General features: G+C 34.5%; 10 protein-coding genes and 4 non-coding genes across 14 annotated transcripts; 3 read left to right on the top strand and 11 right to left on the bottom strand.

Moving 5' to 3' along the window:
* Window positions 1–7,244: 7,244 nt before the first annotated feature.
* Window positions 7,245–8,945, bottom strand: LOC142982987 (acyl-CoA Delta-9 desaturase-like). The gene is made up of 4 exons (XM_076129743.1): window positions 8,818–8,945; window positions 8,334–8,539; window positions 7,834–8,019; window positions 7,245–7,503 (listed from the first exon to the last, which is right to left on the bottom strand). The coding sequence occupies exons 1-4, from the start codon at window positions 8,938–8,940 to the stop codon at window positions 7,245–7,247; spliced, it is 774 nt and encodes a 257-aa protein (XP_075985858.1). The 5' UTR covers window positions 8,941–8,945.
* Window positions 8,946–11,846: 2,901 nt separating this feature from the next.
* Window positions 11,847–11,919, bottom strand: TRNAM-CAU (transfer RNA methionine (anticodon CAU)). The gene has a single exon. It is a non-coding gene; the product is annotated as a tRNA-Met (tRNA).
* Window positions 11,920–14,560: 2,641 nt separating this feature from the next.
* Window positions 14,561–14,633, top strand: TRNAM-CAU (transfer RNA methionine (anticodon CAU)). The gene has a single exon. It is a non-coding gene; the product is annotated as a tRNA-Met (tRNA).
* Window positions 14,634–22,179: 7,546 nt separating this feature from the next.
* TRNAM-CAU (transfer RNA methionine (anticodon CAU)) lies at window positions 22,180–22,252 on the top strand. The gene has a single exon. It is a non-coding gene; the product is annotated as a tRNA-Met (tRNA).
* A 469-nt stretch (window positions 22,253–22,721) lies between these two features.
* Window positions 22,722–22,794, bottom strand: TRNAM-CAU (transfer RNA methionine (anticodon CAU)). The gene has a single exon. It is a non-coding gene; the product is annotated as a tRNA-Met (tRNA).
* A 15,952-nt stretch (window positions 22,795–38,746) lies between these two features.
* LOC142982986 (uncharacterized) lies at window positions 38,747–39,837 on the bottom strand. Its single transcript, XM_076129742.1, has 2 exons — window positions 38,908–39,837; window positions 38,747–38,800 (listed from the first exon to the last, which is right to left on the bottom strand). The coding sequence occupies exons 1-2, from the start codon at window positions 39,835–39,837 to the stop codon at window positions 38,747–38,749; spliced, it is 984 nt and encodes a 327-aa protein (XP_075985857.1).
* Window positions 39,838–50,033: 10,196 nt separating this feature from the next.
* LOC142983033 (UDP-glycosyltransferase UGT5-like) lies at window positions 50,034–56,398 on the bottom strand. The gene is made up of 4 exons (XM_076129816.1): window positions 55,548–56,398; window positions 51,485–51,707; window positions 51,167–51,386; window positions 50,034–50,493 (listed from the first exon to the last, which is right to left on the bottom strand). Exons 1-4 carry the CDS (start codon window positions 56,370–56,372, stop codon window positions 50,211–50,213), a joined length of 1,551 nt encoding a protein of 516 aa, XP_075985931.1. The 5' UTR covers window positions 56,373–56,398; the 3' UTR covers window positions 50,034–50,210.
* An 876-nt stretch (window positions 56,399–57,274) lies between these two features.
* Window positions 57,275–72,656, bottom strand: LOC142982985 (uncharacterized). The gene is made up of 8 exons (XM_076129741.1): window positions 71,785–72,656; window positions 71,244–71,466; window positions 70,699–70,918; window positions 70,024–70,301; window positions 62,713–63,587; window positions 60,013–60,235; window positions 58,531–58,750; window positions 57,275–57,903 (listed from the first exon to the last, which is right to left on the bottom strand). The coding sequence occupies exons 1-8, from the start codon at window positions 72,613–72,615 to the stop codon at window positions 57,612–57,614; spliced, it is 3,162 nt and encodes a 1,053-aa protein (XP_075985856.1). The 5' UTR covers window positions 72,616–72,656; the 3' UTR covers window positions 57,275–57,611.
* Window positions 72,657–74,508: 1,852 nt separating this feature from the next.
* On the bottom strand, window positions 74,509–76,585 carry LOC142983032 (UDP-glucosyltransferase 2-like). Its single transcript, XM_076129815.1, has 4 exons — window positions 75,740–76,585; window positions 75,445–75,667; window positions 75,095–75,314; window positions 74,509–74,877 (listed from the first exon to the last, which is right to left on the bottom strand). Exons 1-4 carry the CDS (start codon window positions 76,568–76,570, stop codon window positions 74,595–74,597), a joined length of 1,557 nt encoding a protein of 518 aa, XP_075985930.1. The 5' UTR covers window positions 76,571–76,585; the 3' UTR covers window positions 74,509–74,594.
* Window positions 76,586–78,223: 1,638 nt separating this feature from the next.
* LOC142982984 (UDP-glycosyltransferase UGT5-like) lies at window positions 78,224–80,732 on the bottom strand. The gene is made up of 4 exons (XM_076129740.1): window positions 79,893–80,732; window positions 79,565–79,787; window positions 78,980–79,199; window positions 78,224–78,506 (listed from the first exon to the last, which is right to left on the bottom strand). The coding sequence occupies exons 1-4, from the start codon at window positions 80,721–80,723 to the stop codon at window positions 78,224–78,226; spliced, it is 1,557 nt and encodes a 518-aa protein (XP_075985855.1). The 5' UTR covers window positions 80,724–80,732.
* Window positions 80,733–85,232: 4,500 nt separating this feature from the next.
* On the bottom strand, window positions 85,233–99,291 carry LOC142982983 (uncharacterized). Its single transcript, XM_076129739.1, has 9 exons — window positions 98,424–99,291; window positions 97,539–97,761; window positions 96,775–96,994; window positions 96,171–96,448; window positions 93,942–93,964; window positions 86,908–87,783; window positions 86,433–86,655; window positions 86,086–86,305; window positions 85,233–85,747 (listed from the first exon to the last, which is right to left on the bottom strand). The coding sequence occupies exons 1-9, from the start codon at window positions 99,252–99,254 to the stop codon at window positions 85,465–85,467; spliced, it is 3,177 nt and encodes a 1,058-aa protein (XP_075985854.1). The 5' UTR covers window positions 99,255–99,291; the 3' UTR covers window positions 85,233–85,464.
* On the bottom strand, window positions 90,009–93,281 carry LOC142983034 (UDP-glucosyltransferase 2-like). Its single transcript, XM_076129817.1, has 4 exons — window positions 92,299–93,281; window positions 91,609–91,831; window positions 91,125–91,344; window positions 90,009–90,754 (listed from the first exon to the last, which is right to left on the bottom strand). Exons 1-4 carry the CDS (start codon window positions 93,127–93,129, stop codon window positions 90,571–90,573), a joined length of 1,458 nt encoding a protein of 485 aa, XP_075985932.1. The 5' UTR covers window positions 93,130–93,281; the 3' UTR covers window positions 90,009–90,570.
* Window positions 99,292–103,299: 4,008 nt separating the features above from the next.
* Window positions 103,300–105,737, bottom strand: LOC142983222 (UDP-glycosyltransferase UGT5-like). The gene is made up of 4 exons (XM_076130124.1): window positions 104,874–105,737; window positions 104,570–104,792; window positions 104,095–104,314; window positions 103,300–103,709 (listed from the first exon to the last, which is right to left on the bottom strand). The coding sequence occupies exons 1-4, from the start codon at window positions 105,702–105,704 to the stop codon at window positions 103,424–103,426; spliced, it is 1,560 nt and encodes a 519-aa protein (XP_075986239.1). The 5' UTR covers window positions 105,705–105,737; the 3' UTR covers window positions 103,300–103,423.
* A 9,254-nt stretch (window positions 105,738–114,991) lies between these two features.
* LOC142982982 (uncharacterized) lies at window positions 114,992–129,242 on the top strand. The gene is made up of 9 exons (XM_076129737.1): window positions 114,992–115,815; window positions 116,281–116,503; window positions 116,787–117,006; window positions 117,781–118,060; window positions 121,556–123,495; window positions 124,506–125,364; window positions 127,321–127,543; window positions 127,803–128,022; window positions 128,320–129,242. The coding sequence occupies exons 1-9, from the start codon at window positions 115,000–115,002 to the stop codon at window positions 128,606–128,608; spliced, it is 5,070 nt and encodes a 1,689-aa protein (XP_075985852.1). The 5' UTR covers window positions 114,992–114,999; the 3' UTR covers window positions 128,609–129,242.
* Window positions 129,243–144,179: the final 14,937 nt, after the last annotated feature.

Raw genomic sequence — 144,179 nt, 5'->3', positions numbered from 1 at the left:
CAATCCAGAATTTTGTAATCAATTTTGGTGTAACCATCAAAATCTTCTCAGGAGCTTTAAAACCAGTTTGAAAAAGAACAATATTGCAAACACTTGTACCCAATTTTTCAACTTTTAGCAACAAATACCAAAATCATTAAGTACTCACTTATGAAAACACTCATTGATTTCTCGTAGTATAACCGCTTCGTATACCTATCACCAATACTTCCACGATACTAAAATAATCCGATTTTCAAACACAATGACATCCCTATTCAACTCCAGTTAGGTTACACAGTACTATCATCCAGCTAATACGTACTTAATTACAGCTAATTGCGTCATCGTGACGTAATTGTGCTGACGTCACAATGACGTTGAATGAGACAGTGACGTTATGTGACAGTGACAGTAATCCGTGGTTTCATGTTCGTTAAACTGTCTGTGGGATGTTAGTATTGAAGTGGATTGGTTGGTATTGTATATGTAACGTTAGTACGGTTAGTAGTTAATAGCAGTGATAGCCGAGTAGTATAAGTTGATACCTCCCACGCAAGTGGTCGCAGGTTCGAATCCGAGGCAACACACCAATGACTTTTCGAAGTTATGTGTGTATTAGAAATAATTATCACATGCTCTAACAGTGGCGGAAAACATCGAGAGGAAACCTTGCATGCCTAAAATTTGTTTAATAGATTTATTGAGGGCATGCAAAGTCCCCAATCCGCACTTGGCCAGCGTGTTCATTACGGGAGGAGACCCTTGCCCAGCAGTGGGACATAAATGGGTTAAATTTATTATTTTATTTAGAGTATGGTGAGTAAGGCTTGCTACACATATTCGATTCGGCAATATTTATCGTACAACAAAACCTACTCGACTCACTTGTTCGGCTTGTGCCGATCGGGTTCATATACACATATTTGGTTTTGCCGCCCGGCTAAGCCATTTACCGAAAGACTTCCTCACAAAATCTCCTAGTCTTTCAGTTTTATAAAGCCAGGCTCATAAGATTACTGTTTTAAATCACAGGCCACTGGTCGTTAAACTGTCTGTGGGTTGTCAGTACTGAAGAGGATTGTTTAGGTATTGTATTATGAACCGTTAATATGGTTAGTAAGACTTGCTACACACATATTTGGTTTCGACCTTTAGAAATTTTTTGAAACTTAGTTTTTACATATTGTTCTGAAAGTAATTATAAGTACTGATTATAAGTGCTTACTTAAATTTTAATTTGGATCGGAAAATAGCTGTCTCAGAAAATGTTAAATCAACAAACACACGGAAGTCAGTTTCGTTTGCTAATCTCTAATTTTATAAGCAAGACTTGATGATTTGTCACGACATTAAATCAATGTAAGGAGACGTTAGCCGTTTTAGATTTTGATCCTTATTCCCACCATATCAGAAGAGATTCTCCAAACATAGTTATCTCAGAAAATATACAAGATGTTTTCCTCACAGCATCTCAGGGCCCAAGTGTCGAATATGACCATACAATATCATCTCAAACCCAGCCTGTATATTTCTATGATTTACATACCAACTATGAAATGAGACGATTTGTATACGTATCGACGCGTTCCGAATATATTGGTCTTGGCGATTTTTGCCAATAAAATGCTAAGGAATCTGAATCAAATGTTATAAGGGAAACAATGTGGTTGTGACCTAAATGCGTTTCTAGAAAATTCTTTTGGATTTCGTCATCAAAAATGTTGTTAGGATAAATACGTTGGCTGTGTATAATGATGGCCTTTGCTTATGATATCATGTTTTCTATTATATCTATATTTTGTTTTAACGTATTTTACGTTGTAGTTCGTTAATTTTTGTCAATGGTGAATACATGCTTTTGGACAACCTACTTCGGTCATCATAACCAGACAACTGATAAGATTGTATCCTTCTTAATATAATAATAAATAAATAGATAAATTTAGGCCCAATACAAAATACGAGTAGGTATCCCTTGTAACATGTGGTTTTATTAAAATATTCTACATGCAATGATAACGGCACCCAGTGATTTTTTCTTACTATTACCGTAATGTCTTTCTTTCAAATATGTTGGAAACGGCTTTCAGTCCTATCGGATACAGCTGATTACCAATATTTTACATGGAGCGACTGCCTATCAAATCTCTTCAACAGAGTTACCTGAGTTATTTCGTACTATAAGTATTCGACCAAAAAACAAAATAGTAAAATAAATAATTTAAAACAACATTTTTAATGAAATAGTTAATATTCTTTTAAAAAATATACGATATTTCGTTTAAATTAAATCAATATTAAAATGAAATAATAATAACGCTGAAATTACCAAAAACATATTCCGTTAAATAAAATTGTTTTGTTCACAGAATTATTTCATTACAACTTTATAAAACAAGAGTTCTCAAAAGCCAATAATAAAATGATTCTACGTACAATACATGAATATAATAATAAAAAAAAATAACTCATTCATTGATACAAGCTTCGGAACAATACATTTGAAAACGTCATAATTAATTTTCTCATAACAACTTATTGTGTACTTTATTTTAAAAGCGCTAAGGTTTAATTTCAATTGATCAAAGTATTCGATAAATATTTTACAAAAGTAAACTTACGGTCATGTAAGGCAATTTTCAAAGTGTTAATTCCATTAATGGTTTGAAGTAATCATTAACGTTGGCTGTATGCCTACAAAATTGCAAAAGAACTTTAAAGAGTTTTTAGCCCATCATTGAAATAAGTGTTTTTCTTTCTCTCTCATCTTATGGTTAGTGGTCAACCTAGTGTCAAAGTTGTTCAAGCCGCCCGAAAGGCCTTTGACGTGGCTTAACGAGAGTTATCTTATTTGACAACAACCGAGACCGACTTTTTACGTGCCCTCCGAAGCACGGAGACGCCCAGTTCAAATACCACTGTGCGGTCACCCATCTATAGAATGACCGCGCCAACGTTTGCTTAACCCACAGATCGGTTACCGAACGGTGAGCGCAACTGGCTATGGACTTTTTGTTTGACTTGTGCTATTGTAGTTATTAAAGAAAAATAAAAATTTTGAGTTGTTTGTAATTTTACTATAGTATCACAAATTAACATAATCAGTAGTAACTTACGAGTGTAACGTAAAGATTTTCTAAACAGTTACAGTAATTCAGAAAATCACTTGCATATGCAGCCAATGTTATTGTGTAAATGTGTATACCAAGACAATCTTATCGTTTTTCTTTAATCTATACTAATATAATAAAGCTGAAGAGTTTGTTTGTTTGTTTGTTTGTTTGTTTGAACGCGCTAATCTCAGGAACTACTGGTCCGATTTGAAAAATTCTTTCAGTGTTAGATAGCCCATTTATCGAGGAAGGCTATAGGCTATATAACATCACGCTACGGTCATTATGAGCGGAGTAGCAACGAAAAATGTTACAAAAACGGGAAAAAAATTGACCCATTCTCTTAGGTGACGCAAGCGAAGTTGCGCGGGTCAGCTAGTATTATATAACGTTAGAAACTGACTTATGACATTTGTTTTTAAACAAATTTGTTATGTTATGTTATCGTGTTACACAATGTTGTATAACGTTATAGCTGCTGTGTGGGAGCACCTTTAGACAAAATACGTACAACAAAATGGTATCTTACAAATGTTCATTGTTCTATCTTCGGAAAGTATAACGTAAAAATACATTGCCTAATATCTTAAAAGTAAACAACCAATTATTACAAAACTCCTTACAAAAGTTTCAATGGAAATCGTTCATTTCCTTAACAAATGTTCAGTACAGTCACGCACTTAATGTCTTTTCAAAGCTCGTTCACACAATTTTTCCATAACACTCAATCAGAATATGACGTATTCACATTAAAGAACTTTGTCACACACAATGTTGTCAAATTCAAATTCAATCCCACCTTAAACCCAACCTTATTTTTACGGTTATAGAATCCATTATACTTTGTCAATATATTTAAAAAACTTTTTCCCATACTGTTCGTTTCGATAAGATAGGCCTATAAATGTTTGATGTAAGAAGCTGTTTAACTTCGAAATATATAACAGGAGTTCGTTCCAAAGGTTTACGATGGTTAAGATAAATAAAAATTATGTAATGGATTTTATTAAATTTTTAAGTAAAAGTAGGTGTTGTTTGGTCTAAAGGGAAGTGGCAGGTAAAATAAACAAGAAATGATAAAAAAAAATTATTTACACTTTTTTTGGGTGACCGCATAGTGGTATTTGAACTGGGCGTCTCCGTGCTTCGGAGGGCACGTAAAAAGTCGGTCCCGGTTGGTATCAATTAAGATAACAGTCGTTAAGCCACGTCAAAGCCTTCGGGCGGCTTGAACAACTTTGACACTAGGTTGACTACTAACCATACGATAAGAAGATTTACACTTTATTTTTGTTAGTAGTCAGTAAAGTCATTGAGTTAATCTTATATTCTTAGTTCAGGAACTGCACGTGTTTTCATTTTAAACCTGTAAATTTAATTTTTTTGACTACAAAAACGATTACTTCTCACGTTTCTATCGAATAAAATAAAAAAATTAATACATTTTTGTCTCTTTTAAAAAAAACTTAAATAATTCATAGCTTAAGTTGATTCTCCATATTATTATGACATTAGAACTCAATTTCTCTGGGCTTAAAGCAGGTATCGTTTATTTCCAGGTTTTAGCTTTCTTTAGTTCCCGCTACATCCTACTCTAAGAGCCCTTCCAATCTAATGGACCAGATGAGAAATCCTTCGTACTTTTATGACGTCATAAAAATATATTGTGACGCAACATTTACACGCCAATTTTATACTTTTCTTCACAAACGCATTCCGATAAGTATTAGATATTGTTTTTTGTGGCTTCTAGCAGCTAAAGTTATGATATTAGGTTGTCGAAAATTTGAGATAAATTTTGTGTTTGCAGCTGCGTTGTTGTTTTAGTGGAGCTATGAAAAGAGCGTATGTTACGTTGATAGTAGATTACGGTAATAGCTGAAATCAACATAGCTTTATGAAAAAGGGTATTTTGCAAAAAAACTTTCAACACAGTAGTTTAAAATAAAAAAAGAAGACTGCCTCTGTGGTGCAGTGGTTTAGGTCGCCACAATGCTACCATTGCATAGGTCGCGGGTTCCATTTCCACACGGAACATTTATTTGCATTAATTTAATAAAATCTTCTTTTTTGAAGAACTAGTGAAAATAGTAAAAGTAAGTCGCGTATTTAGCAACCCAACTGAGGCTCAAACAAAAACAAATTTAGTTGGCAACAACTTAAAAAACTTGTAGCCCAGACAAAATTAAACGTTGGTAAAGTTAGGCGACGAGAACAAATAAATTTATTATCACATAATATTATAAGGGTTGAAGATTTTAGACCACATTTGTTGAACATTCTAAGTTTGTTTAAAAACAAGGGATGCTCTTAGCAAAAAATATTTTTAGACAAAACATTATCAAGTACTTCGGTTGTCACTGTAAAAAATATTTTTGTTCTGAATATGAAAATTCTTTGGTTGAGATATTTCTAAAATAGATTTTGTTAAACGAAAGAAATTACTTCTCTACTTTACGTTTAATATTTTGGAAATAAATGTATTGCCGGCCAAATTATTCGGTAAGACTGTAATTGACTAACTTTTAATTGAGTACTTACTTAATTGCCGTCAGAAGATATCAGTTAAGTACATCAAAAAGTGCAAACGTTAGACCAACTGCAATAGTTTTACAGACCACAACGAATAAGTCAGGATCTTTTTCATTTTTACAAAAATCCTTATCCGTTCCAAAACACCATTCAGCCAACGTATTAAAACTACAAAACATAAAATAAATTCCCCGGAACAAAGGCAGTATAAGCCTATAATCCAAAATTTATAGATAAACGGAGAGAGGATATACCAAACTAATGTTTAGTAAAAATAAAGTGGGCAATAAAAAACAGAAAATAAACAAAAATAACAACGAAGGAATAAGCGAAATAGTACATTTAGCTTTACTAACATAAGCAGAAGCAGTTTTGAAAACGGCCTTGTTGAACTTCCCATACAAATGTCGACAAACTTTACTTTGCACTTGATATTTAGAAATATCGTTAACAAAATCAGGAAATATCGTTTTGTCGACAGCAAAATTAAATTTGTAAAATGTTACAGAACCATTTATTGGTCGAAAGAGTTCTTCAGATGTCGTATGGAAGGACAATGGGAGCCCAATTGTTATTATCTGCAATTTATGTGGAAATAAGTATGGGTTTATGGTGTCTCCAATTGGAGACCTTTCTCTGAGCTATCGGTACAGATAATATTTTAGTAAAGGCAAGTTTATATTTTGAGATAAAATTTTATCTACCTATCTTTTCTTTTGGAATACACACACAAGCAAAAGAATATTTTTCAAATGTGTTTTCAAAACTTATTAATAAAACTACACTCGTAACAAAATAAGTGTATCTCATGTCGCGGAAATTTGATTCAAACAGCACTGCAAGATAAACCTTATGCAATTAAATTATGTCGCCAGTCTACTCAATCATTTTATTTAGTCTCACATTTATTGGTATACAACAACAGCACAGGATAGTCAAAGACGATACAATAAACTTTCAAATTCTTTGTTATGCAACAGTTCGGATTTAGTAATATTCCAACAGGAAAATGTTTTATGAGGAGCCCTTATTCAATCCCATTTCTCATATGCACAAACCCTTACGAAGTGCCTCGGAGCCACGCCCATGTGTGTTGAGAATAGGCCCTACGCATCACTTCCAGTCCTTTTCCAAATATTAAAATGAAGATTTGTTGAAGATGCTACGGAGATACTTTTGTATGTAAAGCTGATGAATGATCCACCGTTCTTGAATTTTAAACCAAGAGCGGATATAAAAGCTGTTAATAAAAATCGAATTATTCTATATCCATGGATTTAATGTTTTACAAAAATATATTCAAAGTGTGAATGTAATTTTGATACTTATGCCAATGATAGCAACGTAAACATATTTGGTGATTAATCAATGGTATACCTATTAATACCTAAACATAAGAAACACAAGAAAAAAATATTTTGGATCTGTTTAGAAAGTAACGATTATAAAAATGTAGATGCTCCTTCTGGTAAAAACTGGCACGTCAAAGTTACACTACGATTTTAGACGGCAGGTCCATGGGGCTTCTTAATAAATGAACACAAATAAAACATTAACTGCTTTATTATAACAAATCAATCAATAATAACAATCAAATAATTTGCACATATTTTCTGTTCACCCTTTCACTCGGATATTCTCGTACGGATCATCGCCAAGTCTTTTGATAACATCTTTTACCATTTCAGGGGAAGCCTCTTTCAAGTCGTAAGCCCATCCCATCGTCTCCCACCATTTGATGAAGACAGCTGATAGATTCAAGGAGTCGCAGAACTCGGCCGCTTTGTAGTCGAAAGGAAACATGTGGTGGTAGTTGTGCCAGCCTTCGCCGAAGGTAGTAGTGGATACGTAACGGTTCTGTTTGGGGAGAATGTTTCTGGAACAAATTAAAACTGAGGTTGGTTTTTTTGGACATTGTACTTGAAAAATAATCTGCTGTCAGGGTTGTATCAAAGATCGCTAGGTTAGTAAAATGCCTTTATCTGTATTTGTGGTTAGCTTTTACATAATTTTTAATAGGCCCAGTAACGGAGTGCCTATAAACTGTACATGCCAAAGTAAGTGAAGATAGGAAACCTTTAATGCCAGACAAGTAAATAAAGGTAATGGGCAATAAAGGGTGATGAAGTTCAGTGACGTTTCACCAATCGTTTTAACTGATGATAAAATTAAAATATTACAGCTTAGTAATGTTCCGATTACTTACTTATTGTATGGCGTGTATCCATAAATATGTGCAAAACTATTAACGCTCAGTTCATTGTGAAGTACAAACAAGAATCTTATGAAACATTGCCAAGCCACTGCGCACCTCCAGTTCTCTCCGCAGAGGTATATAACTGCGTATGTTGGTATAATGTAGCAGAAGACCAGCTTGTATATGAAGAAATACCTGCAGAATATTAATTTTGTTAATACTCGGATAGGAGAAACGTGTTGTCTTATAGTTTATATTATTTTAAGTATAATCTAACTTCTGGATCTCCTAAATATTTCAAGGGCAAAATTGAAAATGTAGAATAGTATTACTCAAGTTTTACCCAATAGAGCACTATTTTAAAAACTACAGATATTTCTGATCGCACATCAATCAATTTATGACGTCATCTGAAGCACCATTTTTATTACTCTGTCACCATGTTATACGCCTCTGCCTTCGAAGTTTCTCCAATTTAAACAACAGTAATTACGAGTTTAAAATCTTACTTATGTTGCAACATAATCATCCTATCACTGGTAATATCACTCATGTCAATCTTCTTTCCTTGCTTCTTTACTTCTTCGTTCTTCTTCATCATGAGCCAGCCGATGTGAGAGAAGAAGAAACCGCGGTTTGCATTGTGAGGGTCTGCTTCCGTGTCACTGAATTTGTGGTGGAGGCGGTGGTCTCGAACCCATTGGTATATGGAATTCTGAAAGAAAAAAGCATACTTCGTAGATACAGCAGTTTCATTAAGACAGCAACAGTATTTTTTTTTTTTTTTTAAGATTAAGAATAAGTTTTTTAGCCAGACATTTATATGGACATTCAGATTATAGGCATTTCTTTCAGCAATGATCAAACTTGGTTTCTCTCTCAAAAAACCCCGGCTTCGTGTAGTGAGCTATTTGTATTGTCTCCGTTTTTTTAATGACTGATATATTTCTATAATTGATGTAAATATGGTGTTGTTATATAATTAAATATTACCTGTCCAGCTGAAGAGTAGCACGCTATTAAAAATAACTTGAGTGGTGTATTAACTTTATAAGATTTGTGGGTGAACAGTCTGTGAACTCCACAAGTTATGCCCATACCACTAAAGAATATCATGAAGATTACTGAAACACAAAAAACCGGGTTATTTAATACTAGCTGACCCGCGCAACTTCGCTTGCGTCACTTAAGAGAGAATGGGTCAACATTTTCCCCGTTTTTGTAACATTTTTTGTTGCTACTCTGCTCCTATTGCTTGTAGCGTGATGATATATAGCCTATAACCTTTCTCAATAAATGGGCTATCTAACACAGAAAGAATTTTTCAAATCGAACTAGTAGTTCCTGAGATTAGCGCGTTCAAACAAACAAACAAACTCTTCAGCTTTATAATATTAGTATAGATTGAATAATATATTTTATATTCTCTCAATTTTATTGCGCCACAAAAGTTACCCAGCATGGAAATAGTAAGAAAAAAACATAATATGAACTTTATACTCATAGTAATATCTAACTATATTACTGTTTTTATGACGGGAAACTCCACAAAAAATCTTCTTTAGAGTCAAAAAAAGTCTAAACCACAATAGCAAAAAAATTATTTACTTTACAACTCTAGCCGATATAATTAAACAAAAAACTGAAAGAGTATTAAGAACTTACCATAGACAAAACTAGTAAATTTCACAGGAAAAGCGTAATACCAACAAAAGTACACTGCGTAAATGTGGTACCATAACAGAAATAAAGTTGTAACCCAATTGATTTCCTTTTTAAAACCTAAGTATTTTTCAAAACCCATAACTTTTTTTGAAACCCTAACTTTTTCCTTTTTAATCTAGTCTGTGTTTCCTACTTTCCTATCGATATTAAGATTTGCCTTTTTTGACAGTTATTTAATTCACAGTTCTGTTAATAAAAGTATTGTGTGCACTTTCTTTTCTCAATACGTCTTGCCAGGAAATGGGCTGCATGTAAATAAATCATATTTAAAAAGGAATAAATCATTAACTAGAATACTTTTATTTTGTGTATTAATGTGTACTTATTTTAAATTGTATTCACTTATAATTAAAAGTAGGGTCAAGGAACTTGTAGAGGGTGTTCCAATAAGAGTGCACTTGTGCTGTAATATTATCCCGTGGTTTTGGATACGTTTAAATTATACAGCTGTTATGGCAGCTCTGATTAAAATTAACTACTGCGTTGCAAAATAAAACGTGTTATCACCCATTAAAAATTGGAGGAAGTTAGGCCGTTATGCGAGACCGCCGAATGTTATATTATGTCTACAACTTGAATAGTTATCAAGAGTCAAGACATTTCAATAAAATCGCCCTCTAAATCTATAACGGCCCCTTTTCTCACTTTAAGAGAAGGCAGTTGCCCAGTAATACATATAATCTTTTTTAGATGAAAAAAAAAATGGTTTAAATACTTACGGGAAAAAACCGTAGACCATTTCGCGGGAAAGGCATAGTGCCAACACCAGCACACGCCAAACACATGGTACAAAGGCAAAATAATGGCTGTAGACCATTTTATATCATTTTGAAATCCAAGACGTTTTTCAAAATCATTAATTGTGTTTTTAAAACCCATTTACTAAACGCACTTGTTATATAAATGCAAAGTTTGTTCGCATGTGTGTTTGTTTCTCTTTTCATGCACAAACTACTGAAAAGCTATTGGAAATATTCGTCATACAGGTTTTATTTTTCAGGCTACTTTCGATGCAGACAAAGTCGCGTATAGTGTCTATAGACTGGAGTTCTTAGATCTAATATTAGTTAAATCAAACTGTATCTAATGATTTGAGCAGGTAATGTGATCCCGAGTGTAAATTTCACAAAATAAATTTATTATATTGCAACTCTCCCTTTAAATAACGTTTCTTATTTCAGAACGTGGACATGATTCGCATAAATATTTATTAATTTTTCTCTAAGATTTATGTATGTAAATGTCAGTACTGCGATATTTATGCAACCACACTCTCCTATAGGTCATGACATTGAAGATCATAATACTATACATAATATATACCTATGAATTTAAGAAGGTAAAACTCACGTGTTACCATTTACGCGAAGTAAAGACGTTTAGAATAATATTCTACGAATTAAAAACTATCTAAACGCGTTTTTCAATTAAAATAAAAAGTCGGTGTCACCTAAAAATACTTTTTAGTTTGCAAAAATATTTTTTCAGCGGACCTGCTCTGTCTCAGAATCATGATAATTATTAAGCCTGAGTAAATACAGATACTATTTTTACATTAATCATAAAGACTATTTTAGTCTGTCGTGTAATATTAGTTCGGGGAAAAAGTCTTTTTACATTAAAGCAAGTATGAAATAAAATCTTTTCTCTACACAAAAAAGCTCGATATTTTGGCACTTCACGAGCTCACTGAAAAAAACCTAATGAACCATGTACTCATTTGTGATTCTTGAAGCCTTAGAGATTTTTTTACAAGTTCATGCATACTATAATGCGAAAAGACTTTTTCCCCGACCTAATATATCCAAAAAACGCCAAACCACAAAATTGCTTAATTAAAATCCATTACACAAATTGGATATGTTCGCGAGCTAAACCCTAGAAAATCCTGAAACATTAAACTATCATATTGTAGAGTTCAGTCAAGCACCCCTCTATTATCCGCTGTGGAACTAGGAACTTTGTTAAAACTTCTCCATGGCCGACATGTCACTATTACCAACATATATCTGCCGTTTTCAAACCAAAATTTGTACAAAAATCAACCTTGTTTCAACGGAATAAGGTGGTAATTAGTGGCGAAGAATGGGGGAGTAAGTTTGGTGTTTGTAGCACCCAGAACGCTTTACAGGGCAGACAATGTTCTAGAGATGTGACATATTGCTGTTAAGAATTGCAAGCTATTAAGAAGCCAGCTTGAAGAGCTTTTAATTTATTAACGAGCAGGTGCTTGCTGTTAATACGCTAAAAGCAAAATTTTTTATCATAATTTTCAGCTTACTGAAAAATAAAAGCTATGCCCCGGGTGAGGATCGAACTCACGACCTTAAGATTATGAGACTTACGCGCTGCCTACTGCGCTACCGAGGCGTGTGGAAATGCTCCCAAAAAACATGTCTAGCAGTCCCATAGAAATGCCCGATACATTTCCTTTTTGTGAAAAATGTTGGGGAATCGACAATTATTACAACTAAATTTCATTGCGCTATAAACATATTTAAGGCCTTGAATTTTCATATCAAAAACTGATTTCTAATATTAGTTTTCCTAAATGCTATGGGGCTTTGCAACTAACGATTAGATCAATTAGAGATCTTATATAACGTTATATACTTTATTTTATGGCATTAACGACCCATTTAGCAATCTAGTGTATTGTGTAAAAGCCGCTATAAAATATTAGGTGGCAAAGTTAGTCAGTCAAATAATACACATAAAAGTTTGTCGTACAATTCAGCCGTGGGTCCCAATAATACTACATAAATGACATATAAGTTTCAAACAGCTTTACACATGTCACCAGCACGTTGAATAACTGGCGATCTGTCGATTTAAATTGAACAGTGGGTATTACAAGTAGCGGGTATTGAAGCGAGTACAAAGCCAATAAGAGAAAACTGGGTGCCGTGGAAGTTTGTCAGTACGATGTGATGGATCTATTGTTTTACTTGATTTTGCTTGAGAAGGCTTTTATATAATGGACGTGCTCTTTTTGTACCATTATTGAATGTGGATCTCAATAGATATGGCGTTGATTTTTTTGAGAAGTGATTGATTTTTGCATTGGCAAATATTCTACTACGATGTTTAGAGTGTGTGGGAGTATGAAAACTTTGTGTTTTGTCCTCATTTAGGTCAGAAATTGTATTTGTTGTAAAATTGGTAAACGAGTAGTGTTTGCCTGACTATAGACGTCAACTACATAGAGTTACAATGTTAAAAGCTTATAATTTCTACTATCTTGAAAGGTTCTTAGTTCTTAGTGTTCGTGAGACTAAAACCCGAACGAATTAACACTTAAACTGTCATTTCTGGACTTCAAATAGTCTTTTATAAAATTATAATCCAATATCTGAATAAGAAATAATGATCACTTGCTCTTATTGTGAAGGAACACATCGTGAGGAAATTCGTTAAACACATTTCGGGAGGGCATGCAAAGTCCCCAACATGCACTTACCCAGCGTGGTGGGCTCACAGCCTAACCCCTACCTCGTTCAGGAGGAGACCTTTGCTCAGCAGTGGGTTAGCCACTAAAATATTTACAAGTTTTAAAAGGAATCAATGTGATTTTAAGTTTCAACTCAAAATCAATTCCTTTCAAATGTAGGTTAAGTTTTCTATGGTGAAACAAAGGATAAGAAAACGACTAACAATCTCGTATTCAAGTCTTCTTATGAGTTAAATCAAGTAGATCGTACTCGAAAGAGTTAATTAATGACTTTGTACAAATTTTAATTGTGTAAGTTCATTGTCTTTCGAGTTTCCAAAATAAACAAAAGTCGTCCTTTATCAGATTTATTATTTGAAGTTATTGGAGTTTAGGGGAAGTTTATTTGGACGGGCCATTGATGAATGATTTTATTATTCAAAACCCTTTGGGTTATTGTTATTAGTATGTATTATATTAACATTGTGTGTAATGTTTTGCTTTGTTATATCACCCTTTTTGACATCACGTTTTTATTATTGCAAGAATTATCAAAAAGATGTTTTCTATTCTATAATTGAAAAACGATCAATGTTTCCAACAAAGGAACTCAAAATTCTCATTCTCGACTGTCTGCCCCTATACGAGGGAGGGGTTAGGCTCTGAGCCCACCACGCCGGCTACGTGCATGTTGGGGACTTTGCATGCCCTCACGAAATGTGTATTTGGTAGGTAAGCCTATGAAGGAATAGTTAAAGTAAAGAAAGTTAGATTTTTTGGTAAAAAATACGTGATAGAGTATCCTAATAGAAAAATCAACCATATTTCTTCTTTTTCTTCTCATATTCATTGACATCTAAATTTGCAATTTTTTTACGTTTTTTACTAGTGACAATGTATTTGAGAAATACTTGATATCACATTAACATTCAACGTTCCCGTACTTATTAAAGAACCTTATATTTTCAATACAAGATTGTTTGCTTTTAACAAATAAATCCATCAATTACAAACGGTCAGAATAATAACATCAAAATTAATTATTCTCCGCTTTATTAAGCTCATATTATATTCCTTTTAATGTGGAATGTACCTATCTTAGTAATGAAGACATCTGAGAGGGAATCTTAAAGGACTAAAATTGTAGTACAAAACCTAAGTCTATCTTTAATTAATTTAATGATAATTATTTATTTACAGTTAGTTTTCAGATCATCTTTAATTTCAAAGATTGCGTTATATTTTTAAAACTATAATAAACTTTTTTCGCTATCGTACAGTTTAGCGTATACTAATATCACAGTCATTCAGTCCTAAAAGCCTTTCGTATATCTAACATAAGATAAGATCCCCTAAATATTGTCATAGAAAACGAAAACAAACTCCTACAAATCATAGAGAATCTCAGCTCAAATAAAATTTAGCGCTTGTCCAATGTCTATGTATAAAATGTCTGCGTCAAAAGTTGCTTTACTTATATCGACCAGAGAACGCAACCTAGTACAGCTGTGAGCGTTTCAACTTTGACCTTTTGCTCTGTTCTAGGGAGATATCAACCCCTATTCGGTCGGGACAGTATTCGCCTCGGTAGCGCAGTAGGCAGCGCGTAAGTCTCATAATCTTAAGGTCGTGAGTTCGATCCTCACCCGGGGCATACCTTTTTATTTTCGGGACTAAAATTTTACTGGAGTGCTAAGGAAGAATCTTTTTTTGTCGTCATAGTGTATACCTGAGTTAAAGAATCTAGGCATTTACTATAATTTATGGCCAATCTATGACTAACGAGAAATTTTATTAATTAATTAAGCACCAGCCAGGCTTTATCCTTAGCAGGCTTATAGGTTTAGCTTGAGCAGTAGGAGATTTAACAATTGGAATTAGAATATTCATATAATTTGTTATTTACGACGTATTGGTAACGTCTATACTTCCATACCAGTATTTTAAATGTGAAAGTCTGTCTTTAACACTTGCACTATAAACTGAACCAATTTATTATGGAAGAGTTAAAAACTCGAGTCGAAATTAACGCAAAAATATTTTTTCTCAAATCAATCCTCTAGCTACTAAACTAGGGATCGAAACTTTCGCAAGTAACTTTCACTAACAGAAAATTCTTCCAAAAAAATTCAATGACCAGCCGATTTTCTTGATAGAACAGACATCTTTGAATCTGGTCGTTATCTACTGGGCGTGTCTGAATCAGTGTGACGGATCGCCACTCCTCGTGCCCCCCTCGTTCCGACTTTATGTGAAGGAAACCTTAATGATAGGGCGCCGAGTCGAATGTGCGAAGATTTATGTAGCCAGAGAAATTGTATGAAGAGGTTTGAAGAGCCGGGTTATTTTTAAACCTTTTGGAAATTAGCATATTTTGTTATTTTAGCCTTTGAAGTGTGTGAGTTATGACTTTATAAAATGTGTCTTAAATTATGTCGATTTAAGGTTCAAATAGATGTAAATGGGACTCTTAATCTCCTTATACCGGATGAAATTCCTGGGTTAGCTTTAAGTTCTTTGTATTTTCTTTTGTGATATTGTAACAAGAGGTTGGTCCTTGGTACGGTACCTGAAGAAAGGAGTCGGTCTTTTTGGACAGGGAGGTTTATAAATGCTGGAGATGTGTTTCTCTTTGGTTATTTGTCTGTCTATAGCAGTTTGAAGACTAAATTACTGAACTGATTTTGATAAGAGACAATAGAATTAGGTTCGAATATAGACTACTTATTATGCTTACGTAATATATTCTATGTACTTTCATCCTTCATTTCATACTTACGTTCAGTCAGAAATCAAAAGAAAAACTTACTAGCAAAACAAAATGCTTTTCTTTGCATCTCATTATTTATTCACACATAATAAACAGAGAGATCTCATGTTTCAACTACGACTAGTAGATTTATTCGTACTCGTATATAGCGAGAACATTGTGTTAGCACTTCATTACTGTACCTAACGACCCGTGAAATGCATTGCACATTACAATTTGTTTTATTTTAAATAGGTGCTTTGAATTAGGTTTTGATAATATTTTTGTAATGAAGGTGATCTTCGGCTGGGTTACTGGCTGAAACGGTTTTATAGTTTAACTATGAATTAATAATTGACTATATATATAATTATATTATTTTAACCTTTATATTTAACCCGCAATTGGACAGCGTGGTGGACTCAAGGTCTAACCCCTCCTTCATCACGGGAGGAGACCCTTGTCCAGCAGTGGGACATAATTGGGTTGAATTTATTTTTATATTTAACCTGCAGTTTTAGTTTGTTTAGGACAAATTTTACAAACTAAAATAAAAGCACTTACTTTTGTTTCATCGTGAGATAGCTTTAGTGTAAAAATAATTGAGGATTTTTGAGATGTTTCTTTTTTCAGCAAACATCTAAGAAGTTATTCTCTTAGAAATCTGTTAGAAACATTATAATTGATGCTTGTGAGTTTAAGGGCGGTATTGTTTTGACATTTTTAAAATTTGTCAAAACTGTAATTTTACATCAATGGTATTCGCACAATATCCGTTAAGAGAAATACCTGAAAAGTTTAATTACTGTTTAAGTAATACAAGCAAATCACTTTACTGTGGAATGGTGGTAAATATGGTTACAATAACATAGAAACCTTTTTCAAATAATACAATTAAAATAATGTCTTATCCTTTCAATAATCTTTATATCTCGGTCTAAAAGTCGTGGAACAGGAGTACTAGTACAAATATTTGCTATCGATCTCGCTGCGGTACTTACTAGACTTGTGATAAAATAAGTTTCACTTAATGATTCTTTTTATAGACTTAGAAGGATTTTAACTATTTGAACTGAGATATAATGTCTACGGAGTTATAGTTTGTGAGTTATTGAGTGACAAATTATCTTAACACAATGCAAACATGCGATTTTTTGATATTAGGGAATATTTTCAACTTCCGTTCCGTTCAAGTTTGTAGAAAAATTGTAAAGATAAATGTGTTATCGTAATTTAAGAGGAAAAATTTTAGCGTTTTAAAAATGTGAACGTGTTAATTAAAATACATGAATAGAAATAATTGAATTAAATATCAGATCCCACATTTATGTTTGCATCTGTGTTATTTCACGAAATTAAGTGCATCAAGCTGTAAGAAGACATTTTGAAAGTATATTTTCTTGATACACTCGGAGACAAAATAAGATCAATTTTTGACACTACATCGTATCCCCGCAAATTATAAAATGTTGATAAATCATTAATGTATGGTATGGAAATGTGGTATTGGAAATACGGTATGGAAATTCCAAACATAGGTCTGATTCATATTCTTCAAATAGGTAAAAAATCCTTGGTGAAAATATTATTTGCTCAAGCTAAACTAACTGAATATGTGGTGAGCGGAAAAATATACGTATATAGTCACTGATTACCTGATTACGAGGACACGGCTTCGAAACCCCGGTTCGTAAAATAAACTAGAATCCAGAATACTATTAAGTACATCCGATAGTTAAGCTTTAACTTATTTATTAATTTATTTTAATGCATTTAAATATCAACTAAGTATTAAATAAATATCAGTATTTATTCAAACCGTTTTCTCCGCGACTGTACATCGCAAACGAAATGTTATACGGTTATAGAGTATCCTTATTTTGTTGGCTTATTGGTCGGATACCAGTCACGTGGGGCCACGAAATTAGCGGGAATGCAGTGCCTTATTTCTATAGAGCTATCCAGGCTTATCCCTTAAAATATTTCGTGATTGTTGGATACGTAAATAAGCTTAAGTTAGACAAATTGTATTATCATGCATTAATAGTTAATTTTATGAAGTAAAATAGTATATTATTTTCCATTCAGTTACACATAATGATTTACGGTGATTTGTTAGTGTTGGCTAGCATTTATTCTCCGAACAATAAAACATAGTTTTATTTTACATGAGCGCAAGAAACCTGTCTAAAATAGTAAGTCTAAAAATAGTTTCATCCGCCTTATAAGTCATAAATAAATTTAAAATCATCCAAGCAACTTTGCTAAACATATTTTAATGGAAAGTATGGTAAGCACTGAAAGTCTTGCCAAAATGCTTTTCAAACATAGTATTGAGATATGGATAGGGAGATATTCATGTACATATTTATTATCACCGCTATTTTCACGGCCCATCCCTTAGATTTATTCAGATTAATGATTATGTTGAAATATTATCTTTAACGTAATGTGTATTCTCAGAATGATACCACATTATGTGAGTTTTACTGAGACGACGCAAAATTGGTTTTTTTATGCGTCTAAAGGCGAAATTACGAGATGAGTCTTACGTTGAACTAGACGCTAATATCCGGTTATAGGGCTATTACAAATTAAGCTAAATATTATGCCGATATTAAGATAAAAAAAGTATTTAAGAAAAAGTAAGTAAAGATACTTGGTTACTCATTTGTTGAATTGTAAGCACAGAGACTCAGGTTCTCTTTTATTAATTAACTATGGTCTTTTTACCTGACTGCGCAATGAAATGGAGGTTTATTTTAGTAACTAATCTGTTAAATTGAAACTCTTTAAAGAAAAATATACAATAAAACCATGCAATAAATCTAGTACCAAGTCTAGTAGTTGAATTCAGAAAATAGTTTTACAAAGGTCGGAACCGATAATGTTTGGGAAAATTATAATTGGCCCTATACATTTCCTTGAAATTTCAATCCAGAAGATTTTTTTTTTAATTTAAACCAATTCGTAAACATACAAATTCATTTCATTTAATCCAATATATTCAAATAACTGTACAAATATTCAAAAACATACTTCAATATAAAAACCACATGAGCAAACGTGATTGATACCTGTAATCCATCTTATAAAGTACCTGGATCAATCAATCTAAATCAGAGAAATTTCTAGAAATCTCCAGATTCCTGGAATAGAAGGTTGATTGACTTCAAGATGAACTAGACGGTCCAATCTCTACTGTTGTAGATGACATACGAACTTTGAACAGAGACAAAGGATTATTCTTTTATTCTTTTAACCCGACTGTACGTAAAAGAGGGTTATACTTCTGTTTGTATACATCTATGAACGTTTTTTTGTTCCACACTAAGATTTAGAATCGCAACTTCGACATTAAAAGTAGATCAGATAGTTAAAGTTCGATTTAAGCGTTTTTATTATATTTTGAAAGAAAAAAATACAGGTAAAGGAAGATAATGTTTAGAACCTTTCTTCTGTAACGTATTTGTATCTACTTATTTATAAAAAAATACTTGTTTAGGAAAATAATATTATCATTGTGTATTTGTAAAAGGGTAAGTTGGCAAGCAAATTAAAATTCATCCCACATAAGTTTACAAATGTGTAAAAATCCGCCATGTTGATAAAATTCCAAACACAAAAAGATACAGCACAAAAATGTAACTGATTATGCTGCTATAACATTTCCATAAAAAAACAATGCGCCTAATGAAACTTAACCCTTTAAATAATGTCTCTCATTTCTTTTAGTTAAGCGTAATACATACACAGAACGGTTGCGGGACGGGCCCGGGGGTAGGGCGTGTGTACTGTAGTAGCTGACCCGTGCAACTTCGCTTGCGTCATATAAGAGAGAATAAGTCGAAATGTTCCCCGTTTTTGTAACATTTTTTATTGGTACTCTGCTCCTATTGGTCGTAGCGTGATGATAAATAGTTTTCGCGAGCGAGCGTCTTTCTCAATAAATGGACCATCTAACACTGAAAGATTTTTTTAAATCGGACCAGTTGTTCTTGAGATTCGCGTGTTCAAACAAACAAACAAACTTTTCAGCTTTATAATATTAGTATAGTATATGGTATTCTTAAACCACTATACATATAGTGAAATATTAAATGCTAGACGGACGGAAGCTATGAGTGTATGTGAAGACAGCATAATTACGTCAGTATCTTCTCGTTGCACCTTCGTCACTCCGTATAGTTTAAATCCAAATAATTGTATGATATTACCTACATATAGTAACTGGCAGGAACAAGTGCAGTACTACATAGGAACTACACCCTACGACCGCTCCAATAACAAGTCGCAGCGTTTTAATAGCACTGCATAGCACCCATTACACCTGGCGTAATAACCCGCGTCCGCGTTTAATATGGAGCGCATCTAACGCATAGAAAACGTCCCGCTCCCGTTCTCCGTGTGTTTCACACTTAACACATAAACAATAAAATGGTGTATTCGAGATAAATTTCAATATATTGGTCATATATTTTAGACGTACGCGATTTGTGTAGTCAGCTGAATCCCTTAATAAAATTGTTCATGCTTTTTTATGTATGTTTTTTATCTGTTTGTTGGTTTGTTTGTGGGTTTCTGTCTTAATAACGGTTTTATAGCTTGTTTCAAGAAGGTTTTTGTATAAAAGATGTGTGCTGTTTTAACATCCATTCTTATTTTAAATGGCCTATAAGATACACATTTTTCTAATCATCATGTATAAGCTACTTATATGAAAGTTACATGCCGAGGTGTAAGGCATAAGGCCTTAGAGCAACCAGCATCCTTTTTTAACAAATAGTATGCGAAATGTATCGGCAAGCCCGCCAAGTATATTTTAAGAGTCTATTGTACCTGGCTGTTTGCCAAAGTCACCTAGATTATTCTAATGCTTTTTATGTCATTATTTAAAGGTTACCTTTAGACCTTCCGAGCACATAATAACTTAATGCAACTGGCTTAAACCAAGTCTCTTGTTAAAATTAGTTATTTCTAAGCATATAGTTTACTTCATACCGCTATGCAATCTATACATACATTCATTAATAATGTAAAAATTCGCACAGGATTCATGAGATTAGAAAGTACAAAAAAGAGGCTTTTTGGTCTTGCTGAGTTCGCTTTTGTATGCAAATAAAAAATCAATGAAAGGAATAATAATTCTTCAAAATTGCAGTAAAAGTCACATAAGAAACCTAGTCTAAGACAATAATGTGTTATGGCCGTCAATATATTTTTATCACTAAAACTGCGCGACATGCGTCTTGTTTTGGTCCACAATTCGTTTTCGATACACTAAACGGTAATTCAGGATTTGTTTGCCCATTGCGTTATTTCAACTGCGTCTCAATAAGTTACGATGAAGATTGACTGCAGTGGATTCGGAAAAATATTTATTTACTATTATTTTCGACTTGCATTACTAATTGATTAAAAATGCATTTACATTTCTTTTTATATTGGTAAATTTCAATTAAATTGGGCATTTTTAAGCTAACCAAATATCGGCTAGGAGATCATTATTGGATTATTCATTTAACGTTGGAATTCTAGTAAAAAGATATGCCCCGGGTGAGGATCGAACTCACGACCTTATATGAGACTTACGCGCTGCCTACTGCGCTACCGAGGCGAGTGAGAAGTGAAAGAAAATAGACGATCTTTACTTTTTAGTAACGGCCTTATTCACTGTTAATTCTGATTTCATTCACATAGCAAAGAAGTTTTCCCGTCCTATTTAAGCTAGAAATACTGTCATGTTTCACTACGCCATTGCCAAATATTATCCAAATCTGTTTAGCCGTTTTGACATGTAAGGGACAAAAGGAGAAAACAAACACACTTTTAGATTTCTGTGAGCTTTAAATTATGCTTGTCATTTCTGATTTTGATTTCAGCTTTTGCCCGTGATTCTATTAGCGTAAGAAGATTCGTTGCACTAGAAAGGATTTCATTCGGTTTATATACGAACGTTTATAAAAGAGAGTTTTTGCCTAGCGGTGTGTTTTAAAGCCTGGCGCGTCGTAGTAGAGTTGCTCATCTACATAAAACTATATGATATAATAAAAAACACAAACTACATACAATATAATAAAAAACAATAATATTCAAGACGTGTAAGGCTTGCTATACATTTTCGTTTCGGCAATATTTAACAAACAACAAAACCGACTTGACTCACTTGTTCATCTTGTGCCGATCGAGTTTATCTACTCATATTCGGCTTTGCCGCTCGCCTAGACCGATTAACGCCGAACTGAATATGTGTCTAGCAAACCTTACATCACAAATCTGGCTGATACAATATAATTTTAGCTTTTTAGCAAAACTAATTGGATTTATGCCAAATATACTGTTTAAAGACCAATGAGTACAAAATACCGCTGAAGTCCTAAAGATTTTTTTTAATTTACATTTTCTTAGCGTAGGGTGAAATATCAACCCCTATTCGTTCCGGATAGTATCCGCCTCGGTAGCGCAGTAGGCAGCGCGTAAGTCTCATAATCTTAAGGTCGTGAGTTCGATCCTCACCCGGGGCATATCTTTTTAATATTCCCGAAAGTTCCTTTAGTAATTATGACGTGAGACCTATCGTTATCGGCTCCCAAACATCAAAGCTACCCCCTAACAGTTACTAAAGAAAGATAATCAAGTAACTAATTCCTTTGTACATTGTGATACTTACTTACACAATTAATAATTTTGACCGTTTGGTGGGTAATGCGCTAAGTCTGTAAAACTGTCAGCTATACCTCAATCTAATTTTTTTTAGGAAAAATGCTCATGTTACATCTATTTCAGAATGAAATTTAACGTTTATTTTTTAATGCCGAACATCTTTAAAGATAGTTTAGAGTTTTAATAGAAAAAAATAATAATTGCCTTGTAAGCCGTGCTCACCTTAAGACAGGTACGCTTTTCAACGAGTCGTAAGTAGAGCATATTAAACATATCTAGAAACAATTTTATATTGGTAGCGATTTTTACAATGGGGTTGGAAAAAAGATATGCCCCGGGTGAGGATCGAACTCACGACCTTAAGATTATGAGACTTACGCGCTGCCTACTGCGCTACCGAGGCTGGTGTCAGTTTACACAAAAGAAGAGATTTCATCCCATTTCTATATTCATTTTAAAGATAAACAGCGATAAAGGAGATCGGCAGATTTCGTACAGCTAAAAGTTTGTGTTGTTTCGTAACAGAATTTGTACCACTTATTAAGGGGACTAAGTCACTTATTTTTATTTGGGAGTATTATTTTTAGAAGTCCGGATTAATTAGAAAGTATTTGTTTATTTAAATGATAATTTTTGGTCCATGGCTTATATTTGTTGACAACTAAAGAAAAAGAAAATCTCATGAGACGTCACTTTTCGTCTGACGTCTACGCATCCGCCAATTTGCTGTTGTTTTTAATTGTGGTTTTGACAGCATCTGAGCAATTTAGCGAACTATCGGGGCTTCTAAAAATGGACATAACTTTTACCTCCCAACTTTTAAAAATATAAGAATTTTAAAAAAAGCTTGTCTATCATATTAGCTACCAATTAAAACAAAAAGTAAACCTAAACATGACATTTTATAAGCTGTACGAATTCCTCATATAAACCTGCCGTTCGCCTTTGTCTTTTCATTTTTTGACGGTCAAGTGAGAAATTTTAGATAACTGACCACTATCAATAATACATTGTTGCAACTTGACAACAATATTGAAGATAACTTTAAAATGGTCGATAAAAATTGCACTCATATAGAGATTACAGGTCTTATCTGACTATGAGAGCCGCCCTACATTAATTCATCATGCTATGCACATACGGTAGGTATAAGTATGGTACTTTTTACATCTTTTGACCGAACATTATTGGTAGGTAACGAGGATAGGCAAATTATACATTTTGATATCATTACGGTGTGTGATAGGCAGCTCAGTTTGTAGCAATATTTCACCTGAGAGAAACCAGCCATATTTAATTTGGTCGGCAACACATCATATAAGAATATTTCAAGAAAATCTAAATCGGATAACAGCTTCGGGTACAGGTATTAGATACCCCTATGTCACAGAAACCTTTACATATTTTTCATGGAATAGATGATCATTTCATAAGCTATGAGTCATAAAGTAAATACAAAATTCTACTAATTACTGAAGTCATTAATCAAAAAGAGGTGACACTAAATAGATTAATACCGATTAACAAGTACAATGTTGTTTATTATATCTATATGAACGAGCAGTCATATGTGTTTGTGTAAATCAATCATAGTGATTAATTATTAATACTAAATGAGCTTATTTAGAAGTCATTAGTTTGTATTTATTGATTTAAATTTAATTATAAAGGCGAAAGGTCAAGGGTTCGAGTAATATTTGTAAAATTTTATGATGATTTCGTTTCCTAAAGTGGTAAGGGATAGACGATGAAGAAGCCAATTTAAACAGTTTCCAGTAAACGTAGCAAAAACCAAAAAAAAATAGTTCCATATATTATTTCATTGATTATTGCAGCTTTACAAAATTTAATTCTAACAACAATATTTTACATCGAAATTGCAAATTGTTGTTTTCTATCTACGATCTCAAGAAAACTTTAATATACTTAAATCTCACTAGTATATAAGAACAAACAAATACTAATAAAATCAATGACAATCAAATACTTCTTACTAACTTATTTATACCCACTATTAGTTGAAAAAATCTTTTAAAAAAGAACAACAAAATCAGCAAAATTAAAACTTAAATACTCCAACAAAACTCTCTAATTCTCTTTATATTAACCTTTTACAATTAAACTTTGAGCACATTCTACAAGTCTTCACAGACAATGAAACTAATGGTACTATCTAGTTATCAGACGAACGCACAATAATAAACTGAAAACAAAAGAATTATAACGAGAATTTCCAAATCTTAAGAACTCGAAATTGGCGAAATATCTTTGGGACTGACATTGAGTTATTACTTATTGGAGGCTTGGTACAAGTTACAGGCAGAATTTGTTCTTAAATAACCGTTTCTTCTATGTTCTTCTTCTTCCTATCGTATGGTTAGTGGTCAACCTAGAGTTGTTCAAGCCGCCCGAAGGCCTTTAACATGGCTTAACGACTGTTAACGTTGTAGATAACAACCGGGACCAACTTTTAACGTGCCCTCCGAAGCACGGAGACGCCCAGTTCAAATACCACTATGCGGTCACCCATCTATGGAGTGACTGCGCCAAGGGTTGCTTAACCCACTGATCGTTTACCGACCGGTGAGCGCAACTGGCTATGGGTTTCTACTTTAGCATTACCTTAATATAAAAATGAACTTATAAATACATAATCATCCTAAGACAATGCACACTCGCACAGCTACAGCGCGATTCATCAATCTTTTGTAGATATAATAAAATCTGACATATACAAGCATATAAATGAGGAAAAGGAAGATTTTTTTTCAAACCGTTATCAAAATTTATCGATTTCACGTTGAACATTTAGCTTGTCTGTATAATTATTGCGATAACCAGAAAAAAAAAAGAAGCTACTTAAATATTTCTCGAAGACTGGACACTCGGTCCAAGATATGAACAAATAATCGCCGTTTTGCCCCAGTCTTTTCACCCTTATTTCAAATTTACGGAATATTTTCTATACCCGCTCCTCATTCATGTATTGTACTCTAACACAAAGGCGTGGCGTATTTAATGGGTGTCTGTTTTAACTGCACTGTTCATTTCAAGTTCCCCTTCATTCAAACGTCGCAAATGTTCGCAATATCCTTCTTCTATACATACTCTTATAAAATTGGATGGATTTTTTCTTTATATTGAAATTCGAACTGAAAGAAAAGCAAAAGAATTCCACGTTTTATATTTATTTTCTTCTTGAAAACTAACAAAAAGATTCTGATTTTAAACCAAGATTTGAGAACGATATACATGTTTTTGGCTACGAAATCCTGTATATTAAAATGCACTGGAAAGTAGCTAGCTAGCATGCGAATCGAAATGTGCGAAAGTTTATTCCAGTTCGAGGTGATATTATTGCTTTGCTTATAAAAAACTAATATTCTACATATCGATTTCTTATCATTATTGACTATCAACTATATACCTGTAAGAAATTGTACAATAAATCGATCAGCGCCCCATAGTATATTCGGCAAAAACTAATTTTACAAATACTTTGATAACCATGAGCGTTTGAAATACTAAAAAAGTACACACACAAATTTGATCGAGTAGAAGCCAAATTAAGACCATGATAGACTAGGATACTCTTACAGAGCAATTATTCTAACATACTAAATCTTTGTTCTTTCGTTGACAAAAACTTTAACAATTTTTTTGTCATCAAACACTAATTACTGGTATTAATTCTCATCTTAGTTCTAGACATTATGAGGCCAACTTTCAGGCTATAGTCCACCAAATGTCAGGCTCTCTACAAAACGATTACTATCTGACCTCAATAGCAATCAATAGAGATATCGCCGTTCTAATTTCTAACTTCGAAGTAGGGTGCCGGATTCAGACCTATAATTTTTGGGACATTATTATAATGTGAGAAACTCGAATTTCATGACAATTAGTACCCAGGTATTCATTAAAATTGATATTGATATAGTTTATTACCTATGTGGTAATGTATTCGACTGCCGCGAAAAGTTCTCGGGTTGGAATCAAGGTCGGGCAATTTCTTAGTGATCAAACTCCGTGCTTCGGATAGCACGTAAAACCGTCGGTCATGGGTCTTATTTTTCACCGGTCGTGTCGGTTATCTGTCCTCCCGGGCTACGAGACTTTACATGTGTTTTGTGACCATTGTACCGATTGTCTGACCGACATTTTAGCCGTGGATATTATGTTTATACGCTTTTTGAAAATGTACACATTTGCAAGATTGTGTTACAATATGGAAAATTTATGTATTTTTATTGGACAGAAGACAAGACGTTTAATTTTGGGACAATCCGAGATGCCCCGGCTATCACTGGAAACCCTATTCGGACGTCGGGATATTCCAAGATTTTGACTTTCAGTTGTTCAAGGCGATAGCTGTTTTTGTATTAATAAAGTTGAAGATTGTTCGAAATCTGACTTGATTGTTCAAATTGTATTTCATACTATGAACAGATTGTACAAAGTATTTGAAATCGTTAAAGTTTTCTAAAGTTATATTATTGGTGATCGTTTCGTGATTTGTGTATGAAAGCGTAAAAACTAACTACTAAGGTTTAACAACTTGTGTAAATCATACTACTTAATCTTATGGATATGGAAATCTTAAACTAAAAATTAAGTAATGTTTTGCTATTCCTAATTTTCTGCGATAAATCACTTGCATGTTAAAGCATTAGGAAAAAACGTGCCATTTAGGACTGTGTGACTAAATAAAGCACCTATCAAGTTGCGCAAAAATAAATACAGGAGACATAGCTTTGTAGGTAAGGTAAGGTTAACTAGAGAGACATCACCACGGTGTGCTTTCATTCCTTCGATTGTTCTAAATTTTACCCATCTTTTAATTTTTTCGCCCATTTTTTTTACATTAAATTAAATAGACAACTCCCGCACTAAGAATTATTCTTGTGTCGCGGGGACTTTTATAAACATACAAACAACGGACACAAAGCACAACCAGACCCGAAACAATTATATTTGTGGATCACACAAAAAATTGTTCCGTGTGGGAATCGAACCCACGACCTCCATAAGCAATGGTTTCGGCGTGGCGACCTAAACCACTGCGCCGCGGAGGCAGTCAATTCATATCAATAATGTTCATTATTTATTACATCTTCTTCTTATTATACGGTCGAAGTGGCGATCTAGTTGTTTAATCCGCCGAAGGCTTTTAAAGTACAGTCATGCTAAAGAAATAATTGACTAGGCAGTCTATTAAAATTGAGCAATTAAATCACTACTTAACGTACTCAAAGGTATCAGTTCCAATTATAAGTAAACCTATATTCAGTAGGGACAAAGCGTGATTGGATAGCTATTATAAATAGGTCCATTGTCTACGAATTTATTTGATGATAGTATGTAATGTGTAACAATAGAGCTATAAGCCTATTCTGTTTGAAAACCAATTATATTGCAGAGGTTTTGTTTATAGGTGTCTATTTGTGTTATGTGGGGATTTGAAGCAATATTGTCGATTATTGATAAAATTTCCAGGAAAAAGGCAACAAATGGTTTATTATTTTACGTTTAGTAGTAACCGGTTAATACTTTACTCATGCAATTGTGTTCATTATTATGCGAATAATAGTTTGTTGGAAATATTATCTCTCGTTACAAAATAACGGAAAATAGTAACAAACCAATAGTTCAAATCCAATACACCAATGACTTTTCGAGCTTGCGTGTATAAGAAAAAAACATCACCCGCTCTAACAGTGGATGAAAACATCGTGATGAAACCTCGCATGCCTTAAAATAATTTATCGCATTTATTGTGGCCATACAACCGGCACTTGACCAGCGTGGACCCAAGGCCTAACCCCTCTCTCGATTCGGAAGGAGACTCTTGTTCAGTAGTGGGACAGTAATAAATTAAAAAACAAACCAAAAAATAACTTTTTTCCTTTAGGCATCCGAGGCTCGTGAGACAAAACTAACAAACAGAACTGAAACAGCTATTAATGGATCTGTATAGAACTGATGGAACCCACTATTTCATCAAACAAAGTAAATTCGAGCAGGTAATAACCAAATTTGAATCGCCACAGTTATGTGATATGATCGCCTGTAGTCGTTTATGTAAATGCCCAATGACGGTCCGTAACTACACAGAGCTAGGACATGTACTGTCCAAAATAGAAAGGCTTTAGTTCAGGAAATTCAAGCGATAATCCATTTACTGACAAGATTGTCAAACTTTTGAATGTATATTTAACGGATTTTGATGAAACTTGGTTTATGGATCAGAGGAACCAAAAACCAAATTCCACTATTACTCTTTATATGTACGCTGTATAACAAAAGTCCGCTCAAACGGAGTCGCGATAATAACAAAGTATAAAAATATTTGCACAGAGTGAAAGGTAAAATAAAAAAAATCTAAAAAGTTAATAAAATTAACAATCTATATACAACCATTTACTTAGGTATATAAAACTCTTCCGTTACTAAGTTATTGACTGACTAATGGACAACGCACAGGCGTTAAACTACTGAGCGTAGAAAGTTGTCATTTTGTACGAAGATTTCATAGGAAGTGTAGAGATTTGATTTTATGGGAGTGTTGATTTTTGGAAAATGGGGTGATGGTCAAAAAAATCATCTGAATTTCAAAATGGAGTGATGGTCATAAAATCATCCGAATTCCAAAATGGGGTGAAATTCCACGCGAACAAAGCCGAGGGCCTAAAGCTAGTGCTACTATAAAACCCCATAAAATTCCTCATACAACTGAAAGGCTTTGCTCACATTGAAACGATAAAGTGCGAATATTACGTTTGCATATTCATGTCATTTGTGGCAACTAGTTCTGGATTATTTTAAACTTCAACTGTTTGCGAGCGAGGAGTGAATTCAGGTACGGAACTTTGAAACAATACAAGGTTTTGTAATGAATAATTATTAGGATTGTTTGGTTTTCAACTGAATGTATTTTGGAATATGGTAGAATTTTCAATGTATATTTTGGTTGAGTGACTGTTTTATTCGTTTGCTGTAATACTAAAATACATGTTAAGCGTTGATTAAAAACTATATACAGTAGAGTGCTAGATACCAAGCTTAGTAGTGTACTTTCCATCACTGATTAAGTTACTAAAAACTACCTACAGTCTTTTTAGCGATATTGTTTATCGTTTACCTAATGGATAGATTCCGTTATGTTTGACTACTACTCTATAGCCTGTTGCGCTCACCGGTCGGTAAACGATCTTTGGGTTAAGCAACCGTTGGCGCGGTCATTCCATAGATGGGTGACCGCATAGTGGTATTTGAGCTGGGCGTCTCCATGCTTCGGAGGGCACGTAAAAAGTCGGTCCCGGCTGTTGTCTTCTAAGGTAACAGTCGTTAAGCCATGTCAAAGGCCTCTTCAGCGGCTTGAACAACTTTGACACTAGGTTGATCACTAACCATACGACAAACAAACAAAAGAACTACTCTACTTCGAACCTGTTATGGAAGAACATCGTAAGCAACAGAAAATAGATTAGTATTTCACTTTTATATCGAAATGTAACGACAAAATGTTTTAAAACTTAATGCGAAGGCAACTAGATCCTTATTTAAATACCTGACAATAGTAGAATGGGTGAAAAAAGGCCGTTCTTAGCTTTATTCTTAGGGTTGCTCTTGTTTTTACACTTTCATGTTGGCTGACATCCAAATTCAATTTGAAATTATTAATAAGACCAACTAAGCCTTTGTTGTTATAGCTCATACTATATATTAAATACAGTAACAAAAGAACTGCACAGATTTAAAAATGTAAATAATAAGCCACTTAAAACAATAAGGAAAAGCTAAAAAGCAATAAATATAAAGTGAATTACAAGTGGTGTAGCGACTACAAACGGATTGTGGGCATATTCATTATAAAAGCGGCGCCTAAATCGTATGCCACCTGGTTTTTCGACCGTCTGTGGTAGAATACAGGCTGTTAGCTGAATTTTCATTAACATTTTGGCATAACTACAGTTCATTTGAGAGGTTTTGAATTATTTGTGTACGGTGTTTTAAATTTTTAAATTTGGCTTCTTAAATAAAAGATTGTGTGTGTGTGAGTTTGTGTATGTGTGTGTGACATGCAAAATATACTTAACAAGTAATATACTTACACAACACAATATTGTAAGTTCGCTAAAAGTTCAAAAACACTTTCCTCGACCCAAAAAAATATCTTATTTACCCATGCTTTGAAACACCTAAAATATTGTCCTATTAAGATATTTTATTCTAACAATTTTTATACAAACAGTCTTCTAAATATCACGAGCACTGCAAAACTATAGTGTTTTTGAACCAAAAGTTTTGCCAGCATCTTACAATAGCACAGCCAGTTAAGCTTGAATAAATTCCATGCAAATACGAACCACCTTGGATTTGAACATTACCACAATATCAGCTTTCTGTATACTTCTGTTTATTTTACTTATTTTCCGGTCTTTTTATAGTTTCCAATTCTCTTCGAAAAACATGTTTAAAATTGAATTAAATTTTTGACTGTGAATTTTGAAAGCAATCAGTTTTTCAGATCAAGTTTGGGAAAATTCACAGTGTTGACAACCTTTTTCTTTTTTTTTTAATGACATTATAATATGTACCTACTTACGCCTGGATACCCCAAAGTCGTGTAAATAAAGTACACCTATGTTTCGCCATTAACAGTATTAGTTTCATGCAATATTTAAACTATTCTTCTAGCAATTATGTATCTCCCATCAAAAATGGTTTTTCATCAGCAAAAAAATATTTAATACAGCTATAAATTATTTATTCAGGAATATAGCTTCTACTTTTCTTTACTTGTCCAACCTTTATAAGTGATTTTTGTTTCTTGCACTCCGGTAGACCGTAACAAATTCTGTATTTCGTGAGTAATATGAAGATACATAGATAGTTTCTGAAGCTCAGATCCAATGTATGCATATTCACAACGATCCAAAGTGCTTGCGTTGCGACCAAACTCTATTGTAATATGATAATGTCTACAGTGAGATTGTTTGTTAGGATTAAGTTACTAGAATCTCATTAGTCTACTAAAAATTTATAGATTATTTAATTTGAAATCGTCACCAATTATAAAGTTAAATTTGAGCACGACTATCACCACTTTACGTGTCATTTATCTATATTTATTTATTTATATCTTTGTGTGATGAGCACGAGTATTTGTTCCGAGCCTGGATGTCAATTTATCTATATAAGTATGTATTTAGAAGTATATAAGTATGTTTATCAGTTATTTGGTTACCATAGTACAAGCTCTGCTTAGTTTGGAATCAAATGACCGTGTGTGAGTTGTCCCACGATATTTATTTATTTATTATTTATTTATTTATGTTATCGTAAGTATTCGGGGCTGTGTGATGACAACTTCAGTTATTAGCTCTGTTAAGTTTCGAACTGTTCACACGATAATTAACAATACTACTTGAAAAGTGTATCATTCTATGTAGAAACTAGTTGCGTAGTACAATTTCCAATTCAATTCAATTTATAATCGTAGGTATTTCTTGTATGAAAATATAAACTTAATTGTTACTACTGGTTAAGAAACAACATGCAGAGATTGTAAAATTTCTATGAATGTAATGTACACTGTAATTTTTGAAAGTGTGACAGTGTATACTTATTTTTGATAGTGACCGTGGATTTATTACTTATTTATGTGAAAACCGGGGCGCTAATTTTACGCTCGCTACCAAATAATTGCTGTAGAAAGTATGGATACGGTTACTACATAAGTACTGGATAGTATTACTACATAAGTACTGTAAGCTTCAAGCCTATTATGCCAGCGTTCTAACTCAGTAAATCCTTACTATTTAGCATCAATATCCTCGGGGTCATGTCTTGAATAATTTCCAGCTACATATTTATGCGTATTGTGGTCGAGACCTCCAATTTGCAAATTCTGTCGTGTTTTGTCGGAAATGGATTCCGAAGGTAGGATTTGAAATCCGATTGCTTATTGATTTGATAGCTCTTATGCCTAAGCTTAGAAAACTTACGAGCATTTTCAATTTTCTCTCAAAGATTGCGTATAGATTGCTATCTTAGATTAATAGATATTTACGTCAAAATCATATTTCGGTAGGAATTGCTATCCATAAATGAGTTATAGTAAACGAAATAACGATAAACTAATGTAATAATGATAAAAAGTGAGAGATAGATAGGGCATTGCAAATGGCCGTCCAAAATACATATTTTTACCAAAAAATTAACAAAAGAACGGTAGCTGACGTCATCACAAAAATGGTGGTCTTTTTTGTAAATTGGCTTAACCATTGTTATGAGACCTACCCTGTAACGTAAAGTATGTATGAACGCGTTGATTCCGTATTATTAAGACATTTAAAAAATAATAAAAAGATCTTAAATCATGATTTATCAAAGGACTGGATTTTAAAGCGTTAATTTATACTCAACTAGCTGACCCGCGCAACTTCGCTTGCGTCACCTAAGAGAATGGGTCAAAATTTTCCCCGTTTTTGTAACATTTTTCGTTGCTACTCCGCTCCTAATAACCATAGCGTGATGTTATATAGCCTATAACCTTCCTCGATAAACGGGCTATCTAACACTGAAAGAATTTTTCAAATCGGACCAGTAGTTCCTGAGATTAGCGCGTTCAAACAAACAAACAAACAAACAAACAAACAAACTCTTCAACTTTATAATATTAGTATAGATTGACAGATAAATTGATTCTTGAAGATAATTAAAATCAAGAATTTCAAATAATATTAAACGTTAAAATAAATTTGTATTAAAGTGAAAATTCGTGACAGTTAATAAAAGTATTATTAATTTTGGAAAAGGTGATTTGTTATTAAAAACTTAATGACCAAATAATTGGACAGCCTGACTCTCCATCATAGGCGCATCAAATGTGTATAAAATCTATATACATATAAATTAATTGCTGTTCGTTAGTACCTCTAAAATTCGTGAGCGGCTGGACCGATTTAGCTAATTTTGGTTTTGAATTATTTGTGAAAGTCCAGAGAAGGTGTTAAAGGTGAATAAATTTAAAAATGCGCGGTATTAAAATTAAAACAAGAAAGCGTGAGCGGAGCAGCGCGGGTCAGCTAGTAATTTAATAATTTTTACTTTAGCCAATTTAAACGAGTTTTTTAGTTTTCTTTGGATTTTTTGATGTTTTGGCAGACAGGTAGAACTTGGGAGTAAGTAAAATATATTCGGCCCATAACTGTCCCAGGTCAAGGGTCTCCCCCGGAATGAGGAAGGGTTTTGAATTCACTACGTTGTTGGCCAAGTGCGGCCTGGGCATATCAATGAACGCGGTAATTCACTTTGGATCATTAGATTACTGTCATTTTTATTCATTTGTAGTTTTTTAGACTGCCTCTGTACACAAGTTGTCACATGTTCGATCCCCAGATCGTAAAACGTATAAAATATTAGATTGTTCTCGACACTATTCCAGAGTTCAGTGTGTCCGGTATAAGGCAAAAGACCCTTTCTACATGGAACTAACATCGTTAATTGCAAACGCCTTATTTCATACACCTCTGCCTGCACTTTCGCGTAGAATAGGCGAAACATTATATTGTATTTTAGTAAATTTTCTTTTATCCTATAACACGTTTAAATGTGTATGTAAAACAGTATACTAGTATTCAGGGCGGCTCCGTTGAACTACAAATTCTTTGTAGAGCCACCGTGACAAGTTCAGAATCTCATTAGCGGCTGACCTGAATCGACGGCCAGGGATGCACATAGTGTAATTAGAACGTAGGGTACACGATGCAGTTCACGTCCATGGGGAAAAAATCTAACTTTTGATTGAGTATAGATTTCGGAGTTGGTTTGAAGATATAAAGCTAATTTTTTTGACTTTTGTATGCTTTAACACGTTTAATCGATACATTTTAAACAAGATTCAGATGGTAAATGGGATTCAGTTGGTTTAATATTTTGAGCAAATTATGATATTAACCGCGTATTAATTATATTAATTATAATCGAACATTTGGCGCAGTGGTTAACGTGGTCACCTCGCCGCATTAAACAAAGTGCGAGGATCTGCTCTGAGCCTGGATGTAAAACAAAAGTATATTTATAATTTTTCTGATTATATAGTACACAGTATTTAGCTTTGTATAGCTTAAAATCAGATAAAAAACTAAACAATTAAAAAAAACTTAAATTTAACCAACGCAAAAGAACATACCTTGTCCGTTTTTTATAAATTTTACAGTTAACAAAGTGACCGTTTAGACTTTAGTTATGAAATAATCCGATTAATCATCATTTCCCAACAAATCCAAATGATTGTGTATTGTTTGCATGTTTTAGTATCTAAAATTCGAAATAGTACTTCTGTATAATATATTTAAGCAACAGAAATACGACATTGAACACTTCAGGTACATAATCTGATTACACACACATAACACATCAAAATAAACTGAAAACACGATTAATTAAAAAAATCTCCTGCAAACGAGTAAACTAGACGCGGCCGACTTTGGGCTTAATTAACCGACTTTTCGATGCCATATTTCACTAGATAAAAAGATTCACCTCTATTTCGTAATAGCGAGCTAAAATTTTAAATTTAACGGCAATTTCGTTTAAATGGACGTAGGATACGTTAAACCAATTAAAATATTTGGATTACCACATTTATTTTGTAGATTCTGCTAGTGATTTATTGCACGTGGATAGATTTAAGAGAAAAAAATGAGTAGTTGATGAGTTAGGCTATCTGGACGTAACTTCCTCGTTTTAATCTATACTAATATTATTAAGCTGAAGAGTTTGTTTGTTTGATTGTTTGTTTGTTTGAACGCGCTAATGTCAGGAACTACTAGTCCGATTTGAAAAATTCTTTCAGTGTTAGATAGCCCATTAATTGAGGAAGGCTATAGGCTATAATCATCACGCTACGACCAATAGGAGCAGAGTACCAGAAAAAATGGTACAAAAACGGGGAAAATTATGACCTATTCTCTCTTATATGACGCAAGCGAAGTTGCGCGGGTCAGCTAGTAGTAGAATAATTCTAAAAATTGCATAGTTTTTCATCGCATCATATTTGTAATTTCCATCTTTATATTGTTTTACAAGTCGGAACCTCTCAACCTCACTTTGTTTCAAAAGCAATAGCCAAAGCCAAAAAACATTGTCTAATACACACATAGGCTAAAAAAATAGCTTCAAAAATTCCAAACGAAACCTTCCAATACCTATTCCTTTGTCCCATATTGCAATGGCAATTTTAATAATCAATATTGAAATTGTTTCCAATCAGCCGACAATTGGCGTTGCCTCCCTCGTTCTTTTTATCTTCGAACAATAATCTCACGCGTGGTAGGATTGCACGACGTTTTGTTGTAGCAAGAAAATAGATACAGAAGGTTTAGTTTGTGCAACACTTTTTCTTACAAAAAAAATACCCTATTATTCATCAAAATATATGAAGTTATGAAAGGCTTATAAAGTGATTTGTTTCTTTCACTCCTTAGCGAAATGAAAGAGAGAAAACATATTATAGTAGCTTTTTAACTAAAATAGGTTTATAGTGTGTTTATGAATAAGAGGGTAAGTCTTTTCTACTAGTCCCATTACGTTGGCTCGTGGTGGGACAACTGATACTATTTTGTCTGAATAATCAGATGGTGGGACGTGTTGCACTTTTCTGGTGTCAAATTGTGATTGAATGAAAATTGATATACCCAACAATTCAAGATTAATAAATGTTAGCTGCATTATAACACAGTAACCAATCAGCTTTGCTAAATTTTAAGTTTTACAACTTGTTCATTTATTATTATTCAAATAACCTAAGACGCTAAAAAGTACAAAATTCAATATTTTTTTTACAAAAAAAAATCTTAGAAGCTTTTTTAAAACGCTTAAAACACCACAACCAGGGATTTCCTACTTAAACACTCTATATACTATATTTATCCTACACTTCAACATGATCCCAAATACCTTTAGCTACAACAACTCAAACAAGAGTAAAGCCTACATCAGTAGCTCGCAAAGTTACCGTACTGTAACACTGAAACTTGGTGCTCAACTAATCAATGTAGTACATTAGTTATTCAAGACTCTAATGAGAACTGACTCGGGACACAGCTCGAGATTTTAAATAGAAATACAAGTTTGAATAAGCTGGCCTAGATAGATAAGTATTTTAGATATAATAGGAATATTTGAAGGTTTTAAGATTGGAAAATATAATATGTGAAAGTATTTTGGTTAGCTCTGTTTTGTAATCAAATCGTTTGTAAATTTTTTGTTCGTTTCATCGCGCTTCTTACATACAATATGAAATATGCACGTTTTCAACTATTATTGTTGGTCTGTTGTAATAGTGGGTAAGTCGTCTGTCATATAGCGCTTCAGTAGAAAAAGATCGAAAATTCCAGGCTACTATTGAAGATATTATATTGTGTCTGATTGCATTAAATTAAAAGATATTCAGGGTACAGCACTAATCCAAGTTATTTTATATCCAACCAAAAAAAAAACTATTTTGCCGAATAGAAGCCAAGACTTTATGGTCAGCAGTCGCATATATGTACTTCTTCTTAGACCACGGCCAACCTATTTCTTTGCACTACTAACGTACCATCAACAAAAAAGTTCAGATCGTTAAAGAAAATGGCTAACAAAGACGGTCGGACAAAAAGGATACAATTAGTTTCAAGTCCAATGATACTACGATACTGGATCTACGATGTGATTACAAAGAAATGGGAAGACTAGGTTCTAGTACTTAGGTATTGGGAGGGGAAGTGATTTGTGCTGAGACGCTTTTGTGAAGAAAAAGTGACAATGGCTAGGTTAGAATCAGGGCTTTTGAGATAAAATGTTAAACTCTAGATGTCGTACTAATAAATATCGTGTAAGCGTGTAAGTGTTTTTTCTCCCTTAATCAATTTTTGACACTGTTTATGAGTAGGTAAAAAAGACAAAACACCGTAGAAAAATGATTTGCGTTTGGACCGCATTTATTAGAAAAACGGTACCTATGTATATAATAAAGTGTAATGTATATGACTGTGTCGAAATAGCTTTAACCATTTCAAGTAGACCGTCTTTTTAAATGGTTTTTAGTACATAACTAACATGTATTTTAATGTGGACGAACCAAAATAAAGCATAAATTCTGGGAAGTGTTTCTCTGATCTTTGCATATTTGCATGAGAATATGGTGACAGTGATAATATCTCGTACCTGATAGAAATTGCGTATTGCATTCCTCTGTATGCCAAATGTCGATGGACTGTCATGGCAGGACACTTTTTTTTTACTAGCCTAGTTCTGTGTCCCACTGCTGAGCAAAGGCCTCTCCCCTAGACTTCCAGTCCCTTCGGTCGCTTGCTGCTTTCGGCCAACCTTCCAGGAACGCGTCCAAGTCATCCCGCCATCTCCGTTTGGGCCTTCCCCGTTGCCGCATGCCCATCTAGTGGCACCCACTTTGTGCATATCACTTTTTATTAATTTCCGAGGATAATTAATAATTTAAAGTTATTTGAGTTTTGGTCGTATGAAAAAGTGATGCTCTGTCAGTCTCAAGCTGTAATGTATTAAAGATATTTCTCTTCGACTTCTGCCCTTTACTTGTCGTAGCTACCCGTTGAAATGTTGAGCCTGTATTAAATTCCTCAGTCGTACATACTTGTACGGATTTGTCAGTGTGTATCAATGTAATGGGATTTTTTTTATTGACGCCGTTGATGTGGATACAGATTGCGAGGCCTTTCGGATACGTTTCGACTGACACGATTGCGGCTCAAATTGTTTCATGTATTTCGTGCTTTTTTTCGTTTTTAATCGCTGTGGTTAAGTTTTTTTTTTTTTTTATAATCTTTATTTATTGAGGGCTTTTAACTCTATGAGTTTAAGTCAGCCCCATCACAACAAAAACAAAAATATCGACACAGTTACAGTTATTTTCCTTTTCTCTAAACAATAATGTTTCAAAATCAACTAATTTAGGCCTTAAACTTTGGGAGTTTTACTGTAAAATATATTATCTAACTTATCCATTAAAAAGATTAAACAACTGTCCAACGACCTCTCCACTGTTAAACATACTCCTAAGAAAATATTTACATTCGTCACAAATAACTCTAAATGCCAACTGAATCTTTTCGTCTACGGTTTTTTCTGATATAAAAATATTCTTTAAATTCCAAATTAAATTCAGTAAGTCAATTTTTTTCTGTTTAGTACTACTAGGTTGTTCGCCAGTCATTTTCTCAAATTGTTCAGATTGTACAAAGGTGGGAATGGACTCAAACGAATCCACATTTTGACTCCGACTGCTTTTTGTCTTTGTGCTCTTTTCTTTTCGTTTAACGCTGTATTTATGTGGTAATATCGGGGAAGAAGAATTCATGTCTTGCTGGCCATCTGAAGAACTATGCACCACAACATTTGCTTGAACAACACTGCTGTATGTCCTATTTCCACTTGGCAAAACGTTGCTCAAGTCAATAGGTTTCTTTTTAACCATACTCTGACGTACCGACTTCTCACCTTTATTTTTCAAATACATTTCGAAAGCTTTTTTATAAGTAACGCTCTGGTCACTCATAATAAAACGAATCTTCTTCTCTTGCACAAATCGAGGGCAACATTTGTCTAGAGCCATGTGCGATCCCTTACAATTAGGACACTTAAATACCGCAATGTCACAGTTCACATGATCCAAACCACATTTGGGGCAAACTATTTTACTCGACGAACAATATTTCTTTATATGCCCAAACTTCCAACACGCGGAGCACTGTGTAACTGGAAATACATATTTCTCGACGGTAAATTTACACCCGTATGCGTAAATAGACACGGGAGGATGTTTACTCTTGAAAGATAACCTCAAAGTTTCGCTGTCAACCCATTCATGAGCTCCGTTCAATCTCTTCAATCTTTTCACAGACAGAATGTCACATGACGCCAAAATATTTTCTAGTAATTCCTTCTCATCAATATCCAGATCAACCCCTCTAATAATACCATAAGACAAATTAATATCATCAATAAACTGAGCTCGTATTTTCTTTTCAATTAATTTTTCACAGTTGGCGAGCTTTTCTGCTTGAATTTTATTACTGAATCGGACAAATACTTTATACGGGCTTTTATATTTAATTTTAATGATGTTCATAATACCTTGATCACGAATAAGTCGAGCCAAAGCCATCTGCTTTGGTAAAATTTGTACCGATGACAAGGATACTTCATATTCGCCTCCAGCTCGCATACTTTCCTCAGCATCCACGAATGTTTCAGATGAATTTATATTATTTTCAGCTGAAAAACTTCTGAACAACTTCTTCTGCTTTCTCCTACAAACCGTGATATAGCCATCCTCGCTGCTGTCACCACTATCCCGGGCTCTCTTGTCGCCCTTTTTATTCTTGTTATCGTCATCACTGAGGTCGCCCTCCTCCATAACAAAGACAATTGTATAATATTATGTATTTACTGCTTATTAAATCCAAAATATTGCGAAAATATAATTTTGGAAATAAAATTGTGTTGTGCTGATCTTTGCATATTTGCATGAGAATATGGTGACAGTGATAATATCTCGTACCTGATAGAAATTGCGTATTGCATTCCTCTGTATGCCAAATGTCGATGGACTGTCATGGCAGGACACTTTTTTTTTACTAGCCTAGTTCTGTGTCCCACTGCTGAGCAAAGGCCTCTCCCCTAGACTTCCAGTCCCTTCGGTCGCTTGCTGCTTTCGGCCAACCTTCCAGGAACGCGTCCAAGTCATCCCGCCATCTCCGTTTGGGCCTTCCCCGTTGCCGCATGCCCATCTAGTGGCACCCACTTTGTGCATATCACTTTTTATTAATTTCCGAGGATAATTAATAATTTAAAGTTATTTGAGTTTTGGTCGTATGAAATAGTGATGCTCTGTCAGTCTCAAGCTGTAATGTATGCGTAGGAAAGGAAATTCTCTTCGACTTCTGCCCTTTACTTGTCGTAGCTACCCGTTGAAATGTTGAGCCTGTATTAAATTCCTCAGTCGTACATACTTGTACGGATTTGTCAGTGTGTATCAATGTAATGGGATTTTTTTATTGACGCCGTTGATGTGGATACAGATTGCGAGGCCTTTCGGATACGTTTCGACTGACACGATTGCGGCTCAAATTGTTTCATGTATTTCGTGCTTTTTTTCGTTTTTAATCGCTGTGGTTAAGTTGAAAGAAAATCACCCATTGTTCTTGAGTGACAAACAGTACAAAGATACAGAACAGAATAGTATGTGAAATTGAGTTGCCATCGAGTTTCATCGTTAACTGCTTTGTCGGACACTACAATAATAATTATAACATAGACCTAAAACATACTTAATGAATTGAATATCCCGCTGCTGGGTAAGGGGATAAAGGGTAAAATAATTCCAGAATTACAGAGGGATTAGGTATTTAGATGAGCGCGCCATACAAGAAGATTTATTAATTCAATGATGGAGAAATCTACGCCAAATCTTTAAGTCGTTTTATTATATTACAACACCTCACCATTGCTTAGCATCTTCATTCAAAATTATTCAGTACAAAGTGTTAATTATATTACGTGAGCTTCAGTGAATTCAGAATAGTTGTCTGCTGAACTAGAAATATGGATAATTTAGAGCGCTTCTAGTAGTTCGCAATAAACTAGTGTTTTCGATATAATACGTAAATTCCATGCACTGATAGTTTAAACAAAACGCGATTATTACAGGTCTTAATGGAATTCTGACTATACTAATAACCAGCATCAAAATTTTATAAATTCGGTGCATAGTCTGAAAACAAAATACAAAGATTTGTTTAGATTCAGCATTATAATTACAAGGACATATAATACCTACTACTAATACCATATGTAACAACATAATAATATAAAACCTATTTAACAGCTCTTCGTCACAGGAGTCCCCAGAGTTCAAAACATACAAAATTATATTTTTTTTTACTTTTACGCCGAGCCTAGCCTATATGTATATTTTACTTCTAGCGTCTTGTATTCGTATAAATAAAGTGACCTCCAAAAATAACGTAAAACCAAAATTAGTTCCTCGTTCTAATCCACCCGACCGAATGCCACTTCATGTCATTTATTTCAGGGCCGCATGCCAATTTATTTGATACCCGACATCCTTTTGAAGTCGACCAAAATCTTGCGAATGAGAAATACGACTTCATCTAAATAATATTTTACCATTTACCGGCGTAAATATTTGGCCATTTTTAATTTACGATCACGCTATTGAATTATAAACCTTATTATCTAAATAATAGAGATGATTCGTACTGCAGAATTTTGTGTGTAGGTCAACAAAATAAATATCCATGTCAGTCACAGCCCGGCTCTTTCCCAATTTCTTCGATGCAAATAGTTTTGGAAAAATTCCACGAGTCTATCAATTTCTTACTCAATTTTCGTTAAAATTTGTTTGTGTTTCTGCAATACAATGCATTTATTTTTAATAGAAACTTTATTTGCTAGTATTAGTGCAGTTTGGCAGGCTGAGAATTTATGTATATTTTACAAAACAATTCACAATGGCTATTGTCGTAAACCGTTTTCTTAATGGATTTTTTCTGTTTGTGTCGTGTCGAAACTTAAAATATGCGATGAAACGCCTATATTAGCCATACCTTTCTTTATACCCTACCACATCAAACACCATACCAAAACGGAAAAATCGAGATGGCCTTGTAAACTAAATGAGCAAAGATAAACCTCTAGAAAATAGAATTTTTGTTTGTACATAGTATACAGTGTTTGTACAAATATTAGGTTTATTATACTCGTAAGTACATAACATAATATGTTAATGTTTTTGCTAACAAAATCTTTAAGCAGTGTGTCATGACAGTAGTTATACAATTTAAAAGTTAAATTCTAGTATATTAGTACGTTTCGGAACAAACAGATTAAAATTAAATTCTACTAAATATACAATTCCTTAGCTTGTTGAGGAATCCCGTACATCTCTTAGTAGTCTGAAAGGAAACTAATTTCATTCATCCCAAGTAATTTCCAATTCAAGTGAGACTGAGTGTCTTGTGCTAAGTGGGAGTTGTCTAATACAATTACGGTACAAACCCTTTTATTTACGTCTTAGGTACAAGGGTTTAAGGAGGTTTATTTCTGTACTATACAATATATGAATGTGTCTTTGATTCGTTTGACAGAAACGTATATGAATAATTGCTATTGACATTTACACGAGGCATGAATTAAAAGCTCCTATTCACTCCACAGTTGAATACAAGTTCAAAAGTGAGGCCGTTGGTTTCTCCTCTCTAAAGAGCTGATCTGATTGTCACTTAATTTTGCGTGGAAATAGTTGAATATCCAAATACAATAATAGCGTGTCATTTTTCCAAAATTCAGTTTTAAGTTATGATACAAAACAGTAGAATCCATTTATATACGACATTTACAGTAGGGATATTTGAATGCCTGAAGACAGTCAAAAAGCTACTTTTTTCCAAAAATCTTGTGAAAATAACTGTAGTGTAGTTCTTTTTGATAGCTACTCGATATTTAGTAAAATACGCACATTGTAGACAATTGCTTCCTGTTTCCTCATAAGCTGTTGTTACTAATTTTCCCATGATAGACAAAATTGTTATCTATCAATATTTACTCATATACATATTTACACAGTTATGTACAATTCAAATGTGGGTGTCAAATCAATGCTTGTTAGGAATGACTGTTGACTTAACTAGTGGTCCTTGTAGTAGGGTTGTCAAACGTGTACTGTATGTTAAACATTCGTAGTTTATTATTAAGGCAAATAACCGAATGATTCAATATACTCACACAATCACTGTTATAAACAAGAAACAGAGAATAACCAACGTGTGATACCAGACTTATAGTAAAAAGATGAAATAGAATTGACTAGTTATATAAAATCGGCGTTGTTTCCAATGGAATGAAATTTTTATTTATCGCCCACAAAATAAATCTATTTACACCTAATGAGTCACACCAGCACATCAAAATATGACTATTAAACATACTGCATTTAATTTGTGTACTTATGCTGATAATAATAGTTTTTGTTTTATCAAAATCGGGTCAAAATTACCGAAGTTACAGCGTTATAAAGTTTCACTGCTTTTTTAAATTTGTGTTGCTTTGTGCACTATGCGCTGACGTCACGTCGCGACAGACACGCTTGTTCGACTGCGGGTGATGCGGAGTTTTGATTTGAAAAGTGATTTGCATTTAATATTTAAAGAGTCTGTGTATGTGTTATAAATTTATTCATCGTGTTTTTTGTAAAATAAGCCTCCACTAAGATATCCTCGATCTCGATCGCCATGCACACAATCATCAACTAGACCCAGGTAAAGAAAGTTGAACTGGTATACTACTAATAATATTTTTGTGTGTAGTTAACAATAAAATTGAAAGTTTGTTACAACTGGCATTACAAAAAATGAGTGTTACGTACCTACTAAGTGTAAATTTGGAAAACATCGTTTTAAAATAATATTATAAAAAAAAAATGTCACCCTGCCTCTGACTTTAGTCAGATTGATGGCTATCATACGAACGCATGAATCTACTCAGTAGGTAGTTTTATATGATTGGGTGTGTAATGAGAACTTTTAATTAAACTAACATTTTAATCTTGATATAGATTTAATAAACATGGGTTCTTTTATCAAAACAAAAAACCAACGCCAACTTAACCGCCGCGCTCGGCTCGCCGCCGCGTGTGAGGTCATTGAACTGCTCATTAAATAGTATCAACTGTTTAGTAGAAGTTCATGGCTAGGTAGGTATGAACATGATATGGCATCTTGATCTTGAGGAAGTGTTCAAAAGGCAATAAACTTCTATTTAACATTTGCGCTTGACAGTATCTGAACCGGGCTTTAAGTTTTAGATTAGGTGTCTTTTGCAAAAATATGAAACAGTTTACATGGTACAGAAAAAACAATTTTTGGGGTGTTTTTTCACTGGAGTTAGTACACATAGGAACAATACAATATTTTCTAACCATTTTGTTTGTCCTCTATAAGCAAAACAAATTATTTAAAGCGAAACCGCGAGAGCGCAACGAGCCTAAGTAGGTATCGGCAAGTACTGACGAAATAGCAGTGTCGCGAGATGACGTCACACGTCCGTGCGGACGCTTCGCTGGAGTTTGGCGCGAAGGCCATACTTTGACGTTTAATATCTCGGTCATTTTTGAAGATACGAAAAAAATAAAAACAGATTTTTTATCCTTGAAGTATCTAGTTTTTAAATATGCTCATAACAAAAATCATTGGTGTGACTCATTACTTCTTAACTTTATGGAAAAGGTTTTAATAACATGTATCGTTGAGCATAAATAGGGAACTAGCTCAATATTTTTTTCAAATAAACGTTTGTTATTTCGAATAACTAACTGTAAATAGATCTACTAAAACGTTATATATTAACGTATTTGCTTTTATATTACAAAATAAATATTATTTATGTAAGAAAACAGTGACAACCCTAATATTAAGGTACTACCGAATCCAAACACTTGCCTAAGGGTCTTCGAGACAAAAGCCAAGTTTAGCAAATCTATCTTCAAACGAAATTCAACCTTATACCTACCTCGCAAGTAAAGTACATAATACCTTGCAATAAATTCAAGTTTAATGAGTCACACCAATGATTTTTGTTATGAGCATATTTAAAAACTAGGTACTTCAAGGATAAAAAATCTGTTTTTATTTTTTTCGTATCTTCAAAAATGACCGAGATATTAAACGTCAAAGTATGGCCTTCGCGCTAAACTCCGGCGAAGCGGCCGCACGGACGTGTAACGTCATCTCACAACACTGCTATTTCGTCAGTACTTGCCGATACCTACATAGGCTCGTTGTGCTCTCGCGGTTTCGCTTTAAATAATTTGTTTTGCTTATAGGGGACAAACAAAATGGTTAGAAAATATTGTATTGTTCCTATGTGTACTAACTCCAGTGAAAAAACACCCCAAAAATTGTTTTTTTCTGTACCATGTAAACTGTTTTATATTTTTGCAAAAGACACCTAATCTAAAACTTAAAGCCCGGTTCAGATACTGTCAAGCGCAAATGTTAAATAGAAGTTTATTGCCTTTTGAACACTTCCTCAAGATCAAGATGCCATATCATGTTCATACATACCTAGCAATGAACTTTTACCTAACAGTTGATACTATTTAATAAGCAGTTCAATGACCTCACAGGCGGCGGCGAGCCGAGCGCGGCGGTTGAGTTGGCGTTGGTTTTTTGTTTTGAAAAAAGAACCCATGTTTATTAAATCTTATAATATCAAAATTAAAATGTTAGTTTAAAAGTTCTCATTACACACCCAATCATATAAGACTACCTACCTACAGAGTAGATTCATGCGTTCATATGATAGCCATCAACCTGACTAAAGTCAGAGGCAGGGGTGACAACTTTTTTTTTTATAATATTATTTTAAAACTATGTTTTCCAAATCTACACTTGGTAGGTACGTAACACTCATTATTTGTAATGCCAGTTCTAACAAACTTTCAATTTTATTGTTAACTACACACAAAAATATTATTAGTAGTATACGAGTTCAACTTTCTTTACCTGGGTCTAGTTGATGATTGTGTGCGTGGCGATCGAGATCGAGGATATCTTATTTTACAAAAAACACGATGATTAAATTTATAACACATACACATACTCAGACTCTTTAAATATTAAATGCAAATCACTTTTCAAATCAAAACTCCGCATCACCCGCAGTCGAACAAGCATGTCTGTTGCGTCGTGACGTCAGCGCATAGCGCGCGAAGCAACGCAAATTTAAAAAAGCAGTGAAACTTTATAACGCTGTAACTTCGGTAATTTTGATCCGATTTTGATAAAACAAAAACTATTATTATCAGCATAAGTACACAAATTAAATGCAGTATGTTTAATAGTCATATTTTGATGTGCTGGTGTGACTCATTGAATCAGGTGCTGTAAGTTGGGGGCGGTCAGCCGATGGATACCTGTGTCGTACAATCGTCGTCATTAATAAGTTTCAACTGAAGGATTTGAACTGTTGCTAGGCAACTAGACTAAGTTTATTGGTGTCATTGGAATGTTAGACAAAGTAAGAACAATTTTGTGGGCCAAAAACTTTATTTTGGGCAACGATTTTGATATTTCGACGGAATAATATGAAGAATAGCTGACCCGCGCAATTTCGCTTGCGTCTCATAAGAGAGAATGGGTGAAATATTTCCCCGTTTTTGTAACATTTTTTACTGGTACTCTACTCCTATTTGTCGTAGCGTGATGATATATAGCCTTCCTCGATAAATGGGCTATCTAACCCTGAAAGATTTGTTTAAATCGGACCAGTAGGTCTTGAGATTAACGCGTTCAAACAAACAAACAAACAAATCTCAGCTTTATAATATTAGTATAGATTTGGAAAACTGATATTCATCGATTTTATATTTCTAACAACGCAAAACCGCCTTTTACCACACTGAGCTTCGGCATCAGTCATTTAACGTGTCAAGAAATTGTTGTTTAAAGATGACAGCTAAAAATGACGAAGGTCACTGTTATTTGGACAGCGTGATAAATTATTTTCATTTAAAAGAGTAGCCGTGAGTTTTGCTAGCTCTTCCCCAAAGCTAAGCTAAGCAAGCTCTTTTCCTTTTTCTGAGCCTTCGATTCAATTGTATCGACTATCTTGGTTTGTTAACATATTTTGACCCACCCAAATGAGAAATTGCCATGAATCAGATTATAAATAAGTTTCTTAGTGTCGTACGTGTGTGTACGTCTTTTAATTCTAGGTTAAAACTATGATAAACTGTGAATAAGCCTAGCTGATTAACAGGTATTTGATGAAATTAGTGCTCATCAACTTATAAAATCACTTTAAATCTTTAAATACCATAACGCCAAAGTTTAAGCACTCTCAAATAACTGAAACTGAAAGATCTTAAAATTACATTGTTTATTAATTAATTTGTTTCTCCACGTCAGGAAGTGAACCAACTTATAAACGAATTAACTCGTACTTTCACCGTTATTGAAAATTTCAGATAATAATTTTAATCAAAATTTATCTTTACGCTCAAGGAAGTTAATTTTGGATTACCTATGAAACTAATTTGAGTTATTTTTAACAAATATAAAAAACTATGTGACTATAGCTGATGAAGTCAGTAGATAGAGATTTTTTTTATTCTAGTAACTATGCCACAGATAATGAGTTGTAATGACTTAGGTAACTTTTAAGGGAAATAAGGATAATTTTCTTTTCTATTCAATGTTCACTAAATATGGCCAATTTTATGCAGAAGTCATCTAAATTTCGACACAAACGACACAATTTTCTCATCTCTTTCTTCTTCTACGTTCCAACTCCTGATTCTCTTACATAGTTAAATAAATCTACAATAGGCACGGTTTTTTTAAGTTCTAAAGGCACATAAGAAACAGCCCTCTTTCACCCAACACAATTTTCACGTACAAAACCGTGCCTTAAACAAAAAATTACCCAAATTTCCACTTGTTATGAAGAAGTCGTACAAATTTTTTTATAGTCCAATTATTCAAAGTTCACGAGTAAGTTCGTAAGGTAATTTTCCGAAAGTTTCTCATGAAATAAATTGGTTTCCTTTGTCCTGAGCGAAAAATTTTCATATTTTAGGCCCCACTTTACATTACCTTAGTTACGGAATTTGAAATGAGCTAATGTGATATCTTTTTACGAGTTTATTGTCGTTAAGGAGTCGTATTTTGCGGTTCAGATACATTTTTACTGCTTTGAATTATTATGATTAAGTATCTTTGTATTGTACTTCTATCAGTGCGTTCCTCAGTCCTTCGAAAACCGCAATAACTTAGAAATAATTATGAGTTTTTGCAAAAAAAGAGTTAAATAAAATAAAGCTTAAACGGACTGTGGTACAATCGGTAATGTCGAGTATCAAAAGTTTAACATTTAGAATTAACTGCTAAAATAGTTCCTACGACGCCCGTCAAAGGCGCTGATGAGATTTTCATACAAGATCTCTCGATGACAAGCCAGCTGACGGTAGTCGATTGTAGTAGAGAATCGAGCTACTGGACTTGTGACTTGGGACAGCATTGTCATGCAAACTTTCATTGCCTATTTTATTCTTTGAGAGTAGAATTGATCAAAATCCTTATCCTTCTTAGCGGATGCTTACGTCATTATATCTACCTGCTTGCCAAATTTCAGCCCGATCTGTCCAGTGGTTTAGGCTGTGCGTTGATAGATCACTATGTCAGTCAGTCACCTTTGATTCATATTTATTTAGGCGAGCATTATCAGATTGTATGACACAAAATTCTTTCATAGCTTCCCTGGGTATATAGCTTACTGCTTGAATAAGCTCCTGTGGCATATTTTTAGCTGTCGCACATACAGCCTGAATGACCAAAACAAGGACTTTATCATAAACGATTAAAACACAAACAACCAAAACTTTCGATCATTAAAGTTACAAAGCGCCTGACAAAATAATCAGAGCAACATTCTGTCTTGAAGATAAAGGGTAATGTAAAATTAATAAGGAGCTGAAAATATGCTATTGTCTTATAAGTACAGTTAACAAACTAACAGAAAACAAAACCAATAATATTAAATAGGCTCCAAGCTTTTAGTGTCGTACTTATTCTAAAAGACGTTTGTTGTGTTCGGATGTAGCGGTCTCAGTGAGAGCGGATATGATAATAAACAAATCTCTTCAGCTTATGGTTCGCAAGAAAAAAAGGCACCTATCTAAAAGCCAAGAACTTTTCCAGATCATTAACTGGAAATATAAGCTGACATACTAAACTACAATATTGCGCTTCAGAATATGAAATCCTTTACTTATATCCTTTCACTAAACCGGTATCTATTTATTGCTAAATAATCTTTAGTTTTTTTGTTCAAAAACACTCACTGTCAATAGTCAAACGTAACACCTCTACGCTATTAGACCTGAACATTAATTGATTACCAAAAGCATTCGATTTTTTTCATAAAATGTAACCCAATATTTACGAACTTTGTATAAATTTATCATCTACGCTCATGTTATCAGAATACAACAAAACGCAAAAATAAAACAAACAATTATAAAGGTAAAATCGGCAAACCTTATCCAACATTTAAAATGTAAAAAAGCTGCATACAAAACACAGTCCGCTGGCCATTAGCATACATCAAAAATTATCATCATCATCGTCCATCCGCTAACATTAGGACATGGCCGTATCCGCTCATGAGCAAAGTTCTACCCATTAATGAGATAAGCGAACAAAATTGGAAGGCATTTGCTTGATAACGCGAAAATTAAACGAACCGGGTTCCTTGATGTTCCCCTGTTATTGTACTCGCAGATGCTTGAGCTGACGATTTGTCTTGAGTGAAAAGTTTGCGAGGAAATTAGCGCTTTTAAAGCAGTGTGTGAATGTAGATTTCAGTTTGAAACAAATAATCTTTGGAATATAGTGTGAAGAAGTTTTGTATGTTTCATATCGTTCACTCAAATATAGTTTACATGCAAAATTACTTATTTACTAAGCGTGGTGGTTTAGTAAATAATGTATATTGCATGCTGTTTTTACCATTCACTCAACTACTCGGTCTCTGCTTAAGGTAACCAAATGAGTTTTTAGCAGTTTAAACTTATAATAATTGCCTAAAAATTACATAATGGCTATTTGATAGATCTAAATAAAAAACACTGCATTACATATTATTATGCTGCAAGTCATTTCATTACAATTATAACGACTGTGTCGAAAACAATGTGTGGATACAATATCGTTAATTTAGCTTAGACTTAGTTCTTATCAAAGAATTAAAATACTTATAAAGTGCCACTAAACTACCTATCAATAGAGCTAAAATGATTAAAGATGCTCCTAATACAGTAAAAACTAGTTCAAGTTCGAGATACTCCGTCCAGGAGATGTTGGCTGCAGGTGATCTTAGATGTTTGGCTCCACCGTGACGTAGTACGTATTCTATCCACCAGATGGCGCGTTCCATTGGCTTCATTGGCTGGTCTGTCATCAGATCTCTTAGTTTGATTATGTTACGACGATAACTGCAATAAAATTACTAGATTATTTTTATAGAACACCAATTAATCGGTGGCATTTGTTTTAAATTACTTCATACATATAAGACAGTGTCTTTCCAGTTCCACTTATGGTAGCTAGTCTTGAACTCAATGCCTCATTTAGAAAATGAGGTTAATATTGAGTTCATTCATATTCCATTGGAATGTTCTTGGAATTTGTTTATAATAATATATTTGTAGGGCAGGGTAGTGAACAATAAATTAGTACGACATAATAGTTTTTCTTTTCCTAGAATTAACATAATTTTAGGTCGGGGAAAAAGTCTTTTCGCATTATAGTATGTATGAACTTGTAATAAAATCTCTTTGGCTTCAAGAATCACAAATGAGGAAACGGTTCATTAGGTTTCTTTCAGTGAGCTCTTCAGGTACCCTTATATCGAGCTTTCTTGTGTAGAGAAAAGATTTTATTACAAGTTCAAAGTTTAGTTCAACAAACTATAATGCGAAAAGACTTTTTCCCCGACCTACATACTCTACTACTCATACTTAGGTCTCACTATACTTCTAGATCATAAAAAGCAATTGTAGCTCAATAAAGTAGTTTTAAAAATAGATTTCGCAAAAGACGCTAGAGGCGCTTATTAGATTTTATACAAATCCGTAGTCAATAGTGGTATAAAATTCTTCCACTGACCTTTCATCTCCAATAACTTGATTAATCGTATCCATGAGCAGTTCTTCAGTAAGAGTTCCCAGGTCCAGTTGTGCTCCTATACCGTGGTACACGTATTTTTCTGCATTATACCATTGATCAGCTAACATGGGAATACCGATCAATGGTACTCCAGCTGTAATAGCCTCGTCTGTTGATTGTAGACCTCCCTGTGTAATGAAAAGCTTGACTTTGGGATGTCCTGGAACATAAAATGAAATGTGTCATCATATAAGGTCGGAGAAAAAGTATTTTCGCATTATAGTATGTATGAACTTCATATTAAATCTTTATACCTACTTAATAAATCAGATTGCGGCAACCACTTCGATATTTTGATGTTATCCGTACGTCCATGCAAGTTCTCATCGTCCCATTTGAACAGCACATCGTAAGGCAGCTTAGAAAATACTCTGATTAGAGTCTGCACTCTCTCAGTAGGTATCAAAGTGGAGTCAACGTTTGTCCCAAAACTAACATATACTACTCCGTTCTTTGAAGAGTCCAGATACTTTTTGAGGTCCTGAAAAGATAAACATATTTTTTTTACGTATGGTTAGTGGTCTAGTGTCAAAGTCGTTTAAGCCGCCCATAGTCATTTGACATGGTTTGACGACCGTTGTCTTGATGGACGATAGCTGGGACCAATTTATTAGGTGCCCTTCGGAGCAAGGCACCATTGAGCGATTCTGGCCGATCTGCATCTACTTTCTTAACCCACAGATTTTCTATGGACCGGTAACTTGGCTGGCGTGGCTTGCCATGCACATATTCAAGTTGGCACGTTCAGTTCGCCAGTGTTTACTGAAACTTTTTTTGTTATGATTGAAACGGAGTAATGCAGAAAAAATCTACGGATTAGGCGTTCTTTGTTATTGTAATTGAAAGGCACATCACGCACCTAATTGTATCTAAAATTAACGTATTAATAAATTAAATTTTCAACAGGTTTTTGTTATCTTATTTTAATTCTATGTGAACGTTGTCTTTTTAAAGTTGATGTGTACATTAATATTATTATCATAGTAAAGAATTTTGTTTTTTGCTTAAAATACACAAAAAGATAATCTCAATGCAGATAAAAACACCTGTCAAGTTTACTTTTTGAAACGCTTTTTACCGCATGATAATAACTGATTAATTATATTCGCTTGTTTTTAGCTCGCTGTTACAACATTTTGCAAACTTAATCATCTATTTTTCCAATATAATGCATAGCACCTTTTTTTTTTCGTCTGGAAAACTCGTTGGAGTCGATTAAAACGTTCGACCCACCGGCTAGGTCCCCGCTGCACTGGGACTGCGCAAACGGGGTATGTGGTCCGCCGTAGAGCCCACTAAAAACCTGACGAGTGTCCAACCGCTTCCGTAAAGACGTGCGCCGGGATAACCGCTATAAGCTAGTACCGCAAGACGCACGCCATGCGCGGCTCGCCCCCTGTAGGGGGGCCCTACCTTGGGTGATGCCACCTGGGTGGATAGTGACGGCACCTACGACTACAAACTGGCCTTGTCAATTTTGACTGACTTCATATTGCAATTACACTCATATTGCTTATTTATATTATTATTTATTTGTACACTCTTTCTTAAGTCGCATTCCTTCTTTTAAACACCTTCGTAATTCTGCATCACCCTAAAGCAGACTGGCAGGAAATGCCCCTGGCATTAAGTCCGCCTTCCACCATTATTTAAACTTAATATACAACTCATACAGAGTTGTATATTAAGTTTAAATAATGGTGGAGGTATTCAAAAGTTTTTTTTTAAGGTACCTGGGTCGAATATGGCCAGCCGAAAAATATGGTCACATATCATTATTTCAAACCTTATGCTTGTTTCACTTTACCCGACACAAGGCGACTATCAGGGTGCTGGGAGGGTTTACAGGTACACGGTTTGGAAAAACGGCGCTAGCGACTTATGGTCGCGTTACAATATTTCGTGTTAAGAATAATGGTATGTGGCTATATTTTTCGGCTGGCCGTATTTGATCCAGGTACCTTATTTATCCATAACTACACCGTCTGTGGACGGATTTCCCGTTTTTTTTTTTTATTCGAAGGAGTATATTTTCCCCAGAACAGTACTTTTATTCAGTCCAGGTCTAGTTATATCTATCAGGAAAACTATTACATGCAATTTTGCAGCTTCGGATTGTAAAAAATAATCTTATTTTTGAGGCAATAAAATAATTTGGTTTTTATTACCTACGCATTGCATTAAGTAATATTTAAATATTATGTAACAGCGCAGTGCAAATTTTCAAGGTTAGTCACTTCAAAATCAATATTGCTTAATAATTCCAAAAAACAGCTAGTCGAATTAAAAGGTGTTTTATGATAGCAAAAGACCAAACAGGTTTTGATGATAATATTATTATTTCAAAGATTCAAATGCATGCATAGGATAATAATTTTTCGTAGAATTAAATATACAGACGCTCAAAAAATACAAAATTAATAAGGCTTAAGTGCCCATCGCGTTTAAGACTCGTTATTTTTTTTTATGTGTGCAACTCCGTGGCGCAGTGGTTAAGGTCACCAGTCGCTACCATTGCGTCGGGAGGACGTGGGTTCGATTCCCACACTTCTGCGAATCAATTATTTCTGCAAACCACAAATAGTTGTTTCGGATCTGGTTGTACTTTGTGTCAGTTATTTATAATATGTTTGTAAAAGTCCCCGCGACACAAGAGCAATTCTTAGTGCGGGAGTTGTAAAAAAAAACTTCTTTAATACCTTTAAAGATTTTTTGTTGGATTGATGAGGCCCTTACATTTTTTGTATCTCGCTTATATATCTCGTTACGATTTGGGACGAAATATCCTGAAAACCGAGGCTGTTGTATGTATGTGTAAACGGAAAAGACAGACAAACTTTTGCATTTTGTAATATAAATAGGGATTACACATAATATAATCGGCTTCGGCCGTGTATGATACCAGAGTTTGGTAACCAGTATCATACGAAGAAAAAATGATCGTTGTAGGATACTGGTATCCAAGTAATAGAGATTTTTCCTTTTATGTAACCGAGTATCAGCTCAGGAAAATATCAAATAATTACAAGTGAATTCTTAACATCTCCTCGTATGCAACTGATGATGTCATCGGCATTGATATATTTCTGCGTTGCCAGTAGTTCAAAATGAGTAAAGAAATTGAATTTATCACTACGAAGACAGGAGGAAGAGCACTATTGAGTGATGGTCGCAAGCACCGCAGGAAAAAACTCTACTCAAACGAATCTACCTTTTGGCTTTGCCACAATATTAATTATAGATGTACAGTGAGTGTTACTCTAAATGTTAAAAATGAAGTCGTAAAAATTTTAACTCATGAACTATTTCCTTGTTTCCATGTATGTTTTCAATAAAGCGAGGGTTTACAATAAGCGTAGGTACAGTATGCGATCCGATGGCTTTTACTCGGATGAAAGAGGTTCTCATCTCAGTATTGAGTTGGGAAACTACCCTTTTGCTTATCAAAGTTTTGCCGAGTTGGTGTCATAGGCAGAATGTTATATTCCTCACTGGATACTGGTTACCAAACATAGTGAAGGGTATCAGAAAAATAATAAATCCTCTCACTTGGATACCAGTATCCTACAACGATCATTTTTTCTTCGTATGATACTGGTTACCAAACTCTGGTATCATACACGGCCGAAGGGATATAATCACGTCGTCGTCGTACAAGATGTGATTAGAGCATTCAAACTAATTATAAACGCATCAGCACATAAAAAACGTTAATCTGCTGAAGACTTGTAACAAATTAATTAAAGTTATAAAGCTCGTTAAAATCTGTGATATAATAATTCTTATTTTGTTTTTATGTCGATTTTCCTGCTCATAATAATAATACAAAGGTACTCTGAGGATGCAGCGTGGTTACAACTAGTAATTTTGTTTATTATGTATTTTTAGATCTAGACCTATTAAAAATATATTATGCTAAATCTAAGCCGTGCCCCTACTTTGCACACTTCACGTGTGATAAAGATATAGATTTATAAAGTTACGGAACTTGAACGCGATTGGAAATTAAGGTTATAATCTTATTTGCTTTTAAGACCTGTTATATAATATCATGTGTACAAGTCACGAGAGTTTAAAATCGTTAAGTGAATAGATTCATCGAAGAACAATTGTTCTACGTGTTAATCTTGGTTATAAACTATAGGGTATAAAATTTCATCAAATCCATTTCAGTAGCTTTCAGACCTTTCAATAGCTTTTAGACTTTTAGTAATACATTTACCTGAACTAATTTTCGCATTGATAATATTAGTTGGATTTGCATTGAAAGTAATACGTTCTGCAATAATAAATTCTTTGTGACTATTACATTGATACTTACTTCTGGCAACGGTTTTGCAGGATTTTGATGCAACCCTCCCATATAAATGACATTTGGTGGCACCGATCGAATCCCTTCGAACACTGGATTTGAATTAAACAAAATCAAATCAACATTATTGCCTAATTCTTCAACAGTTGGTGTTTCAGGTCCAAAATTCTTTTTCAGCATTGCATTTACACCCACGGCACACATATCAGTGGCTTTAATAAGATTGTAATGATTGTAAAGCTCCCTAACTTTATCCATCATAGTAAGGTTGTGGATTTTTTGGCGAAGCAGATTTGGGTATAATAGAGGGTGTTCAGGAGCTCCGACCAGTTTGTAGTTCGTAACATCAGCTCCAAACGAACTCACTAGAATTACAGGTGCTTTGAACACATGAGTAAGAACTAACGCTGGTCTTACACAAGCCTCTAAAAGCAATAGATCATATTTATTTGTAGCACTTATTACTTTTTTGACTTCTTCATTCTGTAGTTGTGCATCAAATAAGACAGTAAGTGCATCTATCATTATTTTGTATTGAGTTGCTGCATCAGCTTTATCAACTTCCGATGTCTTTTTCAAGTTGTCCCACCAAATTTTGTAGGATATATCGTGAACATCAATTTCTGTTAAATTTCTTGGTGCTCCATCTTTTGGGAAAGCTGGATCTGGTGTGATGACAGTTACTTCATGTCCTTGCTTGATTAGTTCTTTAGTTAATGCTCTGAATACCACTTGATGGCTGATAGATGGAAGTGGAAATGCTGCCAAAATCCTTGCTGATTCCAACGGACTTATAAATGTAGATATCACAGAAATTATTAAAATTGAATACATCTTCACTGAACAACTAAATAAAATGTACTGTCGTTTAAAGCGGTGTAGTAATTTGCGTTAATTTTGGTATCTGAAATGTAGATAGATATGTATATTGTTACGTCAAATTATCGTGATAAAACTGTGGATTATACATGAATTTCATACTATTTGTTTAAATGCTGTATCATCATAACAAGGTGTTTCTGTTTATTTATTTCATTTTCCTTAATTGACGTTTAGTCTATATCGCTGATTGTTGGCAGCTTCTCGCATGATCAATTATTGTATCAACCACATTGTAGAACTTTTGGTGATTGAAAAGAGTGGCCGTGAGTTTCTTGCTAGCTTTTCTCATAAGGCTCTACCCCCTTTCCGAGCTAGTGGTAGATTCAGTAATTGTAACGACTATCATAAGTCTTGTGTCAATATTTGATCTAAATGAATAAATGATTTAATTTTGATTTTGATTTAATTTCGTCAACAAATTGTTTTATATTCACTGTCATACATATTTTTAGCACAACAGTAACTCTATTCTCACTGAGGGACAATTCAAAAATGTGATCACAACTTTGTGTCCTGTGCCTGCCATTAGTGTTATAGCCCATGCTAGAGATCTGTGTTTTGTAATAGATGCAGGTGCAAGCCGATTTCGCTATCATAAAAACAAAAAATTGAGACACAAAAAGTTTAAAAAGACTTTATCAAATTGTACTGGGAGTGAGGGATTTCCTAAAACGACTTTACCGTTAACGTCACCCAGTTGTACTTTGTTCGTATTTATCTACTTAATCTCTATCACTCACTCATCACACTGTTTATAAATTTATCCCCATTTTCATAGTATTATCTTTCTTATCACCGTTAATCGCGCACAGATTGCATTGTTCAACAAGGTTTAGCTGATTAAACAAACCATAAACAGTTTAACACATTTTATTTACAATCGAGATTTGTTCATCACATATTTTTACTATTAAATTACTAAGATCTTGTTTTTCACCGCCAGATAACTTTATATAAGGAATTTTGAACATTTTCTTTGCTAAGATTTTCTTGATCATAACATCATCAGCCGTTAAGTGGTTGATGTGGTTTAGCATTACAAAGCACGAGATTTCTTTGCAGAAATATGACTTGCCATGTATGAAACTTGTGTTCTAAAGAGCAACCCTTTGATCAACAGATGAATTCAAATGGGTAACAAAAAATGTCTGGTAAAATCATCTGACGATGAAAAAATTTATCATAAATTGCCTACTTCTGTTTAATCTTTATACTTTCAATTGTACAATTAGCCATATAGTATTTGTACAATAAAAATACACTAGCCAAAGCTATTGTAAGGGCAAATAATAAGGCAAATGTGATAGTGAACACTAGTTCAAGTTCGAGGTACTCGGACCACGACATGTTGGCTGCAGGCCCTCGGAGGTGTTTGGCTCCACCGTGACGTATGACGTACTCCGTCCACCAGACAGCACGTTCTAATGGCTTCATCGGCTGGTCTGTCATCAGCTCACGAAGTTTGATCACGTTTTTACGATATCTGCAAATATAAATTGAATTAGTTAAATTATTTGATTCGGCTTCCCAGGTATCTGGATTGTGGAGGTCCATTAGGCAGTTGCTACGTTTAAAATATTAGTATCCAGCTGCATTCGGTGAGCCTGGAGGTCGACTCCAACATAGTTTAAAGAAAGGCTAGGCTGATGATGATGACTGTTCGTTATATGATGTTTAACAAATATGTAAAAATAGGAGTTTCACGAACGAAATAAAGTGACTAAAATTAAGAATCTTGGTCTTTCTTTTAGTTATTTGAAAGTTGAGATGAAGACGCTATTTTAAAGTTACGTCAATTATCACAAATCCTAATCCAAGTCTCAGTATCGCGAAGATGTTGAACACGTTGATAATTTTGAATATAGGTACCTAACAAAAGCAATGACAAAGACCTTTGACCAGCAGAGAGACGATTTAGGCTGACAATGAAATGTATTCACAAAAATAACTAAAATAAAATAAACTTGCTCATTAACTTTATTAGAAAACTTGTTGAAAAAATCATGGGAAAATGTTGATTCAACATAATTGATCGTACGTAAGGAATTATAATTGATTAGGTATGTTGTCTATTTAAAATCTCATTACAATTAAACAAAAATATACTAACTTATCTCCTCCTACTATAGTACTGATAGCATTGGTCAGCTGTTCCTCAGTAAGTGTTTCCAGGTCCAGCTGTATTCCAATACCGTGATGAACATATTTTTCTACATTAAACCATTGATCAGCTAACATGGGAATACCGATCAATGGCACTCCAGCTGTGATAGCCTCGTCTGTTGATTGTAGACCTCCTTGTGTTATGAATAGCTTGACTTTGGGATGTCCTGGAACATAAAATAAAATGCAGGTTACTAGTTAAGTCCACCTAAATATTAGGTCGGGGAAAAAGTCTTTTCGCATTATCGTATGTATGAACTTGCAATAAAATCTCTTTGGCTTCAAGAATCACGAATGAGATAAATGCAGTCAAATCAACTTCTCTTCATAAAATGTCAAAAATATATGATAGGTATAGGAATACGAAAAAGTGACGTCACAGTTACGTATTTTCGTTGGTATCAAATGTTGCAGTTGTAGTAATTTCAATTTCAACACTATTTACAAGCAAAATTATATAGCCTGGGCATTTTATATGAACCTTTTACGGATACAAGTTTAATAATTTTTTGTTGACCCAGTCAACTACCCAATTACTAGTGTATACTACTTCTGATAACGAGGTCTTGGCTACAATTCTCGGACAAGGTACTAGTAGACTAAAACAAGCGTGGGAGTATAAAGTATTAGATAAATATGCTCTATGCATTATAACTAGTACTATCGGCCTTGACTTTTTGACCACTTTACCAGTCAGCAGACGTCCGCGTTAAGAATTATCTTATTACTTTTTTATTTCGTCATTAATGTCAAAAATAAATGTAATATAATTAAACAAGTCAACATTTTTTTTGTCTCCATAAAACAGCAAAAACGACGTTACACGTGTAATAAGGTTTTTTATACTTCTGTGGTCTGGTATTGCATGTGGTTGAGCACAGTTCTACTGGTTTTATTTTATTTCAATTTGTATAATCTATACTAATCTATACTAATATTATAAGGCTGAAGACTTTGATGATTTTTGATTTGAAAAATTATTTCAGTGTTAGATAGCCCATTTATCGAGAAAGGCTATAGGCTATATATCATCACGCTACGACCAATAGGAGCAGAGTACCAGTAAAAAATGTTACAAAAACGGGGGAAAATTCACCAATTCTCTCTTATGTGACGCAAGCGAAGTTGCGCGAATATCTCGAGGTTTGGTTACGCGACCGGTCTATGTCAATAGGTTTGCTCTAAATAACATGATTCTATCTAACATTTCATACAGTGAAAATCGGACGCATACGACTGTAGCACGATTCTCTACAGTCGGTCGAGTATCGAAGGTTTGATATTGAAATGTACTGCCAAAATAGTTCCTACGACGCCCGCTAGAGGCGCTGACCACACAATTTCTCGATGACTAGCCGGTTGTCGGTGGTCGATAGTAGCAGAGAATCGAGCTACTGTTTTTTCAGGTAAACAAAAATATAATACGTACTCAATAAATCAGATTGCGGCAGCCACTTCGATATTCTGATATTGTCAGTACGTCCAGGCAAGTTCTCATTGTCCCATTTGAACAGGACATCGTAGGGTAACTTCGAGAACACACGGACTAGAGTTTGTACCCTCTCAGCAGGCAACAGGGTCGAGTCCACGTTAGTACCGAAGCTAACGTAGATGACCCCGTTCTTGGACGAGTCTAAGTATTTCTTGAGGTCCTGGAAATTTTAAAATGGATTAATAGTAAACAACTTTCAAGGTAAGACATTTTGGAAGGAAAAGGTTTTCGTTCCGCAGTAGGATACCTAAAAAGGCTGAAAAAAATTACGACTGCCTTTTAAATAAAATATGGATCTGATGACGGTTAAATATGGATTATATTTCATACTCATCTACTCACTTACAGCTTTATGGAAAGAGCCAAGGTGTTACAAAATAAAGGTTTATAAATATTTATATCAATAATTTTGCTAAATTTTGTTTATGTGGTCAAACAAACACAATTTTACTAAAAGTGGCGCGCGGTTCCGCTCGCTATTAAAAACGATTGTTACATAAATAAGTAGGTAACCTATTTTCCATCATAAATCAAACTATGTCCTTCCTCGATTTTAAATTTCACAAAAAAATGGTGTTTTAGCCGTAAAAGCGTCGCATACCTTCGTTAAACAGACATTCTTTTGCATTACAAATATGTGTATAGACCGGAATAAATGGATTATTCAAAGTAGCATGAGTTATATCCTACAGAAACTTACGTCATTATATAATATAAATATAAATAAATAAATATGCTTGTTATAACATGGCCTTAGTCCTCAAATAAAAAACCAGTTTTATACAAACCGTGATTAGCATTGTTACCATACAAACTAGTTTGTACATTTTTAGATTGATATCTTAATATTTAACGGTTTATGACTCACAAAATATATCTATACTATACTTACTAATATTATAAAGCTGAAGAGTTTGTTTGTTTGTTTGTTTGAACGTGCTAATCTCAGGAACTACGGGTCCGATTTGAAAAATTCTTTCAGTGTTAGATAGCCCATTTATCGAGGAAGGCTATAGGCTACATAACATCACGCTACGGTCATTAAGAGCAGAGTAGCAACGAAAAATGTTACAAAAACGGGACAAATTTTGACTCATTCTCTTAGGTGACGCAAGCGAAGTTGCGCGGGTCAGCTAGTATATTATACTATTATACTATGATAATGTGTGTCAAATCGTTCTTTGTATTTTATGAGCGAGTAATTACTGTCTATCACGCTTTCAAGGTTAAACTACTGACTGAGTTGAGCTGAAATCTTTATTATTCAGTTTTTTGACACCGGAAAAGGCGAATATATTTTCTACCTGTAGTTAGGAATTGAAATAATAGTAGATGGTATATTTTTGTTTAGTTTTAACAATGATTTAAATAAACTTGGATTGTATTGTGAATTAATTTGGATTGTAAATATTTTTTTTATTACAATAACACGTAAATTATTTTAGTTTCATTATTTTTTTAACATTATTTTACTAGTAGATATTTAATGCAGAAATATATGTATATAGCAGTACCTATATTATTATGTCGATTGTGTTAACACATCCCGTACAATTTCAATTCGTTCTTTTTCGACTTTGATACCTCAACCAAGTCGGTTTTATGCGTAAAATATTGTCACCGGAAAATTAAGGAATGATTTGTTTGATCACTCCCGGGATACCGCTGCGTCACAGTTCAAAGAGTTAATATCTAAAGTAGATAGATTAAATTGTGATATGTCAAAAACACATGTTCATAAAATACCGCAATCTTAGCACATTTTCAAGATATGGACAGCATCCGATAGTAATTTTTTGGTACCCTTGATTATACGATTTCTCTAAAATTATTCGATTAAAGATGCATTTCCGGCCAATTTCGTTTACTTTGATAGGAAATCTCGACTCGGTCTTATGAAGTATTAAAAATCGTTTACGTAAAAAATTGTGTTCAAGTATATGTTTACGATTTATTCACAATATACAAAATTGAACTTCCAAAAAATATTTATTACTTAATTTGCAAAGAACTATTAACCAATCAACAGAATTATCATCAATAATAACAATAAAATTACCCATTAGACATAAGTAAGTAAAATAATTACGTCATTGAAAAAGTTTGTATTGAAGGGATACTGAACATACATATTTCTATAATTATTAAGAAAGATAATATCAATGTCAACTTTCAACAACAAATTTCTTGAACATTGTAGACTCTTTAATCATTAGCACTTGGTAAGACTGCTGCACACTTCTTATGATATCTTTTTATCGAACGAAACAATATTATTATGTGCAGCAAATGAGGAAGTCTGAGTAGATATGCACATTTTATTTTTAGATTAGATTTTATTTTTTACTCTGTGTGCTAGCCGCTTTACGTACTAGCGGTTAAAAACGGGAACGACTAGCCGCACGGTTATAATTTAGTTTGTGACCTTGGAATCGTACCGGGGACCTCGTTGTTGACAGCCAGATATACCGCCGACCGCGGCACAGGGGCAGTCAATTCAATAATAATAATAATTAAATTATTTAAAAATATATTTCCAAAATATTCCTTCTCGCTAATGTACGCAATATCACTCATGATTTAAATTACGCCCGTTACTAGTTTATGGCAATAAAAATAAAATAAAATAATACTTACTTCGGGCAACGGTTTCACAGGATTTTGATGCAATCCACCCATGTACACCACACTCGGAGGCACAGGTCTTATTCCCTCAAATACCGGATTTGAATTCAATAACAACATATCAACATTTTTCGACAATTCTTCCACACCAGGTGTATTAGGTCCAAAATTCTTCCTCAGCACACTGTTCTCAGTTACTGCATTCTTTTCATATGTTTTGATCATACCATAATGTCCATACAGCTCTGATATTTTCTCCCACATATTAAGATTATGAATCCTTTGATGAACTACAGTTGGATATAGCAACGGATGTTCTGATGCTCCGACCATGTCATAATTTCCAGGAGCGGCGCCGAAAGAACTTACTAAGATAACGGGAGCCTTGAATAAATGTGATATTCCTAACGCTGGTCTCACACAAGCTTCTAACAGTAATAGGTCATATTGTTTATTTTTATTTATCACTTCTTTCACTTCTTTAGTTTGCAACTGAGCATCGAAAACAACAGCAAACGTATCCAGAATAATTTCCATTTGATTTGATAGATCTCCTTTATTCCCTTTGGACGCTTGCATGAAATTCTCAACCCATATTTTGTAAGAAATATCATGTACGTCAATTTCTGTTAAATTTGCTGGAGCCCCTCCCTTTTTGAAGGCAGGATCTGGAGTGACGACTGTGACGTCATGGCCTCGTCTCGCAAGTTCCTGGGTTAAAGGTCGAAAGACCACTTGATGGCTTATAGATGGAACTGGAAACACAGCCAAAATCTTCGCGGTGTCAATTGGACTTAAAACTAAAGAGTAAATAATAGGTATGATCAAGAGTAGCGACATCTTGATCCGACCGGTCGTGAACAACTGATGCGTGTTAACTTGCAAACCTGTATATAAGTGTGTTTTACATAGTAAGAAGCTGAATGCAAGAAAATAGAGATGCATGATACATTTTGTAAATCTTGATCCTACGTCAATATTTATAAAACATCATAAATCTTCAAGTCCTATGGAAACAAAGCTGTTTAATGGATTTATCTGTAGAGTGTTGAATATTCAGAATATTAATTAATACGAGTAGGATAACCTTGTTTTGGTTTGATCTCATTAACAGTTATGACTTTTTTACCTATATTATCTATACTAATATTATAAAGCTGAAGAGTTTGTTTGTTTGATTGTTTGTTTGTTTGTTTGAACGCGCTAGTTTTTAATAAACATAAAGTTGTCTCACTTACGAGAAAATGCTTAACCTTCTGCTTAATATCTTTGCCACGTTCAATTTCCTGTTACTTTCAAAATTGGCTATGTAAGCCATCTGAGGGTGCATTAACGACAGATAGTTTAGGAGTTGAAGTGGTCACCATAGCCGAAATCGGTGGAAGAGCATCAAAATTACATGTATCATTTAAGCCGGGGTGTGAAACACACGAATAACTTCCTGATATTGATTTGAACGTTGGTTTTTGATATAAAACATAAGCTTTCTTCTTCAAGAATAGATACTTCAGATGTCCGCGAACACCAATTGCCCCAATTTATGCAATTACATAGATTCGGGGATTTGATATTTTTGATTTGCGTTTTAACCCTAGCGCCAAATTGTAGTAGGTACATGCTATGAAAGTTAAAGGTCACGAATGATGAGTCACAATAATTAAGTTGTATCCTTATCTTATCAGACGCGTCGATGATTTAATATTCGAGATACTAAACTATATTGGCTGATAACAAAATAACCCAAACAAAAAATGATAGTGTAATAAAAACTAATTTGAATACCTATAAAGTTAACTAGCTGACCCGCGCAACTTCGCTTGCGTCACATTTTCCCTGTTTTTGTAACATTTTTTACTGGTACTCTGCTCCTCTTGGTCGTAGTGTGATGTTATATAGCCTATAGCCTTCCTCGATAAATGAGCTATCTAACACTGAAAGAATTTTTCAAATCAGTTCAGTAGTTCCTGAGATTAGCGCGTTCAAACAAACAAACTCTTCAGCTTTATAATATTAGTATAGTATAGATTAGAATAGATATGCTCTAGTCTGCCACTGTTATCGGGATTCTCTTCTCAAGATTAAATGTGGACGTCAAGCTGATGGAACTAATTCAGATTTTCTATTTATTTCGATGATATAGTGACAGTGACTGCCTCAGTGGCATAGTGTTTAAGGTCGCCACGGCGCGGCGCCGCTTCCATTGCGTCTGATTTGGGTCTTGGGGTTCGATTCCCAAACGGAAAAATTGTTTGTGTCGAGCCAGTAATAGTTGATTCGGTTGTGGTTGTACTTTGTGTTCTATCATAAGTGTCAGTATTTGACCTAAAATGATTTGATTTTGTTTGTATGTTTGTACGTCCCCGCGACACAAGAGCAATTCTTAATGCGGGAGTGATAGAGACATAAAGAAAATAAAAGAAAAGTGACTCATGCAGTCTTTAATACAAAATTTCGGCTTTATAGCACGTTTTTCTGTAGTCAGCACTATCGAGCATTGAAAGTTGTGCATTTAAACTGCAAAACTAGTTGCACGGGGTTCCGCTTGAGGCGCTGATTAGATTTTTATTCAAATTTTATCTTTAGCTCTCTGGTTCCAGTCCTTGCAATTTATTGATGACTTGTCGGTTTGAATAACCAATCCAAACATTCACATTTAAATTTATATGAATGCTAGCTGACCTGACAAACGTTGTTTGTCAGGTCAGCTAGCATAGCAAGATGTCGACCGATTCTCAAACCTACTCAAAATGCTCACAGAATTTCATGAGAATCGGACAAGCCGTTTCGGAGGAGTACGGTAACTAACATTGTGACATGGAAATTTTATACATAAGATTGCTGGAATATCCTGTCTATCTAGTTCTAGTAGGGAGAAAGTTTTTTTTTAAGAATTGCATAGCTATTTGCCAGACACTTCAAAATGAACTGTAAAGAATTGATTATTTAAAAGGATGAAAATAAATGACTTGATTTACCGTCTACTTAGTGTCTCTGAATAACAATAGATTTGTCTAGATTCAGTCTCACGCTGATCTCATAAAAATATTCTAGGTATGTTAGTATTTCCGACTATGTAAAAAGCAGACGACCGTATCTAACAACTACTAACAAGTTTCTAAATAAGGGTAAGGATAAAGAAAAATGCAAAGTTTAACGAAGTTTATCGTCACTTTACCAGTAGATTATGGTCAGGAACTGGAGTCCTGTTAAAAAACCTTCGAATAATTTCAAACTTAGTTACTAGGTAGACTTAAAATAATTGAAAATCTATATGTATAGCGAATTGCTCGTCATAAGCAATTGGCTATGCTCCTTTAACATGGCTTTCGATAGTTATCTTGATTAAAAACAATCAGAACCGAGTTTTAACGTGCACTCTGTATCAAGAAGCCCATCTATGGACTGGCTACCCTTTAGTTGACGAATAATGCCGACAAATGAGGTGCATTGGTGGCGAAAGTTAATCAGTAACTAGCGTTGATATTCTTGAACAGGTGGCCATTTCCTGCTATTCGAACCGGTAAAAAAGTAGATCCTAGTCGATTATAACGTTCATTAAGCCAATATGAAGCCTTCACATGGCTGTGAAGACCATATGATAAATAAATATATAACACTGATGAGACATGAGCTGTTAATGGATCTTTAAGCTACATATTTCCGTGTATGGCTTTTTATTTAAACTCCTTTCAGAAATAAGAATAGCTGATTTCACACTAATCATCGGTAGCTAAACTTTTATATTTTGTGTTGAAAATTTGTATGAAAGATAGAAATTTCTCCTTGAATTTTTAGCATTTTTTACGAGAAATAAGAAGCCATGAGAAATCGGGAATCAGCGGATTGAAAGTTAAATATTGGCATTCAGGACCTAGCCTTGTAAAAAAATGAATTCTTCAAGATAAGGTATCATCTGTACGGGAAAATTATAAATAAATAATCCATAATAATTAATTAATAAAACAGGTGTTCGATGTTCTATGCTTACATGGAAACGAGACATGGATTTATATATACGTATGTTACTACAAAAAAATATAATGCACACTTCATACTTGGGTTAATAATAGTTTTATTATAAAAAAGGATACTTAGAAAAAAGGCTAATTAGTGATTAGCACTAGGAAACGATGTTGTTCAAAAAGAATTTCCGAAATAGGGACTAAAAAAGAATTACCCGGATATTAGTAATCTAGACTTCGAATAAAAACGATTTAGTAAAAAGCAGTGATTGATAGACTGGGATTATGATTAAAAGGTTTTAAAAAATATTTAATGAAATAAGTGAAAAATTATTACATAGTTTTTGTCACTCATTGATTTAGTGACTATCACGGTTCTTCCGCGTGATGAAGCTTACGTCATACGAAAAGTTGGACCCGATGCGAATATTAACAAGCCTAATCATGGTTTAATTAAATTACCAAGAATATAATAAATATTGGTTTTATGGATCTAGTGTTGCACTATGTTGTGATATTTAGGAAAAGGTCAGGTGCGTAGCACTCGTAATCAGCAGCCCTGTATGACCAAATGTATGAATGTGAATGAAGCAAAGGAAGTATGACACCAAGTGGTGTTCTCTGGTCTCTGCCAATCACTATGGGAAGAAGGCGTGATCTATGTTTGTTTGTATGCGTTGCACCAAAGTGAATATGCAACAAAAGATCAGTCTATTATCTCCTGAAATCTGTTATCAAATTCTGGTCAGCTAAGATATTGTCACTTATTTTTCATATTTTTAAATAAAGTCCCTCTGCAGCGTCTGTTGCCTGTTTGCATTAAACTCATTATATATGAGACGAATTTTCATGCGGTTTTTAGAAATTCAGAGTGGTTTTTAGAACGTTATAGTATTTTGAAAACTTTATTTAGTCGAAGAAACAGTAGTGAATGACATATTTTTATTATAAACAGAGCAGCGATTTTCTAATGCTATCGATAAATTTTGTATCAAAGACTGATTAGTGCCCCTGGTAGGAACAAATTTTAAGTAGGTACATCTTCAATATCAAGTTTTTGATACTCAATAGAACTGATTGTAGATAATAACACTTACTAATAGTAGGTACATAATAATATGTGGTTAGGCCATGAATGACGTATAATAAATTATTCTATTAAAAAGCATATAATTTTAAAACAATTTGCTTACATAATTGTACTGAAATTAAAAATAATGATATGAAGGAGCTATAATGGTCTCTGCAGTAACTAGTTTCAAGAAAAGTAGATACCTCATTGATAGTTTATATCGTCATGTCAATGTGAATGAAAATATTGTATGAAAATCCAATCTGCGCCCCTAGCGTTGTACATTTTAATGCGAAATTCGGGAATTTACAACTTAATTTATATAGTAACATTGTTTAAAATGAATTAATTTAAAATATCGCTGGACAACTCACACACGGTCATTTGATTCCAAACTAAGCAGATCTTGTACTATGGTAATCAAATAACTGATAAACATACTCATATACTTCTAAATACATACAGACTCAGAACAAATACTCGTGCTGCTCACACAAAGATTTGTCCCGGGTGGGATTGGACCACACACGACGCTACGGTTATTGCCTCGAGGTGACCACTTTGACCACTGCACCAAACGTGCAGTTTAAAAAAATATTTGCATTTTGAAAAGTAAATAAATATAATACAGTTTTGTATGTAGTTTGTTATTTTAAGTATCAATCGCTCGTTACTCAGTGGTTCTAAAAGTAGGCTATAGCGATTTACCTCATTAGTTCTTTGTGGTTTTTACATAAAGTTTCTATAATTACATTTTATTATAAGTATTTCAATGTTGCTATGTTTTTCAAGGTTGCCTGCAAAATTGACACGTTGCCACCTTGCATTACAACCAGTTGGTCTAGAAAAAATATTTTAAGGCAAAACCTATTTTATATTCCAATCTTGCGCTTGATCAAAGGCTGCGCTAAATTTCGAGAGAATGATACAATTGACAATACCAATTATAATATCAATAGCAATGTGGCCGAACTGGGAAACGAAGCCGGAACACCGTGATTATCAGTCATATACACAATCATTCAGCCCGCAGAGGCAGTTCTCTAATATCCTGTAATATGAAACATATACAAGACTCTTCATGTTTGTCAAGGTTGTCTGCTAAAACATTATTTCTTCTGTACTATGACTGACTGTATCAATGAGAACAATAAGTAATATTCACATGTTTATAAACAAAACAAAACAAAACGAAACCATTACGTGAAGAATGGACGAGTTTAAGAATACATTTTATAAAATCATTATAGAATGATGGAATAAACGTGGTTATATTTTTCATATTTTGGAATTACCAGAGTCAAAAGGAAGCAAATGTCGCAAAATTTTACGGACTTGCTGGTACGACGATCAAATAATATAAATTCCGATATTACATGAAACAGTTTTTTATTATCTACTAGAATTACTAGCTGACCCGCGCAGCTCTGCTCACGCTTTCTTGTTTTTATTTAATACCGCGCATTTTTAAATTGATTCACCTTTTACACCTTCTCTGGACTTCCACAAATAATTCAAGACCAAAATTTGCCAAATCGGTCCAGCCGTTCTGGAGTTTTAGCGAGACTAACGAACAGCAATTCGTTTTCATGTATATAAATTTGATTTAGTGTATGATTGTTAAAATTTTAAAATGAAAGATATATATTTGCAGTAAGGTTTGGACCGTTATTTGACCCTTATTGGTTTCAACTTGATTTATTATATATTTTTGTAATTGACCTAGACAATTTACATTTAAATATAGTCAATCGTTACAGAGTCGTTTCCATTTATTTTTAGAATACATAAATATATATGAGAATAAACTAATTGCTTGCTTGACGAGTTTTGAGAATTTTTAATTAATAATAATACGGTATTTTGTACTTTAAATAAAGGTCACAAAATTTGTTGTCGTACAGTTGTTATCGGCAATATTATACTTACCTATTATTCATTAGGTTCTGCCTGCGACTTCTTCCGGTGGAAAGATTTCGAGAATAAAAGTATACTATGTATTAGTGAGGATATAAATTCATATCTGAACTAAATTTTATGAAAACTGTTCAGGAGTTATGGCCTGATTGAGTAACATACATCCATAAAAACAACCAATCTTGATAATTACAATTTTAGTAAGAATCGTATTTTAGTAAGAAAGTGATCGGCGCCTACAGCTTTTGTTTTAATATTTTTAACTAAAAGCCAAAAACGTTAATTACAAAAGTATGAAAACTCATAGACGCGTTATAATTTGAGCGACCTTTGTACGAGTAAAACGTTAAAGGTTTAAACCTTTCTAAGTACGTTTTACTTTATCATTAACATTATTTCTTACAACTAACTTATATACAGAGTAAATTATCAAAATAAATATTCCGGCTACAGCTAAAACGCCTGCCAATAAAGTAGCAACTATTTCAAGTTCAAGATACTCCGCCCAGGAGATGTTGGCTGCAGGTGATCTCAGATGTTTGGCTCCACCGTGACGTAGTACGTACTCCGTCCACCACACCGCGCGGTCTAATGGCTTCATCGGATCATCACGCATTATCCCTCGAAGTTTGATAATATTGCGACGGTAACTGTAAACCAAAATATATGTTTTATAATTTCGTGTGTTATAGCTTTAGCAATCAATTGTAAGAAAGATAATAAAGTCAAATATGAACAAGGGTAATAATATAAAGACAATACGCAGCCTATAAAAGATACATCAGCAACCTTAAGAAAATTATATTTACTAGGAGATCATTCTATCTTGGATACAAAAAACTCATTCTTTCAAACATTTTATCAAGTTAACTTAAAAAAAAATAAAGTAATTTTATATCATTCAGAACTATCTACATCAAGTTAAATTGACTAAGAGTCAAGTATTACACAGAGTTGTTTGCCTTTCCTATAAAGTATTGCAAAAAAAAACGTTCCCACACACAACCTGTATAAGAAAAAAGTCTACTAATAGAATAATCAGCTTACCTATCATCATTGATGATTTTGTTAATAACGTTGGTAAACTTCTCTACAGTAAGTGTCTCCATATCCACGTTGATTCCAATTCCATGGTATTCATATTTCTCAACATTGTACCATTGATCTCCTAACATAGGCATTCCAATGAGTGGTACTCCAGCTGTTATAGCTTCATCAGTGGATTGTAGACCTCCTTGTGTTATGAAAACCTTAATTTTTGGGTGCTCTGGAAAGACAAAGAAAATACCAGAATATAAGTTGATCTCACTTACTACTGCTATTTTAACATAGTGTAACATAGCGAGCTTTTTACTTAAAAGCAGATAAATAAATGTCAGCATTAAACGATAATTTGGTATGATGAGAATGAACGAAAATGAGAATGAAATGTGAAAGTTTTCGATAGAAATACAAGAATATGGGTTACTAGAAACTTTAAATATAAAAACTGCAAAATCGCCTAAAAGTTATTATTAGCAATTGTTTCCGAAATCGTTTAATAGGTGCCTTAACCAAATATTTTTTGTTGTAATATCGTATGAAAAACTCACTCAACAAGTCGGATTGCGGTAACCATTTTGATATCCTAATGTTCTTGGTACGTCCAGGCAACTCATCCTTGCTCCACTTCCAGAGAACGTCATAAGGTAATTTAGAGAAAGTGTTCACTAGTGTTTGTATTATTTGTGCCGGTAACAAGGCAGGGTCCACATTTGTACCAAAACTGATGTAAATTACCCCGTTTTTAGAAGAGTCTAAGTATGATTTGAGGTCCTGTAAAACATAAAATAGTGAAAAGCTTAAATCGATTGTTATAAATGTTTTTACGTTACACGTACATTTTTGATAAATTATTTAATCTTTAGATTGAGCAAACCTTAGCACAGGCATTCTATAGATAGGTGACAACGTAGTAGTATTTGAACCGGGCATCGCTGTGGTTTGGAGGGTACGTAAAAAATCGGTCGGTTTTTGTCAATTAAATTAACACATAGTCACGTCAAAGGCCTAAGGCAGCTTGAACAACTTTGACACTAGGTTGACCACTAACTATAAGATAAGAAGAAGACTATTAGTAGAGAAAGTACTTACTGTGGGTAATTTCTTATCAGGCTTTTGATGCAAGCCTCCCATGAAAATAACACTTGGCGGAACAGGTCTAATTCCTTCAAAAACAGGATGAACGTTTAAGAACAACATATCAACAATATTATTCAATTCATCCATCGAAGGCATGTCTTCTCCAACGTGTTTTTTGAGCAACGCATATTCAAGCTTCTTCATTTTCTCATAAGAACTGTCTATCTGATAGTTTTTATAGAATTCTGTTATTTTCTCCCAAAGAGTGAGATTGTTTAGCCTTTGACGAGTAACAGCTGGATATAAGAATGGATGCACTGGAGCGCCGATTGTTGCGTAGTTATCAAGTGCAGCACCAAAAGAACTGATTTGTATAACCGGTGTTTTGTAAATGTAAGGATATATCAACGCTGATCTAACACAAGCTTCTGCTAGAACCAAATCAAACTTAATATTTTTATTTTTCAACATATCTTGCACTTGTTTGTCTCTTAATTGAGCATCGACTATCAGAAGAATGCTTTCAAGCATCAACTCCATTTGTCTTGCTAAATCTCCTTTATTTCCTTTCGATGCTGTCATGACTTTTTCTATCCATATGTTGTAAGAAATATCATGGACATCTATTTCGGTCAAGTTTTTCGGTGCTCCAAATTTTGGGAAAGCAGGATCTGTGGTAATAACGACGACTTCATGGCCTCTCTTCGCTAACTCTTGCGTTAAAGGACGGAACACTACTTGGTGACTGATCGATGGAATTGGAAACACTGCAAGTATTTTCGCTGCTTCATTGCCACTTATTATTAAACAGAAACAAGCGACGACACAATATACTACTGACATTTTATCGCTAGTTGCTCTCAAGTAGGAAGTAAATATATGTATTGGTTTGCCCTCTATTTATAATCGTAGATGGCAATTTATATCTATCGTTTGAAGAGTCAATTGCACGTGCTCTGCGGTTAATATGTGTATACACACATAGTTGTGTAAAGCGCTGTATTTTATTACGATATTTTTAAATATTTTCCTAGCACATAAAATTGTAGGAACTTTTTTAACGTCGTTTTTAATTTCTTGTAAAACGAATACCAGCAAAGCTTGACAGCTTTTCTGGCATAAAAAGCGTCATCGTATCTTTTTCTGGGTCTTCACCTATGTCCATATCAAATTTAATTAATATTGGGTTCGCGATGAAGCCATTAAAGCTAACAGACAGACGGACAAAATTTAAAATTCACTGTATACCAGGTAAAAAAAAAATCAAATCCCTAACCCCTCCCTCGTATTGGAGGAAACCCTTGTTGATTAGTGGGACGGACAAAAAAAAATAATTATTAGAATGTTTATGCTATGGTAATTTTATTTTAGTACCATACATTCCGCTTCATCTATTAAGCGCTGCACTGCTACATTGTAAGATATGATGACATGCAATACGATGAATGCAAACATCTTAAGAATTGATAACGCTCACGCATTATGCAGATTCTACCAATCATGGTATCATTGTGACGTCAGTTATCTATCAATGTAGCTACGACAATGTACAAAATGTCGTCCTAGTCAATATTTGGCTACGGCTGTTTGTACTTAGGTTCTTAGTAGTTTGTCTGTTTAATTGACCATTGAACCAGCCAATTGAGATGCGCTCATTCATGTACATATACACACAGATACCAGCGACTTAACTGCCACTGTACGCATCACTCAGGTAATCTATACTAATATTATAAAGCTGAAGAGTTTGCTTGTTTGTTTGAACGCGCTAATCTCAGGAACTACTGATCCAATTTGAATTTGAAGAAATTCTTTCAGTGTTAGATAACCCATTTATCGAGAAAGGCTATAGGCAATACATCATCACGCTACGACCAATAGGAGTAGAGTACCAGTAAAAACGTTATAAAAACGGGCTAAATTATGACTCATTCTTTCGCACGTCACGCAAGCGAAGTTGCGGGGGTCAGCTAGTCACTTAGAATTTCTTGATAGAAAACTTGGGGATATATCTATACTTGATCATTGGTTCATACAGAAGATCTCAGCGCAAGGCAGTGAATGTAATAAGAACAAGAATGTGGTATGAACTAAAGAATATATACTGCTGCTACTGATGAGTCAAGGCAAAAACACAGAAGTGACATAGTTAAGAGATGATAAATATCAATGATCTGATTTTCAAGGCAGTGATGGAAAAGACCAAGCTGAAGGAAATACGTAGAATACGTAATAAATGCTCTCTAAAAAAAAAGACTATAGAAACTAATTATTTAGTACTCAATAAGTTTTATCTAAATAAAACATTAAGAGGTAATGCTGAGAGGACTCGCTGGACGCTAAACTCAGATCACTTGCTCCCTCAGCATCCGTCCTCCGAACAGAGTGGGAGCTCTGCTCTTACGACTCCACTTTGGACGACCAATAAAGGCAAGCCAGAGGCGGGGGACCGGTTCCTCGTCAGTTTTCACTCCGACCAGCCAACTAAGGCAACCCGGAGATGAGGAAGGGTGGCGTCCTCCTGGAGCACTCAGGTACCGCGGGGTCGCTACTCCTCGTCACCTCACTTGTAGGCTTGTTGTTATTATTATAGCATAACACTTTATAAAATAATTTTAATATTATGTTTAGGAACATCTGGTAGATAATATATTTAGGAAAAGGTATTTAAGGCGAAAAAAACGTAGTTTAAGGCTAAAACACAAACTGGAAGAGATGATTTTTCAATACAAGAGTCTTCCGTTAAGTTACAAATATTATAATTTTATCACTTTTATAGTACTAATAATACAATATTCTAATCGTCTTATAAAATAACTGCTTTAAGAACGTTTAACTTTATCACTATTTTTCTTCGTAACAAAATTGTATAAACTTCTTAACATTATAAATACTAAAATGCATACAACTGAAAATACTGCTAATATAAGAAAAACTAGTTCAAGTTCGAGATACTCTGCCCAGGAGATATGAGCTGCAGGTGATTGTAGATGTTTGGCTCCACCGTGCCGTATGACGTACTCAGTCCACCACACCGCGCGGTCTAACGGCTTCATTGGTTCATCAGCAATTAGTTCTCGGAGTTTTACAATATTACGACGATAGCTGAAACAAAATAAAAAAAAAATTGATACCAAATACTTGGAGATAAGCCTTACGAAAAAATATTTTTGCGACACGGGGAATAACCGAATATACAAAGTTTTATGGAATTTTGATAGTCTGTATTAAAGTTTGTTAAGTAGCGTTATGTCATCGGATACTGAAATTAAATACCGAACGTCAATTAAAATCACAATAGCATATAATATTTAATGCTGACCTGTCCTCTTTCAAGATTTTGTTGATAGCACTAGTAAACTTTTCTACAGTAAGACTTTCAAAATCCAGTCTTATTCCGATCCCATGATATTCATATTTCTCAGCATTGAACCATTGATCTCCTAACATAGGCATTGCAATAAGCGGTACTCCAGCAGTTATAGCTTCATCAGTGGATTGAAGACCTCCCTGGGTGACGAATAACTTAACATTAGGATGTTCTGAAAGTAAAGACAATATTTTATAATTTTTCTTTTTTCTAAATTTATTGTTTTTTTAAAAACACTTGCATTGGACACTTTTTAAGAATTATCTAATAGGTGGAAGTTTTAATAGATAATGAGTACTTACTTAGTAAATCAGATTGAGGCAGCCACTTGGATATCCTGACGTTGTCAGTACGTCCAGGCAACTCATCATTGTTCCACTTCCAGAGTACATTGTACGGTAGTTTAGAAACTGTCTCTACAAGAATTTGTATTCTTTCTGGTGGCAGTATCGTGGGATCTACATTTGTCCCGAAACTTATATAAATTACTCCGTTTTTAGATGAATCTAAATATGATTTTAGATCCTGAAATAAATATTACGTTTACAAAGAAATTGTGCAAAGATAAACTCATAAAAAAATAATTTAAAATCTTACTGCAGGTAGCTCCTTCTCTGGTTTTTGATGCAACCCTCCCAAGTGAATAACATTGGGAGGCACTGGACGAATTCCTAGAAATATCGGATTGATGTTCAGGAACACCATGTGGACGTTTTTTATCAATTCGTCCATAGACGGTAAATCATCACCGTAGTGTTTTTTGAGCATAGCGTGACCGTTATGCTTTGCCCTATTGAAAACTCCTAACACAACATAGTGCTTGAATAATTCCGTAATTTTCTCCCACTTAGTAGGGTTGTTTATTCTTTGACGAATCATGCATGGATACAAAAGTGGATGAACAGGTGCTCCGACCATACCATAACTGTCTGCAAACACATCAAATGAACTGAATTGAATTGTCGGTACTTTATAAATGTGAGAATATATTAGTGCAGGCCACACATTTGCTTCAATAATTATTAGATCAAATTTTTGTTTTTTGTCATGAAGTATGTCTTGCACTTGTTTATCCATCATTTGGGCTTCAGCAACTAAAGTCATTGTGTCCATCAAAGCATTCATTTGCGCCAATATATCATTTTCATTTCCTCTGGATGCCTCCAATAAAGTCTCCGCCCATAGATTGTACGAAATATCATGCACATCAATTTCTGTTAGATTTGGGGGAGCTCCGCCTTTTGGAAAGGCAGGGTCTGGTGTGACGACAATGACTTCATGTCCTCGCTTAGCCAGCTCTTGTGTGAGCGGACGAAACACGACTTGATGACTAATGGATGGAGCTGGAAACACTGCTAAGATTCTTGCCGCTTCATTTGCACTAATAGTTAAACACAAAAGTGTGACCAAATTCACTAAAACTGACATCTTGCCACTGTTGAAACTCACATAGCAAGCTATTTAGTAAAAGAATCACACGCGGTATATATAGTATCAATTGTGTATCCGATAAGAAGGTAATGATAACTTTAATCAATATTATCAAATCAATGTTTGTTGAAACAACTTACTAATATCTCGAAATTGTGTGTTATATTGAATTCAAGAGATCTTTTGTAGGCAATGAAGTCTAAAGCAAAGAATGTTATGTTTTACACCTGTTTCTATTACGCGAGCGTGAGTCTCAAATTCGCGCCTCACAATGCGTTCAAGGAGAGACGCTTACGTCGTTTTTGTTGTACATTCTTATCAGTCACAAAAAATCAAGAGTGAATCTTATCAAACGGTTGTTCATAATGATGACATAGATGATGTCCCCCCGTGAATATTGATTCATAATATCTGCTTGTTTAAAAAACGAATTTCATAGTTTTTTAGAAAATTTCATATAGCTGCTGATATGAGAGAAGATTATAAACCATAATTTGTTTGGTCATCGTGATACTAATAAATGTTAGCGACCAATACATGATCAAGGTCTTTTAACTTTGGTCGAAAACAATACAAGTGTAATGATTTTTTTGTGATTGTTGATACATTTTACAAACCTACTACTATTACAAATCCGACAGTTAAATAAGATTGGATGATTTTGTTGTTAATCTTTACACCCGACACATAATGTGAATGTACACTAGTAGATCGACAGCTCAACTGCCTCCGTGGCGCATGGGTCGGGAGGTCGTGAGTTCGATTCTCACACGGAACAATTATTTGTGTGATCCACTAATAATTGTTTCGGGTCTGATTGTACTTTGTGTCCGTTGTTTGTACGTTTGCAAAAGTCCCCGCGACACAAGAGCAATTTTAAGTGAGGGAGCTGTCTAAAAAAACACAACTTAAGAAACATATCGGAATCTGTACTGTAATTTTCTGCATTCGGAACAATTGAGTATCGAGAGTTTGCCATTTTCACGTATGACGTACTAACTTAGCGCCTACGGAACTACCTACAACAACCTAGCGCTTATCGTGCTCGTACAAAATTTGTCAAAATCTGGCCATTTTTCGATACGGCTCAACCAATATTGCTATTTAAATTTTCTAAGGAGTTTCCGATATATCTATCTACGCATCGTTTGCGTATTTACAGATATTATTATGTTTTGTTTTAGAAAGAGCTGGAATTCTGTTCATAGTTTATGGGTATTTTTCTTAATAATGCTTATAATTAATTCACTAATAACACTTCAAGGGAATTTTTCTTTGCTTTTGTTAATTGCATCTTCCACTACCAAGACAATGCACTTTTGCATTAGTACACTATGTACTTATCTAAATAATGAATGTCACGAAATTTACAAGGTCATCGACCTTGTTAGTAAATATTACTGCTAATATCCAATTCGAAAGAGATATGTAATAAGTATGAAGCAAAAAAAAATGTAAGGATCGTTCCAATCGCACGAATACCTCTAGGGAAAAAAGCGTGATTAAATGAACTCATACGATTTTTAAAACAAAAACAAATTATTTTCATCGCCAAAACGTAGGGAACGGTTAAAAACAGAAGAGGAAAGATTTTATTTTTAAATTTTATTTTCCTATATATCTTCATCTTCTCTAATTACATAATATTTATTAAGAACGTTTAAATTTATCACTATTTTTCTTCGTAACCACAATATACACACGTCGTAAAATTACAATAACTAAAGTGACAATAGCTAATAAAAATCCTACTATAGTAAATACTAATTCAAGCTCAAGATACTCCGTCCACGAGATGCTGGCTGCAGGTGATTGTAGATGTTTGGCTCCACCGTGACGTATGACGTACTCAGTCCACCACACCGCGCGGTCTAACGGCTTCATTGGTTCATCAGCCATTAGTTCTCGCAGTTTGACAATATTGCGACGGTAACTGCAGACAAAAAAAGTAGAATGGTTCAAAGTGTAAGTTTTTATATACTACCTGCTGAAAATAAATCAGTATGGAGACATGTACAATCGCAGAGGCACATAGTAGTTTACTTCATGTCGGTAATCGATAGTGGTAGAAAGTCGTCCTTTAGATAAATAGTAACTAATTTGTCTCTAAAGATACAGGATTGTTCCTCTTATTTTTTTTATTGTCGAAGGGAGAAGTCCTATCGGATGCCAAACTTTCTCTGGTAAGAAATGTTGGGTTATGTGGTGTATTTCCACCAAAATACCACCCCGGTAGCCAACTATTTGGTCATTTGGTGCGTGAATGGAAGGGCTCTAGGACCTAAAAAACTTAAAACAGGACTGTTCTTAGTTCAGGTCAAAACTAAATTGTATCATGGAGTTGTAATTTGAAAAAATAATAAAACATAATTAATTATTAATTTCTAATCTTTATCTAATGCCCACCTGTCGTCCTTGATGATTTTATTGATAGCAGCCGTAAACTTTTCTACAGTAAGATTATCAAAATCGAGTCTTATTCCAATACCATGGTATTCATATTTCTCAACATTGAACCATTGATCTCCTAACATAGGCATTCCTATAAGCGGGACTCCGGCAGTTATAGCTTCATCAGTAGATTGAAGACCTCCTTGTGTTACGAATAACTTTATATTGGGATGTTCTGAAAAAAAAAAGAGTTTTAAAATGACCATGTCTTCTTCTTTTATCAACAAACAATTAATTTTTTTTTTCATTAGAAAGTATTGGGATAGGCAATTGGTTTTAGTATTTGCCACCTATGTCAGAAATGCGTTAAACAATTTATAGGTATGCAGTGTTTCAAGTTTTTCCTTCATCGTTAAAACAAACGCATTGCCAATACACACACAACTTCGAAAAATTGTTCATGTGTTGCCTTTTATTCAAACCGTCGATCACTTATAACACAAGCATGTGCGCTTAGACTATTGCCTATCACTACTGCTACACTTGTCGGTAATTAGAAAATAATTAATCGTGGAGGATACATAATGTATAATAACTTACTAAGTAAATCGGACTGAGGCAGCCACTTGGATATCTTGATGTTGTCAGTACGTCCAGGTAACTCATCTTTGTTCCATTTCCAGAGTACATTGTACGGTAATTTGGAGACTGTGTTAACAAGAATCTGAATCCTTTCTGGTGGCAGAATCGTCGGATCTACGTTTGTTCCAAAACTTATGTAAATTACTCCGTTTTTGGACGAATCTAGATAAGATTTTAGATCCTGAAATAAATGTTACCATTAAACATGGACATTACCCAAGGAACATGCAAAAAAAAACAATTCATTGGATTAAATGTCAGAAAAAATGCTGGTTTAAGATCTTACTGTTGGTAGCTCCTTCTCTGGTTTTTGATGCAACCCTCCCAAGTAAATAACATTAGGAGGCACTGGACGAATTCCTTGAAATACCGGATTAACGTTTAAAAACAACATGTGGACATTTTTGATCAACTCCTCCATGGACGGTAAATCATCACCGTAGTGCTTTTTAAGCATGGCGTGGTCAACACTTTTAGCTCTATTGAAAACTCCTAAAATAACATTGTGCTTAAATAATTCTGTGATTTTCTCCCATTGACTGAGGCTGTTTAGTCTTTGACGAAGCATACATGGAAACAAAAGAGGGTGTACAGGTGCTCCAAAAATTTCGAAACTGTCTGCAAATACATCCATTGAGCTGAATTGAATCGTTGGCGCTTTATAAACGTAAGAATATATCAGTGCTGACCACACACTGGCCTCAGTGATAATCAGATCAAATTTTTGTTTTTTATCTTGAAGTATTTTCTGCACCTGTTTGTCTGTAATTTGAAGTTCTGCAACTAAAGTAACCGTATCCATTAATGCATGCATTTGTGCCAATAAATCATTTTCATTCCCTCTGGCTGATTCCAATAGTTTATCCTTCCATGTTTTGTACGAAATGTCATGCATATCAATTTCTGTTAGATTTGAGGGAACTCCACCTTTCGGAAAGGCAGGGTCTGTAGTTATAACGATTACTTCATGTCCTCGCTTAGCTAGCGCTTGTGTTAGAGGGCGAAACACTACTTGATGACTGACCGATGGAGTCGGAAATACTGCCAATATTCTTGCTGCTTCATTTGCATATACAAATACACACAAGTACGTTACTAATTTTAATAAAACTGACATCTTTCCACTGTAAACTCAATTAATAATTTGTTTAGAGGCAGATTAACACTGTATTTATATTTTTAATGGTCCATCGGATAAGAAGATAAAGATAACTTTAATCGATATTAAATCAAATCAATGCTATCCATATGTTGAAACAGCATATTTGTATAACTAATTAAGCACTAATCGGTGTATGTATAAAGCGCTTTCCAACACAACAAATATTTTGGAGGTAAAGCTGTTTGCATTATATGTTATACTAGCTGACCCAACTTCGCTTGCGTCACATAAGAGAGAATGGGTCATAATTTTCCCCGTTTTCGTAACATTTTTTATTGCTACTCTGCTCCTTTTGGTCGTAGCGTAATGATTTATAGCATATAACCTTCCTCGATAAATGGACTATCTAACACTGAAGATTAGCGTGGTCAAACAAACAAACAAACAAACTCTTCAGCTTTATAATATTAGTATAGATTAGTATAGATGAAGGTATGAAAGGCTTATAAAGTGTTTTGTTTCGTTCACTCCGTAGCAAAATGAAAAAGAGAAAACATATTATAGTAATGTTTTAAGTAAAAGAGGTTTATAGTATGTTTATGAATAAGAGGGGAAGTCTTTGCTTTTTTAAGCAGCTTAATGGTATAATGAAATTATAGATCATCATTTCTTTCGTCATCGTGTAATCAATTGCAAGCGATAGCCAACAATTTGCCTTTTTAAATGACTCACGTACTTTAAACTTTGGCCCTCTATAAATTATGTGATTTTTTGTGATTATTATTTCATCATTAGTAATTGATTGGTGTGATGTAAGTTTAGTATGTGAGAAACATATCAGATTTTAATTACAACTTTATAGTTGGTGATAAAGAGACTGTGGGAGGTCCTTTAAATTAATGCAGTAGACTAACTGAAAAAAGCACGTGGAACCAACATGAGGCACTATCAACAACACTGCATTGCGACCACAACCGTCACTTACTAGTAACGTACGTGTTAACTGTACCTCACGTTAAGATAGATCGGCACAAATGGTTTGTTTCCACAAATCTCAGCCAACTGTCAACTCTGTTATAACCCCTTTCGTATCCATGGCCTTTATCACACAATCCATTCGGTCTTCTTCTACGGGCCTGTTTGCCCCCATGCATACTCATCACACGGCTTTCTTCCTTCTTATCTGCCTTCTCATATCATGCTCATACCATTATAGTCTCATACCTACCTTTTCTGCGTAACTTTTTCTAAATTAAAGGACATCTAACCTATTAATGTCTCGCTGTTGGGCAAGAGTCTTCTCGCGGATTAAGGGAGGAAGAATTTACTTAATATAAATAATATAAAGTCTTTCTGTTATCTGTCTGCTGTATGTTTAAACTGCTAAACTGTTTTTTTTTCCACTTAAGTTGCGCATAACTGTATTAATGATAGTCTTCGTTGTAAAGAAAAAGGGATGGGTGGGAGCTCTGATAACTTCGTAACTGTTTAACATTGCATCAAATGAACTGATCTCGATAGTCGGTGCTTTATAGATATGACCAAAGATGAGTGCCGTCCTTACAGATGATTCTATAATTATAAGATCAAATTTTTGATTTCTATCTTGAATTATACTTTGACCCTGTCTGTCTTTCAACAACTTTTCTGTTATTGAAAGCAATGAGTCCAGTAACGCATTAATTTGACCAATCAAATCATTTTCACTGCCTTGAGATGATTTTTTAATCACATTGCGAAATATGTTGTAGGAAATGTCGTGCACATCTCTTTCTGACAGATTTGAAGGTGTTCCACCTTTTAGAAAGGCAAGATCTAGGGTGACTTCATGTCCTCGTTGAGCCAGCGCCTGCGTTATAGGTCGAAACACTACTTAAAGACTGATAGAAGGGGCTGGAAACACTGCCAATATTCTTGCTGCCTCATTTGCACTTATAGCAAAACAAATGGAAGCGAACATTTTTAATACAATTGACATTGTGCTATTTTAAATACACTAGCTGACCCGCGCAACTTCGCTTGCGTCACATAAGAGAGAATGGGTCATAAATTTTCCCGTTTTTGTAACATATTTGACTGGTACTTTGCTCCCAATAGTCGTAGCGTGATGATACATAGCCATAGCCTTCCTTAAAAAATAGGTTATCTAACACTGATTTATTTTTTAAAGTCGGACCAATAGTTCCTGAGATTAGCGCGTTCAAACAAACAAACAAACTCTTCAGCTTTATAATATTAGTAAGTATAGATAAGTATGACATATTATTTGAAGACTGTGTCATGCCGTATTTATAATATGAAGAGCCAAACTGATAAGGAGATAATTATAATGACACCTGCTATTTTTGTAATCGAATCAATATGCTCGTCCGATTATCATTTCAGTTTATTTAGATAAAAACTACTAATACAATGAGCAAACCATGAAGCGCTTTAAACTCTCAAGCACTAAATAACTTTAAATATAAATGAATGAATATATGTTTTGGAAATTTTTCTATCTATCTGTTTTATTTTATTTTAATAACTGAATCATGAAAAACCTTGATGATAGAGGATCGTTATAATTTTATTTCATCGCGATAGTTGTATCGTTGAATTTTTTTTTTCCTTGTCTGCATTGTGTGCAATTGATGATCACAAAGTCTCGGGTTGGGCAAAGATAATTAGGTTTTTGGGCTTCTATAATAATATCAATAATAACTCAGATACTGGTATAGTATATCGTCGTTGCGACTTTAAGACCTCCTATGTGTCATTTTTGCCAAAAACACTTTTTTGCTCCAGCCGACATTACATTTGTATGCTCGATTCATCGAATGCAAAAATTCGCATGTGTAGGTATCCGACGCCTCTATCGTAAATTATTAAGTAAATTCAATATCTCCTTAATACTAAATCTCTTAAGTGTCGACTGATTTCCTTTTTTTTCCTGATATATAAATTCTCATGTCAAATAATAATATTAAAGTAAAAAGCAATAAATTTTGTAGCTGATACTCATATTTTTTGTTTAGTTTCATTTCATTGTATTTTTTTCAGTTGGCGGTTTTTATCGTTTTTGTCCTAGAATAGATTTTTACCATAAGAGATCTTAAAGTCGCAACGACGATTTAGTACTTGATAACGGGCACGTTGATGAGGCGCCCACAGCCAGATGCGCTCACTGGTCGGTAAACGATCTGTGGGTCAAGCAACCATTGGCGCGGTCATTCCATAGATGGGTGACCGCATAGTGGTATTTGAACTGGGCGTCTCCGTGCTTCGGAGGGCACGTTAAAAGTCGGTCCCGGTTGTTGTCTACTAAGATAACAGTCGTTAAGCCACGTCAAAGGCCTCTCGGGCGGCTTGTATAACTTTGACACTAGGTTGACCACTAACCATACGTCAAACAAACACGGGCATGTTTTCTACTATACGCGCTCTGTAGTACATTACACCTTTACGTGCGCCTTCGGATAAAACAAGCGTGAATATAAACGAGTGCTTAATTTAGCTGCTGGAAGATATAAGTATGTATCTTTCTATAGATACAGCAAAACGAATAAGTAGTCATCGTGATTTTGATTTATACCTTATCTAACTGATTATGAAGAACAAAATGCCTCCCATTGCGAAATAGTAAAATAAGATGATTAGCTATTAATAATTATTAACATCATGATGTTATATAACCTAAAATAAAAATATTATATTATTTATCTAGGTGTAGCTCTTCTATATGCCTTAGATATACACCTTTTCCATTAAATATATTTTTATAAAAAGCTAATTGTAAGTATAAGTTAACAAATAAATGGCGGAGTGGTGTAGGTCGTCTGCCATCATTCGATCGGGAGGTAGTGGGTTCGATTCCCATACGGAACAATTATTTGTGCGATCCCCAAATAATTGTTTCGGGTCTGGTTGTGCTTTGTGTCCGTTGTTTGCATGTCATTGTATGTAAAAGTCCCTCAATACAAGAGCTCTGAGCAATAATAAACAAGAATTATTTAGTTACCAAGTGGTCGTATGCAATGATAAGCGATAAATATTTGTATGATCATCATGATTTTGATAACAAATACTACTTTGCCGGACATAGTGCGCATTACCTTTATCTCTTGTCATACTTGCATGTTTAACTTAAAAAGATTTTTTTTTAAAGATATAGTAAAACCAACTTTTTTGGAGATATTATCTTTACTAATATTATAAAGCTGAAGAGTTTGACGCGTTAATCTCAGGAACTACTGGTCCGATTTGAAAAATTATTTCAGTTTTAGATAGCCAATTTATGGAGGAAGGCTATACGTTATATATTATCACGCTACAATCAATAGGAGCAGGGTACCAGTAGAAAATGTTACAAAAACGGGGAAAATTATGACCCATTTTCTCTTATGTGACGCAAGCGAAGTTGCGCGGGTCAAAACATCTATAAAGGGAATGGACTGTGGTATGAATTAATGTTGGACAGTGTTACTAGAAACCTGTAAAATTAAATATTAAGCAGAATCACGGTTGAAAATTAACAAATTGATATCTTATTTTTAATTTTTATTTCAATTAATAACAATAATTTCAGTACCGTAAGTTTTGTACTCAACAGACAGTCTGCAAGTATTTTCAGTAAAATCAACGAAACATGATTCAATAATTATTCTTACATTTACTTAACTACCTGTCGATCAAATGAGGCGTTTTTAATTTGAGTAACAAAAACACAAATAATTAAAGCTACTTATAAAACCTATATAATAACAATAATCTCAAATCAAGCACTTTTGATTTTAACACTAACATTCTTCACAACAAACGTGTATATACTACGTAAAGCTATAAAAGCTGTAGCGCTGATAGCTAATAGTACTGCTAGAACAGTGAAAACTAATTCAAGTTCAAGATACTCCGCCCATGAGATGTTGGCTGCAGGTGATCTCAGATGTTTGGCTCCACCGTGACGTAGTACGTACTCCGTCCACCACACTGCGCGGTCTAATGGCTTCATCGGCTGATCACGCATTATATCACGGAGTTTGACAACGTTGCGACGGTAACTGTTAAAAACAAACGTTATAGTTAAAATACATAAATTACAGCCAGTTTGATGGGTTATGGATAAATGTGAGGTGACCTGCATAATATAATGTGTGCGTAATATCATGACAGCAAATGTATGATGGAAATAAAAATTCCACTTAATAATCTATTAGATACAAATCGAAAATCTGTGCCGTGAAACCGGGCCTAAGTCAGTTTCACTGCTTATGGGTAAGTGATGGATAAAGTGACAAAACAATTTCTAATATTCCTCCAGATAAACTAACCAATGCTTCATCAGAATTAGTATACCTAATTTTAGTAAAACATCAAAAACCGATGAGTAAATACTGACCTATCATTATTTATGATGGTGTTAATAGTCTTAGTGAACGTTTCTTCAGTAAGCTCATCCAAGTCCAGCCTGATTCCAATTCTATGGTATTCATATCGCTCCACGTTGAACCATTGATCTCCTAACATAGGCATTCCAATAAGTGGCACTCCAGCAGTTATAGCTTCATCAGTAGATTGAAGACCTCCCTGAGTGACGAATAACTTGATTTTTGGATGTTCTAAAACAAAAGTAAAATATTATGAGTATAGCAAGCCTTACTCCTTTACTATATTTTTCAAATTAATTTTCCGTGCACAATATTTTGTTTATAAATATACTCGTATATCTCAAATGTCGAAACTTACTTAGTAAATCAGATTGAGGCAGCCACTTGGATATCCTGATGTTGCTTGTACGTCCAGGCAACTCATCTTTATTCCATTTCCATAGTACATCGTACGGTAATTTAGAGAAAGTCTTGACAAGAATTTGTATTCTTTCTGGTGGCAATAATGAAGGATCCACATTTGTTCCGAAACTTATGTAAATTACTCCGTTTTTGGACGAATCAAGGTATGACTTCAGATCCTGTAATAAAAAAAGAATGAATGAATAAAATTACAGTATCGATATAGCATGGTTCATTATTTCTGTTAAATAAAATTAGGTATTTTTTGATCTCATATAAGTATTTATAAAATAAGCTTTAACCAATGTGGTGAAGGCAAAATTTTACCCCAATAGTGATACATTAACGGGCTACATTTATTTATGTGTTTTAAATATATTCATTGATAAGTAATACGCAATATTTGTCTAAAATATAATACGATTTCTTACCGTTGGCAATTCCTTTTCAGGGTTTTGATGCAACCCACCCATGTAAATAACATTTGGAGGCACGGGACGAATTCCTTCAAATATCGGGTTTACGTTCAAAAGTAGCATGTCAACATTCTGACTTAATTCATCAATAGATGGCAAATCATTTCCAACATGTTTACTGAGCAAAGCGTGTTCCCTTGTCTTAAACTTTTCAAAAACATATTCTGTTCTATAATGATTATACAGTTCTGAGAGTTTTTCCCACTTAGTCAGATTATTCAGTTTTTGACGCATTAGAGTTGGGTACAGTAGTGGATGATTTGGAGCTCCAACCGCTGCAAAATTGTCAAAAACTGCACCAAAAGAGCTCACTTGAATAACTGGAACTTTATAAACGTGAGAGAACACTAGCGCAGTCCTGACGCACGCTTCTGCGAGTATCAAATCGAATTTTTGATTCTTTCCTTGAACTATCTCCAGCACTCTCTTGTCTTTCAACTGTATATCAACTATTGATGTTATTGCCTCCATTATTGCATCCATTTGATCTAAAAAGTCGTCTTCATTTCCTTTCGCTGTTGACATGAATTTTTCCTTCCAAATATTATACGAGATATCGTGTACGTCAATTTCTGTCAGATTTGGAGGCGCTCTAGTATTTGTGAAGGCAGGATCTGGCGTGATGACGGTAACTTCATGTCCTCGTTTGGCTAAAGCCTGCGTCAATGGTCGGAACACAACTTGATGGCTGATTGATGGAATTGGAAACACTGCTAGAATTTTTGCTGCTTCAATAGCACTTATAACTAAACAAAAGCAGAAGACAAAACTTTGGAGAAATGACATCTTGTCACTGTAAACACTCAAGCAGGAAGTAGTTCGGAGACTCAACTACACAGTATTTATATTATGGATGACACTTAAATCATAATCATGATGATACCGAGAGCACTCTAATTAAACACTATCTGGAGAGATATGTGCTTGTAAAATTATCTTTGTTGTATATAAACGGCGATACAGGGGGACAAAAAGTGGCTTCTCATATAAGATCATGAGTGTTTTCTGGTTACCGAGATCAATTTGTTGTCATTATGCATGACTAGCAGATTATTTTATCACTAGCTAGCTCGCGTTGCTTTACTCGTGTTATTTTTATTGGAATTGATTTTTCCTTATAATTTTCTACCTAACTACTAACTTACCTACTAAGGCAAAATTGTAGTGCAACCAAGTCCATAATTATGGTTGAGCCTATTTTCAGTGAAATTAAAATTAAAGTCTTTACACCGAGAGATATGCAAGTGTTAGATGACCGACCATAATATCTAAATACATATTTCGTCATCAGCATAAATCTGGTTTTAATTATTCTACAAACGTTTGGGTCTTTAACTATCTTTACAGCAGTAACAAAGACATTAGCTATGGTCTCGCTGTGATCGTAACAGACAAATATACAAACAATAATATTGATGTACAAATTGAACTTGGTACAAATTCAATTTATGTATATATTTTCTGTACTTGTGTTGTAAAATACTGCAAGATCATTATGACCAAAATGATTCGAATAAACTGGGACCTTTGACCTTCACATGATTACATCTTATTATATAGAGTCATCCAACAGACTATGTAATTGTAGAGTCGTGGTAAATCATCGTTATGTAAATAAAATTATCTAGTGAGACAAATAAAACAAATATCATCTTATGTAGTTATTAGATAAATGAATCAATTAAGCTGCCTGTGTACTAAGAAACGTATGGGGGGCAATGTGCAGTACAACATATTGCTCAACATTGATGAGTCCGCGGCAACATAATTATCATCGGAAAAAATAGTATTTCCACATTATTTTATATGCAACGCTATGTATCAAATTAGTGTTGATTTCAGCGCCTGTGGTTATGGTTTTATCGAAGCTCTGCATATTGTATAGAAACAGTCATTTTGCAACCCTTTAATTTCTATAAAAAAATCTACAGACACGTCGGTTGGTACTACCAAGTATCGAGAAGTTGACATTTAAAATGTACGTTAAAATTAGTTCCTAGAACGCTCGCTAGAGGCGCTGACAGTCGATAGTATCAGGGATTTGTGTCTCAGTTATCTTCGTTGGTTAAAGGTTATTGTTACGCAACGCTGCGGCATAATGTTGCGTGTAAATGTAAGCCTAGTGTATACAAGGCTTTATTTAGATAACGTAGATAATTGTTTAAATACCATACAAAACGGTGGTGGTGGAGGCGTGTCTAGCACATGTCACCGTTGATTGTTTTGATTTGTTTGAAATATGTCGCAATATACACAACTTGGAGAATATGTTTTACGGGATTTGGTTAAGGAAGTATTATCTAATTTAGTCAGTTGGTTTTTTTATCGTTCCTATAAGTGTGTGAATATGTTTTTTTTTATTTCACTACCCTGTTTATTTATTAAAATTTTATGTAAAAATATTTTTCATGCTGTTTACTTAAAAGTCATTAAGTATAATATTTTTGAGTATCACTGTAAAATAAGCAACAATTTAGTCATTGATCTTTAACAACTAAACTGTGTATGATTTTGAATTCCTCTAAGTTGCGATCACAATGTAGTTTATTTTTTTGTAGTTGTTAAGATTGTGAGGAAAAAAATAAACAAAATTTTCCGCATAAACCAATTTATTTTAAACAGGCATCCTAAAAATATTATTTCAATTTTCTAACGTTTCTTCTCACAGATCAAACAATGCTGCGAGACAACGCAATCTTTTTGGTAGAAATGACGTCTCGATATTTTGACCATTGCTTTTAAATTACTCATCAAGCACGTTTCCTTTTATCATTTGAACATTTTCTTACAATAAACTTGAATATTGACCTGAGGATTATAATAATTAATGCAATTATTGCGAATAAGACCCCTAGCACAGTGAAAACTATAACTTTTAAACTCTCGCGTTGCATGTTTAATGTATAATAGAATACGGGAATTAACGCGAACACGCATTTTACCTTAAAATGCCTAACGTTTCGGCGCAGGTTGCACTCGCCGTGGTCCCAGGCAGACTGGAGCAGCGATGACAGGACTTCGTGTATATGAGGCGGACGAATGTCCATCCACCCTCATATTTTGATTTTTCCAACCGTCAACACACACAACACTAACCGTGTCCCTATTCTGTGAGCTAACCGATTGCGAAACATAGCGAGGTTTTGTAACAGTAATCACTGGATTCCACGTCGCGGATAATTTGAAGCCGTCTTCCCGATTGAAATTTGGATGTTTCTTGATTTCGATCGCTTCACGAACAATCCTCGAGTAGAAATGTCGTTCAGTGGAGAGGACTTGAGGGCGATGGAATTCAATCCAGTGATTAGTTCCTGCTTCGAGTAGATGTTCCGCAATGGCTGACTTGCTGATTTGACGGTTCTTAACAGCGGCGATATGTTCCTTGACCCTTTCAGCTATCGACCGCTTAGTCTGGCCTATGTAGGAACTACCGCAGCTGCAGTTGATCTTGTAGACACCTGGTGTTTGAAACGGTAGTACATCCTTCGGTGTGCCCACCATGCTGCTGACTTTTGACTCCAGTCTGCCTGGGACCACGGCGAGTGCAACCTGCGCCGAAACGTTAGGCATTTTAAGGTAAAATGCGTGTTCGCGTTAATTCCCGTATTCTATTATACATTAAACAGTGAAAACTAGTTCAAGTTCAAGGTACTCTGCCCAAGAAATTCTGGCTCCAGGTGATCTCAGATGTTTGGCTCCACCGTGACGTAGTACGTACTCCGTCCACCACACCGCGCGGTCTAATGGCTTCATCGGCTCGTCAGCCATTACGTCACGAAGCTTAATAATGTTGCGACGGTAACTGTAAATAAAATCCAATATTGATAACAATTTCTGCTCGTGTCTTCTTCCGCAAGGAAAATATTCGAAGGGAATTATTAGTAACTAGCTGACCCACGCTGTGCTTGCGTGTATATATTTTTTTTTACTATGTCATAGATTTTTTGTTTGTTTGTCCTCTCGATAAAAACCTTGGTAAAAAGAAGTTGTCCAATTTATCGACCCGTTCTTGAGTTTGACGCTTATCTAGAAAATATTTTTTTATTAATATAGATGTATCATTGGTAGATTTTATACAGTCCTACCTCTTTGCCAGATTTTGTATAATACGCGTACAAAGCCTGAATTTTCCTTAAATAAGTGCTAGAATTTGTCAATAACAACATACTAACCTGTCATCATTAATAACTGCGTTGATAGTATTAGTAAACTTTTCCACAGTAAGTGTGTCTAAGTCGACTCTGATTCCAATTCTATGGTACTCATATCTCTCCACGTTGTACCATTGATCTCCTAACATAGGCATTCCTATTAGAGGCACTCCAGCAGCGATGGCTTCATTGGTGGACTGAAGACCTCCTTGTGTAATAAATAACTTCACGTTGGGATGTTCTGAAAACAAAAAAGTAATGTTGTTTGAGAGTATCTACTACTTGCAATTGCAAGTAGTAGATAATCTCAAATTTATATCATTTCTCAAATTAAATTTAAATTTTTAAGGCTTTCGATCTGCCTTTGCTGAAATGGTCAGGTTCATTGGTCGAACGCATCGTCGATTTCATATGTAGAAAGATGTGCAATGCAGTATGCAGTATCTCACAGCATATTATAAAAACATAAGTACGCTTGACTTAAATCTAAAATGACTCAACTTACTAAGTAAATCAGATTGAGGCAGCCACTTGGATATTTTGATGTTGTCAGTACGTCCAGGCAACTCATCTTTGTTCCACTTCCAGAATACATTGTACGGTAATTTGGAGAATGTCTTTACGAGAATTTGTATCGTTTCTGGTGGCAACAATGAAGGGTCCACGTTTGTTCCGAAACTAACATAAATTACACCGTTTTTAGAAGCATCCAGGTATGATTTGAGATCCTGCAATAAAATATTACCAAACAAAAGAAAAAAAATATTGTGAAACAAAAATATTCTTCTTCTTGTTCTGTCGTGTCAACGACTCACCATGGTATTACCTAAACAATTGCTGACCAGAACCTGGCAACCTCAAGAGATAATAATAATAATGAAATAATAAATAATAATGAGATATTTTTTGTCACTATCTCATTTTTGGAAAAATGTTTTCTCGCAGCTTGACTTGCTTAGGTTAGCCTTGACCACAAACCGGGCCTTAGACCTTGAGTCAACCAGTCTATTCAAGTGCAGATTGCAACTTTGTATCGCTTTTAGAACGAGTTTAATGAACTATCCGGAATGCTATATCACTTTATCACTAAGTGCCTGTTGTGGTACAAAGTCTAGATCAGTTGCATGGAGCCAGAATATTTATTCACTTTGACTACTACAGCTTATAATCTAATGATAATAGTAAAAATCCTTACTGTTGGTAGTTCCTTTTCGGGATTCTGCATTAAAATTCCTCCCATGTAAATAACATTAGGAGGCACTGGACGTATTCCTTCAAATATCGGGTATGCGTTCAAGAGAATCAAATGAACATGATCGTGTAATTCATCAATAGTAGGCAAATCATTTCCAAAATGTTTCTTTAGCATTTCGTGTTCATTAACTTTGAAACCATCATAGATGTATTCTGCTCTATAATGGTTATACAATTCTGTGACCTTTTGCCAAATTGTCAGATTATTCAGTCTTTGACGTGTATGAGATGGATACAAAAGTGGATGCATAGGAACACCAAACGTTACATAGTTGTCCTTGACTCCACCAAAGGAGCCCACTTGAATTGCAGGTACTTTGTAAATATGAGCAAATACCAGTGCAGTTCTCACACATGCTTCTGTAAGTACTAGATCAAATTTTTGATTTTTTCCTTCAACAATTTCCCGTACTTCTTTAACCCTCAATTGAGCATCAACTCCTGATATTATTGCGTCCATTATTGCATTCATTTGAGCTACTGCATCATCTTCATTTCCTTTTGATGTTATCATGATTTTTTCCTTCCAAATATTGTATGAGATATCATGCACATCAATTTCTGTTAAATTTGGAGGTGCTCCTCCTTTGGGAAAAGCAGGATCTGTGGTAATAACAACAACTTCATGTCCTCTTTTGGCTAAGGCTTGGGTCAATGGACGGAATACAACTTGGTGACTGATAGATGCAAGTGGGAACACTGCTAGAATTCTTGCTGCTTCTATAGCACTTATAGCTAAACAAAAGCAAGTGACAAAATTAAAATTAGACATCTTGCCGCAATAAACACTCCAGTAGGAAGTAATTCGGAATTAGATTTACACCGTATTTATAATATGGATGACATATTTATGATAATGATAATACACAGAGCACTCTAATCGTATACACTATCCAAAGAGTTATCTACTAGTGAATTTATCGTATAGCAACAGCTGTGTAAGGACAAAAAATGACTCACGATACAGAATAATATTATGAAATGTGCTCGACACTCGACGCTTGGGCTCGCCGGTTAACTGAGGTTAGAATGAAATGATTAACGTTTTGTTTTACTGTTGTGCAATGCGCACATGGTCGGAAATCGACTTAATTAAATGCACAAGATAGTATAGACTTATTTAAAACGTGCATTTTTTTTTTTATACATAGTGCTGATTTTTTGTTTTGGAAATATATCATTAATATTTGATTAAATAGAGTCTGTCAAGAGACTATGGTAATACATTTCGACGGTCCCTACGTACAAAAAGACATGTCAAAAACCGAGGTTTACAGGAGAGCATAATTTGTATTCAAACCGCTTTAGAAATAATTCTATGTGAAATTATAAATATTTTATTTCTATAATGTCTTATGGGATTTAGGAACTTTAGAATGGTATATATAGATATTTATTTATTTTATATTTTCCTGGAAAAATTGATAGGTGACTGTTTCTACGGTGATATTAAAATAAAAGCATGTCAGACAAGTATAAGATATCTTTTTATACGCAGGAAAGAAGAAAACAGTATCTGAAATAGAATTTAAATTTAATGTTTTATGAAAACGTATATTTATGTTATTGTTTTCAAACGAATACATTAAACTTCTTTAGATCGCCATCTATGGATATAAATATACATCAACGTAGACATATCACTTTATACGCGGCTTCATTAGGATATAAATATATATCTCGTAAAGTATACAAAGACATGTCTATAACTAAAATTTATCAGGTTTGTGTTTTATTAATTAAAGAAGGATTATAATAATCTGAGCATAATTGATTGTTAAGTATCAATTTTTTTACACCTTAACAATAGGATTTATTTAGACTGATTCATCTTATTACTCTCAAACTTTGTTTAATAGTTCGTCTTAATAACAGGAAAAAAACAAGTTTAAACTTAACAACTTTCATTGTCAGTATCCTATGCCTCAGTGCTATGCTTAAGGTTTCTTTAGAAGTCGTTATTTTATTAGGAATACATAATCAGTGTATAACATAAACCTATCAGGTCTATATATTTCACATCAGTGTAGTAGTATTAGTTCTTGTTCCTTCTTTTTTCTCCCTCTAGTCAATTTCAAATTATTACCATAGTTTAGTTTACTGTAGTACTTAAGTTCAATCATGTCTGGATTATTACCTTCTTTAACTTCTCTTATCTTATTCTAAGAAATGTTCTATGAATTTGTATCTTTAATCCAATTTTTAGTAACTAGCAAAGCTTTAAAATCCAACACTTTGTCTTAGTTCACTTCTACGACTCTATAGGGTGAGCTATTCTATTTTGCCCAGCGAACTAGTGTGTACCATTCATCTGTCGTGTAAATGAGTTTTTTTTTGCTGTTTGCTCTATTAAACCGTTTACACTATCTGCCTCGTTCTGAGTGTGTCCGCTTTCCAGGAATCTGTGGCACACATTTACTTTAAATGACTGCCTCCGTGGCGTAGTGGTTTAGGTCGCCACGCCGAAACCACTGCAACGGGAGGTCGTGGGTTCGATTCCCACACGGGGCAATTATTTGTGCGATCCACAAATAATTGTTTCGGGTCTGGTTGTGCTTTGTGTCCGTTGTTTGTATGTTTGTAAAAAGTCCCCGCGACACAAGAGCAATTCTTAGTGCGGGAGTTGTCTTTAAAAAAAAAAAAAAAAAAAAAAATTCTTACCTACATACAAATATATAAATAACTATAAATAAAAAGGTAATATACCCCCGGTTTACACAATTTTTGTTTTTTATAGATTGCCTAGTTAGGTTAAGCCATTCGAATATTTCCACCATCAACTTTCTCATCATACGAAGCTATTTGAGACCCCATCCGAGTAAATTTGCTCTCCTTCCCTCACTTTCAAACCCTAACAACTTATTAACGGCACATGTCTAAGAAAACTCGCACATAAGTAACCTTTAATACAAAAAAAAAAGTAAATTGAAATCACTGCGTCCGTTTGGGAGTTATGATGCCACAGACAAACAGACAGACACACATACAGACAGACAGATAGACACGTCAAACTTATAACACCCCTCTTTTTGCGTCGGGGGTTAAAAAGACAATGCAATTGAGATTCTGACTAGCACAGTCGTCTGACCAGAATCTAAAATCTTTTACGCCATTTTTAACCTTATTGTTAACGAAAGAAAACAAATAACTAGCCACTTCATTGGCGCCACGTTTAACAACTGTCTCATCCCACATATAACATGTACGTTTCTGTAACCCAGATTAAAAAGCTGTAAAATTATAATCCGATGTTTTTTTATAATCGGTAAAATATTTGGTCACACGGTAGAGATAATAATCCACCTGCGACGTACAACAACGGTGTCTGAGGCGTGTCTGACGCATGACAGCCTTGAATATTTCTATTTGTTTGAAATATTGCGCAATACGAACAATGAACAGAAAAGTATGGCAGTGATAGAAAGGAATCGGGTGCAGGCACACATGATTTCAGATAAAATTTAAAGTATCGAAATTTCGAAAACTGGTGAGGAGAGTGCAGTACTGTGAAAAGTGAGGTAAATAAGTGAAAATCTATACTTGACAGTGATTAAAAATGGGTTTAATAGATAAAGGAAAATAAAAAATCTAAATATGCAAAAAGTATAATAAACAGAATAATTTATTTATCCGGACTTGACACATGTAAAAATATTATTAAATTTGTAATGTGTCTCTATCTCTATCTAATATTAACCTAGTACAGATACATCACAAATATTAGGTTTTTAGTACAATTACCTAATCTGCATTATAAGATGACGTTGAAACAGAATTGAGATTGAACCCTATTTTGTAAAAGCCATCAAGAACGCTTCTTTTTATCACTAACGACATCTCTAAATATTAACCTTAATATCGATCGAAGGATCATAGCAATGATCGCAATTATTACTAATAAAACCCCTAGTACGGTAAAAACTAATTCAAGTTCGAGAAACTCGGACCAGGAGATGTTGGCCGAAGGTGATTTAAGATGTTTGGCTCCACCGTGACGTAGTACGTACTCCGTCCACCACACTGCACGTTCCAACGGTTTCATCGGCTCATCGCGCATTATATCACGGAGTTTGATAACATTATTACGGTAACTGCAAATAAAGAAACAATCTTGTGTCAATATTGTGGAAAATGTGTTCTATAAGACAAGTACAAAAAATTGCTTTGCCTAAAAATTTAAGTAAAGAAAGTTGGTATACTTTTTATAACGTTACTCAGGAAATAAAAAAAATCAGAATATATTTTATCATCAAAAATTTAAATGACGGTCCAACCGTCAATGATTTTGATTAACATTGTTTAATGCAATCAAATTATGTAATTGGAATTACTACCCATCAGCTTCCCTTAATCAAAACAAAAAGGTTTTAAAAATAGCTACTTGGAATTAAAAGAGCTTTAAATTTAAAATCCTTACCTGTCATCTTTCAATATTGTATTGATAGCTTTAGTAAACTCCTCCACAGTAACTGTTTCAAATTCGACTCTGATACCAATCTTGTGGTACTCGTATCTTTCAACATTAAACCATTGATCTGCGATCATAGGCATTCCAATAAGTGGTACTCCAGCAGTAATAGCTTCATCAGTGGATTGAAGACCTCCTTGAGTCACGAATAATTTGACATTTGGATGCTCTGAAAAATAAAGAAAGGTTTATTATTACATATTTTAAACATCATTTTAATGATTTTTAAAATCTATCTTACCCATTTTTTTATATCTTACTAAATAATCATCATGAGTTCATAATTTTTATCACTGTTTCCATGTAATATTATTAAAAAAAAAATATTGTTAATGTCTTGTAAGATAAGAGTTATGGACGTGAGTGAGGCGGAGGAAGTTTTTTAAGATCGTACCAAGTGGTATTTTGTGGTCTCTGACTACCCCTATGGGAAAAAAGGCGCGATATTATGTATGTACTGCCTCCGTGGCGCAGTGCTTTAGGTCACCACGCCAACACCACTGCGTCGGGAGGTCGTGGGTTCGATTCCCACACGGAGCAATTATTTGTGCGATACAAAAATAATTGTTTCAGGTCTGGTTGTGCTTTGTATTCGTTGTTTGTATGTTTGTAGAAGTCCCCGCGACACTAGAACAATTGTTAGTGCGGGAGAAGTCGTTAAATAAAAAATCGTAGGAGTACTAATTATGATTTAATTATAGGAATTAACTTACTCAGTAAATCAGACTGAGGCAGCCATTTCGATATCCTGATGTTGTCAGTACGTCCAGGCAACTCATCTTGGTTCCACTTCCACAGTACATCGTACGGTAATTTGGAGACTGTCTTTACAAGAACTTGTATCTTTTCTGGTGGCAGCATAGCAGGATCCACGTTTGTTCCAAAACTGATATAAATCACACCGTTTTTAGACGAATCTAAATATTTTTTGAGCTCCTGAAATAATTAGAAATAAAAGATAGTAGTTAAAAACTGAAAAATGGTTACTTAAAATACTTCAAGCATCTTATAACTCACACTAAAAATCATCTACTTATATTTTGAATACGATATATTTTAGAATCAGCATTTCTAATATGACAAGATAAACGTAATTTTTAAACTTAAACATAACTAAACTAAACTATAAAGACTTTTTTGATGTTTAAATAATTATTGCTCAATATCTTTAAACCAAGAGCTATAAAAGTCATATATCAATGAGTTATCAAGTCAGTAAGAAACTATCAATAGTGTAGAATACACGCTAGAATTTATTTTTAATTAATTTTGTTTGTGAATGATTTTGATGTTTTTGTTGTTCATGTTTAATTAAATTTAAAGAAAAATTGGTTGATTTGAATTGAATGAAAATTGGTGTGAAAATAAGTAGATAAAAAAACAGTAGAAAAATAATTAAGTTTGTTTATTTTTTATTCAAAATTCAATAAATGAATTTCGTTTATTTAAAGTCGGTCGTTTGGTTAAGTCAAAATAAAGCTACAAACAGGCAGACTTCGTGATCAAAATGTAATATAAGAATGTAATTTGTAAGAAACTATAATTTTCCTTTGTAATACACAACAGTGGCAAAGTGTAAATAATAAGAAATATCTTACCGCAGGCAATTCTTTGTCCGGATTTTGATGCAACCCTCCCATAAATATAACGTTAGGCGGCATTGGACGGATTCCTTCAAATATGGGATTAATGTTCAGGAATAACATATCAACATTATTATGTAGTTCATCAAAAGGCGGCATATCGTTTCCAAAATATTTCCTCAACATTTTTTCTTCATATGGTTTTAGTTGATTAGAAACGTGCACCAAATTATAGTAATTATACAGTTCAGTGACCTTCTCCGTCATAGTGAGGTTATTTATACGGCGGTTTATCATTACTGGATATAATAGGGGATGAGTAGGTGCTCCAACTACATTAAAATTGTCAACTGTTGCATAAAACGAACTTACTTGTATAACTGGAGCTTTATAAATATGAGAAAATGCCAACGCACCTCTCGCACATGCTTCTACAATTATCAGATCAAATTTCTGACTTTTGTCTTTAATAATTTTTTGTACTTGTTCATCTTTCAATTGTGCTTCAAATATTTTCACAGCAGCTATGAAAATTGATGATATTTGTGCCACTATATTATTATGAGTATCTTTGGATGCTGCAATGAATTGCTCCATCCATATCTTGTACGAAATATCATGTACCTCTATTTCGGTCAGGTTTGGAGGTGCTCTGTCTTTCGGGAAAGCAGGATCTGTTGTTACAACGATGACTTCATGCCCTCTTTTGGCTAGCTCTTGAGTTAAAGGTCGATACACCACTTGATGACTTATAGAAGGAGTTGGAAATACTGCTAAAATCCTTGCCGCTTCATTGGGACACACAGATAGAAGCAAACTAGAAATAATGCAAAGTAATGCTGACATTTTGCTAGTGTGCTCACTGAGTTGTAAATAAAAATGAATTGGAGCCGTCCTTTTATTTATAACTACGGCTAAAGATTGAGAGATATCAGTGCTAGGTATTACAATCAATTGATAATAATATAGTATAGCATGCACCATATAATATATCACTACAAAACTTTGAGAGATGAAGACGTAGTCCCATTTGTCTTTTTATAACACACACACACTCGGAACGGCTTGTGGCCTAACTAAGACGCGCAAAGTGATTCAGTGTGGTCTGTATTCATAATATTTACGTCATTGTATGAATGTGTTTTAGATAAACGGCAAAAAACTAGTTGATGAGATTCCGTAATATAAACAGAATTTTGACGTACAAACTAAACACGGTAGTGATGGTGGTATTATTCTGTCCCATAAATTGTCCGGTTTTAATTTACTTGCTGCTATTTGATACAGGATTCGCATTTTTGTTTCACTTGTAAATCGAGTTGGTAAATATGAAAGACTAGCTGACCCGCGCAACTTCGCTTGCGTCACCGAAGAGAGAATTTTCCCCGTTTTTGTAACATTTTTCCTTGCTACTCCGCTCCTAATGGCCGTAGCGTGATGTTATATAACTTATAGCCTTCCTCGATAAATGGACTATCTAACATTGAAAGAATTTTTCAAATCGGACCCGTAGTTCCTAAGATTAGCGCGTTCAAACAAACAAACAAACAAACAAACTCTTCAGCTTTATAATATTAGTATAGATTAGTATAGATGAACGGGATGATCTTTACAGGTACCAATTATCTCGCGAGGGTAACAATGGATTGTACAGAATATTTATTTCTAATAATCTGGCCTCAAGTTCGATTCCTAGCTTAGCAAGGTGTTCAATTAATAGGCATACGTAGCATTACTTTTTTATAAGAAAAATAATGCTTAGTTAGCATTACTCTATACCATAGAAGTTGTAATAATCTGATTAAGATTTATTCCGATCTAGGCGATATCTGCTACGGAAGTTGATAGCGAAACTTCGGAGAAAACGTTCTGTGTCTAAAAAGCGAGAGTCGGTACTGCGATACGTCATACCACCTAAGTAAATTTTAAAGCAGAATTTGTTTTGCTGTCAACAGGAGGAATATATTGAAGCACGTATTTAACCACGGTAGGTATCGAATGTAAAATTGTATAAATTCTATTATATTTTTACTCCTTATCTAATTACTTCAGAGAAAACTACATTAATTGTTACACAGTCGGTAGTGTATGCGACTGTTGCACAGAGGTATTGGGTTCTAATCCCGGGCCGGGCTTAAAACCTGAATACTGTCATTTTCAACTCAAACACAAAAAAATATATCTTGCACAGTTGGCTGATTAATTAAAATTGGGCACCATAGAAAATTATCTTTTTATGTTTTAGAAAAGAAAAAAGTACCTATTTAAAGTATACGGCAATTTACACGAAAATGTACTTTTTTGGATTGCTTGACGTTTCGACGCAGGCTACACAACCCGTGGTCGCGACTGAAAATCAGTAGTATAAAGTGATTGATCGTATTAATTCCCGTAAAATTACAATAATGGAAGGTGAAAGTAATGTAGATAAATCCCTGTACTGCCCCACTGCTGGGCAAAAGTCTCGAGAAACGGATGAACGAGGGACGGGTTAGGCTTTGACTTCATACACATAACCTAAAAGAAGAGTAGGTAGCTATCGATATTTTGTTCATAATAAACTAAACAGTCTCTAGTGTTTTCCCAAAAACTCTTTTCTTTCAAGTAGTTTTAAACAAGATCTTTAAGTCCATGGTACCAACCAGTCATGGTAAACATCGTGTAGTAGTCGCTCGTTGATAGTAATAATTGTATGATAAATATGCATACATAGTTATCACACTGTATATCTGAAACTAGCTGACCCGCGCAACTTCGCTTGCGTCATATAAGAGAGAATCATAGTCATAATTTTCCCCGCCTTTGTAACATTTTTTACTGGTACCCTGCTCCTATTGGTCGTAGCGTGATGATAGCCTATAGCCGTCCTCGATAAATGGGCTATCTAACACCGAAATAAAATTTCTAATCGGACCAGTAGTTCCTGAGATTAGCGCGTACATACAAACGAACTCTTTAGCTTTATATTATTAGTATAGATACACCCACATGTCACCAGAGACATTGTAAGAGCCATGTAATAGGGGGCGAGACAATTACCATTTTAAGGGGATCATTATCAAACTGCAATAATATAAAAAAAAAATCTAAATTCAATTAGAAAAGACCAATAGCACTTTACCCGACTAGAAAATCAAGACCAAATTAACCCATGATCTGCAGTCGGATTTATAAAATTACTGAAAATTATCTGTCTTTTGACCAATCCGTAATAATGATAACATAAACACTGTGTCCCGTCATCGTGAATCGAACATTTTGGTGTATGACCACTATGATAACAAGAAAATAAAAAATCATACCAAAAAAAGTGTAATAACCTTAGGTATAAACTCTTTATTTACAAGTCAACGAATGCTTATTTTGTATTCGTTTTAACTATTATTCTACTTTGGCTTTCATATAAGAAACTATAAATATTTAATTTTCTACCTACTATAAACCTAAATTAGCTTTTCAAGCCCGCTTAAATTTTTCTCTTAAAAATTGCCCTAAAACAATCTTAAATATAGCTCGAAGAACTAATTACTGCTAAAATTTATTAAAAAATAAAACTGCTAATATAGTAAAAAAAAGTCAGAATCAAAATCAATCGATGGCTCCAAAATGCACAGCGGCACAGGAGTGGGCGTCCACTCGGAGGACTGCAGCATAAGCACTAGCCTAGGCAGATATGCTTCAGTCTTTCAAGCAAAGTACACGCAATCATCGAATGCACCCAAGAGATTATGAAACGAAATACAAAAAAATTGCGACATATATATACTCAGCAATAGTCATACAGCAATATCATATTAGCAATAGACATAGCTCTTTGCTGCTTTAAAGTTAATTCAGGACTTGTACTGAACTTAAAGGACGTCTGCTATTACTATCGAAGGATAAGATTCTTCTTATAGAGTAAGATCCCAGAGCTGCCAGACCTACGTCATTTTAGCAAAGCTGAAACTTTGAGGATTGTTAGTATAAAGGGTCTGTTAAGAGGTATGCACATCCACTACCTTGAAAGCGGGGCCGTTTCTGAGGTAGCGCGGAGTGAAGGTGCGTAAAAAACGACCCAACCTACGTTATAGTAGCAAAGTTGGTTTTCAGATATGTTATTAATGATATTATGTAGAATTAAAATTGACTATTGCCAGACCGTTTCCCGGGGCCATTACTTCTGCCAGACGCCTTAAATGTTATAAAAAAATGAGGTCAACTACGTCATAGTAGCAAGCCTAAATTTTATATATGTTATTAAAGGTACAATTTTAAGAACCCCTGTATGCGGACAGACCATTCCGCAGGGCCCTTCGTCCCCTAGACGCCATTAAACTTTCCCTATGAGTGCGAGAGTAAGAGCATTATTCATACGCATAAATTAAAAACAATTGAATTAAAAAAATAAAAATTGAAAAATTATTGAATACTAACTGACTCGCGCATCTTTGCTTGCGTCACTTAAGAGAAATAGGTCAAAATGTTACATAAACGGGTTATGTAACATTTTTCACTGGTACTCTGCTCCTATTGGTCGTAGCGTGATGATATATAGCTTATAGCTTTTCTCAATAAATAGGCTATCCAACAGTAAAATATTTTTTTATTCGCACCAGTAGTTCCTGAGATTAGCGCGTTCACACAAACAAACAAACTTCTCAGCTTTATAAAATTAGTATACATCTTAGTATGTATGTATGTATGTAGTAGTATCTTATTAGTATGTATCTTATGTAGTATTATGAATTATTTTATTACAGTTATTGTTTTTTTTTGCATCATATTTTTAAGCTAACTAGAGCCACTTACGCCGATTTTGCTTGCTTGTTATTTGTATACATGGTAATATTTTTACTATGTCCCGTGATCATAAATCAACATTTGTTTGGGTTAAGATAACAAAAAAAAATCTTATAATACTTTTTAATAACCATCTCATAATAATATACACGATCTTACTGTTAACATTTACTCAATATTTACAAGACGACTAGTTTGATTACATAAAGTTCCACTTATAGTAAATTCAACCATCAAGCACGTTTTAATTTATCTCCAGAAATTTGTCTTATAACAATTTTAAATATAGCTCGAAGAACTATAATAATTACTGCTAAAATTGCAAATAGAATTGCTAATACAGTAAAAACTAATTCAAGTTCAAGATATTCGAAATAAGAGATGTTGGCTGCAGGTGATCTCAGATGTTTGGCTCCACCGTGACGTAGTACGTATTCTATCCACCAAATACTCTTGTCTAATGGCTTCATTGGCTCATCTTGAATGATATCTCGAAGTTTGATGATGTTACGGCGATAGCTGAAAATATATTCTTGATCAAGTTTTTTATAGTTTTACCTGTTCATTTCTCACTATTGGACGAGAGACTTCTCCCAAAATGAACTCAGTATTTAAAAATAATAATTATCAAGATCATGAGGGTAACCTTTTTCAAAAAATTTGGATGCGTCGTTGTAATGTGGTAAGGTAAGGTAAAAAGTATTAATGAAAATTGAATAAAATAAATTTGAAGGGGCCGTAGCAATCGCCTATTGTTCCACTCTACATATATTGTTGTAGTCCCATGGAAAGGTGTTTTTATGCGTGATATCAAATATTTATACAGATATAGATCGTTAGTTCAACTTTTCAAAAATATTTTTAATAGATATTATGAGGAAACACAATAAAAACTAAATCTTACCTCTCATCGTTGATGATAGTGTTGATAGCATTAGTAAACGATTCAACAGTTGCAGTTTCCAAATCCAATCTGATTCCAATTTTATGAGACACGTATCTCTCAACGTTGAACCATTGATCTCCGATCATAGGCATTCCAATAAGAGGCACTCCTGCAGTTATAGCTTCATCAGTAGATTGTAAACCTCCTTGAGTCACGAATAACTTAATTTTAGGATGTCCTGCAAGAAAATTCTCGTTGCAGTATATTGGAATACAAAGACAATTGTAAATTGACTGATTACAATTTTTTGTAGTTGTCTCAACTTAATGTTAAAAGACAATAATGTTAAAAGACAATGCTCTTATTAAGCGATGGGATGTTGCGTAGACTTTTACCAAATATACAATAAACAAACGGTAACGAAAACACGAGTCTACCGCACCTTAACCATTAACCAAAAGTTTTGCTGACTATAAAACTATTGAAAACTTACTGAGTAAGTCCGACTGTGGCAGCCACTTGGATATTTTGATGTTTTCAGTACGTCCAGGCAACTCATCATCATTCCACTTCCACAATACATCGTACGGTAATTTGGACAATGTTTTTACAAGAACTTCTATTCTGTCTGGTGAAAACTTAGTAGGGTCTACATTTGTTCCAAAACTGACATAAATTACTCCGTTTTTAGAACTATCCAAATACGACTTTAGATCCTAGAAAATAAATGTTAAAGTTTCTTAATTGTTAAGCAAAATATTGAATCTGAATAGACTTAAACTTTGAGTTTCACTTACAGCTGGCAAATCCTTTTCTGGTTTTTGATGTAGCCCTCCCATGAAAACGACTGTCGGAGGCACTGGGCGAATGCCTTCAAATATCGGATTTATGTTTAAAAACAACATATGGACATTGTTATTCAATTCGTCAAACGATGGCATTCCACTTCCAAAGTTTCTTGCAACCATTTCACGTTCCACAGGTAGCAGTTTTAGAAAAGCTTGTAACACCATTATGAGACGATACATTTCTTTGACTTTATCCCAAACAGTAACATCATTCAGTTTTTGGCGAATAATCATTGGATACAAAAACGGATGCGTTGGAGCTCCGACAACTTCATAATTGTCCAGAGTTGCAGCAAATGAACTGATCAAAATAACAGGTGCATTGTAAATATGAGAAAATACCAATGGACCTCTCACACATGCTTCGATCAATATCAAATCAAACTTTTGTGTTTTGTCTTGAACAAGTTCTTGTACTTGTTTGCTTCGCAGCTGGGCTTCAAATATAATCACACTTGATTCCAAAATAGTCGTTGTTTGTGCCACCACATCATCTTTTTGGTCTCTTGATTGTTTCATAAATGTATCTCTCCATATTTCGTATGAAATATCATGGACATCTATTTCTGTCAAATTTGCGGGAGCTTCACCTTTTGGGAACGCAGGATCTGCTGTAATAACAACGACTTCATGTCCACGTCTTGCAAGTTCTTGAGTTATCGGACGAAACACTACTTGGTGACTGATTGACGGATATTGAAAATATGCCAATATCCTTGCTGATTCAATTGGACTCACTACTAAAAGGTAACAAAAAACGAAATACGGTAGTAGCGGCATTTTGCCGCTGTGCTTACTGACCGTCAAATTAAAATAATCTGGTGCTAAGCGTACATTTATACCAAGATTAAAATTCGCTTCATATCAGATATAAAAGTCTTCTTTGCATCACTCCAAAGATAAGATTTTTCGAATAAAAACAGATTATGCTGTAATAATTTTGTTGTGGACACCATTATCATCAACATCTACGCGTTTAACAAATAATGAAATTATTAATAAAACTATACTTGCTTTAATAAAATTAAAGCATAAAATTTATACCAAATGTCAGCTACATACTGTTCCTAATCCCAATTGACTAAACAAGTAAATACACACAAAGCAAAACAAATAAACAAGCAGTCGCATTTATCACGCAAGTAAAGCATGCAAGAAGTAATCCACAGAGATGACAGTACAAGTTTTGAATCCATTCACGTTTAGAACACGTGTTTATAACTGTTATTCAAGTAGTTTGAATACAACCACTTACTTATATTCGATAAACACAAGATGTGTGTTCAGGTTTTTGTCGTAGTGCGAGCGATTTAGCGATTAATTATACGCAGAAAGCAGAGTTTTCTCACACGACAAGATGCAAATGCTATGTACGCGGAAGCCATACTTTTTTATAACAATAGACCACTAGCTAGCTACATGAGCCTACATCAGAGCACTTAGCGCGTGCCGTAGGTACTACTTTTAGGTACATTTGTATACCGAAAGTAGAAAATCGCGCTGCTAATGTCCATTAGTGAGCTCAGAAGCGCCCCTAGGTGTCGTAAGAACTATTTAAATGTTCAATTTAAATGTCAAATTTTAATTCTCGGTAGTACCGAATGTGGAAAATTATGCTACTGAAGCCTCATTGCTGCATTGCCTCAACGAACCCACACATTGTAATGGAAACTTGCAGTGCGATGACGTGTGACGTCACTAACAAATCAAAATGAGATAGTTAGGTATACAGATTATATTACATTAAATTACACCTACAGGTATAAAGGCGCCTATCTAGTCATGTCAAGTTACAGGGGGCGCCGTTAGATTAGATAGAAGCCGGTTATCAGTAGTCTATTGTGGCGGACAAGCGAATGAAAAATTGGTAGATGGCCATAAGAGAAGTTCTTGCTGAACACGCTAGAGGCAGAACTCAGTTTCAACCGACTTTAAATGCAGAAAGTAATTATAGTTCCACTTATGTAGTTATATTATATTTATCGAATACTCTACTACCCGTAGACGCATCTCAAAATGTTTGGTCCCGAAATGATCATAAACAACATTTCATAGTCGTATACTCCTTAAGTTTGGAGATACGCCAGTAAAAGGAATTTTCTAGAGCATTTGTCTAAAATACAATTATGTCATTAACGTTCACTAATTGAGGTTAAATAAGACAACGGATTTAATCATCCATACAATTTGTCGATAACATATCGGTATTAGATAGTCATCGAATAAACGGTATGTTGGACTTTGTATGATGAAGATGCGTTAAACAGGTTTGTTCACAATAATTGTAGTAATTACCGCGTGTCACTTACGTATGAAATATGGATACATACATATAATGTGATATTGGTTTAATAAAAATATATTTAGGGTTGCATTTTTTCGGAGGACACAACCCACCTCCACTGCAAGTTAGAAACTCAAATTGCTTTCTCTGAAATACCCAAGGTTAACGCCTAAAAAATGAAACATTTGACGTCATGACTATTATTCTTTTATGGCTAAGAAAATAAATAGAACTCATGAAAATTATAGCACAGAGGTTGTTAAAGATTTGAGCTAGAACATTAGGTACCTATTTAAAATCCATTTTGCATTTGCCCAAATAACACGCTCAGGTCAGCTAGTTTTCATATAAATGCTTATACAGCTTCCGCTCGCAGTAGCACCGATACCTAAGGTAAATGTACATTAATATTCTATAGTAAATGTAGTAACAGATGAAATGAGCAGGCTTCATACGTTCAAGACTAACGTGAAGTTGGTTCGTTGACTTTGACGACGTAGATGTTTACAAGTTATTTATACTGCACTGGCTTTTGCCCGCGGCTCCGCCCGTGTCGTTTCTTTCTTTAGAAATAGCAGCCTTTGTTTTTTCTTGTCCTATCTGTTCCTGTTTTTTTGACCATTCACAAGATTTTTTTTTTATTTATGAAACTTATCGCCCCGTAAAATATTGAAATTTAGAAGTTTATCATTTTACCTAATTATATCTCAACTTGTTTAGACATCATGCGGTGTATAGGATGAAACGACTGTGATAAATTGTTTTGATATTTTCCTTTAAACTCGATGTAGCTCGGCACAGTGCCCACGGAACGGCAGGATTGCATAATTGTTAAGACATCACCATCGCATCACTTTACAAACGCATTCGCTTTAAATCGCGTATGAAAAACTTTACGTAACTCAGTGTATATGACCCGGTCACCGTCAGGGCGCGTTCCCACTATGTCGTAACGATTAAGTTATCGTTGGACGACTGTCGTCTCTAGCTGTTCCCATTATAACGATTGTTTGTCGTCAAAAAATTGTATTGTTTAGTGACTGTCTAGCTGTTTCAACTGTCACGATAATCTGTCGTCACTGCAAAAAATGTCGTAGAAGACAGTAAGTCGTTCTATACGTGAAAACCTCCATTTAAACATATAAGCCACGACGACACTTAAAACTACACGATTATCTGTCGTCACGACATAGTGGGAACGCGCCCTCAGGCTTGACACTTGGTCATAAAAAATATTTCACAGTACAATATTTACATAACAATGTGACATTAACTCAATATTTTTATTACACTTTAGCATTTTGACCTCGAACACGTGGTTTTATCTTACTCGTGTGATCTTGTTGCTATTTGGGCGCGTGCTGTGTTGGTGGGCATTGATAAGATAATGCGCGTAAAACTACTGCAAGTATTTTATTGTATTTATAATCCGTGTGGGAAATGGATTGTATGACGAGTTTTTTGCTGAATATTAGTATTTAATGTTTGTTTGTTTGTTATATGGTTAGTGGTCAACCTAGTGTCAAAGTTGTTCAAGCCGCCCGAGAGACCTTTGACGTGGCTTGACGACTGTTATCTTAGTAGACAAAAACCGGGACCGACTTTTAACGTGCTCTCCAAAGCACGGAGACGCCCAATTCAAATACCACTATGCGGTCACCCATCTATGGAATGACCGCGCCAATGGTTGCTTAACCCACAGATCGTTTACCTACCGGTGAGCGCAACTGGCTATTGAATGTAACTTTTTGTTAAGTTTATGAATAATGTAGTTGTTAAAGGTAAATAAAGATTTTTTTACAAAATATCCTTTAGGTTACACATCTCTTTAGGTAAATCAAGTACATATTATGTACATTGACATAAGTATAATATATCGTTTTTAGAAGTTAATAAGTAAGTTTAGCAAAATATCCACTGGTGACCTACAGACTGTAGAAAGAGATCTTCTGAAATTCTATTTTTATACGACGATCAACTACCGAAAACCGAATAACTGTCAAGAAATTTTATGATATTAACCAATTAGCGGCCCTAGCGTATTCTGCTCGAACTATTTTTCAATTAGTTTTAAATATCAAAAGCTTCATACTATATAGTAACGCGTGTAGGAAATCGAGAATATGGCGTCCTAATATATAATCTTTAGTACTGCTTCGATATGAAAGTTCAATCTTATCAATTTACTATCAGTCTACGACAGACAGTTATACCTATGCTAATATTATAAAGCTGAAGAGTTTGTTTGTTTGTTTGAACGCGCTAATCTCAGGAACTACTGTTCCGATTTAAAAAAAATCTTTCAGTGTTAGATAGCCCATTTATCGAGGAAGGATAAAGGCTATATAACATCACGCTACGGTCATTAGGAGCGGAGCAGCAATGAAAAATGTTACAAAAATGGGGAAAATTTTGACCCAAGCGAAGTTGCGCGGGTCAGCTATACTACATAATTATATTGTTTATGTCCTTCTTATCACTGATTTTGTCTCGTAATGCTACCTTGACAATGATGATAACGTTTCATAATGACTCGCAGGTTTGTTTCAATTGGTTATTAATCACATTTAGTATTTATTAGAACAAATACATCATTATATGCCATCAAAAACATTTTGTAAAAACCTCAAGTCTCGCCGTAAAAAGTTGTGAGATCTATATAATACCAAGTCGATTAATCTATTTAGTCTCTACTTAAAGGACCTTCTGTCTTAAGTTATTACGTATGTTATTATCATGCCAATTAAAAAAAAAATACCTTTAAAACAAATAGACCGACCTGGTCATCGCATGATTTGATTATTAGTATGTATCACACTACACAGCACGACGAGAAGTTAATGCTCCTGAAATGTTAATGGCGAATTTGTGTTTTCTTGCGATGACCAAGTCGATCTATTTGTTTTAAAGGTATTTTTTTTTTAATTGGCATGATAATAACATACGTAATAACTTAAGACAGAAGGTCCTTTAAGTAGAGACTAAATAGATTAATCGACTTGGTATTATATAGATCTCACAACTTTTTACGGCGAGACTTGAGGTTTTTACAAAATGTTTTTGATGGCATCTCACTTCTTTTTGTAGAGCGAATAGAGCAAACATAAGTCCAATTTGTATGGAAAGCCGTATTTTTTTCATAATTCAACATATTTTCCTATGGGAATGTTGTTCAGTTTCATGGGCTAAACACCCTTACCCACCCTATACCCCCTCCCGTTATGTCTCATATAGTAGATACATATTTACACCTATTTATTTTATTTTCTACAGAAATAATAATTTAATTCATTAACTGCAAATGTAACCTTGTAATCTTATACATTTATATGGGATTACAAAGTTATTGTTGCAGTTGGTGTATTTAGAAAACTTGACCGAAATTTGAAAATATAGAATTTTTCCCATGATTAAGACACTAAACCCTATTTGTATTCTAAATTTTAAGCTTCTAAGTCTGCTAGAAGTACCTTAGACTTTTGATGATCGGTGAGTCAGTGAGTCAGTGAATCAGTGAGTGACAAAATTCAAAATTTTAACAAGTTGTCATTCTTAAACTACTGGTTCAAATTGACTGAAATTTTAAATATACCGTGTTTATACAATGACTGATTAGTTGCTGAAAATCCAGGCTTCTTGTTTTATCCACTACGAAATTATAGGGGTGTCAAAAATAGCCCGAATTGCTTCGAGAAAAGGATGTTACGGCCGTGCCGCTTTTTTTTTGCTCGACTTGCGGGGGCACTTCCGTGCCCCCAGATAATTGAAGAGGTAGTGGCTTAGTTAACAACAGTCGCGGATCAATCTCTGAGGTGACGTTATACGTTTCGAGTTCCTCCGTGTTTCGGAAGGCACGTTAATTTGTAGGTCCCGGCTGTTAGTTTCAAAGGTCTTTGACAGACGTTAACAGTAGCCAAAGCTTAAAATCTGAAGTCTTACCAAAGGTGTTATAACCCAGGTAACTGGGCTGTGGAGGTCCGATAGGCATTCGATCCATATAAAATATTGGTATCTGGCTGCATCTGATGAGACTGGAAGCCGACTCCAACAAAGTTGAAAGAAAGGCCAGGTTGATGAGTGATTAGAACAGTGATAGCCAAGTGACCCCTCGACTCCAACTCAGCTGCGTAATTTGGTTAAAGTACAATGCTACAATTGAGTGCAGATCTTTAATTATCTTTACGGTACGATGCTTTTGCAGTCATGTAATGTCTTTTGCATTGCAGTCTGTACCGCTTAAACGCTTGCCGAAATCCACGTATGACTTCCCGCAAGCGCTTAGAGCCACATAATCCTGTGCTTCACCCAGGGCGCTTTCGCATTCCTCACGGAAAAAATAAATATCTCCATTCATGAAATTAGTCTCGTTGTTAACAAATACATGAAGTTAGTTTAGTTGTTAAAGCGTAGCGGACATAAAAAATATACAGACATAATGTCAAGCATTTCTTAATAGGGATAAGCAGAAACCAAAGAGCACCACTAAGTACGATCCTTAAAAATTCCCTTGCCTCATTCACACCCATACATCTTGTAGTACGGGACCGCCGGTTACGAGTACTACGCACCTAACTTTTTTTCAAGACATTATCGATGTGATCTTACACAACAAACCATTAATAGTATTAGTATATTGTATCCTAGCTGACCCGCGCATCTTCGCTTGCGTCACATTAGTGAATGGGCGATATTTTTCCCCGTTTTTGTGTGATTTTTTACTGGTACTCTGCTCCTATTGGTTGTATCGTGATGATATATAACCTACAGCCTTCCTCGATAAATGGGCTATCTAACAGTGAAATATTTTTTCAAATCGGACCAGTAGTTCCTGAGATTAGCGCGTTCAAACAAACAAACATTCAAACAAACAAACAAACTCTTCAGCTTTATAATATTAGTATAGATTAGTATAGATAAAAAAGAGAGGAAGAATCAATATCACGAAGCTTTACACTTCATTACAACACACATGAAACCCAAGTAATACACGAACACAATGCTCCACATCTCCAGCTCATGATCATCAAGAATCTATTAAAAGGCTATCAGCAGTTTTCAATAGATCGCTCTCAATAGATGAAAGCAACCGCCAGCCATTGTGGACTCTGTTTACTGAATGCAATAATAGTTGGCTTAACCCTATAGGAAGACTGCATTTAATTTAGGTCGACGGAGTATTTTTGTGGAGATGGCTTTAAAGACGGTATAATACACTAAGCACTTTCGTACTACCTTAAAATATACTACCATATAAATGAAAATCTTTGTTTAGTGAGTGAGAGACAACGTACAGCCAATATTACTGAATGCAATAAGCTAGAGTTTGGTATGTATGTTCCTTGCAGAGTGTAAGATAATGCTAAGAGAGGATTTTTGGAAATTCCATGTGGGCAAAGCCACGTGCGCATACGTAGTGGTTTATAAGCAATTTAAGTCACTTTACCATTTTAGCCCAATCAAATTAGGTACTCAATGTTAAATTGCACGTAGTTACAATTGCGATGAATTTCAGGGAACTTACTTTCTCAAAGACATTTTCTACTGCAACTTATTCCCACCACATTTTCAAACCGAAATTTATTTCCCAATTTGAACGGAAACAAGAAACAGCTGTTTACACCAACTAGAAACGAAGTAACGACACAAATTCATTCAAACTACGCACAACTTTAAAATTAAACTTGCACCGAAAACTTAGACTCACATTCAATTTGGTACTCATTTGGAGTTGGAAAACTTATGGCACCCGTGTGTTACAGTATATGGTCCGGGAAAACTTATTCGTAACGTTAACTTGCGCGTTTATGAGCCGTGACTAGTGTGGTTTGTATTGAACAAATGCTACGGGACTACAAACTAAGGACTAGTTGGTATTGCAATTTATATTATCTTATATTATTTTTACGAATAATTCTTGCAGTGGTGTAAATTTTCCATAATATATTATTTTGTTTTTGCTCTGTATGTATGTACTAGCTGACCCGCACAACTTCGATTGCGTCACACAGAGATAAATGGGTCATAATTTTCCCCGTTTTTGAAACATTTTTTACTGGTACTCTGCTCCTATTGGTCGTAGCGTAATTATTAGATTTATAACCTATCCTAGCCTTCATCGTTAAATGGGCTATCTAACCCTGAAATATTTTTTCAAATTAAACCAGTAGTTCCAGACATAAGCGATCAATCAAACAAACAAGCTCTTCAGCTTTATATTATTAGTATCGTAAAGGCACAGTACAATAAGTAAAGGCTTCATCATACCGAAATCAGTTTGTTACTCAATCATGACAAAACTGATAAACGGATTTTGATGAAACTTATTGTAGTTTGTGAACCAGAATCTCTACAGTCTATATAGCAACTGACTACAGGCATGCTTACTTATGCACGTGACGTAACATAACGTTTAACTATAGTCCACTCGGGCGAAGTCGTGGGCAAGGACTAGTACAGTAACACATTTATTAAATAATATTCAAAGCTTCAACTATAGTAAACTTAGCTATTATTAGATCTAAGTAAAATTTAATATTCTATATCCATTTATTTATTTACAAAACGGATTGTGTAAACAAACATTGCAGGGGCGGAATTAACAAGAATGTTCGTGAAACTTTCATTATTAAATCGTAGATGGTTCCATTCGTGAACGTCGACTTGTAATTGAAGAAGTTTAGACAAATAGAATTATAATTAATATATATTTCGAAGATATTTTGTTGAATAGACTTGAGAAATGATACTTGAGAGTGACTTTTATTATCTAACTATATTGTAGGGTATGTCGGAGTACTTTGAAGTTTATGATTACCTACTTCTGTTTAATTATGTCTCATTAGAGAAAATTGTATGGCCCTAAATCCGTTCTAATGATACTAATATTAAAGTGAAAGTTTGTGAGGACGTTTGGTAGTCTTTCACGAAAGATCAACTTATTTCAATGAAATTTGATACACATATATTTTACCACAGTAACAAATCAGATCAGAGAGATTGTAAAGAACAGATAAACATGATATAATACTTGATAAAAACTACTACGTTATCCACGGAACTGATAAAAAAATATACAATAACGATGACATGAATAGAATCCACGAGATATTTTATAATATGGATATGTATTGCTTTAAAATGACATTGAACTCGCGGTGAACAATGACGTAATATGCTAAGGATGTTTTCATATTGGACATATTTTACGCATTTTTCTACTCCTTATTTGCACAATATTTTACTTAACATAACCGTAGGTTCTAACTTTGTTGGACTTAATAGCTGGATGGTGAATGTATAGGATTGATGTTGATAAGACATTACTGGGGTTGTGCTTAAGAGAGCACGTCATCGCAAGTTGGTCATAATTGTAGTGTATACGGTTGTCGCATAAGCTACTAAAAATGCCACAGAGGCAGTCCATCGCGTCGCTGATTAGTTTTTCATTAAAGAACTCGATAGGTACTTGAATGTTGGTACTCGATGGAGGCAAAAAATCTTCCCTCCATCAACAGTTGGCATTCATTAGCGCTACATGGTCTTGTTGTGTATCTTGGAATATAATATTAGTCCTGGTTTATGTAATCATGTGTCATCAAAAAATCGTACCTACATAGGTAAAGTACCTCCGAACAGGTAAATTTGATAACTGTGAATTTGCTGATCAATCATGACTGAATGATTGAACAATTAAATAACAATATCTTGACTCTTCTTTAGGACTGTCAACCCAGCTATAAATATACTATTTATCTAATCAACTGACAGTCTGTTAAATGTTTTGAAGCAACCATGTTGCTATTTTCGTACATACTAGTCACTTTGGCAATTAGTACAAATGAAGCAGCGAAAATACTTGCAATATTTCCCGCGCCTTCTGTCAGTCACCAGGTAGTTTTTCGACCTATAACTGAAGAACTAGCTAAGCGAGGACATGAAGTCGTTGTCATCACACCAATGCCTGCTTTTCCTAAGGGAGAAACACCTCCCAATCTCAGAGAGATTGATGTTCAAGAAATATCCATGAACGCTTGGCAAGACACCAAAGAAGTAATATTTAAAGAAGGTGGTGACATAGTCTCGCAAATGAATATAGTAATTCGATTCTTCACAACTATAGTGCAACAGTACTTCGAACATGAAGAAATTAAAGATGTGATAAAAACAACGAAATTTGATTTATTGCTGGCAGAAACTGTTGCAAGACCAGCATTGATTTTTGGTCACATTTGCAAAGTGCCTGTAATACAAATAAGCTCATTTGGTGGTATTTATGATAGTTTTAACGCTATGGGCGCGCCTTCACACTTGTTTCTCTACCCTATGTCAGTCAACAAAAGAGTTTACAACTTATCTATGTGGGAAAAAATAGACGGTCTGTACCAAGATTATCGACTTAATAAAGTAGTAGAACAACACGATGAACAAAACGATGCTATTATGAAGAAAATTGTTGGAAAGGATGCTCCAACGACAAAAGAAATGGTGAATAATGTTGACATGTTGTTTTTAAATGTTAACCCAATATTTGAAGGGATACGTCCAGTGCCTCCAAGTATTGTGTATATGGGAGGATCGCATCAGAAACCAGAGAAGGAACTACCATTCGTGAGTAATAAATATGTTGTATTTGTTAATAAAAATATTAGTTAGTACCGCAATACACATAAACAAGTAATAATTTAACTATACAAAGCCAATTAAGTTATTCTAAAAGATGATTATATACAAATAACAGATTATTATTATCATTCATATAGAGCAACTAGCGTACCCGACAGACGTTGTCCTGTCTACACGTCTTTAATTTGTAAAAACTAATTAAAGAAACATTGTCCAGCGGACAAAATTGTGAGTCTAAACCATTCTCAGATCCCCTTGAACACACAAAAAATTTTATCAAAATCGATCCAGTCGTTTAAGAGAAGTTCAGTGACATACACACTTACAGAAGAATTATATATATAGAGCAATTATTATAGTTATCAAGTAACATGACTAACAGTTAACTAACATAACCGCGCCTTCGCATGTTAAAGATAAATAACTTACGCAAAATATTTTGTTTTACAGGATTTGAAATCATACTTAGATTCATCAAAAAATGGAGTGATCTATTTAAGTTTTGGATCCAATGTTCTTCCATCAATGTTGCCACCAGAGAAAATTCAGATTATTTTAAAAGTATTATCTGAGCTACCTTACAATGTTCTTTGGAAATATGACAAAGATGAATTGCCTGGTAAAACTGATAATATCAGGATTGGAAAATGGTTCCCACAATCAGATATTTTAAGTAGGTATTTTTTCTTTTTATTTCTCGTATGCTTAGTGGTCAACCAAGGGTCAAAGTTGTAGAAGCCGCCCGTAGGGCTTTGACTAAACGACCGCAATGTTAATTGACAACAACTGGCATCGAATAATTACGTGCCCTCCAATGCTCGTAGACGCTTAACTTGAGAGCTAAGATCTATGGAATATAAGCACGAATATTGCTTAATTCAACGTTTACCGTTTCACTAAGTTACATTTTTTAATTATATTCTTATAAACAATTTTTACTTTGCTTTGCAATTCAGAACACCCCAAAATTAAGCTGTTTATTACACAAGGAGGTCTACAATCAACTGATGAAGCTATATCTGCTGGAGTACCTTTAATCGCCTTCCCAATAGGAGCAGATCAATTCTTCAATGCAGAGAAATATGAGTACCACAAAATTGGTATCAAGTTGAATATAATGACGGTTACTTATGATAGTTTCCAGACTGCTGTTAAAACTGTCATTGGTGATTCAAGGTAATAAAGAGCTAGCCGAGTGGTATACTCGTAAGTTGACATCTCCCAAACAAAAAGTGGTCGCAGGTTCGAATCCGAGACAACACACCAATGACTTTTCGAAGTTATGTGTGTATTAGAAATAATTATCACATGCTCCAACGGTGAAGGAAAACATCGTGAGGAAACCTTGCACGCCTAAAAATTTGTTTAACACATTTATTGAGGGCGTGCAAAGTCCCCAACCCGCACTTGGCCAGCGTTGTGGACTCAAGGCCTAACCCCTCCCTCATTACGGGAGGAGACCCTTGCCCAGCAGTGGGACATTAATGGGTTAAATTTAATTAATTTAAATATACATATTCTTATAATCTTTTCTCATTGATTATAAGAGATTTTACCAACTGGATGTGTTGCAGTAGATGAAGTTTTATAGGCGGTTATCTTACTATTGGTACGCGTAACGATTCACTTAAAGGGCTATTGTTAACCACTAACCACTATTGACAACCGCGTAGCTGTCGAAAAGAATTGTATGAAAAACTGATCAGTGCCCCTAGCGTGTTCAGAATAAAATATTTTTTCTAGTAGATTTAAATGTTTCATTAGTCAATAGTACCGAGTTTAGGGAATCGCACTAACGAAGCCATTAATAAAGTTAGCTTTTGTATAGATTTTAATAGTTGTTATCTAAGAACCTTAGGTGATATACAAATAAACACATGTCATTAATATTCTTGATTGATTAATTACTCAAATGTGATAGAATAATCTTTACAAACCGTTATTTCACAGTTACCGCCGTAACATGATCAAACTTCGAGAGCTGCTGCGTGACGAGCCCATGAAGCCATTAGACCGAGCAGTGTGGTGGATAGAATACGTACTACGTCACGGTGGAGCCAAACATCTGAAATCACCTGCAGCCAACATCTCCTGGACGAAGTATCTCGAACTTGAACTAGTTTTCACTATTCTAGCAGTAATATTAACAAGTTTAACATTGCTTATTAGTATTTTATATTTTATTTGTAAAATAATACTTCGAGCATTTGTGCCTGGTAAGCAAAAACGAGCCTAAGTATAAAAGTATAGTTTAAAAATGTATTTATTCTGGAGTTGGAATTATGTTGATTTTGTATGTGGGATGAGTATTAAATATTTAATTATTTAGCGATAAAAAGCTTGTGTTACTCGTTTCAATCTTTTATATGGCGATCAAATATTTTTAGGGTTTTTATTTAATTTAGAAAATCTAAAAATAAATTATGAGCTGCGCCTATTTTTATTTTCTTAGCAGCTAAACTATGGACGTTTGAAAACGTGGAAAATATTATTATAATATAAGTACAGTCAGCTCCAAAAGTAGCTGATCATACTCAATCTTTTGAAACCCTATACTGAAGTGTGCACATTATTCGATGGAAAAATCATTGGCCATTGATTGAAATGTTTAATTCTAACTTATTCTACCTGCTTTTAATTTTATTCGAAGTAAGACGGTCAAAAACATTAACTTGTTAACTTCTGAATAATGGATACCTCAACAGGAAGGATAACTCTCCATTAAATTAGTACTTAAATAGGCTACAAATTATCAGAGTTTAATTGTTTATTTATACACTCAATTGTTTGACGTCATAATCCAAGAAGTGCGTCAAACCACTACAAATAAATAATATATGTCGACGCATCGTGTTGACTAATTATTCGCAAAGAATAACTAATTAAATAATTCGTATTTATCAAATCAAACTGAACATCAATATAAGCTTTTGGTGTCTTGCCTAAATATTATTATTCATTTATTTGATTTTGTAACTTTAAAATGAAAGTATTTGATGGTTGGATTGTACTCATCAAATACAAACAAATTGTTATTTGTTTTAAGTGCAAAGATTTATTACCTAAACAATATTGTTAATTAATATTAGGATTTATTAGCATCAATCGATGTGTTTTTATCAACCTTTAATGATATCTAGCTAAAACAACATTGAAACGGATTTTATGACCATTGAGGTCTTTATTCAATTGACGCCCTTATTCAATTGACGCCCTTATTAATATTTGATAAAAACACATCCGATTTGGATAATAATTAATAAATTAAATGCAAAAAATTAATGTAAAGGCTTTAAAATTACTAATTAATTAGATTAGAATTTTTGATGTAAAAAGTTTATGGTTTTAACACGTTGTTGTATTTTAAAACATTTTTAATTATACGTGTTCCGCTTATGAAGCACGCCATGTTGCAATTCATTCTTAGCGGTAACGAGGACATGTGAGGACCTGTGCTGTCTGAGAATTCTGAGACTGTAAGTTTTTGCTTGTATAATTATTAAAGGTGTCGTAGTTATAATTGTAAGTAATGTCTGCGAATAAAAGTGGGATGGGTGATGCCAGCGATGCTGACGTCACTCATTCTAATAATTTAAATGGGTTTTCTTCGTCGTTATCAGAAGTGGGATATCCACCCGCTTCTGCCGGACATTCTGTTCAAAGTAATGAAAATGTTTCTGCTTCTGTTAGCGGCGTACCCACTGAATTTTTCTCGCAGATGTTACAGGTTATGAAAGGCATGTCGGATCGTTTTTCTAAACAATCGGATAAAGTTAAAATTAGTGACGTATTTTTGCCATCTTACGATCCGGACGCCAATATAGGAATACGTGAATGGTGCCAACACGTGAGTACAGCCATGGAAAACTACAGCCTGGCTGATTACGACGTTAGGATGAAAGTTGGAAGTTTGCTCAAGGGTCGTGCTAGGCTGTGGGTAGACAATTGGTTAGTCTCGACATCCACGTGGGATGAATTGCGCAATTTGTTAATAACTACTTTCGAGCCGGAAAATAGGTATTCTAGAGACATTTTTAGATTCCGTGAACACACTTATGACAGTAGTAAAGATATCGCGCAATTTATTTCTCAAGCTTGGGTACTTTGGCGTCGTATCACGAAAGATAAATTAAGTGATGAGGACGCGGTTGAGGCAGTTATTGGATGCATTGGGGATGATCGACTGAGAATCGAGTTATTAAATGCACGTGCGTCATCGGTTCCGGAACTTATTTCGGTAGCATCGTCTATACGCCACATTAAAAGACCAAACCCGAGTCAATCTAATACTCAGTTAGTTATCAACAAACGTCCACGGTTTTCGGAAAAACAATCGTCTTGCCAAGTATGTAAAAGATCGGGGCATGAAACACGTGACTGTCGTTTCTATAAGAAATCTGAGGGCACTCAGCCACGTTCTCTAGAAAACAAACCAGTGACTCCTCAGTCTTTTGGTTCCGAGACAGATAAGCCAATGTGTACATTTTGCTCAAAAGTGGGTCATACATTTGATAAATGTTTTAAACGTGAACGCGCCGTATTGTCTAAAGTTAATTGTGTAGGCACAACAAAGTTGGCTTTTATTCAAATAGAAGTTAGTAATATGAAAATTGAAGCCATGTTCGATAGCGGCGCGGAATGCTCACTAATACGCGAGTCTGTAACGGCTAAATTACCGGGAAAAAGGACTAGCGAGGTTAGCTATTTAAATGGAATTGGTCAATTTACGGTGCTTTCGCTAGCAAAAGTAACTACAGTTTGTATTATCGACAATTTACGAGTTGAGCTTCAGTTTCATGTAGTGGCCGATTATGAAATAAGTACCGATGTGATAATCGGAATGAATCTTGTCGAGAATACAAGCCTTGGGGTGTTAGTCAATTCACAGGGTGCTAAGCTTTTTCATCAACCAATAGTAAACCACATACGACCTGCCAGTAATAAATTCGATAATTTAGATTGTGATTTAACTAACGATGATCAAGTAGCTGAATTGAAAATATTGCTGAACAAATATGACTTTTTATTCATTCGTGGATTTCCAAAGACCAGGGTTAATACTGGTGAATTGGAAATCCGCCTTAAAGATCCTTCTAAGCGAGTGGAACGTCGACCATACCGATTAAGTCCGATTGAACGGGAAAAGGTACGCAATATTGTCAGTGAACTACTTGAACATAAAATTATTCGTGAAAGCAAATCATCATTTTCAAGCCCAATAATATTAGTCAAAAAGAAAAATGGTCAGGATCGTATGTGTGTTGATTTTAGAGAACTAAACCGGAATACCCTTAGGGATCACTACCCTTTACCAATAATTTCAGACCAAATAGACCAACTAGCTGGTGGCTATTTCTTCAGTACTTTTGATATGGCAGCTGGATTTCACCAAATTCCAGTGGCTAATGAGTCAATTGAAAAGACCGCATTTGTTACACCTGATGGGCTATATGAATATTTAGCTATGCCATTTGGTCTAAGTAATGCTTGCTCAGTTTACCAGCGTTGCATCAATAAAGCATTGATGCCACTGATAATAAAACAGATATGTCAAGTGTATGTCGATGACATCCTTTCAAAATCCACAGATTTCCACGAGGGGCTATCTAACATAGAACAAATATTAATTTCCTTACAAAGGACCGGTTTCTCAATTAATATTGAGAAAACTGTTTTTTTTAAAAGATCTGTTGAATATTTAGGCAATATAATCTCTGATGGACAGGTGGGTCCAAGTCCAAAGAAAGTAGAGGCTTTAGTTAAGGCACCAGTGCCAACTACAACTAAACAAGTCAGGCAATTTAATGGCCTGGCCAGTTATTTCCGTCGTTTCATTCCCAACTTTTCCCAAATTATGGTACCACTTTATGAGTTAACTAAGAAAGACACTAAGTGGGAATGGAATAACAGACATGACGAGGCCCGCAACAAAATCATCCAATACTTGTGTACTGCCCCTACCCTATCTCTATTTCAGGAAGAAGCACCAATTGAGCTTTACACTGATGCCAGCAGCCTGGGCTATGGAGCTGTACTGGTTCAAGTAATTGAGGGACGCCATCATCCTGTTGCTTATATGAGTCTACGTACTACTGACACAGAAAGCCGCTATCACTCATATGAGCTGGAAACACTGGCAGTGGTGCGAGCAATCAAACATTTCAAACAGTATTTGTATGGCCGAAAGTTCAAGGTAATCACGGACTGTAATGCTCTCAAAGCATCAAGGCACAAGAAAGACCTTCTACCCAGAGTTCATCGTTGGTGGGCCTTTCTACAAAATTATGATTTTGAAGTAGAATATAGAAAGGGTGAAAGGCTTCAACATGCAGATTTCTTCAGTAGAAATCCCTCCGGTGAGTTCTCCATGAATATATTAACAACTGATATGAAGTGGTTACAAATAGAACAACGACGTGATGAAAAGCTGCGTCCCCTCATAGAAAACCCTGCTCCTGGTTTTGAAATAGAAGAAGGTGTACTAAAAAAGTCCTTCACAGATGATGTACATGGTACATATAAGGTTACAGTAGTCCCAAAAGCATTCCAGTGGAGTCTAATTAATTCATATCACACATCATTACAACATCCAGGATGGGAAAAAACTCTACAGAAAATTAAGCAATCTTACTGGTTTGATAAGATGAGCACAGTGGTAAGGAACTTTGTTGACAATTGTGTCATATGCAGAACCTCTAAAAGCGCTTCTGGTGCAGTACAGGCACAACTTCATCCCATCCAAAAGCCCACTGCACCATTTCAAGTGATTCATATGGACATCACAGGCAAACTAGGCAGCAAGGACTCTGAAGGACGTGATGAGTATGTAATTGTTATAATTGATGCATATACAAAATACATACTTTTAAACTACTCTAATAATAAAAACCAGAGCAGCAGTCTATCAGCTTTGAAACGCCTTATACATCTCTTTGCAACACCTATGCAGATTGTTGTAGATGGAGGGAGGGAGTTCCTTGGTGAATTTAAAGTATATTGTGACCGTATTGGTATTGATATCCACTCAATAGCGCCAGGAGTTAGCCGAGCAAATGGTCAGGTGGAGCGAGTGATGGGTACGTTAAAAAATGCTCTGACCATGATCAAAAATTATGACACAGATAAATGGCAAGTTGCATTAGAAGCACTACAACTTGCATTCAATTGCACTGCTCATCGTGTGACCGGCGTTGCACCCCTCACTCTTCTAACACGACGTGAACATTGTGTTCCACCAGAGCTCCTGAGATTAGTGAATATTGAAAACGAGTCAATGGATTTTGATTTGTTGGAACAACATGTACAGGAGAAGATGGTGACAGCAGCACAATATGAAAAACAACGTTTTGACAAGAATAAAGCCAAGCTCAAACCGTTTCAGAGGGGAGACTATGTTTTAATCAAGAACAACCCACGTAACCAAACTTCTCTTGATTTAAAATACAGTGAACCTTTTGAGATTTACAGAATCCTAGACAATGATCGCTACATGGTCAAACGAGTAACAGGAAGAGGACGACCACGCAAGGTGGCTCATGATCAACTCCGTAGAGCCCCTCAGCCAGGTGATCAGGCAGCCGTGTCGACGGACTCTGACAAGGATGATCTGCAACAACTCGAAACATCTGGTCGGCTTACACCAACACCTGAGCCTCATTTGTTGCAGTCACACATACCTACAGAATCAGATGGCATACTGGAAGATGCCTAAGTCCCGAATAATTGCCTTGGACTGGTGCAGAGCGCGCACCATCTCGCAGAATGGCCGTGTCGACGCATCGTGTTGACTAATTATTCGCAAAGAATAACTAATTAAATAATTCGTATTTATCAAATCAAACTGAACATCAATATAAGCTTTTGGTGTCTTGCCTAAATATTATTATTCATTTATTTGATTTTGTAACTTTAAAATGAAAGTATTTGATGGTTGGATTGTACTCATCAAATACAAACAAATTGTTATTTGTTTTAAGTGCAAAGATTTATTACCTAAACAATATTGTTAATTAATATTAGGATTTATTAGCATCAATCGATGTGTTTTTATCAACCTTTAATGATATCTAGCTAAAACAACATTGAAACGGATTTTATGACCATTGAGGTCTTTATTCAATTGACGCCCTTATTCAATTGACGCCCTTATTAATATTTGATAAAAACACATCCGATTTGGATAATAATTAATAAATTAAATGCAAAAAATTAATGTAAAGGCTTTAAAATTACTAATTAATTAGATTAGAATTTTTGATGTAAAAAGTTTATGGTTTTAACACGTTGTTGTATTTTAAAACATTTTTAATTATACGTGTTCCGCTTATGAAGCACGCCATGTTGCAATTCATTCTTAGCGGTAACGAGGACATGTGAGGACCTGTGCTGTCTGAGAATTCTGAGACTGTAAGTTTTTGCTTGTATAATTATTAAAGGTGTCGTAGTTATAATTGTAAGTAATGTCTGCGAATAAAAGTGGGATGGGTGATGCCAGCGATGCTGACGTCACTCATTCTAATAATTTAAATGGGTTTTCTTCGTCGTTATATATAAATATACCATAATTATTCATGTTTAGATCAATTATGTACCTAATCATTCGTGATGGTTTTTTTCCCACTCATGTCATGTTTATCAAGGCTAACAAGACAAATATGAACAATATAATAACTTAGTTCACAAAACGGGTTCATAGATTGTAGTCGTCCTAAAGTTTGTTTAACAATGTTCGCGTTATTAGTTATATCAATTATATTTAATACAAATGAAGCGGCGAGAATACTAGCAGTGTTTCCAGCCCCATCTATCAGCCACCAAGTGGTGTTCCGACCTTTAACGCAGGCCCTGGCTCAACGAGGACATGAAGTTGTTGTCATAACACCAGATCCTGCCTTTCCTAAGGGAGAAACTCCAATGAACTTGACCGAAATTGACGTCCATGATATTTCTTACGGTATAGTCAGAGCGTATGTTGAAAAGATATCAAAAGGAACAAGAGACTTCATCGCTCAAATGACAATAATCCTTGATGCAGTCATCGAATGTGTTAGCAAGTATCCTGAAGTTGAAGAAATTCAAGATCTTATAAAAACGAAGCAGTTTGATCTCTTATTAGTAGAAGCGATTGCAAAGCCCGCTTTAGTGTTTTCCCATATTTTCAAAGTGCCTGTGATCCAAGTGAGTTCGTTTGGTGCTAGTTTTGATAACTATGATATCATTGGCGCTCCGAGTCACCCGATATTATATCCACATATTATGCGTCGGAGAATAAACAAACTTAGTTTTTTGGAGAAGATATCAGAGATTTATAATCATTTTCTATTGGATATAGCGGTGGTGAAACACGAAGAAATAGAAAATGCCGTACTTAAAAAGTATTTTGGTGAAAATGTGCCAAGTGTGGGTGATTTGTCTAATAATGTTGATATGATGTTTTTGAATATACATCCATTGTTAGAAGGAATAAGACCAGTACCTCCAAGTGTAGTGTATATGGGTGGAATGCATTTGAAGCCTGAAAAACCACTGCCAAAGGTTAGTAAAGTTTTATATGCCTGAATGAAAAGATTATCTTTCAGATAGTCTGCAATTTGGCTGCATTGTACTGTGATAATTAGCTCATTATTTCGCATGAATAGCCTCAAAAACTTGGGTGAAATAAATAGCTAAGTCAATAATTTGAATACAACGTTGTTTTATAGGAAAATAATCAACTTTTGCCCGCCGCGACTTTATATGCGTGGTTTGTGACTTAGGACAGAATTTTCAAACAATATTTCAACCCCTATTTTATTTTCCTGGGGGTAAAATAGATCAAAATCGCTCCTTAGCGGATTCCTACGTCATTGGTTTGGGCTGTGCGTTTATAGATCACTATGCCAATCCGTCACCTTTGAGTTATGTATAGTATATACATATTTAGATATGTTATAATTTATTTTAATTCTATTGCCTAATTCATTATTATTACATCTATGGGTATTTGAACCAAACGACAAAATAGATGAAAATATTTTGCTCACGCAAATTTAAAGATAATTTTTATTCTGCCAATGTAACCAACCAAAATGAAAATGATTTCAAGGTCAGTATTGCACTTTTTTGCATGACGATATAAAATGAGGAGGTTTGTTGCATACTGATACAGTCGGACCTCTGATTTCAAAACTTGTTGAACACGCTCCTGTTTATAGTTTGCCAAATTTAACTCTTAACCAGAATTTAATTTTACATTGCATATTCAAAATGTTAAAGTTATTATATATAGTAACCATAATTTTAAGTATAAATGAAGCCGCGAGAATATTGACAGTGCTACCAACACCATCTATTAGCCATCAAGTGGCATTTCGACCTCTGTACATAGAATTGGCCAAGCGGGGCCATGAAGTCGTTGTCATCACTACAGACCCAGCCTTCCCAAAAGGGAAAACTCCAGCAAACCTTACCGAAATTGACGTCCACGATGTTTCATATAATATAATGAAACACTTTACCGAAAAGGTCTCAAGATCTAGAGACTTTGTAGAACAATTAACACTCATTCTTGGTTTCGTGATTGATTGTGTTAGCACATATCCACATATAGAAGAAATTCAACACTTAATGAAAACCAAACATTTTGATCTCTTACTGATTGAAGCTCTTGCAAGACCAGCGCTAGTATTTTCTCATATTTTTAAAGTGCCTGTGATTCAAATAAGCTCGTTTGGAGCATTTTTTGATAACTATGATGTGATTGGTGCTCCAACTCACCCTATCTTGTATCCAGCTATAAACCGTCGAAGAATAAACAATCTCAGTTTCTGGGAGAAAATTACGGAAACATACAACTATGTGTTAGTAAATCAGGCCGTTAAGAAACATGAAGAAATTGAAAATGCGGCTTTAAAAAAGCATTTCGGTGAGGATGTGCCGAACGTATCAGATCTGACTAATAATATTGATATGATGTTCCTGAACGTGCATCCGCTGTTTGAAGGAGTCCGACCAGTTCCTCCGAGTGTTATTTACATGGGCGGAGTACACCTCAAATCTGCAAAAGAACTGCCTATGGTTTGTTAATTTCTGAGCCCTGGGGACTATTATTTATCTCAGTAGACTACTATTCAAATGCCACTATGCTGTACATTGCTCCTCCCTTAGATTAAAGTGACTAACACGTTACGTTAAGACAGCAATGTACAGAATAGTGATACGTTGCGCGCATACTGGCCTTCGCCTCGTAACAAATATCGTGCCTTGAAAAATATTTAAAAATTTATGTGATCACTCTTTCTATTTGCACACATTTTTCATATTTACGAAACAAAGGTACCTAATAGATGGGTTTGTCCTGCTTGATTTAAGTTGTTACAGCAGTGTAGAAAATCATTAACATATGATATATAATATATTATGTATACTTACCTAGATTTTTCATCTATCTCACTCTGAAAACGTTTTAAACATGTTGTATTACTTATTTATATAAAATCTTTTTTGTTTCAGGATATTCAATCGTATTTAGATTTGTCAAAAAATGGAGTAATCTATTTAAGTTTTGGCACAAACGTTCTTCCATCTATGTTACCGGCAGATAAAATTCAAGCCATTGTGAAAGTGATGTCAGAATTACCATACAATGTACTGTGGAAGTATGACAAAGATGAGTTGCCAGGAAAAACAGATAACATCAAGCTAGGAAAATGGTTCCCGCAATCAGATATTTTAAGTATGTGTTTTATTTTTAAGTGTCTATCTTAAAATTTAAGTGACCTTTATCCCAAGCTAGATGGGATCGGTATAAAAAAGTTTAATTTTCCTCCATCTCCATAAGCCGTCAGCAAATATATTAATTTTTCCCATTTTGTACTGAAGTAAGCAGACCAGAGAACGCCACTTGATACGACCCATACAAATTTCCCTTGCTTCATTCATCTTTGTTTTAAAATTTTGTTGCAGTCAGAATGAAACAATCTAATTTCTTCCAGGGCATCCTAACATAAAGCTGTTTATAACTCAAGGAGGTCTTCAGTCAACTGACGAAGCTATCAATGCTGGGGTGCCGCTAGTGGCAGTACCAATGCTGGGAGACCAGTGGTTCAACGCAGAGAAATACGAATACCATAAAATTGGAATCAAACTTGATCTTGAAACTCTTAATTATGATGTACTCAAAAATGCTGTGAATACTGTCATTGGTGATGAAAGGTACGTAAATTTGTTTTTTATTTATAAGGCTGTTGTGTCCAAAGATATAAATGAATTTATGAGATGTCTGTCAAGACTTCAAATTTGCATGTTTCGAATTGCATGTTTATATTTTATCATTATATCTACGGGAATTAATTTTTGTTTTGGATTGCTAGACCGGTCACTTTATACCTATAACCTGCGCCAAAACATCAAACAATTTAATGTAAAATGCATCTATTCTCGTGTTTGATATTAGATACGATGATCATTTGGCAGTCACATCACAGTAACATCACCCGTTTTGTTTTACAGTTATCGTAAAAACGTTATCAAACTTCGTGATATAATGCGTGACGAGCCTAAGAAGCCATTAGACCGCGCGGTGTGGTGGACTGAGTACGTACTACGTCACGGTGGAGCCAAACATCTGAGATCACCTGCAGCCAACATCTCCTGGACGGAGTATCTGGAACTTGAAATAGTTGTGACTGTGTTAGCTGCCTTATTATTATGTTTAATATTAGTTTCTATTGTTTTATATTTCGTTTGTAAAAAGATTGTTAAAGTCTTAACTGTCACTGAAAAGAAGAAAGTGTCGTGATAGAAATAAAATTAAAAAATAAGTAATACTTTTTGTAGCTACGAAATTTAACCCATTATTGTTCCGCTGCTAGACATAGAGAAGTTAGACTCCTAAGTCCACTTAGTCTAATAAGTGCAGGTTGTAAGATTTGCATGCAAACATGATAATAATAAATTTTATTTATTATCACAAATAATTACAACACATGGTTACACTATACATTATCATTAGGTATTTAATTGACAATACTATGTAATTGTTAATCCCTGACTCTTAAACTAGGAGTCAGGGCTTTATCCAGGAACTGAGTTAAAAAACTTTCAGGCATGCAATGCGGTGATCATTTTTTGTGATTTCAGTCCTCAAGTACTTACACGAGCGACAAATTGTTGAGATACCCGGCTATCATGAATTAGCAAAACAAATTAATTAATTAAATAAAGACTATTAGATTGGAAACAGGAAAAGTGAATTAAAAAATTAAGATTAATTGAATAAAAATGTCCGAAAGTTCCAAGTATTCACTTTGGAAACCTTTTTAAATATTAAATACTTGCTTCGAAGTAATTCTGTTTAAGTGTTTCTTGTCAGCGCTTCTTTGTAGTGATTAGATTGATTAGATTTTTAGCTTTTTTGTGAACAGAGTGCTTTTGCGGCAAAAAATACTGGTCAATTACATGAATCTATAAAACTGTTTTACTTTATTTGTATTTAACGCTGATATCCGGGTACAGCGGTATTTAATAGAAACTGGGTGAAGGTGGGTCCACCTGGATTCGGGAGATTTTTTTATAAAATGCAAGTGTATGCATAATAATCAGGTACACTCTCTATTCTCTCAGAAAAGACTTTTGGACCGATCTGGAACATGAAAAAGAGACTTTTGCATGGCAGTCGCATACACTACCGTGTACCACATAGGCAGTCAATGGTATATTGTGTATGAATGAAAAAAGTAAAAAAAAACAAGGTACAGAATGTACAAGAAATTAGTATTTATAACTAATGACCTAACTGAACTTAATAGCACTAACTTTTATACTACCTGAAGTCATTCATAGATAGTATAAAAATAGAAAAGTATTATGCGCAAAAGATCTTAAAACGTTTACAGAATTAACTCTCAGATTAGATCCGAAAAGAAAATCAAAACAAAATTTCATTCACACCACGATTTCATTTGATGTCATAATCACCTTTGATCATTCCGAAACCGGGTCCCAAAGACCTGCTCAAACATTTCTAATTGAATTGAGAAGCGAATTTTTTTCACACAGAAAACTTTCTGAAAAGCATTTGAAGGATTTATGGGAAGATAAAAGGCGTTTCCAAACGTCTCTGTTTGTACAATCTGAGTGATTTGGACTTTTTGTACCCAATTGGCCTGTCCGTCTAAAGTTTAAACGATATTTATAAAAAAGTACCTCCGCTTTTTTTTAAACATTTGTGAGATTTTGTATCTGATTTTAAGTCTCCGTTTTTTGTGTTAACCAGTTCTTGTTTATAGTTGCTATGTACTAGAATGATTATTTATACTTTATTTGACTATTTGCAACATATTACTTCATGGATTATGCAATCACGAAAAAACACGTTGAATGGTGTTTAAGAAGCTTAATTTGAGTTTTTTTCTGGTTTTACTGAATATAATTGGAGTTCCTGATTTGAAATAAGACACGGATGTCAATAATGAGATATTTAATTGCATCAAAGATTCAAATATCTTCGTCTGTTTAGGACAGTCAAGTTCATTCATTTTACATATCTTATACTGATTTGGTAGAATTTTGTAGAGTTTACATGCCGAGGAACGATAAATGCCGCTATTTTCGGAGACTAAGCAGCAGACGTATGCTAGTTCGAAATTTTCAGTAACATAAATGTTATTTAGTAGCTAAATTATATTATCATAACTTTTAAACTCTCGCGTTGCATGTTTAATATTTAATATTAAATTATTACCTACAAAAAAAAGGCAATATTAAAATTGTCTTTGTCCTATTAAGGAGGATAATGGATAAACTGAGTGATAAATTGCAGAGTTCCTATTACGGGTAAAAAAGTTACTTTTTTCCAAATACAAACCCAGTTTCAAATATTCTACAATAAATATCTCTTTATCTTTTACAATAATGTCTATATGTAGTAGCTAAATTATGATCTACAAACAAAAGACATTATTAAATATCTATCGATTCTCTATCTGTCAACGGCAGGTGTCTTCTGACTCGGTCAGTTTGCGTTGAAAAGGGTTGACATTGGAACAATAGATGGATTAATTTACTTGCCTCTTGTGCACAAGTTAATGAACAAATCATCTGGTATTACCAGATTTGTCTGTTAGGTAAATAATAAAAAATATTCTTGCTTTGTGTAAGAATTTTTCGTAATTCTTGTCATTAAAAATAAGATTATTGCTAACTCTAAGGTAGACATCAGATAAATCAGAGAATGCTTTATGTCCGCCTGTGTAAGTACTTTGGTAAATTAAGTCAATAAATATTAACTAATTAATCAGTCATACCTAATTGTAAAAATAATAAATGATCAATATTTGGTTAGTTTACGAAATGTCGTTCTGACAAACGAAGCAGACCGTGACAATTCATTTATAAAAAAAATAATCCGGTGAATTTAGAACCTCCTTCTTTTTAAAGTCGGTTAAAATAAATCTATTTTTTACATTACATTATAGTGTCGGAAGAAATTAAATGTACTACAAATATTAATTCCACAACTAAACTACAAGAGTTGACTCGCAACAGTGATATCTCTAGCAAGATAAACCGACTAACAAACTGTGCCTGCAAAAACTAATCTTGAACTGTAAATTACTAATTCAAGGAAAACAAGCTGTTTACTAAAACAGCCACATGTACATCAAAGTCGTAAAGTTTCTCAGTGACAAATAAACAAAAGTTAATTCATTATCGCCCGCGTAAACTGCACCGGTGGGTGCCGCAGTTTGCTAGTTCCAAAACTTTGCAGATGTTATACGAGTGAAAGAGATGCAGATACAAATAAACTATAAGCAAGAAAGAGACGAAGAACAAGACGTAACGAGGTTAAAAGTTAAGAATCTAGGGACAGTATTAACGCAAGAGTGGAAGGGTTTGTTAGCAAAAAGTGTTGTTTCAGCTGAGATTTTAATTTTTTGGGCTTCAAAGTAATTTTGGGGTAAATTGTTGCGGCCTGTTGTGTCACGCGAAATAATTATGTTTAGACAAGATTAGGTTTTACAAGATGTTGAAGTAATTATTTAAGTACTGATCATTAAGATAAGTTAATTAAAGTTTATTCTGAAATAGTCTTAAAGTACCAATTTTAACAGAAAAATTAACCACGCAAGTAATCTAAGGCAGAATGCATGTTCGCATTATTTTCCGTATACATTTATGGACGTCGTTGTTTTTGCATAATCTGAAGAATTTAATGTGTATTATTTTTCTTTTGGTCAAATGTATTCATCTATGTAAACTGAGTTCTTTTTACAAACGACTAATTAATAATGCTCATAAAAAAAACTACTGATTATGTTCTTTCGGTTGGTTGAGTAACACTTTGTTAACATTCGACTGATTCTTTCGCTTTGTGGCTTTTTAATAGCAATTGCAAGTTTTAAACGTGTGTAGAATTTTAGTAGCTGTTGCAGTATCTGTATATTTATTATTGCAATAAACCCTGCTATAATATTGTGAGAAATCTTTTCGTGGTATAAGAAATACAAAGTTCAAAATATAGCGTAATTTAAACCCTACCACAATTATAATGTAATACTATTGATCTTTTATTGATTCATAATTCTTTATTTCTGAAAACTTTATTTCTAGCTGACCCGCTCATTTTTTACTGGTACTCTGCTCCTATTGGTCGTAGCGTATATAGTCCATAGCCTTTCTCGCTAAGTGGGCTATCTAACGCTGAAAGAATTTTTCAAATCGAACCAGTAGTTCCTAAGATTAGCGCGTTCAAATAAACAAACAAATAAACAAACAAACAAACAAGTAAATGTATTTACATGACGTGATGTTATAATAAAAATAAAAGTACAGTTAAAAAGATTGTGCCATGTTTTGCCTCCAAGCGTGCAGTTCACTAAAAGATGTTCGGAAATCTCACATTAAATCATAATTTAAATAGTACAAAATCATCATCAATACCTTATATAAATTAAAAATCAAACAAACTAAAATGTCAAATTAATTAAATTAATTAATAATAGCAGTATGACTTGAAATGTTTTTATCTAATGTTGTGACCGGGTTAACTGGAAGACGGCGGCGAGGTAGACCCCGTAAAAGATAGAGAGATGAGCTTGACATTTTCAACCCAGAATGGAATTAAACTGACCGACGTAGATAGAATACAGTGGAAAGCTATGGGGGAGGCCTTTTCCCACTTATTTTTTTTTATCGTAATTTTAGTGGTTAAGTTAGTGTCAAAGTTGTTCAAGCCGCCCGAAGGGCTTTGACGTGGCTTAGCGACTGTTATCGTAGTAAATAACAACTGGAACCGACTTTTTACGTGCCTTACGAAGCATGGAGACACCCAGTTCAAATTCCTCTATGCGGTCACCCATCTATTGAATGACCGTGCTAAGATTTGCTTAACCTACGGACCGACCGGTGACGACAACTGGCTATAGGCGTCTCTAACGGCTGTGGGCGCCGCGGTAATGAAAGAAAACGCACTGAGACAGCATAAAGTTGATATTTATATTCAGAAACAAATTCTAGGTCGTGAGTGCGTTCCAGAAAATCTCAGTAGCGTTCCTTAGGAGCACTAAACTAATAATCATGGTCTGTTACAGAATCCACTGATGCCGCCGGAGTACGACGTCACACCTAAAATCGCTCCTTCAATGCAAAAGGGCCACAACTCAAAAAAAAATGAAAATCGTTTTATTGCAAAAATGACACCGGAACCGACTATATTTTATAGTAAAAAAAAAACCCCCATCATTTTTGCTTATTTTATGGCTGCACTGACTTACTGCCCTTTTTGCATTAGCTCACTTTGACAGGTAATGTCAGTGCAAAACAGCCACTTTGTGAGTTGCGCCCGGAGATTCAACGCAAATGCTCGTCAGTTGCGTGAAAAAGTGCCACAATCCAAAATACGTCTGTGTTGGGTGCAAAATTTCAAGTTCATGTGATTATATTTCACAATACAAAACTGCCATATTTTGGAAAACGTCCTTTTTGCATTCTAATTATAGTATTTGTTACAATATTTTGTAATACAAAAATGCCATATTTCTGAAAACGACCGTTTTGCATTCAAACACTAGTATTTGTTATTGTATTTTGTAATATAACAGTAGCATATTTTGAAATACGTCCTTTTTGCAATAAATTATTGTGGAATAAATAATTATTTTTAGCATGCTACAATGGGAAGGCCATAAATATGACCGTTTGGCATGATAATAATTTTAGTTTTCGTTAAAATTTTCGAAATAAAATTTAACAGTTTGATGCACGGCAAGACGGATTGTCGGCAAGATCCGACTAGTCCTTTTCAAATGCGTCTAGGTCATCCCGCCATCTCCGTTTAGATCTCCCGCGTCTGCGATGACTATCCTCTGGCATCCAGTTGGTAGATATGCGGGCCCACCTTTCCGGATGCATGCGGATAATGTGGCCGGCCCAGTTCCATTTCAACCTGGCGGTCTTCTTCCCTAAATCGGCTATGCGAGTTTGGGAGCGAGTGAGAGTATAGAATTTTGGACGTGATCTGTTCTTCTTACATCTGATATATTACGCTCCATTTCTCTCTGGCAAACCTTCGGTTTCTACTTTTGGTTTTCCGTAAGGGACCATGTTTGGGCACCGTAGGTTAGGACGGGTAGTATAAACATTTCGACGAGCTTCCGCTTTAGTGACAGTGGAAGGTTACCTTTCATTAGCTCTTTCATGGACCAGGAGCTCTTCCAGGCACTTGTGACACGTTTGTCCAACTCTTTGTCCCGTCGATTGTTAAAAGAGGTTATCTGGCTCAAGTAAGTGTATTCGTCGACATAGTGTATGACGTGTCAGCCTACCTCGACCCTACGTTTTGTGTTGTTGGTCATAACCTGGGTTTTTGTACGGTTCTTACTTAGTCCAATCTGAAGGCTTGCCGTGCTCAGATCTTTGAGCATTGATTCGAGTTCCAATGCAAAGGAAGAGAAGAGGACAATGTCGTCTGCAAAACGAAGGTTTTTTAACGGTTTGCCACTAACAACAATGCCTTTTGATTGCCGCCAGGCTCCTGAAAATTTTTCGAGGGTGCTGGTAAGTAATTTTGGAGATAGCGGGTCTTCCTGTTTCACGCTTCTTTGGATTTAGAGAGATTGTTGTATATTGCTTTGATGAGTTTGATGTATGTAGCTTCGATTCTTCATAGTATCTTTAAGAAGGTCTTGGTTATGGAGTGATGATTCTATGGCGGAATGACTGATGCTGCCAAAAGCTTTGGAATAATCCACGAATGCTAAATATAAAGGTTTATTAAACTCATAAAACTTTTCTATTATCTTATTTCTCTAATACTCCTGCTGCACTCAGTCTGCCCGTCACGTTACCCATTGATTGATGATGATGATTGATGTTTAATTTGACTAAATAATGAAAGTTACGCACAAAGTTGATCTCTATTATATTACTTACTTAATAATAAGTAAAGATTTTTTTATTAAGATTGTTTAATACAATGTTTTCCTGGTGTCTATTCACTTATGGTTTTATTTACTAATAAGATTTAACTTTTTGATACGGTTTTTTACCAAAAAATGTACAATAAACCATTTTTATTTGCAAAACTGTGTTTAATTTTTGACATATTTTTCATGATATTGGTTCAAATTTTGAATGCAAAACGGACTTATATGCTTTTTTTTCTTAATAGGTAACAGCTATTACAAAGTTTATATTGTAGATAGATAGAGCTAAAAAATAAGCATCTAATGATATATTAACATCTTATATTTGATTAATAAATATATAAAATATTATAAAAAAACAGTTTCAAAAATTTGTTTTGGCTGTCCTGTAAAATTTATAGTTTTCGATTTGTGGCCCTTTTGTATTCAAGGAGCGAAATGATAATAAAAATGTTTATACCAAAGTAAAGCATAATAAAAACTTGCTAGCTCGCTTCATTTCTTCAATTGACACGCTGTAGTACGGTCACGTTCTTTCCAAGTGCGATTCCACTCGTTACGTATGCAGCTACGAAGCACAACTTAGAATAACCACCACAAAGGAAAAACTTTATGAATTACTAATGCATATGAATTACTAATGCATACTTCCATGACTTAGATTTTGATAAATATGACGTTCATGCTGTCATTGTTTCCTTGTCTGCAGGATTTTGGCGCAGAGATAGAGGAGTTCGTGCGTGCTATTTGACAGATGCGAAAATTTTGTGTGAAATTTTGATATTCAACAAAATATTGAAATGAAATTCTGTTTTGTGAGGTGTTTATGAGATTTTTTATATTGTGGAGCTCTAGAAAAGAATCTCACGTCAGGCTTTGGATGTATATTAGCTGATATGATGACCTCAGACCTGACAAACATTGCAGCAGTCTATGAAGACCCAAACCTAATAGTAGCCCATAATACTTGCCCGTATTGGAAGAATGCAAGTTATTTTCAACTTTTTTAGAATAGCGAAGTTCTAGGCTATCACAGCCTCTTGATCTAAAAATACATGTATGCGTATCACGTATCTCAGTTACTGTTAACAAATTTACTAGAGTCAAATTATTGTTGGTCACTATTCAGTACATTGCTGCGTACTAAGTCAAAGGCCTTCGGGCGGGTTGAACAACTTTGACACTAGGTTGAGCACTAACCATACGATATGAATGAACATTGCTGCTTTGACGTAATGTGATAATCACTGTAATCTAAAAATAGTGTACAGCATAGGCTTTCCAATAGTTGCTAACTGAGCCTCCAGCCTCGCAGAGTATTATTTTTTTCTTGCGAATCTCTTAATACAAAAGTGTTTTTTAAAATTCTTTCCACGTAATCTATAATGATGAAGTGATCGTTAGTAAGTATTTACTTTGTCGAGTTTCACGGTAAAATTAAATAAAGAGTTATGACAACTTTTTCCTTGTTTCTTAAGAGGACGTTTCTTTTTCATTGTATCGTCGAAACTCTGATAACGAGTGAAGTTTTAATGGCAAGGCTTATTAAGTTTTACAGGCGAAAAGGACTTTGGAAATAACAATTTATAGGTATGCTTAGTACTGGTTCTCTGGCTCAAAGGGATATTTTAATCAGTGACGATTATGAATAAGTAAATATCAACCGATTGTTCTCCTACAGCTTGATAAAAAAATTACTGGGTATGGGTGCAAGTCATTCCTTGAGACTTAATTAGAATGATTAATTACTGTAGCTTGACGGCTGCTATCTTGGTTTCTAATACAAGTATACAAGTAAAAGTAAATTGAATTTCTCCTTTAAAATACCAAAGTTAATCAGTTATAACAATATCATACGTGAATTGAGACAGGGCCCAAGAGTACACAAACTTTTCTATCTACGCACGCCGCAACATAGTCCCTAAAGAATGAAAATTTTCTCCAAAACAAACAAACTCTGTGATTACGTTCACGCTTAAGTTTTAACTAAAATTAGAATTCAGGATTCATTTTGTCCTCAATTTTCTATGGTTCACCCATGGGTACTGTTTGTAATTTGAGTTTGAAAGCAAAACACCATGAATTTACATCAACATCTTATTAACAAGTTGCTACAATTTGTACCGATTTTGTAACAGCTTTTGACAGTTGAGGACGTAATTGAAGATGTTTGATAACAATATCTCCGAAGTTGCGGAGGCTCAATTTTATAAACAATGTTTGTATTGAGCAGACTTGCCGATGACATTTTTTTGTCTTTAAAAAGACAACTCCCGCGCTAAAAATAGCTCTTGTGTCGCAGGGATTATTACAAACATATAAACAATGGACACAAAGTACAACTAGACCCGAAACAATTATTAATCGAACAAATATTTGTTCCGTGGGGGAATCAAACCCACGACCTCCCGACGCAACGGCGTGGTGACCTAAACCACTGCGTCACCGAGGCAAATATAGCTAAGTTAATTTTCTGTGTGGTCACAATCTATCTTGTAATGAACGAATCGGTAAAAAGATGGAACGAGTATTCAATTGGCAAAAGAAAAGTGACTGTTTGCTGAAAATTTTTGTTGTTTCTTTTGCCATCATTTGTAAGGTTAAAATAATATTTAAAAGCATTCTGATAGCTTTTCTATCCAAGCCTCGTGTCATTTTAATTCCGAACCAATCAACACAAAGTGACAATACCAGTATACCATATTGAAATGAAGAGTGCAATCATAATAATTATTTGAAAAGTGACATTAAATATTGATCTTCTACATATATTTTTTACCTCGAGCTTTATTTTAACCGAAAAATTACATATAGAAATAAAATTTTGACGTTAGCTGACACCATGGCCCGTGTAGATCTAGATACTTAAAAAAAGTAATTCCCATCGAGCAATCAAAAGTAGATAATTTTGTGTCCCTTGTTTTTATGTTTGTAAAAGTACCCGCGACACAAGAACAATTCTTATTGCGGAAGTTGTCGTTTCTCAAAAAAAATATTTTATGCATCTTTAATTTACTAATTTAAAATCGTCGACTGCAGCAATTCCTGCAAAGTTGCAGCTTTCTGACAATGGAGTCGAGTTCAGTTTGTGACGTCAACATTTTGATGGTCACCCGTTTCATCTTAGGCATCGGTCAACGAACCCATAGCTCTCCAAAGAAAAATCTTTTTTCCCATCTCTATACAATTTGCATAGCTACTCTTACATGTATAACATTCTGTAAATATATGACCCTGTTTCAATCTCTTCATTTGTACTTCACTGGGTTTGAGTATTTCACCTGCGTTTTGCTTTCTTTTCAAATTAGCGATGACTACATCTTGAATTACTTGAAACCGATTCCTGGTGTTGATGACTTGCCAGGTTCTCTCAAAATATATAAAATTTTTGCTTTATTATTAAAATTTTTCGTCTTGATCTTCTTCTGTCTTAGACTAGCGGAATTCTTAATAATTACTTCCTGGTTCTCTCCAAGTATTCGTCTTTATGTTGGTATCACCGTGTTTCAATGTTTGTTCACATGCAGCGATATATCTAAATTCACTATCGTTGTGATATTCGGCGTTTTATATTGTCGTATTAAATTGTTCAAAATGGCTTTGGAGGCTGACGTTGCTTTACGTAAGAATAAAATATACGTGAAGAAATATGTACAAATGTATTTGTCAATAGATAATGCTTTGAAAGCTACGGATTATCCTTTGAAGTTTGTGGTAAGTGTAAAGGAACCAAACCTTATGGAATATTGAATAACTACCTTTATTAATTTATTTTTTATAACTAACTTCTTTAAATTATCATTTTCAGATCATCGTTTCGCTGACAAGTTTGATACCAACATTAATTAAAAACCTGTTTGATGAAGTTAACCATTATAAAATTGGTGTAAGATTTTAATATTTGAAGTCTATTTCGAAAATAACATAAATTTGCACGATGATTAAAATATTGTGAAGACAAAAGAAACCTGTTAAACTGTAAAATATATCGACGCCCCCAAGGAATAAACCGGTAATCGCAAAAATCTAATTTTACAGGAGAAATGTTTTAGTGTTTTTCAGGTATAACTTTTCTATAAAAGGTAATTATGACAACATTGTCATATGGAGGGAAAGCTAATTTTTTTTCTAATAGTTAAACATAACCTGTGAAATTATTGTATATACACAGGATTAGTAAATCGCCAAAATACATAATACCGAAAATGGTTTCAAACACTTTTAAAGGTAATGATATATTAGGATCTTCACTTATTAATATTATTCCAGCAATGTTTACTTACCGAGTTATTCTTGTGAATTTCTTAAAAATCATAGACATAATATAAGTTTACTGAATTATCGAACGTGTTTTTACATTACAGAGGGTGATTGTAATATTCAGTTACCGACTTATTACGGTGAAAAATTAATAACCATAGAAGTGTAAATAATTGTAACAGTTATCGCGTACGCCCTGTATTTGTCTCGGTGTGAGTAATGTGCATTACATGTAGCGACATGTTCTTGATTCGTCGAGCGCGGGCCAGTTAACGCCAATACATATCTTAAGGTCTCAAATGATTACTGTAATAGAGTATTACCGAAAATGTCGGCCTAAAAATTTACGAGAATAAACCCGTAATCGCGTTAGCCAGAAGATTTTAGGGAATATTTTACAGTAATATTTCTTTACCGAAATTTGGGCATATAATTTAATTTGTAATAAGGTATAGCGGTATTTTTCACGTAAATAAAAATAAAAAAGAATCCATGGAACAAACATGTCATAACGGAAATCATTGAAAATTTTGGGAGAAAAAATCTGAAAAAAATTGTATAGGTGTATTCACACCCATAGATACCGAAAATGTAATAACAATAAAAAGTCGGTAATAGTATAATACCGGTTTATTCCTTGGGGGCGTCGATATGTATTTTTTAAACCCATTACTGTCCTCCTGCTGGGCAAGGGTCTCCCCACTAACGAAGGAGGGGTAAAGCCCTCATGGCTGGTCATAAGTGTGAGGTCATGGTGGCATGGTCCACCACGCTGGTCAAGTGCGGGTTGGGAACTCTGTATGCTTTTTTTTGCCTTCGTTCAACACTCTGCCCCGTCTACTGGTCTAAATACAAGATTTACATTTTAAATAAGAGAGCCCGTTAATTCCCTTTTACAGACCGCACCGCTAACACTACAGACAGTACTGTCGAGTATTGAAGGTTTGACATTTAAAATGTACTGCCAAAATAGTTCCTACGCCGCCCGCTAGAGGCGCTGAACAGATTTTCATAGAAAATTTCTCAATAGCTAGCCGGCTGTTGGTAGTCGATAGTGGTAGCAAATTGAGCCTAATGCAGCCTTGGTTTGAGGGACTTGCAGCATGACGGGAAAAAACGATGTAAAAACTCAAAATTATATCTAAGATGCCTTTCTGAAGTTCATTTTTGTACATTTTCAGGGTGCCGATATAGCATTGGTTTCATTTTTAGTTGGCAATGCAATTCAGTTTCTGATCATCCTCATCGGTTCAACTTTTGCTTTGGACTTGGTCGCTGACAACGTAAAAGAAATTAAAACAATTTTTATTGAGAAGAGAGCAAATTGTAAAAGTATGTATTTAATATTAACTTTCTTAAACCCGTTGAATTTTATTTGAAAACATATTAATAATGTTACTGGGTATTGTGCACACACTTGGACACTATAAACCAAGTCCTGCATCTTTGGCCAGTTTCAATGAAACTGACCAATGTAGCCGGATACCGGCTAGGACAATATTATAAGGCGCTGTCTCCACGGGCGAGAGAATCGCGACGAGTCCGCCCTTGTATCGTCGGACAATCTCCACGAACGAGCGATAATTCCGCCGCGTATCGTCGCAAGTCGTAACGGAATCCCCGCGTTTTCTTTGTTTAAAAAGCTTCTCGAAACAAGAGGCAACATTGAAAATAAATGACGCTGCATTTGACAGCGTGCTCGCTGCGCGCTCGTCGCGATCGCGCGGCGGACCCGCTACTTGTCGCGGCCGACTAGCGACGATGTATTGACGTTACGCACACTCGTTGCCTCTCGTCGTATCGCGGCGATATTATCGCCGTGTGGAGACGGTTCCATAGAGAGTATATAGAAATACGTGGCACGACGATAATATCGCCGCGATTCTCTCGCTCGTGGAGACAGCGCCTAAGTTATTGGTGCAAGAACTTTGACTTAACACTGCATTGTTTCAGGTCAACGTGAGCGTTTAGAAGTGGAACACATGCTGCGTGTATTAAAACATCGTCCATTACGCTACACAGTGTATCGCGCGATACCGTTCAGTGTACATCTGCCTCTTAGCTTTTTATCTTTCTGCTTCATCAACATCATTTCTGTACTGCAAATTAAAAGCTATTCTGAATAATACTAATACAGTATAACTTGGAATTTCTGTTTGTCTCTTTATCTATCTTTCTATCTGTATAAATTAAAATGAATCGCTCAAATGTAAGTACGCGCATAATATTCAACAAATAAACAAAATTGGATTTTTTTATATGTGTGTTACTATCGGTATATTATACGGTTATAGTTTATATGGGATTAATGGTATCAAAATTTCGACGGGAATGAAATCAATGGGATAAAATTGATTTAATCCCGGGTGAAGTCATGCTCTGTCTGGTAGTTTAGCAACAAAAAATAACAAAGAATAAACATGTATTTCAGTCCAATTTTACAAAAATATTAACAGTAGCCACACTAGACTTTGCTTAAATAATAAAAAATGTCCGTTACTACTACTACTGTCCCAGGGTCGTGGGCCAGGGTCTCCTCCATTATTGGGAAAAGCCTTAAGTTAACCACGCTGGCCAAGTGAGCTGTAATGCAATGTATTCTCAAACATAAAATCGCGATCAAAAGAAAATGAATTCGTGTGAAAAATTGTTTTCTTCCATTTAAGAATACGTCAATAAAAATATGAAACCTTGTATATGGTATAAAAATAATCATATTTGACATTGAAACGTGGAACATCAGTGTAAAAGATAATTACGTCATAGTGTCTATCGGCTTAATAACTAATCATTAGACTTAAAACTTAACGTAAATAACTTTAGGTAACAAATTGTGTTTTATTTCACTCATCACATTTTAAAATAACAATCAATATTGATTTTATAAACTTCTTTACTTGACTATTCGTCTGTCTTTAACATTGTCTGCACTTACTCTACTTGTATAAAAAAACAATGGCATATAAGATTAAAGTCACGCCACCTTCTTCTGTGGAGAATAAAAAAATATATTGGGATTCTCTAGTGTGTGACATAAGAGCTACTATGATTGTCCGCTTTGCCCTCGGTATTGGTCAAATACTCATAAGACAATCAAGGAATATTATACTATCCAAATTCTATACACTATCCATTGCTTGCTTACTTCTCCTATATTTATATGCCTACGTTCTAGCTCTACCAATAGTCCATAGAGTCTGCGTCCAGATCGAATTTTCGCTAAATGTTTTAATCGCAATTCAAACTAAAGATGAATACATTTACAACAGTTTCAAATACCTTCATGGAATTGATGACTTGCCCGGCGCAGATAAAGTGTACAAAAATCTGCAGAAATTCCTCAATATTCTAACCTTTTTCTTCTTCACAATGAGAGTGATTGATTCCATTGTAGTTATTTTCGCTTACGATACGAATGCTTTCAATTATTTAGATCTATTTATTATGCAAATATTTCACTTGTCCAACGATTTGTCAAAGTTTACAGCTTCTATTATATTTAGTTTACTTTATTGTCGTATCAAATTGTTAAGAAATGCTATGGAAATCGAGTTTGATTCTTCACATAGCAAGTTGTCTGTGAAAAAGTATGTTCAGATGTATGTTAGGATTGCTAATACTTTGAGAGATACTGACTATCCGTTAAAACTAGTGGTATGTATTTAACTCTTCTCTATGTTATTTTGCTAAATAGTTTATTATTTGTAAGCTTCTTAGTAGTAGTATCAAGACCAACCAAGTACGATCTTAATATAAGGTAATGTTATCGTAAAATTAAAAAAACACAGGAGCAATTGGGTACGGAAATTATTCAGTGAAAGATGAAAGTGTGTGGAGTTATGTTTGTATGAGCATTTTTTTTTCAGATAACTATCTCAATTTCAAGTTTAGTCCCTATTTTACTCCACAGCCTTTACGTTCAAGCTATTCGCTTTAAGGAACATGTAAGTACAATTTACTACTTTTTATTCTACTATCTAAGGTATAAGGCTATGTGACCATATTTTTCGGCTTACCATGTTACCCAGGTACCTTATTTCATGGGTTAGTGTCACGTTCATCATATACATTTCAAAACAAAGTATGAAACAGGGCAATAATTGTCCGCCTTGCTTATTAAGTGTGTCAACACTGGCTGGTGCGTATGACATTTGATAATGCATTGAGAAAATAGTTCTTACAAAAACCGCGAGGTCGCGCTGATCAATGTTCAAACATTATTATTATTTAACTTGAAAAATAGTATTATAATCAGTTTTTTTGTAACTGTTCTTCTTTTTTTTCGAATATAATTATAGTTGCGTCACCTTCAGTAGTCTATTTCTTTTCTAGGGTCCTGAAATGTTTTCCATTGTATGGGTAACTGGCACCGGCATCCAGTCTGTCGTCATTTTGATTGGTACTACAGGAATTTTAGACCTGATTGCAGATAATATTAAGGCTATAAAAGTGATCTGCTTGGAGAAAAGAATGTACTGTTCAAGTGAGTTATATCCATACTAATATTATAAATGCGAAAGTAACTCTGTCTGTCTGTCTGTCTGTCTGTCTGCTACTCAATCACGCCTAAACTACTGAACCAATTTGCATGAAATTTGGTATGGAGATATTTTGATACCCGAGAAAGGACATAGGCTACTTTTTACCCCGGGAAAATGACGCATTTCCCGGGAAAATTCAGTTGGC

This window comes from Anticarsia gemmatalis, chromosome 23 (genome assembly GCF_050436995.1).
Source record: "Anticarsia gemmatalis isolate Benzon Research Colony breed Stoneville strain chromosome 23, ilAntGemm2 primary, whole genome shotgun sequence".
NCBI lineage: Eukaryota > Metazoa > Arthropoda > Insecta > Lepidoptera > Erebidae > Anticarsia > Anticarsia gemmatalis.
This window is presented reverse-complemented; position numbering and strand designations above follow the sequence as displayed.

Coding starts and splice junctions, on each gene's coding strand:
- LOC142982987 (XM_076129743.1), bottom strand. CDS start 8,940: ATGATATTCTTTAGTGGTATGGGCATAACTTGTGGAGTTCACAGACTG. Junction 8,540..8,817: donor GCTACTCTTCAGCTGGACAG/GTAATATTTAAT, acceptor TTTTTCTTTCAG/AATTCCATATACCAATGGGT. Junction 7,504..7,833: donor GGATACACGCCATACAATAA/GTAAGTAATCGG, acceptor AATTTGTTCCAG/AAACATTCTCCCCAAACAGA.
- LOC142982986 (XM_076129742.1), bottom strand. CDS start 39,837: ATGGAGGAGGGCGACCTCAGTGATGACGATAACAAGAATAAAAAGGGC. Junction 38,801..38,907: donor AAAATAAAGGTGAGAAGTCG/GTACGTCAGAGT, acceptor TGTGGTGCATAG/TTCTTCAGATGGCCAGCAAG.
- LOC142983033 (XM_076129816.1), bottom strand. CDS start 56,372: ATGTATTCAATTTTAATAATTTCTGTGATATCTACATTTATAAGTCCG. Junction 51,387..51,484: donor GCCGCAATCTGATTTATTAA/GTAGGTATAAAG, acceptor TTTATGTTCCAG/GACATCCCAAAGTCAAGCTT. Junction 50,494..51,166: donor CAAGTTATTGGAGATGAAAG/GTCAGTGGAAGA, acceptor ATTTTATTGCAG/TTATCGTCGTAACATAATCA.
- LOC142982985 (XM_076129741.1), bottom strand. CDS start 72,615: ATGTCAGTAGTATATTGTGTCGTCGCTTGTTTCTGTTTAATAATAAGT. Junction 60,236..62,712: donor CTGTGAAACCGTTGCCCGAA/GTAAGTATTATT, acceptor TAAAATTTCCAG/GACCTCAAGAAATACTTAGA. Junction 57,904..58,530: donor ACTATAGTAGGAGGAGATAA/GTTAGTATATTT, acceptor TTATATTTGCAG/ATATCGTAAAAACGTGATCA.
- LOC142983032 (XM_076129815.1), bottom strand. CDS start 76,570: ATGTCAGTTTTAGTGAATTTGGTCACACTTTTGTGTTTAACTATTAGT. Junction 75,668..75,739: donor CAGAGAAGGAGCTACCTGCA/GTAAGATTTTAA, acceptor TATTTATTTCAG/GATCTAAAATCATATTTAGA. Junction 74,878..75,094: donor AAAATCTTGAAAGAGGACAG/GTCAGCATTAAA, acceptor ATTTTGTTTCAG/CTATCGTCGTAATATTGTAA.
- LOC142982984 (XM_076129740.1), bottom strand. CDS start 80,723: ATGTCAGTTTTATTAAAATTAGTAACGTACTTGTGTGTATTTGTATAT. Junction 79,788..79,892: donor CAGAGAAGGAGCTACCAACA/GTAAGATCTTAA, acceptor CATTTATTTCAG/GATCTAAAATCTTATCTAGA. Junction 79,200..79,564: donor GCCTCAGTCCGATTTACTTA/GTAAGTTATTAT, acceptor TTTTTTTTTCAG/AACATCCCAATATAAAGTTA.
- LOC142983034 (XM_076129817.1), bottom strand. CDS start 93,129: ATGTCTAATTTTAATTTTGTCACTTGCTTTTGTTTAGCTATAAGTGCT. Junction 91,832..92,298: donor CCGAAAAGGAACTACCAACA/GTAAGGATTTTT, acceptor ATTTTATTGCAG/GATCTCAAATCATACCTGGA. Junction 91,345..91,608: donor GCCTCAATCTGATTTACTTA/GTAAGTTGAGTC, acceptor TTTTGTTTTCAG/AACATCCCAACGTGAAGTTA.
- LOC142982983 (XM_076129739.1), bottom strand. CDS start 99,254: ATGTCAGCATTACTTTGCATTATTTCTAGTTTGCTTCTATCTGTGTGT. Junction 93,965..96,170: donor CGTTAGTGATAAAAAGAAGC/GTTCTTGATGGC, acceptor TTATATCCATAG/ATGGCGATCTAAAGAAGTTT. Junction 87,784..93,941: donor GCGATCTAAAGAAGTTTAAT/GTATTCGTTTGA, acceptor AATACTGTGTAG/TTGAGTCTCCGAACTACTTC.
- LOC142983222 (XM_076130124.1), bottom strand. CDS start 105,704: ATGCCGCTACTACCGTATTTCGTTTTTTGTTACCTTTTAGTAGTGAGT. Junction 104,793..104,873: donor CAGAAAAGGATTTGCCAGCT/GTAAGTGAAACT, acceptor TTTATTTTCTAG/GATCTAAAGTCGTATTTGGA. Junction 103,710..104,094: donor ACTATCATCAACGATGAGAG/GTAAGATTTAGT, acceptor ATATATTTTCAG/CTATCGCCGTAACATCATCA.
- LOC142982982 (XM_076129737.1), top strand. CDS start 115,000: ATGTTGCTATTTTCGTACATACTAGTCACTTTGGCAATTAGTACAAAT. Junction 115,816..116,280: donor CAGAGAAGGAACTACCATTC/GTGAGTAATAAA, acceptor TTTGTTTTACAG/GATTTGAAATCATACTTAGA. Junction 118,061..121,555: donor TGCCTGGTAAGCAAAAACGA/GCCTAAGTATAA, acceptor TCTGATGGACAG/GTGGGTCCAAGTCCAAAGAA.